The sequence below is a fragment of the Schistocerca americana genome, chromosome 8 (assembly GCF_021461395.2).
Source record: "Schistocerca americana isolate TAMUIC-IGC-003095 chromosome 8, iqSchAmer2.1, whole genome shotgun sequence".
Taxonomy (NCBI): Eukaryota; Metazoa; Arthropoda; class Insecta; order Orthoptera; family Acrididae; genus Schistocerca; species Schistocerca americana.
This window is the reverse complement of record NC_060126.1, coordinates 228,309,418-228,439,753: the sequence shown is the minus strand read 5'-3', so window position 1 is coordinate 228,439,753 and position 130,336 is coordinate 228,309,418. Positions and strand designations below refer to the sequence as shown.

The 130,336-nt window shown below is 41.7% G+C and overlaps 1 protein-coding gene across 8 annotated transcripts; it reads right to left on the bottom strand.

The window, feature by feature from the left end:
• Positions 1-10,961: 10,961 nt before the first annotated feature.
• Positions 10,962-96,452, bottom strand: LOC124544690 (apoptosis-inducing factor 3). 8 transcript variants are annotated; one of them, XM_047123324.1, is made up of 12 exons: positions 96,042-96,181; positions 95,684-95,806; positions 95,297-95,357; positions 87,521-87,693; positions 72,558-72,734; positions 69,177-69,343; positions 56,577-56,698; positions 40,858-40,991; positions 36,653-36,987; positions 13,057-13,267; positions 11,501-11,694; positions 10,962-11,375 (listed from the first exon to the last, which is right to left on the bottom strand). In XM_047123324.1, the coding sequence occupies exons 1-12, from the start codon at positions 96,112-96,114 to the stop codon at positions 11,361-11,363; spliced, it is 1,785 nt and encodes a 594-aa protein (XP_046979280.1). In that variant the 5' UTR covers positions 96,115-96,181; the 3' UTR covers positions 10,962-11,360. The 8 variants fall into 8 exon arrangements, with proteins under 8 accessions (XP_046979280.1, XP_046979282.1, XP_046979281.1 ...); XM_047123326.1 differs by lacking the exons at positions 10,962-11,375; positions 96,042-96,181 and adding an exon at positions 96,301-96,452 and having other exon boundaries at positions 11,480-11,694; XM_047123325.1 differs by lacking the exons at positions 10,962-11,375; positions 96,042-96,181 and adding an exon at positions 96,264-96,349 and having other exon boundaries at positions 11,480-11,694.
• Between the last annotated feature and the right edge of the window lie 33,884 nt (positions 96,453-130,336).

The window sequence follows — 130,336 nt, the reverse complement described above, 5'->3', positions numbered from 1 at the left end:
CCACTATCTAATTGGTTATGAACTGTAGATTAACACTGAAGAAACTGCACAAAGGTGAGAATTTAAGGAGATGGGACCTGGATAAACTGAAAGAACCAGAGATTGTACAGAGTTTCAGGGAGAGAATAAGAGAACAATTGACAGGAATGGGGGAAAGAAATACAGTAGAACAAGAATGGGTAGCTTTGAGGGATGAAATAGTGAAGGCAGCAGAGGATCAAATAGGTAAGAAGACGAGGGCTAGTAGAAACCCTTGGGTAACAGAAGAGATATTGAATTTAATTGATGAAAGGAGAAAATATAAAAATGTAGTAAATGAAGCAGGCAGAAAGGAATACAAATGTCTCAAAAATGATATCGACAGGAAGTGCAAAATGGCTAAGCAGGGATGGTTAGAGGACAAATGTAAGGATGTAGAGGCTTATCTCACTAGGGGTAACATAGATACTGCCTACAGGAAAATTAAAGAGACATTTGGAGAAAGGAGAACCACTTGCATGAATATCAAGAGCTCTGATGGAAACCCAGTTCTAAGCAAAGAAGGGAAAGCAGAAAGGTGGAAGGAGTATATAGAAGGTCTATACAAGGGCGATGTACTTGAGGACAATATTATGGAAATGGAAGAGGATGTAGATGAAGATGAAATGGGAGATATGATATTGCATGAAGAGTTTGACAGAGCACTGAAAGACCCGAGTCGAAACAAGGCCCCCGGAGTAGACAACATTCCATTAGAACTACTGACAACCTTGGGAGAGCCAGTCCTGACAAAACTCTACCATCTGGTGAACGAGATGTAAGAGACAGGCGAAATACCCTCAGACTTCAAGAAGAATATAATAATCCCAATCCCAAAGAAAGCATGTGTTGACAGATGTGGAAATTACCGAACTATCAGTTTAATAAGTCACAGCTTAAAAATACTAATGCGAATTCTTTACAGACGAATGGAAAAACTGATAGAAGCCGACCTCGGGGAAGATCAGTTTGGATTCTGTAGAAATGTTGGAACACGTGAGGCAATACTGACCCTACGACTTATCTTAGAAGCCGGCCGTTGTGGCCGAGCGGTTCTAGGCGCTTCAGTCTGGAACCGTGCGACCGCTACGGTCGCAGGTTCGAATCCTGCCTTGGGCGTGGATGTGTGTGATGCCCTTAGGTTAGTTAGGTTTAAATAGTTCTAAGTTCTAGGGGACTGATGACCTCAGATGTTAAGTCCCATAGTGCTCAGAGCCAATTATCTTAGAAGAAAGATTAAGGAAAGGCAAACCTACGTTTCTAGCATTTGTAGACTTAGAGAAAGCTTTTGACAATGTTGATTGGAATACTCTCTTTCAAATTCTGAAGGTGGCAGGGGTAGAATACAGAGAGTGAAAGGCTATTTACAATTTGTGCAGAAACCAGATGGCAGTTATAAGAGTCGAGGGTTATGAAAGGTAAGCAGTGGTTGGGAAGGGAGTGAGACAGGGTTGTAGCCTATCCCCGATGTTATGCAATCTGTATATTGAGCAAGCAATAAAGGAAACAAATGAAAAGTTTGGAGTAGGTATCAAAATCTATGGAGAAGAAATAAAAACTTTGAGGTTCGCCGATGACATTGCAATTCTGTCAGAGGCAGCAAAGGACTTGGAAGAGCAGTTGAACGGAATGGACAGTGTCTTGAAAGGAGGGTATAAGATGAACATCAACAAAAGCAAAACGAGGATAATGGAATGCAGTCGAATTAAGTCGGGTGATGCTGAGGGAATTAGATTAGGAAATGACACACTTAAAGTAGTAAAGGAGTTTTGCTATTTGGGGAGCAAAATAACTGATGATGGTCGAAGTAGAAAGGATATAAAATGTAGACTGGCAATGGCAAGGAAAGTGTTTCTTAAGAAGAGAAATTTGTTAACATCGAGTATTGATTTAAGTGTCAGGAAGTCGTTTCTGAAAGTATTTGTATGGAGTGTAGCCATGTATGGAAGTGAAACGTGGACGATAAATAGCTTAGACAAGAAGAGAATAGAAGCTTTCGAAATGTGGTGCTACAGAAGAGTGCTGAAGATAGATGGGTAGATCACATAACTAATGAGGAGGTATTGAATAGAATTGGGGAGAAGAGGAGCTTGTGGCACAACTTGAGTAGAAGAAGGGATCGGTTGGTGAGACATGTTCTGAGACATCGAGGGATCACCAATTTAGTATTGGAGGGCAGCGTGGAGGGTAAAAATCATACAGGGAGACCAAGAGATGAATACACTTAACAGATTCAGAAGGATGTAGGGTGCAGTAGGTACTGGAAGATGAAGAAGCTTGCACAGTATAGAGTAGGATGGAGAGCTGCATCAAACCAGTCTCAGGACTGAAGACCACAACAACAACAACAACAACAACAACAACAACAAACCACCAACTTCTTCCAGTTCCTTGTATAATTCTTGCTGATTTATGCTGTCAAAGGCTTGTTTGAAGTCAATGAATACGAAGTGTGGAATTACTTCATCATTTGTCTTATCACAAATATTTGATCAGGTGCTCCTCTGCCTGGTCAAAAGCCACACTGATATTCCCCAAGTAAGTCTTCTGCACACTACTGTGTCCTATTGTTTAATATACTTGTGAAGATCTTATACGTTGTGCTTTGGAGTGTTATTCTTCTATAGTTTTCACATGTTGTGCTGTCGCCTTTCTTATAAATGGGGATTATTATTCCAGTTTTCCGGCATAATTTCTAATTCCCATATATCTGATATTAATGTGTGCAGTTCCTTTATTAAATCCTCACCACCAGTTTTAATTAATTCAAGGATTATGCTGTCTTCCCCAGGGGCTTAATTGTTTTTTGGCTTGTGCAGAGCCTGGGAGACCTCTTCTAGTGTTGGCTTTCTTGCCTCATTATTGTCTACTTCCAACTTCACTCTTTCCATCTTATGGGCTGGTGCTTAGTGTATATTTGAAATACTTTGCCCTTCTTCCCACTATCTGTTCTCCCTCCCTTATCATTTTCCCATCTTTACTGGAACAGGCCATTATTTTTGGCTGGTATCTGTTCTTCATTTTGCCTACAGCATGATATAACTTTCTTATTTTACTCTGTTCCTTTAACTCTTCCAGTTCGTGAAATTTCTTCTTACTCCACTCTCTTTTCTTTCTCTTGCACAGTTTGTTAGCTCTTCTCCGTAATTCTTTGTATTGTTCTGCATTATTTCTGGTTTCTCTCTGTAGCACTTTTGTTTTTGCACTGTTCTTTTCCTCTATTGCTGACCTGCAATCTTCGTCAAACCATTCCTGGCTTCTTCCGTTCCTTCTTATGCCTATTATTTCTTCTGCAGCATCTTTAATGGCTTTTTCAAATCTGCTCCACCTTTCGTCTACTCCTGCTATGGTCTCTCCATTGTTCAACTTTCTGTTTAGTGTTACTTGGTATCATCAGGGATTTTCACTTTGTCAGTACTCCATTTCATCATCTTTCCTATTCTGTTGCCATTAGTTAGTGCCAGTTTTTCTCTCAAGACTGATTTTATCACAAAGTGGCCTGATTCACAATTTGGTCCTCTGCAGCTCCGTACATCCATGACTGATGTGGACTGGCATGTAATCATTAAAATGTGGTAAGTCTTACTGACTGCAGACTTTCAAACACCCAGATGGGTCCTTTTATGTGGGAAGCAGGTACTTTTAATAATTTTATTGTTCCTTATTGTCAATTGGCATAGTAAGTCTCCATTCTCGTTGTTTTCTTCATGTAGTGAATATGTTCCAAAAACTCCATACAGAGGTTCATTTCTCCCTATTTTTGCATTAAAACCTCCTATTACTAGCATTAGGTTATATTTAGGTACTGCGCAGCACACTTTTTCCAAGTCTTCGTAGAACTATTCTTTAATTATATCCTCTTTTTCCTCTGTTGGAGCATGTGCATTCATTATTGCTATATTCATATTCACTAGTATTAGTTTCTCAGTGCTGTTTGTTGTCCATCATCTTTGTATGTGTCACTAACACTGGTGGATGCAGAAAAACCTCAAGGAGGGGACACTGAAGATATCTTGAGCTACATTTACTTTTACTGTAAATAATCAAGTCACGTGCAAAGTTTAAGAAAGTTTTATTTAAACTGACTGTACACATAAATGATATAAAAACATATGAAAAAAAAAGTTACAATTGTGGTTCCCTTCCTTAAATGATGAATTCTATGCACCTATTCTTCCTGGCAAATTGGTTAATTACATCGTCAATAGGACAATCACAGGCTGCCAGAATGTTCGCTTTCAGACTTTTATGGAGTGTGAACAAATATATACTGTGAAAGCGACAAGCCAATATGTACCTTACGACGTATAATATAAGGGCGAATGATGACTATCTGGCAATTTATGTATGTGGAACTTTTATTGTTGATTCCATTCATTTCTAGTGCATTCGACAGAGGGCTATTTAGTAACAATGCATTTTCAGGAATTTACTCGAAAGTCACTATTGCCACAGATATATGCATCAGTTGTATTACGAGTTAGGTATGGGAAACTATTGTGTTATTAGTAAAAATATTGTTACGAGTCTGTTAACAATACTTTTACTGAGAAATTACTATTATTAATACTTCACAATCAGTTGATCATTCCCATTCTTGACTAATCATCACACTTGCACTTGCTACAACTAGGACTTCTTACTTATTCATTCTTCAAACTTAATATTTATGCTTCTCAATCTAAACTAGTTTTTTATTCAGTGAACAGTATGTATTTATAGCGCTACATATCTGTACAAGAAAACAGTAGAATATTCGTGAGTTTTCTCGAACAAATGCCAGACAGAATACAGAATAACACATTGAGATCAATAGAGTGGCCACGACTTTTCTCGTAGGTATGCATTAGTTATCTATCTGCCAGACATAAATGTATAAAATACAATGATGCAGACGTGCATGCTACATAGGAAAGTACAACTACTCGATAACTCGATGCAGTCAAGTCGACTGTAAAAAAGAAAAGAACGAATAGTGTGCGGGCTGATTGACAGGGGTGGCAATGCTGGCGACCCCGCAAAGGGAGGGTGCATGCCCCCACACCCCTCATATGTATCCACCACTGGCCACTAATCACATTAATGATGTTAAGAGAACACGTTTCCTTTTCTGTAAGATTCATGAACACAGCTCAGCATCAATTAACATTTTCCAAATGCATCGCAAACCTACTCAGTCCATATTAGCATTGTCTTATTATGTCACATTACACATTTGTAGGAGAGTTATTCAGTTGCCTAGAATTGGTAGGAGATGAATTTGCTTAGAATGGTGGCAGGCCCAGGGCACAGCGTGGCTGGAGAAAATCTATAATAAATCACAATTAAAAAGCTTTATATATACACTGGCAACTCCAAAAAGTAAGACCCTTCCAGTGACAAAACAATATCTTCAAAAACTACAATAATGTTAGGAAAAGAATAGACTGCTACTCACCGTAAAGGTGAGCCAAATCCTTCATAAAAAAAAATAAAAAAATTGCAACACACACACACACACACACACACACACACACACACACACACACACCAAAGGATACCCATAAGACACACGACCACAATCTCCGACAGCTTGGACAGGAAAATGACAAATTAATATTTTACAGTGACTAAATATTTTCCCAATTCTAGAATTGAAAACTTTTAAATGCTTCACGCAATTTCAACAAAAGACGTCTCAGGGGATAGCATTGCACTATAGTTATTCCTGAAACCTACATATTCGTATCTATTAATTTATTGACTTATTACATTTCTAATATCGTTTTCATTATGCCAATGTCTGTCAGAACATCATATCCTCCACAATAACACAACATATGAATCCAACATGAACACCTCATGTCACGAATATTCTAGGCCTACCATTTTTGTCAGACATTTATTTATCTGTTGATTATAGTGGACAAAAAAAAATAATTTAATTTAAAAGTGGTTAATCGCATGGGTTAGCCGACACCAACAAAGAAAAGAAGGCCAAAACAAGTTTCCGTCAAGCAGGCCTCAATAATTGTTTAACACTTTCGCTGCGGCATCGGTGCAGGCGCGCAACTCTCCAGTGCGGCCCGGCAACCTGCGAGTGCGGGCCGGTAACATTCCGAAAGTGCAGCTACCGCTCGTAACCGACGCTCCTAAGCACACCTGAGTTACAGGCTGACAAAGACCTTGTAAGATCTGTAGGGTCATGTTATACACCGACTTAATGATGACACCTTAGATGCATTACTTCAAATAAGCTTCGACTGTATTGTGGTCTTGTTTTAAAGTCTGTTTGCTGTCTGACACCTATACGGGTCACACAGGCGTCATTCAAACGTTCATTAGCCGCCATTACGAACAATATACATTCGATAACTGATCACAGAAAACAAAAGTTTACACGCTATGATGCTAGCTTAGACACTGCAACTAGACTGAGTAATCCGATAGTGAGCGCGGACGCTTATAAGCGTCAGCTGCACTGGCTCATGGCTTTTTGCGACGCTTATAAGCGTCGGCCGCAGCGAAAGTGTTAAACAATGTTAACCACATTTTTACTGTCAATTAACACGAGTGCACATGCGCAACTACATTAAATTTAACTGTTGACAAATTTTTATTTTTATTTATTGTGAATGGTTTGAGTGTGACTGAATATTTAACGTTTCTTTATTGAAATATTATTTTAATATATTAATTTAGTGCAGTAAGTAATCAAGCTGGGTCAAATGATGTCTAAAACTAAAGAACGATGTAAATTTTGGTGGTGGATGGCCTTCAGCCAATGAGTGTTGGACAGTGGTGGAACCTTGCTGCAGTCAAGGGGAGACGGACTTTGAGTGAAGAGCTCAAGGGAGTGATCCTGGACACTTAAGGCAGACCTGCCTGTGGTAACGTGTGTTGTGGGTATCTGGGTGGCAAACGGCCACTAAAACACCTTAACTTTTGATGGGACTTTAAATATTGTGAGGTCTGAATGTGCTCCAGTGCAGAACTTAACTTTGTATTTCATAACCACGACGAGACAGTAAGTTCTTACTTATCATCTTGTGTGTGTTAATTTGTAAATCATTGTGTTGAACTCTGAACTGTTTTGAGTTGGCGAATATTTTGTGTATTGTGATCATGAAATGGACTTAGTTTTCATGAGTCTTTGATTCTACTACCATTCTCTCAACACAACTTTCCTGCATTTTATAAGAATACCTTACTGTCTGTGTCATAACTGGTTATCATAGGATCACTTCCCATTTATTTTAAATTTGCTTTCTTGAGCAAATATTTTTCAACAGAATTATCTGTCGTTTACATCAGTTACTGACATTAGCATAAAACACCTTTTTTTGTTCATTATTCTTATGGCTTATATTAAACATTATTTTTCTAATTTGCAATTCTAGCCAATGCACAGTCTGTTCAACTGCAGGATCAGTGGAACACATTATTACTTGCAATGAGCTGGTTTCAGGGCATGAAAGCAGATGAACCTGTAAACATTGCACTATGTATTCTTCCACGTTTGCTGGAACCTAATTGGATTTCTGTTTTACGTGGGGCTGCAGCCAGGCTGTCTTGGGTACTGTTGAGTACGATAGTAAGGGTACGTTTTGTGGTGTACATTACGCGCACATTGACTTAGCAATAATACATGACAACAGCTTTACCAGCACATTTAACTTGAGCAGCACTGGCCGGTCAGCTCGTATAATTATCCTGCAGTGACATGGCCAGCTCCAGTTAAAAAAAGGACTAGCAGACGAGCAATACGGCTTTGAATGTCATTTAATTTTTAAGCAGAAGGAAATTATACACCGCAAATCTCTCACCGCAACACGTTATCATTTTAGCTAACGTACTATTGTAATTAAAAACAAGAATGAGCAAAATTCCTGATTTAATCAGATTGTAATTTTTGTGCATAAGCTGTGTGTAATGTAAGAGAGTATTGGAGGATTTCACTGTATAGTTAAGTATTGAAGCCACTGAAGGTATTACAGGTACTTAGTCAGTCATCTGGTAATCTCTTAGCTCCTTCCTTATCCGAATCTGAGAAATACATTTCAGTTCTGTAAGTGTCAGTTGCTATGTTGATAAGCCTATCAGCAACAGAATCCACAAAGCCAACCAGGTGCAGCATTTTCTCTTCTTTTATGACGAGCCATTCTATATCACACTAGCGTTTGCGAGTGACATCTGAAGAAGCTGCGTGCCTTAGTTCCAGTACGTCTGGCAGCTTAACAGTCTTGTTACTTCTCGGGCCAAATCCTGCAGCTAAACTCCAAATCAGTTCTGTTGGGTTCATATTGTAATGGTACAGTAGCAAATGTAAAAATGCAGCATTTGTACGATGTGCTCGATGGTGTGAAAATGATTGGTTTTTTATGTTTCTATGATACTTATCTACCTCTGTGGTATAAAATGATGGACATAGTCCAAATAAACAGGATTTGGTTTTCTATTTTTGCCTTAAATAATTAAATTATGTTTTCTTAATTTAAACAAGTTTTATGAACAGTCTTTCACAAAACATTGATAATTAAGAATTTGTATTAGAAATGGCAACAGGAATTTCATGTCCAGTATGTAATTAGAAACAAGAAGTGCATTATTCATAAAAAATGATGATGAGTTTTGTAATTATGACATGTAGGTATTTCAAATTGAACGGGGTGGGGGGGTGGGGGGGGGGGGAAGTGGTGGGGAGATCCAACGCACGAATAACCGCATTTGGTTCTACTGACCACGCTACACATTCAATGTGCTTGTTTACATCACGTTTACTCTTCTGATAAACAGACTATAAATACAAGGCTGTGGCTCCTGTACAATACCTCAAAACAACTAACACACCTCCTCAGAGCCCAGACGTTGACCCTATTGAACACTTTTGGAAAGTACTCGAAGATAGCATCAGGAGAAGACAAATTTCTAACAAGAGAGACCTAAAAGAAGCATTTAAAGACAGATGGGACAAAATTCCAGCCTCTCTGATGGCAAACTTGGTCCAGTTGTTGCCCAGATGACTAGAAGCAGTAATAGCTGCAAAGGGAAACCCCACTAAATATCAATTTTTATAACTGAAATCAATTTTCATATTGTAAATTTAAAAAAAAATGTGTGGACAAATACTTTTTGAAGTAGCCCTTGAATAAATTCTCCATTTTGTCAAATTTGTTATTGCTAATGGGTGTATATATTTCCATGTCCATCAATAAAAATGACTTACCAAGGTTCGTTGCATAGGACTGGATGTTCACATTTTATGTTCCCTTCCTTTCATGTGACATGTACTTAGGTTTATAAAAAATTACAAAAAGATAAGTGGCTCTACAGGTAGCTCTGCCTATGATGGGATAGGTGATGCTTGTGACCGGACTGGATTAACTGGTGGTGCGAGTATGTATGGGACAGGTCTTGCATCTAGGTCTATTCTATTACAGGGACCTCAGAGCCAAGTAACCACAAAGCATAATTTGACAGGTTCAAAAATTTAAATGCTTTCTACATTCTATATATGACTGAGTTAATTAAGAAATTACTAATACTAACCACATAACATTTGTACCTTTATACATCAGGAGAAAAAAAATGTTTGTGTAATCTTTTAAACACAAGGTCTTAAACATCGACTTTATTTCAAAAAATATATTTGGCTTACAAAATAAGGGTTTATCAGTTTAATCATACCAAGGAAAAATGGTCATACATTTGTCACAAGTGATAATACTGAGCTACAAGACTGTAATAAAATGCATTTCAAAATATTTCAATGTTGAGAAAAGATATCACATTATGTAAAAACATTAAAATATTGCACAAACTCTAATAACTCATTTTATGAGAATTAAAATACAAAATCCTGCATTTCCAGAAATTCAATCTCTTTCTTTGTAGCAAAGTTGTGTGCCCAGCATACATTGCAGCACCTTTTTTTTTTTTTTTTTTTTTTTTGTGGAAACAAATCAACAGAGACCACATTCAATGGTGCAGTCCCTTTTATGGAGCATGTGAAACATTTTAAAAATGTAGTAGTTGTAAAGAATGTTTACTTTCTTCATTATATAAGGCTTTCATTTGAAAGCTTACAGCTTCACTGCACAGTGCAACACCCAGTCACATGGGAAAGGGTAAAATCTTTTTCACCGAGTGTGCCCTGCATTGCACTTCTAAGGATTCAGAATTAGCACACACTGGTTTGTAATTGGATGTAAGTACATAATATGAGTTAACCACAGTACATATCTCCATGCCAACAGAAAAACGAAGTTTTGGAGGATTCTTCAGCTTTCAGCACAAAATTTCTTCCACAGATTTTTTTTTTTTTTCCTTTTTCTTTTCATCGGATAATAAGGCATTTAGTCATCAACAAACACAAACAAGATTGTAATCATCACTATACTTTTCCCAGCACTAACTCCAGGTCAACGAAGTCATCTAAGTGTGTGTACTACTATACTTCAAGATGGCTATCAGCAAAATAGTTGACAGGAGTAGCTTTAAAAAGAGGAAAAAATGTTGACTGGTACAGATTGTTTCTTGGTCTCCAACTTCAGCTAGCATACCACACTATTTAAGATGCCAAACACTTCAATAAATAATACACATTCTAAATTCTTTCAGCAAATGTTAACTTCACACATAACTTCTGCTCTTTTAGATGTAGATGCACTACATAGTGTTATCTGCTAGCTAAAGTTGATTTACACCTTTCACTATTTGTATTCATACCGCGAGTTTCTACTGTTCTCTCTCTCTCTCTCTCTCTCTCACACACACACACACACACACACACACACAAGCATTCTAAATCCTTTAATTTCAAAATTTCCCCGTTTGTTCAGCTTAAGTTCCTGAAGCTTGAGATTCAATATTTTATTCTATGATGCTGAAACAAGATATGTTAACTAACTAAAAGCATGCCTTTAATTTTATATATTACCAAAGCTTCCCACTTAAAATATCAGTTTCAGATTTTCCACAGTATCACATAGTACAGATGAAATGTGGTGCTGTTTTAATACTTCATTAAATATATCATAGCAGAATAATTAACTGTAGTCTTACAAGTTGTTGCCATATAAACTTGTTGGTGTTTGTGGAATGCTTGACACACAGGGAAAATACTGCATTAAGAAGCTTCAGAACTGCAGTGACATGAACAAAGAAATCTTACAAGGCACAAAATGTGAGGTACTTTTTTTTTTCATCAGTGCCGCTGAAAAATGCTAAATTAACTGAAGGAACACAAAAGATTGCACATGCTAGCACCAGCTCTACTTATATTATATTTTTTTGTGAACTATGTCAGCACCAAGTATAAATGCATCAGTTTGGCATCATTCATGTTCAGTTTAATCCATTAATCATGCCTCATTAACCTGCAACAAATAAACATTAGCTAATAATATTGTTCTTCAGTAAGAGCATAATACAAAGATATGTTTTTACAACAGACAACCACAAAGCATGAAACAAACTGTTGTCAAAGAACAGAAGATCTTACCCATGCATCACCCTCAGCTTCTGATCTAGTTAGGCTTCGCCCAGAATTTAACCGCTCAGCAAACTTTGCTGCCAAAGGATCACGGCCCATTGTGGCAATGGCTAGTACATTATCACCTTTCAGATAATACGCCACAAATGCTAAGTCTTGCAGGCTGCCTGTTATCATAACGTCTTCATATGAAGGAGCGTAGCCTATCAGAACGGGGGGGAAAAAAAAAACCAAACCATTAGCAGTGTCTGAAAAATTTTATGCAATCTATGAAGAGCAAATACACTTACAAATAATGAGTAAGCAATAAGGAAAGCTACATTTAGATTACATAGATCAAAGACAAAATGTGCCACCTCTCGTATTACAAAAACAGTATTTTTCATCTGAAAGACAACCTCTTTTTCCCATATATGATAATGAATCCTTGAAGATACATGTACACCTTCAACACTTAATAAGTAAGACTGTTTGCACTACTTAAGAACTATTTGCTATGGCACATCAGGCTGCAGCTGTTTTACAACCTAGACCAGTGTCCTTATGCTGTGACAAGTTAAATCAAAATTTATCAACTCCACTGCAGTGGAAGTGTAATACTTCAAATACGTTCTTGCACTGTAGAGGAAGCCCAGAAATGTTGTACACCCTCTAAGTCTTTCACAGTGGCATGCCCAAATAAAATAATCTTATTTTTCAAACACACATCATTTCAAATGAAATACAAGCTTCTGACAGCTGTCCGCACCACCACCACCACCACCACCACCACCACCACCACCACCACCAGGATTACAACTACTGACGATGGCAGTTGACACTGTGTTTTACTTTTGTACCAAATGAAAGGCCAAAGGGATAAATACAGAGGATTAAATGTCAGGTGGTCTGACAGAGTGATGTCACACATGAAATCGCACCTGCCACTTTTCTATACACATATGACATCAGTCCGTTTTCACCCTGTGTCCAAAACTCGCTACCTCTGTAGAGTGAGTTGTCATTTTTCCTCATAGCATTTTTTTCATATCTTTATCCAGGGTTTTTAATTCATGAATTATACTCACAGTTTTACGTAGCCATCAGCATGAGAACCCTACAATGGAACAAATTGAGTGCATGATTGATTGATTAACTGAGAGGGTTTATGGGAACAAATGATGAGGTCACCAGTCCCATGATTCCTAAGTTACAGAAGAAAGAGTGTTTGCTAAAAGCAGACGGATCCAATCAGGGGAGTCAAATTATAAAATAATGATGCTAAAACAAACACAATAAAAGGTGAGGCCAAATCTAAAAACTGGAAATAAGGGCAGTCTTTCCATGGGGCCAGTGGTCACAGGGTCCCAGACCGAGAAGACATGATGAGAGGTCCCAACCGCAACCACCCTGCTCCTGCTCCCGGAGTAAAGCAAAACCTTATATCTAGAAATAAAAACCACTTTCACAGAGGAAACTGAGGACCAGTTCAACTTTCCATGAATCATCGCTAATATTAAATTTAAGGAATCTGGAAGACGATACTTAGCATCACAATGGAAGAAGGCCAGTTACAAACTACTTACCAGCATAGCGCACTCCTTTGTTGTACAGCATTGTCCAGAAGAATGGCACCGTCTTCAGATGCTTGGCAGCACCAAGCATGTTGCGGGCAGCATGAGCACCATGGTGTTGTGCAAGCTGCCAGTGGCCTATAGCAGCTTGTTCACCACCCAGGACTGGAGCCATTGCAATATCGCCACCGGCATACACACCGTCAACATTTGTCCGCAGGTACTGAAGCCAAACATAAAGATTGATTACTATCCTTGGTATATGTGGCACTTTGATTGCTGGCAGTAGCTAGCATCAGTGCCAATAACTAGTTGCAGCAGGAAAGCGATTGTTGAAGGTTACCCACATTTGTAGTGTCATGTTGCGCTGAGTACTGAGGCATGCAAGCCAGACTTAGTTACGTACTTAATTTGTGACATCTCTACAGCAGACTCTTGGAATTTCGGGTACTACTTTTTTCTTTTTGAAAGATGTCTTTTATTAATAAATATTAATAAGCACTTTCATTTGTTACAAAATTACAGGTGTTTTCATTCTGAGGCCACTGGAATGTGACGAACTTCATACAATTAATCTAGATGCAGATTTTTTTTTCTTTAACTGTCAATATGGAAAACAAATTGCTGCCAAAAGGAAACCAATTGACAGAAAAAGCAAAAAGTGGTGGCACTGAATTTTCTGGCACATTCATGATGTCACTGTGTAAACTGCCTTCACTGTGCTTTGTAGCAATTCACCTCTCTGTGACTGATGGTTTACAATGCCTGTTCAAAAAGTTCCGGAACATTCGTAATTACACTACAATGGTGTGCTGGAGCGAAATGCGGTTGGCATCCCTGCACAGGCCTGTGTTCAATGTGTAACTGCCAGAAGTTTCATTGATGTATGTTTGTCAGTTATAGTTCAATTCTGTATTGATGATGATGATGATGATGATGATGATGACGATGTCAGTTTATGGGGCACTCAACGTCGTGGTCATCAGGACCCATACAAGTTCCAAATCTTTCCATTTCCAGTCTCAGCACTTCCTGAATGATGATGATGAAGATTATGATGATGATATGACAACACAAACATCCAGTCCCCAGGCAGAGAATGTATTTAATAGAACATTGTGTTGCACAGTTAGCAAATTTTGAGATGGCAGAGTTAAAGATCTTCACCTCATAATCTGTGAAGAGCTTTCGGATTGTGCAAATGAGAATGAAAACATTCCTTAAGAGACTCATAATAGGTAATAAGACGGGAGTCTATGTTGAGACCAATGTTCAATCTTAACAATGGGTCAAGAAGGGTTCTCCAAGACCAAAAGAAGCTCGTCACAAATGACAGAGGTATGCAGACAGTTTTCTTTGACTTTCAAAGATTATTTCATCATCAATTTGTGCCACAGGGACAAACTGTTGTTGTGACCTGCGAGAAAATATGAGAAGGAAACGGCCTGAAATGTGGGAAGACAAATCATGGCCGTTGCATCATGATAATGCACCCACACATTCATATCTGTTGGTACATGACTATTGCACAAAAAATGGAATCATTATGCTGCCTCATCCTCTGTACTCTCCAGACCTGGCCCCAGTGCACTTTTTTTTATTTCCAAAGTTGAAAACCCTGTTGAAAGGACAAAGATTTACAACGATAGAAGAGAGAGAAGAAAATTCGCAGATGCCGCTTCAGGCTATCTAGCAAGAGGCGTAACAAGACTGTTTCTGTTTTTGTTTTGTTTTAGGACACAAAAACAACTAAGGTCATAAACATCCATGTCAGAACTGTAGAACAAAAGACAGAGAGAATTTAAAAAAAATACATGTTAGTCCCAACCCGATGGATGATAAGACAGCTAAAAATAGGGACGTGTAGAAATGTCTATAAATACACCATAAAGAAATGGAGGTCCTGAACTAAAAATGGTCCTTCACCATATTGCTACGATGGATAAAAAGTAAAATGCAGTTGACAGCCCGCACATTGTTTGCTAAAATGACCAATAAGTCACACGGCAACCACAAACAAGAATGTACGTGGTTAAAATAAAGCACTCTGTCAGGAAATGGTGCTTGGTTGAAAGCAATGGGCACAAAGTGGTGGGGGAGCACCATTTAACAAATGGCAATAGCTAAAAAGAAAGTGTTCGATAACCAACCCGGCTAAAATGATTTACTCGTAGTGAAAGGGCCAAAGGGAGGGTGGCCAAGCTGCTGGGAGAGGCTTAATAACCCAGAGCCTGTTCCCATGAGTGGTGGACCAGCGGTGATGCCAAAGTGACACGATCTGCTGACAGATGGCAACACACAGAAATCATTGGAGAGAATATAAAAACTAGCCGGCTGAGATATGAGTACTGCAGCCTTGGCAGCAGCATTAGCGGCCTCATTTCCTGTCAGACCGATGTGACACGGAACCCACATAATCATCATGTAGCTCCAGCAAGAGAGAGCCTTCCTGGACCTGTTGCACTAAGGGATGGATGGTGTCCAGCACCTGGAGACTTTGAAGGATGAGTCTCGGCAGATGACAATTGAAAAGCCTGCATTGCTGGACGTACTGCGTGGCCTCGCACAGGGTGAAGAGCTCTGCCGTAGATACTGAGCAGTGTTCCGGAAGCCGAGGTTGGTACCAATGACGAAGGCACTCCTGATACCATGGTCAGTCCAAGAACCATCAGTGAACACAAAGAAAGGTACTATCACCAAGTTCTATGTGAAGGTTGTGAAACTGAAGGCGTTAGAGCGAGGCTGAAGTAGTGTCCTAAGGAATAAATGCCAAGGTGAACACTACCCCCCATACGAAGCCAGGATGGTGACGGGTTCACACCCATCGGGAAGTGGCAGGTAGCGTGAAGTTAAGCTGCCAGAGCAAGAGCTGAAAGCGAACTCCAGGAGGTAGCAGAGAAAAGGGACATGCCTCATAGTGGCGATCGAAGGAGGCGCCTCATAGGACAGGTGGCCACGCGTGGCAGACAAACATCATGCTTATCTGTTGAGGAGAAGGCCATGGTATTAGGACAATGGTAGTTTGGCAGCTTCTGCACGCAGATTCTCAACTGGGCTAGTGTAAAAGGCACCAGTAGCCAAAAGGATGCCACAATTGTGGATAGTATTGAGACGGCATAAGAGGGATGGACGTGCAGAAGCGTAAACGAAACACCCATAGTCTAGTTTTGAATGGACAAGGGTCTGGTACAAAAGGAGGAGGGTAGTGGGATCTGATTCCCAGAAACTACCAGTGAGGACACAGGACATTGAGGGACTGCACACAGCGGGCTGCCGGGTAAGATGTGGGAGGACCAAGAAAGTTTCCTATCAAGCGTAAACCCCAGGAATGTCATAGCTGCAACAAATGGAAGAGCAACGGGCCCAAGATGTAAAGAAGGTGAAAGAAACCAATTACGCCAGCAGAAATTCATACAAACGGTTTTGTCAGTGGAAAAGCAGAAGCCACTGTCGACACGCCGTAAGTAAAGACGATCAAGACATCACTGAAGATGCCACTCAATGAGAGTAAAGTCCTTGGAGAACTGCACTAGATGGCGAAATTGTCAATGCAATGGGAGACGGACATGACCAGCAGGAGATAGGCCATTATAGTGTTAATGGCGATAGCAAAGAGGACGACGCTCGGGACAGACCCCTGAGGCACACCGTTTACCGGGATAAAAGTGCCCGACAAGGCAGGACCAAAACGTACCTTGGAAACTAGGTCTTTTAAAAATTTGTGAAGGAAATGAGGCATGCAGCTACAGAAGCTCCATGTGTAGAGAGTATGGAGGATACCAGTCCTCCAGCAGCCATCGTAGGCTTTTTCCAAATCAAAAAACGTGGCACAGTCTGTGATTTCCCCAGAAAATATGGGTAGACAAAGTGATGAGATGGTCAACTGCAGAATGATGCGTTCGAAATCCACACTGTGCAATGGATAGTAAATTGTGAGACTCGAGCCACAATACCAGCCAGGCATGAATCATACATTCCATCATCTTGCAAACACAGCGGGTGAGGGAAATGGGGCAGTAGCTGGAGGGAAGGTGTTTGTCTTTACCGGGCTTAGGTATGGGTATGACAATGGCTTTACGCCAGCATCTAGCAAACGTGCCCTCTGCCCAGATACGGTTGTATGTATGAAGGAGAAAGTACCTGCCTGCAAGAGAAAGGTGCTGCAACATCTGAATGTGAACATCGTCTGGCCCTGGGACGCAGGATCGGGATGAATGTGAGAGCATAATATAGCTCCCTCATAGTAAAGGCGGCATTGTAACACTCACTTTTCTGAAAAGTGACGTGTATCGCCCAAGCCTCCTCGACTTCCAATGGAGGAAGGCAGACTGATAGTAGCTTGAAATCTCCACAAAATAGTGGCCCAAGGTGTTGGAGATAGCAACAGTGTCCACTATGACATCGTCTGCTACTGTCAGGCTGGAGCCTTCTGCCGCCAAGCATTGTGTCAGCAGTGCGCAAGTAGCAGCAAGTGGCTTATTTAGTGTTCATATAAGTGTGGTAGTCAAGTTGAAAATTTGTTTGAGTGTTCGTAGCGCACTTGTTTAGTTAAATCTGTCAAATCATTGTATAGTTTCGTAATTAGCAGGGGCAGATTTGCATTTTAATATCTGTGACGTGTAAAGTCGTAGTCGTCTGTCATTTGTTTATTTCTTTCACATAGTCTTTGTATGTTACTGACAGTACAGTTAGCCTTCTGCCACCGAGCAGTGTGTCAGCAGTATGCAAGTAGCAGCATTACTGCATTTACTAGGCAGTCTTGTATTTTAATAACTATTTGAACTTTGTGTCGAATTGTTTGTGCTCTCTGTAGATTAGTTCAGACGTTCTTTGCACAACAGTATTTAGCATGGACAGGGACTGCGACTGCTGTGTTCGGATGTGGGCTGAGTTGGCATCCCTTCGCTCCCAGCTTCAGGCAGCGTTGGCTTCGGTCACACAGCTTGAGGCTGTTGCCAATGGGCATCACTGTGGGGGCCCGGACAGGGGTTTGTCGGGGATGGCCAACTCGTCCCACGCATCCCCCGATCGTACTACAGCTGTGGCTACCTGAGATACTGCCCACATTGAGGCTGAGCCATCACCTGTGGTAGAGTGGGAGGTCGTCTTGAGGTGTGGCAGGGGGCGAAAGACATTCCGGAGGACTGAACGGAACGCCTCTCCAGTTTGTCTGACGAACCGGTTTCAGGCTCTGTCTCCGGCTGATACTGATCTTCGGCTGGACATGGCTGCTTGTCCTGTTCCAGAGGTTGCCCCCTCAAACTGCAAGATCCGAGTGGTCGCAGAGGATGGGCTTACTGGTAGTTGGGAGCTCCAACGTCAGGCGCGTAATGAGGCCCCTTAGGGATATGGCTGCAAGGGAGGGGAAGAAAACCAATGTGCATACCATATGCATACCGGGGGGAGTCATTCCAGATGTGGAAAGGGTCCTTCCAGATGCCATGAAGGATACGGGGTGCACCCATCTGCGGATGGTCGCTCGTGTCGGCACCAATGATGTGTGTCGCTATGGATCGGAGGAAATCCTCTCTGGCTTCTGGCGGCTATCTGATTTGGTGAAGACAGTCTCACTAGCGGGATAAAAGCAGAGCTCACCACCTGCAGCATCGTCGACAGGACTGACCTCGGACCTTTGGTACAGAGCCGAGCGGAGGGTCTGAATCAGAGGCTGAGACAGTTCTGCGACCGTGTGGGCTGCAGATTCCTCGACTTGTGCCATAGGGTAATGGGGTTTCAGGTTCCGCTGGATAGGTCAGGAGTCCACTATACACAGCAGGCGGTTACATGGGTAGCAGGTGTTGTGTGGTGTGGGCTGGACGGTTTTTTAGGTTAGATGGCCTCGGGCAAGTACAGAAAGGGCAACAGCCTCAAACGGTGCGGGGGGAAAGTCAGGACATGTCAGGACCAAGCAGCAATCAGTATTGTAATTGTAAACTGTTGAAGCTGCGTTGGTAAAGTACCGGAACTTCAAGCACTGATAGAAAGAATTATAGGTACAGAAAGCTGGCTGAAGCCAGAGAGAAATTCTGCTGAAATTTTTACAAAGGCACAGACGGTGTTTAGAAAGGATATATTGCATGCAACCGGTGGTGGCGTGTTTGTAGCTGTTAGTAGTAGTTTATCCTGTAGTGAAATAGAAGTGGATAGTTCCTGTGAATTATTGTGGGTGGAGGTTATACTCAACAACCGAGATAGGTTAATAATTGGCTCCTTTTACCAACCTCCTGACTCAGCAGCATTAGTGGCAGAACAACTGAGAGAAAATCTGGAATACATTTCACATAAATTTCCTCAGCATGTTGTAGTCTTAGGTGGAGATTTCAATTTACCAGATATAGACTGGGACACTCAAATGTTTAGGACGGGTGGTAGGGACAGAGCATCGAGTGACACTATACTGAGTGCACTATCCGAAAATTACCTCGAGCAATTAAACAGAGAACTGACTCGTGGAGATAACATCTTGGACCTACTGATAAACAGACCTGAACTTTTCGACTCTGTAAGCGCAGAACAGGGAATCAGTGATCATAAGGCCACTGCAGCATCCCTGAATATGGAAGTAATTAGGAATATAAAAAGAGGGAGGAAGGTTTATCTGTTTAGCAAGAGTAATAGAAGGCAGATTTCAGACTACCTAACAGATCAAAACAAAATTTTCTGTTCCGACACTGACAATGTTGAGTGTTTACGGAAAAAGTTCAAGGCAATCATAAAATGCATTTTAGACAGGTACGTGATGAGTAAAACTGTGAGGGATGGTAAAACCCACCGTGGTTCAACAACAAAGTTAGGAAACTACCGCGAAAGCAAAGAGAGCTTCACTGCAAATTTAAACGCAGCCAAAACCTCTCAGACAAACAGAAGCTAAACGACGTCAAAGTTAGCGTAAAGAGGGCTATGCATGAAGCGTTCAGTGAATTCGAAAGTAAAATTCTATGTACCGACTTGACAGAAAATCCTAGGAAGTCTGGTCTTACGTTAAATCAGTAAGTGGATCGAAACCGCATATCCAGACACTCTGGGATGATAATGGCATTGAAACAGAGGATGACACGCGTAAAGCTGAAATACTAAACACCTTTTTCCAAAGCTGTTTCACAGAGGAAGACCGCACTGCAGTTCCTTCTCTAAATCCTCGCATTAACGAAAAAATGGCTGACATCGAAATAAGTGTCCAAGGAATAGAAAAGCAACTGAAATCACTCAACAAAGAAAAGTCCACTGGACCTGAGGGGATACCAATTCGATTCTACACAGAGTACGCAAAAGAACTTGCCCCCCTTCTAACAGCCATGTACCGCAAGGCTCTAGAGGAACGGAAGGTTCCAAATGATTGGAAAAGAGCACAGGTAGTCCCAGTTTTCAAGAAGGGTCGTCGAGAAGATGCGAAAAACTATAGACCTATATCTCTGACATTGATCTGTTGTAGAATTTTAGAACATGTTTTCTGCTCATGTATCATGTCATTTCTGGAAACCCAGAATCTACTCTGCAGGAATCAACATGGATTCCGGAAACAGTGATCGTGTGAGACCCAACTCGCTTTATTTGTTCATGAGACCCAGAAAATATTAGATACAGGCTCCCAGGTAGACTCCATTTTCCGGAAGGCGTTCGATACAGTTCCGCACTGTCGCCTGATAAACAAAGTAAGAGCCTGTGAAATATCAGACCAGCTGTGTTGCTGGATTGAAGAGTTTTTAGCAAACAGAACACAGCATGTTGCTCTCAATGGAGAGACGTCTACAGACGTTAAAGTAACCTCTGGCGTGCCACAGGGGAGTGTTATGGGACCATTGCTTTTCACAATATATATAAATGACCTAGTAGATAGTGTCAGAAGTTCCATGCGGCTTTTCGCGGATGATGTTTTAGTGTACAGAGAAGTTGCAGATCATCAAAACGGACCAGGGAGAAATGCAAGAACTCAAAGTGGTCATGAGGACACAATTTTGTTTCCTCGAGACAGAGAACAAGCAGATGCTGTGATTCTAAGTGCAGCCTTAAGTCCTTTTTGGTTGATCGAAGGCAACGAATGTTCCATTGAAGGAGAGCCATAACAAGGAAAGGGGAGGAGGAAAAAAATGACTGGTTGTCACCTATTTGGCTGCCGAGTGCCAGCCTTCAAAGACTATGCTACAGGACAGGGGTTGGAGGACACTGATCCGTGAGATCTACAGAGGGATTGGCAGGGTCTGTCTTTCGATCTGTGTAGCCCAGGGCAGAAAAACAGTTGGCGGTGCATACCGGCGACACGGACAGGCGAGGGTGCCACATGGTGACACTGCCGTAGAGTATCTCCGAGTCAGCGAAAGAGTACAAATTTTGCCTTTGCTCAACTTCTTGGAGCCTTTCCAGTTGGTAGAGGAAGACTCAGATGGTTATTGGCTTGACGGACATAGAAAGTCTTCGCAAGAGTATTCCTTCCGCTCTTTCCGGCCTGCCGGTTGTGTAGTAGCATGTGACTTCGTTCCATGAGGCGAAAGTTTGGTGGCATGTTGCACAGCTGGACAAGGAAATCGCAATGCTATCACGACACTGGGTGATTTTATAACCACAAAACTGAATTTGAGGTCACATGTCTGTGTGGCCATGTCCTCCATGGAGCAAGATGTAGCAAGAACAGTATTGAAAGTGCCAGATGGTAGAATGCACAGTTTGCGACAAGCAAACAACTTGCAAGCAACGGGGTAGGGCACTTTTTCCTTTACCCAGATCTCCTGGACAGCCTGCTCATTGAGATACATAAGACAATCTAGAGAGGAGGCAGCACGGCCGCCACTGCGGTTGATACAGCGGGGATGAGGAAGCAAACAACTGCCCTCATGAGCATCCTTACCACAGGTTACACATTTGGCCGGGTGCTGACAGGACATTAGAGTGTGGATGAAACAGTGATACTGTGTACAAATACATGACGAAAGAGCCCCAGGATGCCGTTAACTTAATATTTATTTAAGAACAAAGCAAAAATGAAACAGAGATCGAACAGATGCATTAGCAAGACATTAATTATAAATGCGTGGTAAGGTGCAGACAAAAGAAAACATTTTATCATTCAATTTTTTTTTCAGTTGTTTCTGTTTTAAGAGTGACAGTGATGTATTCTATTGTATGAGTGAATAATACAAGGTTAAAGAACGTATCAAGCATTTTTATTTATTGAGGGAAGAGGAAAACGAAGAAAGTGGATTATTTCTGTCACAACAAGCACCGGTATCCCGGAAGTCCACTGCTGCCAGCATCTTCAACTAGGTCAGCGAAGTCCAATCGTTCAACAAAATTAAGATAAGCACAAATAAGAATTGGACACAATTCATGTAAAATTTTCCATAGTAGGCCGTTTTATTCGGTGCAGCAAAGGTAGGACGGCTACGCAAGTTGCTAGCATGGTTACGCTTGGTAGCGCCTCTTTTGGTGTAGATAGAAACCTTTTCCTCATTATTTCCTTCCTTGAATTTTATTGGCGAAAAATTTACAAAAATTTTTCAATGTGATACGCATTGTCAGCAAAACAAAGAATTGTGACAATAGTTTGAGCATCATAATAGACAAAAAAACAGGCTCTGACATCACATGATTTGCATTTATCAAGTGTAATAATTAATGTATGAAATTTTTAACATTTTTGTGAAATTTATATTTTTTAATAATTCATATAACATGGCCAAGAAATTTATGCCCATTGTTGATAGCAATAGCGAAAATGCAATCAGCCAAGATGGTGTAGAATTGCGGGATCAAGCAACTGAAGTTCAGGCGCCATGCCTGCCTACTGCAGAAAGTTTTAAGTAGATCAGAGATGCGTGTTGCAGGAATGATAAATGATAGCGATGCTCCACAGCAGAATTACCTTTACGACATAATGTTTACAATTGACAAGACAATGTCGCGCATCTCCCAGAGCCATATACTGCTCATGAATGAAACATTAGAGGGCAATTCCAATATGAATTTTAACAACACATTACAAACACCATTTGGTCACAACACAAAAAATTAACTTGGGAAGCACAGCAGACAGCAACCACAGTAGTACAACTAACACACTGCTATGGCAGTTACTATCCAACATGAACACAAAATTGGATAGTATCAACACCAATTTCAGTCATTTCACTCAAGATATGACCATAATAAAACAGCAGCAAACATTGTTACACAAGAGCTAAATACAATGAAGCAAGAACAAAAACAAGTATTCCAGGATCTGCAAGAAATGGTCTCTCAGAAATTCGATGACTTAGCCAAAAATTTTCACAATGAAATAGATAAAAAATTGAATGACATGAAAATACATGTAAAGCCTGAAGTACTTTCTGTAGTTAACAATAACATTACGGAGTTAAAACAGAAGGTAGATTCTTTTAATGACCATCACACTCTAGTGGAACAAGACAAAGAAAATCACAGACGCAAGCAAACATTGAAGCCACACAATACCAGTTTGTTTCGACAGTAAAAAAGAAAACCACTATTGTTAACAAACTAAATAAAGACTATGAAGGTGTACCTCCAGCTGTAGAAGAGCTTACTTTTAAGGGTAGCAACATTAGAAGCTGACTCATCATGTGCTAAGAAGGAGAGAGAGAAGATCAATGAAAATCTGAGTGATATCTTTAGTCAAGCTGAAGCAGGTATGCTAGATAAGGGTAATACCACTGCAGCGAAGTCAGTAACCAATTTTAAGTTATTCACAGATTTAGTAGAAAAGGCTATTCAGGAGAAGGAAAATGAAATCGTGAACAAGGTAAACATTAACCCACAAGACGAGGAAAATAGGATCCGCGATCTTTTAGAAGAAAGTATTACTGGAGCTCGAAATATGCATGTAAATAATACACAGGCTACAGTGAACAAACCACAACTTGTGGGTATCTATTCACAAATTGTCATGAATCCCACAGCAGGTACCAGTGACAGCTGTAGGTTACAAAATGTAAACATATCCACAACTCCAATATCTGAACAATTACCAGCCAGAATTACAGGCAACTACAATAATAACATAAATACAACCAAAAATGCCTTGTGTTTATCATGTTTATCAACTATTTCTGTAGACAAAGGTTTGCTGAGACATCAACGGTTTCCTACATTCACTACCGAAGGTAAAAGAATGAATCCCCTAGTATTTATCAGTGCTTTTCATCATGTATTTCCACGCAACTGGACGGAAGCACAGAAAATCAGATTTGTTGTGGGATAAACACAAGGTGATGTGGTCTTAAGGGCAACCAAAGTGGTCAAACGTTGCAGCACTTACATCCAATTTGAACGAGCTTTCCTCGACAAATATTGGTCTGAGGCAGTGCAAGAAAGACTCAGACACGTGGTTTTCAACTCCGCACCATTCAATGGCAAATAAGATAGTCTACGCGGATACTTTGAAAAATACCTGAACAAGACATGCAACTGGAAGAACAAAATATCACAGGTAGACATGATAAAATTTTTGAGAAGTTATTTACCCTCGCACATTACAGAAAAATTAGTCACAACACCCGAGCACGACACTGAATATTTTCTGTCATTGCTAGATTCGATTGACTTAATCTATGAGGAAAGACCTGTACCCCATAAAGCAACAGAAAATCAGGCACAACAACAATATAATTATGTAAATCAGTCAGTAAAACATGATTTAAACACACAGCAAGGTTGGTACACACAACAGCAAAGTTACATACCCAGAGGTAATGAGTACCATAACAGGAATGGAAAAAACAAACGATTTAAAAGAAATTTTCAAAACAACAGGTGTAATTTCAACACACGAGTGAATTACAATTTACCATCACAAGGCCCTATGCTGAATATGAATAGGAACAGTCAGCTGCAGCCGTGGCCGACGTGCGGCAACAATGCCATGCCTTACGCTGTACCACAGCCAACTTTTGGGCAGCAAAATAACCGCACAGCGGCTAACGACGCAAATTGGCGAAGTACACACCCAGTGCAACTCACTGAAATTTCTCCAGGTAATGAACTAAATCACACTACGCCGGTTGTAGTAAAGCCCCAGGCTATTGACCTCTCAGGGAGTGGGGGCAAGGCAGAGGTGCAAACGTGTTTAATAAGATTTGACAAATGAGGTGACATCAAGGATGATTTGTATCAGCATGAGTTAGATATAGTAGATAAAGTCAAGGAAGAACAAGTACAAGCAATCATTAAGGTGAAAAGATTTAACATTGACAGACAGTTAATTTTAGATACAAGTTCAGCTACCAACCTAATGTCAAATGCATTTTTTGTGAACTGAAGAAGAGAGGGAAGTTCCCAACATTTCCTGTACAAAATTGCAAGGTGCAGACTGCTACAGACAGTAAGACCAAATTGGTTAAGCATCAAGCACTTATTCCAGTACAAATTGAACATTTTACAGTGAAATGCAATTTTCTTATAATTGACAAACTTATTGTTAATTGTCTTATTGCCACGGACACATTAGAACGTACAAAAATCAGATTGACATAGTACAATATTCCCTTCCAGCTGTGTATTTCACAAACAAATTTGATGCTGAACAAGAAGCAAACACTGAGGTTAGTTACGAAATGGTAGAGCAGAAACTAAGTGAATCACAGGTACTAAATAATATGCCATGACAAGAACTTTTAACTTCTTGTTTAAGTATGCCAATGTTTTCAGAAAGGAGCCAGGAGTAGTCAAAGACTATGAATATAAATTTGAAGTCTATCCACATGAAACGAGAGGCAGTAAGGGAAGAGATCAATTGTATGATTAAATGGGAAATTATAAAAACACTTCATTTTCATTTTCACCCTATTGTAGTCCAATATTACCAGTAAGCAAACCAGACGGTTCTGTAAGATTAGTTCTCGATGCCAGAGGTATTAATAAAGATTATAGTACCAGTACGCATAAGACCAGACAACTTGGATGAACAGCTTCTAAGGTTTTACAATACAAAATATTTCAGTATACTCGATCACAAAATGTCCTACTGGCAAATAAAGCTCCACAAAGAAAGTGGGGGCAGAGGTTACCAATTCTGTGTTCTACCTTTTGGACTGAACATTAGTGCAGGAGTGTTTATATATGTATTGGACAAGATTTTAGGACCAGAATTGCTTAGCAAAGTCACTGTCTATGTAGATGACCTGCTAATAGCCACACCTACTTGGTTAGAACGTATCAGGCTCATTGAACAGGTGCTTCAACAATTTGCAGATTACGGAGTAACAGCTAACTTAAAAAAAGTCTAGTTTTGGTAAGGAGCAAGTCAAATTTTTAGGACATGTTGAGTCAGAACAAGGTATATTACCTGTTCTGAAAAAAACTTGATGCCATACACAGTTGTCCAGCCCCAAGGAACAAAAAACAACTAAAAGCTTTTTTAAGACTAGCTTCGTTTTTCCGTAAATTCGTACCACAAGAACTGATGAACAGTGATGCATTGTTCAACTTGTTAAGAAAAAACAGGCTTTGGTTATGGGATGATAAGTGTCAAGAGGACTTTAATAACATTAAGCAGGTATTGGTAAATGCAAACATTCTTAGCCACCCGGACATGTCCAAGGATTTTTGTCTATGCACAGATGCCTCATCTCAAGTTTTGCTTTTTTTATTAATTATATTACAACTGGTAGCAGCACATTGGGTTTGGAATGTACGGTCGGGCTGTGATAACTTCATAGCCTGCTTTGATCTTTGATGGAAGCACTACTCTATGAAAAGTGAGAAAAAGAGTGCATGTAGGTGCTCTACTTTCTTCATCACCCGATGGACTGCAATGACACCCTGATCAGAGAGGTACATCTGGATTTCTGCCTCAGTCAGATCAGTCAGCAGCCTAGTGTAAAAAACACCACGGGAAAAATTCAGAGTTCTATAAGCCTCGACACGAACAGGACAGCCGTGGAAAAGTGACGCGGCAAGCAGGTGTTGTGCTTGAGAATCAGAAGTAGTCTCCAAAAGCAAATTGCCATTGCGTGAATGAGACCAAGATTTTACAGAGCCAGCAATTGCATCCACACCTTTCTGAATAAGAAGCTGATTTAGCATTGCAAATGACTGTCTTCAGCACATGAAACCACGAGGAACCGTGATGCACCTGGGAGGGCCTTCGAATCGGGAGCTTCATTCCAGTTATGTTTGGTAGACGTTGACTGCAAAGATGATGACTGGCTCACAGTGAGAAAATCCCCCATGTCTGCCAGCATCTCCAATGGCACGCTCCTTCCAACAGCCCCCCCCCCCTCCTCCTCCTCACAGAAGGGGGGCTCACCCACCTTAGATGACTGTTCACACCTCACGTCATGCTTCCTGAACACCTGACACAGGGACCAACTGGCAATTTGGGAAGGTAGCAGCTCAGGCAATCACCCCCCTCCCCCACCATCCCCACGGGCCTGGCCTGTACCAGGGGGACACGCGAACCGCACCTGTTGATCCAGGGCTGGGAATTCCTCATAACCCAGTCACCTCTTGTGCGTCAGGTGGTGGACCTTCAGGAGCGCACAGGGAGGAAGACGTAACAGAGGCACGTCAAACATTGAAGCAGAGGAAGGATAGGAAAAGGTGAACAAGGAACGAAAAATGGTGGAGAGTATTCTGATACCGACTACCAAAAATGCAGAATATATTTCCAAAAACACCCCAGGCATGTTCCCCTAAGGGAGGAGAAAAACAGCAGCAAGAAGGCCCTGTGGTAGCCAAGCACGAACCCACCAAAGAGTGACTAGCCCCCTGGGTGGGCGGAGAGGGGGGGGAGGGGGGGGGGGGGAAGACTGCTTCTGGAAGTGGAAACAGCACTGGGAGTGGTGTATCAACTGTGGAGGCCGAAGAAGACTGTGTAGAATAAATAATAGGTGAGCGAAGGAAGGTTTTGTGGATAAAGTTCAAGAATTTTTTAAACAGACCTCATATTTGGAGCATCTCCCTCATCTCCTAAACACAAGAGGTCTCAGATCCAGCAGAACAGAATCAAGCCATTTGTTGCATTAGAAATACAGAAATACACTTTGACAATGCATCCTATATGCCATGTGGAGGACCATCTCTCTCCACACTAGTACTGCTCTAGTACTGCATCAGACAAGATCAGTGTGTAAAACATGCAATGTAGGTTTGTGTATAATGAATTTCACAAAAAATAGTTGTGAAAAATAATCATAAAGGTGGAGTGGTTTCACTTTGAAGAGGCTTTGCCATACGTGGTATTCTTACTGTTGTGGTTAGATGTCCCATTTATAAAGACAGAGCTCAAGCTAGGATGGGGAAGAAAACTGTCCATCTCTTTTGCAAAGTAACAATCCTGGCATTCACCTTAATGACATAATATGGAGAAACCTGGCGGCAATTTGAAACCCATTCCTCCTAAACGCAATTCAGTGCTATGACTACTGCATCAGTTTGCTCAGTCTCATGTGAGAGGAAAGAACTAGTTACTGTAGATATTTCATCCCTCTGTTTGACTGTGTTTGGAGTCTCTTCACTTTTAATTCACATTAGCAATTTTTTTTTTTTTTCCTGATTGTGCAGTAAATTAGATGTACATTTCTAATACCGATGGAATAGTTGAACAGCAAAATTTCTTTAATTTTATTCTTGCTGTCACCTTTCTACTGTTTATGTCCATCCTCTCTTCTTTTGTGGTTTCTTCTGGAAATCCTTTACTTTTTTATACATTTTATTTTAATTCATGTCTGTCATTCTCAACTCCTGTAGATCTCTCTTACCTCTTTCAAGATAGAGCCAGGTCTGGCTGTCTCCAAAGCATTAACTTACACAAGCCATGAAATTTGGTTTTTCGAATTTTCGTCGAAGAACTAATATATTTTTGTCAGCTCTTGTTATCCATTCTTTTTAAGTGGTCATAAAATGTAATCCTCCACCTTCTCAATGTATCTATTTTATTCTCAGTTTTTCCATACAGCTGCTTACTGCTTCTCAATTTCCAATAATCTGCTTCTCAATTTCCAATAATCTTTCTTGGCTGAGTTTATGATGAGGCAACCTTGGTCATAGAAACACCTGGTTACAATGACAACTCTGTAATGTCTCAATTTTGTATTAATAGTTAAGGGTTTTGTACTGTATGTGTTCTTTGGTAAGTTGAATGCCTTCACCTGGGTACGTGTAAGTGCCTGATGGAGGATCTAGCAACCTCACTTTTTTGCTATTCACAAAATAATTCTGTTAAGAACCATATCCATATGGTCTTTTGCAACATAGCCTCCTTTAGGGCAGTACTTACATTTCCCAGTACGTCTGTCAATTGTGGAAGACGTGAGAGGACCTGAATCACTTCCCCGATCACCTTCAGCATGGTTTCCTATAATTTAGACTATTTTCTCACTCAGATTAAATGCCAGATGCCCTTTATACATTCCCACAGGAAGAGTTTAATTTCCACAGCAGACTGGCTGCTAATCTTTTTAATCAGGTGAAAACACAGTTAACAGAGAAAGTTTTTAAAAGCAATACTTATAAAGACATGAAATCGATCTTCTTTAGTATTTGTAAGTTAATTATAAACAGTCTGCAAACATAAATTTTAATTTTACGATATTCTTCTAGATCAGGCTGGTCCACTGGGCACAGACACCCCACAAGTACCCTTCAGCTTGCTCGCAGGTAGGTGCAGGTGGTGTAGGCAACCCACTAGATGGCCTGTTTGCATGTGCTCTGTGCATGCACTACCCGCTTGACCACTCCTGACCATATGAGCTTGGCTAGCTGGCTATGACCCCGTACACTACAGTCCATCTGCAGGACTACCCATGTGCCAGCTGTTTGCCCGCCGCATGTCCATGCCATCCTGGCTGCTCATGGGTGAGCTGGGACATTCTCCTGAGTGAGCTGGAACAGCATCTTCTGGACTGTGTAGTGTAGTGTAGTGTAGTGTAGTAAGTACAATTGAGGAACAGAAAAGTGCACTGAAATAAATCTCGTAGCATAAGGCCTGCACTACTTTGAGAATGTAGCATACATTCTCCAATATTTTTGTCCAAATACGATGCAACATTTTTGCTGCACAATATCATGCTGCATGCAGTTCATGGCAGGTCTTACAAAGAAATTTCGAAACTAATACGGACATACAAATAAATCAGGGGTACAGGTGTGGGAACCAGGAAGGCTCCTACCTATGCCAACCTTTTCATGGGTAGCTGGGTTCCATAAGCCTTCAGACTTGGTTTGGTTTAGAGCCATTGATGACATCTTTGCTGTATGGACTCATGGTGAGACTGACTTTTTAAAATTCCTGGGATCTCTAAATACATTCTCCCTATTAAATGGCAAGGAAAGTGATTCTGAAGAAGAGAAATTAGTTAACATCGAGTATAGATTTAAATGTCAGGAAGCCATTCCTGAAAGTATTTGTATGGGGTGTAGCCATGTATGGAAGTGAAACATGGACAATAAATAGTTTAGACAAGAAGAGAATAGAAGCTTTTGAAATGTGGTGCTACAGAAGCATGCTGAAGATTGGATGGGTAGATCACATAACTAATGAGGAAGTATTGAATAGAATTGGGGAGAAGAGGAGCTTGTGGCACAACTTGAGTAGAAGAAGGGATCGGTTGGTAGGACATGTTCCGAGACATCGAGGGGATCACAAACTTAGTATTGGAAGGCAGCATGGAGGGTAAAAATCGAAGAGGGAGACCAAGAGATGAATACACTAAGCAGATTCAGAAGGATGTAGGCTGCAGCAGGTACTGGGAGATGAAGAAGCTTGCACAGGATAGAGTAGCACAGAGAGCTGCATCAAACCAGTCTCAAGACTGAAGACCACAACAACAACAACAACAACAACAACAACATTAAATGTCACACAGTCCTATTTGGAACTGGTGCTATAACATGTTCTTGGTTCTTGTTACCCACCTGGGGTTGATTTCATCAGTCTCAGCATTTCTACACATTAATTATTCCTTGCTTCCCTCCCTTTTAATTTTCTAAGTCTTTCATTTTCTGACCTGTCTTATTTTTTGCCACCCCCCTCCCACTACTATCACATACATACTTCGCTATTTGTGCTTATTAACTTGTGCACGATTCAGCAGTAAACTCTGTCTCGTGTATTACACTCTCTTCCACCTTAGGCATTAAGTTCCCAGGTTTTTACATCTTGACTGGTGCAGTCCGCAACAATCAGTCTTTCCTTCTCATCCCGTCCGGTAAATTTCCCCTGACTCAGGATTCTGGGCAACTTTTCCTAACTGCCCCTTTTCCTAAACCTCACATACTTTTCCTTCAACCTGTTCCTTTCCCTTTAACCCTTCTCACAGAAGGAGGAGCCACTGGCTCCAAAAGCTTGCAAACTGTAATACCTTTTATGTGTGTGTTCTCCTGCCACCACTTGGTGAGTAGATTTTTATCTATCCAATTACATTATATTTTCAAAAACTAACTTAATATGCTGTAGCATGTAGGTCAATTTGATGTAATTATACCTTCCACAATAGTCAAGAAAACCACCATATGACCTTGGTCTCGTCTAATGCTGGCATTCAACAACCCGTACACCCAGAAGAAAGATTCATTCAAACCTCTCAATTATGTAATTAACCATCCTGGTATCTTATCACACACCAATGTATCGTATGTCTAAGCAATCAAACAATATGATAAATGCACTACAGTGAGAATAATTAACACTTGTGACAGTGTATCAAGCTGTAATCTCATTTTCTATGAGTGCACATAAACCGCATAGTGTATTTTAATTTGTGCTTAATGATATATCTCCCAAGGCACTATTTTTCCACCTTTTTATCTTATATAAAAGTACAATTATCTTTATCAAGTAGATATGAATAAATATTATCCATCATTTGCAGCTCAATGTTTGTAATTGTTTTTAACCAAACATGTTTCACTTATTTGTGTGAGTTGCAGATGTACGTGTGCACTCGCGTGCGCCTGTGTGTGTGTTTTGTTGAAGAAGGCCTTAATGACAAAGCTATAATTGTGAGTGTCTTTTTGTTATGCCTATCTGCAACTTAACATCTCCGCTATTTGGTAAGTAGCAACTCTCCTTCTCGGAATATTGTTACATTCCATCCTGGATTTTTCATTATTTGTGTGAAGCATTATCAATTGTTTTTACGTTTCCTATTATTTTTGTGTGCATGCTAGATGAATACAATAAAAATAGGACACACAAAAATCACTGATGATGCCTAATATGGATAGGTGAAACATGTATGGTTAAAAACAATAACAAGTACTCCTTTGCAATAGACGGATAATACAGTCTCTCAAAAGGATCTCTGTATTTGGAGAGGCCACTGTGCAAGCTGTAGTGGGACGACTGATGTGGAAGCGGGGTGGGGGATGTATTGATTGATAGCACTATACCTGCCATTTTCAGTAGGTGCAGTGGCTGGGTAGATGAGCACTGTGAATTTTTGTGGAGGAGTATATTTGTAATGGTGGATCTGTGATTACTACTCAATGAGCATTTTGCATACAGTTCACACGTGCCTGACATGATTCTGGTCTCGATAGAAAAACTATTCAAGCCTGGGTAGGAAACGTTAGAACAGCAGGTTCTGCACTGAAATAAAAATCTGCTGGCTGACAATGGACTGTAAAAATCCTGGAAAATGTTGCTTACATGAGAACATCCATCTAGCAGTCTCCAAAGTGCACAGCAGTTAAACATGCAGCTGCCCTGGGATCATCTAATAAGAATGTATGAAGAATCCTACACAAGATCATCAACCAATAATTAAATGAGAGAGATTTTGAAACCCACAGAGTTGACAGGTGTTGACAGATGTGAAAATTATCGAACTATCAGTTTAATAAGTCACAGCTGCAAAATACTAACACGAATTCTTTACAGACGAATGGAAAAACTGGTAGAAGCCGACCTCGGGGAAGATTAGTTTGGATTCTGTAGAAATGTTGGAACACATGACGCAATACTGGCCTTAAGACTTATCTTTGAAGAAAGATTAAGGAAAGGCAAACCTACATTTCTAGCATTTGTAGACTTAGAGAAAGCTCTTGAAAATGTTGACTGGAATACTCTCTTTCAAATTCTAAAGGTGGCAGGGGTAAAATACAGGGAGCGAAAGGCTATTTACAATTTGTACAGAAACCAGATGGCAGTTATAAGAGTCGAGGGACATGAAAGGGAAGCAGTGGTTGGGAAGGGAGTGAGACAGGGTTGTAGCCTCTCCCCGACGTCATTCAATCTGTATATTGCGCAAGCAGTAAAGGAAACAAAAGAAATGTTCGGGGTAGGTATTAAAATCCATGGGGATGAAATAAAAATTTGAGTTTTACTGATGACATTGTAATTCTGTCAGTGACAGCAAAGGACTTGGAAGAGCAGTTGAACAGAGTGGACAGTGGCTTGAAAGGAGGGTATAAGGTAAACATCACAAAAGCAGAACGAGGATAATGGAATGTAGTCGAATTAAGTCAGGTGATGCTGAGGGAATTAGATTAGGAAATGAGACACTTAAAGTAGTAAAGGAGTTTTGCTGTTTGGGGAGCAAAATAACTGATGATGGTCGAAGTAGAGAGGATATAAGATGTTGACTGGAAATGGCAAGGAAGGCGTTTCTGACGAACAGAAATTTGTTAACATTGAGTATAGATTTAAGTGTCAGAAAGTCGTTTCTGAAAGTATTTGTATGGAGTGTAGCCATGTATGGAAGTGAAACATGGACGATAAATAGTTTGGACAAGAGAATAGAAGCTTTCGAAATGTGGTGTTACAGAAGAATGCTGAAGATTAGATTGGTAGATCACATAACTAATGAGGAGGTATTGAATAGAATTGGGGAGAAGAGGAGTTTGTGGCACAACTTGACAAGAAGAAGGGATCGGTTGGTAGGACATGTTCTGAGGCATCAGGGGATCACAAATTTAGCATTGGAGGGCAGCGTGGAGGGTAAAAATCGTAGAGGGAGACCAAGAGATGAATACACTAAGCAGATTCATAAGGATGTAGGTTGCAGTAAGGGCTGGGAGATGAAGAAGCTTGCACAGGATAGAGTAGCATGGACAGCTGCATCAAACCAGTCTCAAGACTGAAGACGACAACAACAACAACAACAACAACAACAACAACAGAGTTGTAAGAAAATTCTTCAGAACACTCCACTTGGCGCCATTTTGATTTCTTCTGACAAGGCCCACTTCCACTTGTCAGGTACTTCACCAACGACCACTTCAAAGCCATCATGCGACAGTTTGGTGTATCGCTGAATTTGATGTTGGGGTCTGCATTTTTTCAAAGATGATAGTGCGACGGTAATGGTTAATTCAAATGGTTACTGTCACATAGTAGAGACCTTAGTTAAACAAGTTTGTTGGGGACTAAGAACAGAGAGAAGTCTGGTTCCAACAAGACCGAGCCACAGCTCACACTACTCAGTGTTCTCTAGAAATGTTGAGAGAGTTGTTTCCAAGATGTCTTTTCTCTTCACAAGGAGACATCGCCTGGCTCCCTAAGCAACCTGATTTATCACCTTGCCTTTTTTTTTTTTTTTTTGGGGGGTGGGGGGTGGGGGGGGGGGGGAAAGGGGGGGGGGAACTTAAAGGTTCAAGTGTACGAACATAACCCCACAACACTGCACACACTTAAGGAAGCAATCACCCAGGAAGAGGCTGCCATTCCTCCAGAGATTGCATGAAGAAGTATGGACAACTTCTGAGAAAGACTTTGTCCATGTGTCAACAATGAAGGAAGCCATTTACCGGACATAATTTTTAAAACCAGCTAATGTAAAATGGCATAGTCTTTGTTACTCACAGATACAAGTACAGTCCTGGAAATGGAAAAAAGAACACATTGACACCGGTGTGTCAGACCCACCATACTTGCTCCGGACACTGCGAGAGGGCTGTACAAGCAATGATCACACGCACGGCACAGCGGACACACCAGGAACCGCGGTGTTGGCCGTCGAATGGCGCTAGCTGCGCAGCATTTGTGCACCGCCGCCGTCAGTGTCAGCCAGTTTGCCGTGGCATACGGAGCTCCATCGCAGTCTTTAACACTGGTAGCATGCCGCGACAGCGTGGACGTGAACCGTATGTGCAGTTGACGGACTTTGAGCGAGGGCGTATAGTGGGCATGCGGGAGGCCGGGTGGACGTACCGCCGAATTGCTCAACACGTGGGGCGTGAGGTCTCCACAGTACATCGATGTTGTCGCCAGTGGTCGGCGGAAGGTGCACATGCCCGTCGACCTGGGACCGGACCGCAGCGACGCACGGATGCACGCCAAGACCGTAGGATCCTACGCAGTGCCGTAGGGGACCGCACCGCCACTTCCCAGCAAATTAGGGACACTGTTGCTCCTGGGGTATCGGCGAGGACCATTCGCAACCGTCTCCATGAAGCTGGGCTACGGTCCCGCACACCGTTAGGCCGTCTTCCGCTCACGCCCCAACATCGTGCAGCCCGCCTCCAGTGGTGTCGCGACAGGCGTGAATGGAGGGACGAATGGAGACGTGTCGTCTTCAGCGATGAGAGTCGCTTCTGCCTTGGTGCCAATGATGGTCGTATGCGTGTTTGGCGCTGTGCAGGTGAGCGCCACAATCAGGACTGCATACGACCGAGGCACACAGGGCCAACACCCGGCATCATGGTGTGGGGAGCGATCTCCTACACTGGCCGTACACCACTGGTGATCGTCGAGGGGACACTGAATAGTGCACGGTACATCCAAACCATCATCGAACCCATCGTTCTACCATTCCTAGACCGGCAAGGGAACTTGCTGTTCCAACAGGACAATGCACGTCCGCATGTATCCCGTGCCACCCAATGTGCTCTAGAAGGTGTAAGTCAACTACCCTGGCCAGCAAGATCTCCGGATCTGTCCCCCATTGAGCATGTTTGGGACTGGATGAAGCGTCGTCTCACACGGTCTGCACGTCGAGCACGAACGCTGGTCCAACTGAGGCGCCAGGTGGAAATGGCATGGCAAGCCGTTCCACAGGACTACATCCAGCATCTCTACGATCGTCTCCATGGGAGAATAGCAGCCTGCATTGCTGCGAAAGGTGGATATACACTGTACTAGTGCCGAAATTGTGCATGCTCTGTTGCCTGTGTCTATGTGCCTGTGGTTCTGTCAGTGTGATCATGTGATGTATCTGACCCCAGGAATGTGTCAATAAAGTTTCCCCTTCCTGGGACAATGAATTCACGGTGTTCTTATTTCAATTTCCAGGAGTGTATTTTCTCTTTATCTTAATTTGTTTGTTTGTAAATGCTTTTTAAAACACAGGAGGTCTTTTGTTGGACCCTGTGTTTACTATTATCTACATGATAATAATTGAAGTCACAACTGAGGAAGAATGGCTGCAGATATCAACAGTACGTGTTATAACATTCCAAATTATTGGTTTCAAACCTGGCACTCTGAAAATGAATAAATTGGACACATTTCTGCAAAATTTCAGTAAAAATATACAATTCTTTAGTCTCTGAATTATGAATTTAAGATTTCACAGTACACCAGAAACTAGATGTGCAACTATCTGCTATCAGACAGATCTATACCTCAATACAAGTCTTGAAACAGGCTGAATCGGCAAAGATAGTGGCACAGAAAAACGAGTAAAAACGCTGTTCAAGAGTGAAGACAGATACCAACCTCATCCACTGGAATAACTCCAGATGGAGCAACATTCACATCAGAGCCTTTAAGGAAGTTAGTACTAGGTGTAGCACCAACACCAAAGATAACAACATCAGCAGGAAGCTCTCTTCCATCTTTTGTTATGGCAGCTGCTACTTTTTTGCCACTTTCATCAGGGCGGAGTTCTGTTAGACCATTCCCAGTGATAAACTGGACACCATTCTCCTGAGCAAAAGCCATCAATCTGCCACCGACTGCCTCACCAAGTGATGCTTTGAATGGGACACTGTCACGAATCACCACAGTAACTGAGTGAACTTTCTTCACACAGTAAGCTGCTGCTTCCATTCCTGGAATCAAAGAATTATCCAAATTAAGAAATTAGAGGGTAACAACTGTATAATACAAAACATTGGAGAGCATTTATTCATTTTAATTTGTTGCACATTTTGAAGGACTTTACATAAATGATGATTTCAATATAACATGATTTTAAATGATTAAAAGGCTAGTTTGTGTACACATCACCACCTCTCCTGCCTTCTTGCTCTAGCAGACGTATCTCTAATATTTCTTCAGTATTTTTTACTCATTTTGGCTTCACACTTTCTTTTAAAGTCCTTATCAATATCTTTAAAAAATCAAGTATTACAGTGTTCGTAAAACGCTTGTCCCTTTCCTGGTACGGTACTGATGACAACTTCTTTTACTGTATTTTCAATTTATATTTATCCTTTTCTTCCAATGACAAATTTTTACCTTTGAAAACTTGGCAGAATCTCAAATTGTTCAAATTGTATACACAATGATTGCTTACCTGTAATGGAAACTCCAGGTAGGAATATTATCAACAATATAAGAAAAGACAGACACCTCAAGTTGCAGACAGGCACGATTAAAAGACACATGTAGCTTTCAAGTTTTTGTATGTCCATCCTTTTGGCAGGAGATCTTTGGGATGACTGCCATGTACTATTATGAGAAAACAGAACGCCTGCAGCTGTCCTTATGATTTTATTTATTTTGTTGCAACCAGTTTCAGCACTTCAGTGCCCCTTCTTCAGGCTGTAGTTGATGGGGAAAGGTTTGATACAATCCCTATGTATATCGCATTAGTGGCCATCATAACTGGATACACAGATAATCTCAAAACTTAGGTGTCACCACTCTAACCATCAACTGCCAATTCAGTTGTGGTTAGAGTGCTGACACCTCAGTTTACAGATTATCTGCACATCCAATTATGACGGCCACTGATGCGATATACACTGCTGGCCACCGTAAATGCAACACCCTGAAGGAAGCATCCGAATCAAGTGAAATTTACACCATGGGTTTGCAGCGATGAGATATGCAACTGATTAGAATTTCAGCGCAGACGCACATCTTGCGCGCCTGTGGCGCCACCTCATAGCGCCATTTAAGGCTTGCCGATTTCGACGAGTGTACGTTCGGCACGTGTGTTTACCTTGTGGTTGTTTCACAAGACGATCAGTTATGCCTCGTAGACAACAGCGAACATTGTTTGATCAAGTATCCGAGTTCGACAGAGGAAGGATAGTGGCTTACCGAGATTGTGGATTATCATACAGAGAAATCGCAAGTCGTGTTGGACGAAACCAAACAACTGTGATGCGGATATATGACCGTTGGATGCAGGAGGGTATGACGGACCGACGTGGTTGATCGCATTCACCTCAGTGCACCACTGCACGTGCCGATAGGCAAATTGTGCGCATGGCAGTGACAGATCGCTCAGTGACATCCCAAACCATAGCACAGCACATTGCGTCTGTAACGCATCATCCAGTGTCTGCGCATACCATTCGACGCCGTTTACAGCAGAGTGGTCTGTCCGCAAGACGTCCATTGCTTCGTCTTCCATTGACGCAGAACCACTGATGTCTCCGTCACCAATGGTGTGATGACAGACGGATGTGGACGGCAGAATGGAATGACGTTGTCTTTACTGACGAGGCACGCTTCTGTCTGCAGCACCACGATGGTCGGATTCGAGTGTCGAGACACCATGGAGAGAGGATGCTGGACAGCTGCATTATGCACCGCCACACTGGTCTTGCACCGGGTATTATGGTATGGGGCGGTATTGGATATTACTCTCGCACGCCCCTAGTACGCATTGCCGGTACTTTAAATAGCCGGCGCTACATATCCGAGGTGCTGGAGCCAGTTGTCCTTCCTTCCTTCCTTCCTTACCTTCAGGGCTCGGCCACAGCCATATTTCAACAGGATAATGCGCGACCACACGTGGCACGCATTGTCCAAAGGTTCCTCGTCAATAACCAGATTGAAGTGCTTCCCTGGCCGGCTCGCTCTCCGGATCTTTCGCCGATAGAAAACATGTGGTCCACGGTTGCTCAACGAGTGACCCAGATTACATCCCCAGCTGCCACACCAGATGATCTTTGGCAACGTGTGGAAGCTGCTTGGGCTGCTGTACCCCAGGAACACATCCAACGTCTCTTTGACTCAATGCCGAGACGTGTGGCAACGGTGATCTCCAACAATGGCGGCTACTCTGGCAACTGATTCTGGCAGGAACCACATGTCACAGACGTCTGTAAACGTAATCATTTGATACTTGGTCAACATGTTATCTACAAAATAAATTTTGTTGTGCTACCTCTTGTCTTTCTTGGTGTTGCATTTACGGTGGCCAGCAGTGTATATAGGGATTGTTTCATATCAACTACAGCCCAAAGATGGCTCATTGAAGCACTGAACTGGTTGCAACAAAATAAGTAAGTCATAAGGACATTTGTAGGCATTTTATTTTTCTTTCATATAGCTTACGATCACAGCCTTTTGTCAGTAGAGAGGTAGAGGTAGAGAGAGAGAGAGAGAGAGAGAGACACACACACACACACACACACACACACACACACACACACACACACACACGACCGCAAACTCTAGCATCTCGGGACGGAGATGCTGGAGTTGACAGTTGCGTGTGCATGAAGTGTGCTTGCTTGCGTGTACCTGTCTGCAACTTTTTTGTCTTTTTTTATGGTAAGTAGCAATCTGTCTTTTCCTACATTGTTGATATTCTTACCTGTAATGGAATTTTAATACTGACTAAGCTATGTAACCACCAAATATCTGTTCATATTGATTACATTTCTTTGTTTCACTGTAACAGTAGTTCCATCTATATATGCATAAATCATATTATGTAATCTACATCTACATCTACATCTACATGATTACTCTGCAATTCACATTTAAGTGCTTGGCAGAGGGTTCATCGAACCACAATCATACTATCTCTCTACCATTCCACTCCCGATCAGCGCGCAGAAAAAACGAACACCTAAACCTTTCTGTTTGAGATCCGATTTCTCTTAATCCAGAAACTTCCTTCAAGCAAAGTGTTTCGAATTCAAAATGTAAACCAAAACCTGTCAAATTAACTGTTTTAGTTTCAAATGCATCTCAAAATACATTTTTAGGATTTAAGACCCCACCCAGAATTGTTAATTAAAAACAAAATAAAGGTTCAGTTGTGATAAGAATAATGGAGAAAGACTGGTTGCAACCTTTCTGATGACACCTTTCTGCCAGACTATAATTGTTTAAGGAAGCTGTGAGAGAAACCAAAAGTAAGCTGCCTATAACAAAAACCAAGCTCCGCATGAATAAGAGTGCAGAATTTAGCACTCTTGATATAACAAAACATTATTTATCAATTTCCATGCTAACCTTCTGGAAGGATTTTCTCTGCTTAACAACCACATCAAGAAAATTTTTATTAAATGTGTTTAATAATTATTCTGTTGTCAAATTATTATTCTTTTGGCAAATACGCCTAAAGTCTATGTGTCACATCAGCAACTAAAGTATAGTATATCTTATTATAAGGATGTATGTGTTAACAGCAGGGTAAGTATTAAAAAGGCGATCACAACTTAACAAAGGTAAAAAAAGCCTGCCTTATACGTTACACCTTTCATCTTTCAATTTATTTTTATTTATTTTATATATATATATATATTTTTTTAATTTCACAAATGATGCTGTATGAGGTACATCTACCCTCTGTACATTTTCGCAAAACGATCATTTAATCACAAAAATTAATCACTTATCACACAATTGGAACCGCCTTTACAATATATTTTTCTTTGCAAGAAACATGAAATCACAAAAAAAGAAAAAGAATATCATTGCAGCCTCTTGGCAGTACAACAGTTACCTACCTATAAAGGAACCTCCCAGGATGACTACGTTTTTGTCTTTACCAAGTGCCTGATTGATGGAATTAGCATTATCAATTGACCGTAAAACAAACACATTCTCCAATGTACTTCCTGGAATTGAAGGTACACGTGGGCTGAAATAGAGAGAGATCTTCTTAGTACAAATTAATTTTGGAGAAATTAAAAAAGTTCAGGAAAGGAATGGAGGTTGCAGTCACCCACAAATCTTACCAAATAAGATCATTAACACCAGTCTCTGTATATCAGACAACATCTGTAGTAAAAAATATATTCTACAAAATTTCAAATACATTCATCTGTTGTGACTTGAAAATAAACAACTATACTTTGAAAACAAGATCATATTACTGTAGTCTCTTTAAGCAACTTTACCTTCACTAAAGATCTGATCAAACCAGACAATGTATCTGAATGAGATAGAAAAAAAATAACTAAATAACAAATTTTTGGCAGTGTCTCTCTCTTGCATGTACTGAATACATATGCAGTGGAAATTTTCAAGGTCACAGCTCACAATCCAAAATATGATAAGCTGTAGAGAGCACATTGAGATATGGCTCAATGTTTTTGAATGCCATCAGTTACTTTTAGCAAAAGCTATAGAATCTCTCATTGCTGAGCAACTATTGTAATTTCGCAAACGTGAGTAATGGCGTGCCACTGCAAAGCCATAGCGCAATATTAATTGCAGAACAAGGAGTGGCCTTACATTAAAGTTTTCTGACAATTTAGACTCGTTTGGTTGGAATTCGCCGTGTGTGAGCAAAAGCTATAGAATCTCTCATTGCTGAAGTTCTCTACATGTTATATCATTTCCCTTTCTTACTCTTCTGTGTATTCTTTTGCTGCCCATCACGTTGTCATCTTCAACAACCCTAAATACCAAAACTATAACAACTGGTTGTACAACTGCACTATTTTCTTTCCCATCATTAAATAGGCATTATTATGGTTGGTATTCAGGATTATTATATTCTATTTTCAGGCCCACTTTCTTCCAGATGATGTTTTAAGTTTATCTATACTAGAGGCAAGTCTTTCACAGAGGCAATTCACACATTTCTTTAAAACACATCACTTCTTAATTTTACGAGTTTCAAGATGTGAGAACATTTCCTACAACTGCTGATAACTGGCACTGTTTATCTGCAACTAATAGCAGCAAAACTGCCCTCACAAGCTTGTTGCCAAATTATAGTGAACTAAAATTACCAGTAATCCATATAACCCATGAATGGTCTGCCAGATATCCCCAGCCTACAACGAGTGGTATTTTAGGGTCACTAAGACACATGGTGTCAGTGGCCTTATTACACCTTTAGAGATACGATATACTGAAGCACCCACTCCCCAGTGAAGTAGTGTATGCCCTGAGGAAGGTTGCTGCAACATGCACAAAATGTTGGTTATCTTAAAATTTTTTAAGATGACATGGCACTACACCTGGAAGGATTTTAATGAGCTCTTAACTGTTGTGTATGCAGGGACAAGTCCAAATGCAAAATAAATCAGAATGCCTCACTCACAGGGTGGAGGCAGAACTAAGCATTTTACAGTATCATTCCCAGAACCGAAAGTGGCCCTCTGGTTTGGAGCCTAGTGGAAGACTTACATAAGAGATTCAGACGATGCTGTGGCAATCTTGGATGTGGATTACTGGACTTCTGCTATTGGAGGAAGAATTACAGCTGGGGGTCAGCACATCAAATGGAACTCACCATGATGTTCATCGAACCACTCTATCACATTCCTGGTATTGTGACATGGCACATTATCTTCTTGAAAAATGCCACTGCTGTCGGGAGATATGATCGTCATGAAGGGTGTACATGGCCTGCAACCAGTGCACGATACCACTTGGTTATCATGGTGCCTTGCATGAGCTCCACTCTCAACCCACAGATATCCACGTTAATGATCCCCAGAGCACAATGGAGCCACAGCCAGCTTGTCTCCGTCCCTTAGCACAGGTGCCAAGGAGCTGCTCCCCTGGAGGAAGATGGATTTGCGCCCTTCCATGAGCATGATGATGAAGGTATTGGGATTCATCAGACCATGCAATGCTCTGCCATTACGCCAATGTTCAGCGCCAATGTTCGCATGCCCATTTCAGTCATAGTTGCCAATGTCGTGGTGTTAACATTGGCACTTGCATAGATCGTCATCTGCTGAGACCCATCATTAGGAGCGTTCGATGCACTGTGTGTTCACATACACTTGTACTCTGCCCAACATTATAAGTTTGAGGTTTGATCCACCACAGCTTGCCGCCTGTCCTGTTTTATCAGTCTACCCAGCCTACAATGTCCGACATCTGTAATGAAGGGCGGCCGCCCAACCCAACAACATTTGGACGTGGTTTCACCTTTGTTTTTCCACGTGTTGAAGACACTCACCATAGCACTCCTCTAACACTTCACAATTCGTAAAGTTTCCGAAATACTTTTGCCGAGACTCCGGGCCATCACAATCCGCGCCCAGTCAAATCAGATCACACATCTCCTCCATTCTACACATGAACAACACACTCACTAATACTAAATGCACCATGCGTGTGTCTGCCTAGCAGTCATTCCTCGCCAGGTGCTATTGCCTGGAAAGGTTTATATCGACAGTAGGTCAGTGATCATAATGTTCTGGTTGATCAGTGTATTAGATCTCATGGTCACCAACAGGCCCAAACCTTTCATCTCTGTGATTGTAAGGCCATTACAATACCACTGAATATGATTGTAAATAAGAATATAAAGAAACGTAGTAACACATTCTGCTTAGCGAGAATGACACTAATCAAATTCAAATTACCTGGGCAGTCACCACGAAAATTTAAACTCCAGCACTGGCAATGTTGAGCATCAATAAGCAAATTATGCTACAGTCAGGTATGTGTTGAGCAGAGTTGTGAGGTATGGGAAAGAGGTTCAGCAGTCTTGTTAGGAAGCTGTTACAAAAGCAAAGAGAGCTTCACATCAAATTTAAACGTGGAGAGAACCCCACATAAAGAGAGTTGTGCATGATATGTTCAATGAATCTGAAACTAAATTCTATCTACTTGACAGAAAACCCTAAAATGTCTTGATCTTTGTTAAATTAGTGTACTGACTGGAACCATCTGCTCAAACGCACTGACAAGCAAAAAGAGGATGATGACACAGAATATCGAAATACTAAATGGCTGTTGCAACACTATTTCAATGAGGATGGCTGCATTGTACTTACACCTTCAAATTGTCCCACGAACATCAAAATGACATTGAAATAAGTGACCACAAGAAAGAAAAGCAACTGAAATCACTCAGCAGAGGAAAGGCTATGGGACCTGATGGGATACCAATAAGATTCTACAGAGAGTATGTGAAAGAACTTTCTCTCCTTATAGCAGCAATGTATTATAGGTCACTGAACCTCTGAAGTATCGCTAATGAATGGAAAGTAGTGCACGTCATTCCTATTTTCTGGATGTGTCATCAAATAGGCACAACAAGGTATAGATCTACACCTCTGATGTTGGTCTGTCGCAGAAGTGTTTGCATATTATGACATTTCTGGAGATCGAAAAATCTCCTCCGTATGTATCAACTGGGGTTCCAAAACCAACTATCATGTGAAATCCAGCTCACTACATTCACCCACAAGACAAAGAAAGCAGCATCTAGTTCAATGTCATGTTCCTTGACATTTTGAAGGCATTCAATAAAGTTATGCACAACTGCTTAATAAACAAGATACAAGTGCACAGATCAGGCCAGCTGTGTGTTTTGTCTGAAGAATTTCTAAGCAAACAGAACAAAACATGTAATTCTCAATGGGGAGAAAGCTTCACATGTAAAAGCAACTTTGGGTGTATCCCAAGGAAGTTTTACGGAACCATTCCCTTTTACAATGCATATAAATTACCTAGTGGATAACACTGGAAGCTGGAAGAGGCTTCTCATGGATGATGCTGTTGTATAAAGAGAAGTCACAATGATAGAAAATTATTGTAGCAAAATGCAGGATGACCTGCAGAGCATTGACACTTGGTGTAGGGGTTGGCAACGGACTGTCAACATGCAATAGGCAGAAAGACTCGTCACTGTGCAATTACACAATTTCAGAGCATACGTTGGAAGCAGTTACATCAATAAAATATCTAGGAGTATGTGTACAGAACAACTTAATGCTGAATGGCTACACAGAACTAATTGCAGGTAAGGCAGATGCCAGACAGATTCATTGAAAGAATGCTCAGGAAATATAATCCACCCGAAGAGGAGGCAGCTCGCAAAACCCTTATTCAACCAATACCTGAATATTGCTCGTAAGCCTGGGGGTCTGTAAGAGACAGTGTAAAACTTATATCTATTAGAAGTAGGTTTATATCATGTAACTGTGTATCTACAATTATGGTGTGTGTATTCTTTGTTAGTTAAAGTCATTGATTTGTGACATGAAATTTAGAGTTTTGTAATGTATAAATGAAAAAAGCAAAATGAATTGTTAAAAGAATAAATTTTTATAATATGTGCATGTTTATAAAAAAGACAATGTTTATTGAAAGCTGGTTCATGCTTATGGCAATTGTATTTGTGATGTGTAAAAGATGTAGGGAAGTCCCTCCACAACGGAAGTGGCATGGTGCGATGTAAAAGGTGGTTTTGACAGTCGAACTCGGCGGCTCCTTGGTGTGAACAGTATACAGTATGTGGCTAGCTGTAGCACGGTACACTTCAATGGAGCCAAGAGAGGCAATTGGAAGTTGCTTTGCAAAGGATTGTTGCCTCAGATGTGGATCTGGCTATTATTTGGTATTTTCTGCAAAAGGGAATGGTCCTAAATGTTGAAAATCCGACACCAAGAAGAGATTTTATAGAGCATTACAACATCAAAAGCCATGAGTACAGTTAGCCACCATGTCACTTGCCACCAAAACTTCACCAGTGCTTTACGAACTTCATAATGCAGCTGTGTATATGGACATGGACCAGTTAATCTGTGTATGTGGTTTTAATAATAATCCAAATGCTATAAATCTGTGTCAGGAACCATATCTTCTATCCTGATCACAAACCTATGCAGGGTCCTCACTTAAGTGCTACTGACACCGAGTATCCTGTGTTAAATGAACAATACTGGCATTCAAGTATTTCAAAGTGTTTTTATGTGAAAAGAGCAGTAAAAGTCGAAATTAAAACCACAAAACTGAAGTTAAGATAGGATTTGGCTAAAGTACTCTCAGTTCATTGCAAAGTATAGTTTTGCAAGAATGCAGTGCTAGATTTGTAAATGTTATTGTCTAAAATACCCACTTCACAGGTGATAAAACCGGCAAATATGTTAAGCTCATTGTAACAATAGTGTGGTCTTTATTTCTGTCATAAATGGTTCCTTTTTTGAAGTTAATTGAGCTCAGTGTTGAATTTTTTGTGTTGCAAAGTAAATTATGAACTACTCCAAGTCAAGTGAGAGATTAGCTTTGTTTGAATTACTCTTTTCTACTGAAATAATCAAAGAGATTGACCAGTGACAATACACTAGTTTATGGGTCCCCATCATATTCTCCACATATTAGAAAAATAACTGGACTATAACTGCTGCTAAGGAAAACTGATATTTGTAGAGGAGTATAAACAGTGTATTTAGGATAATATTTATCTTTATTTGTGTTTTTACATGTCAGTTAAAATAGAAGATCCCCATGTCCAAATTTAGCTCTGCACTTCAGGCAATAACATTTCAGTATTGGTTTAAGTAATGATCTTTAGTGTAGTTGTTATTAGTATCAGTTGGTGCAAATTTGCTTTCCAAAATTACTGATGTGTAAGTTATTGATAACTGCTGCTACACACAGCTCAAAGTGCACTGTGTCAGTCTGTATCCTGTGCTCTATTCAAAGCAAAAAACCAATAAAAGTAACTTTAATAACCACTATTCAATTTTCTTAAACATATATTTACAAATTAATGTGCCTAATTGGGTTGGGGCCGTTCATTTTTTTCATTCGTATAATTTTTACCACTTTCATTAACTCTCAAGGTTAAAGTCCATTTAGTCTTTCTGTTAATTTTTACCATATTCAAAATTACAGTCTGACGCCATTATACATTAGATACATACACAATCAAAATTTGAAATCCTCTCAGAGGGTAACATTAGCTTGTTTCACAGCAAGTTAAGGGTTATAACAGGACTGACAGACGAAATACAGAAGATCCAAAGAAGAGCAGCACACATCATTACAAGTTCACTTAGAAAGCACAAAAACATCACATAGATGATAAACTAACTCCAGTAGCAGACACAGCACGATACGTGTTTGCATTATGTTGTGCTTTATTGTTAATGTTCACTCCAAAAAGGGTCAACCAATACATTACTTCCTCCTAAGTAGATCTGTGAAACATCATTGAAGGTAAAATTAGAGAGATTGTAGTTCACACAGGGGCTTATCATCAACTGCTGTTCCCACAAACCATTCGTTACTAAACAGGGAAAAGGAGAAATGATAGTGATACATAAAGTGTCCCCCACCATATATCGTAATGTGGCTTGGAATTAAATATAAATGTAGATGTAAATTTAGACGGTAACTTGTCCACATTAGGCCTCACCATGCAGAAATGAATCTTTTTAACGGACCTTGGGTGCTTGAATTCGACTACTGTGTTCACTTTCTAAATTTGGATGTTTATGCCAACAAAATTAGCTATTAGAAGGCACTGCTGGCTTCTAGCCAACTGCTAAGATCTCCCTTTGACCTTGCAAGGTGTGCACAACATACTGTGTGACACTGATGATTTGTAACTCATGGTTGCCAATAGTGAAATTAATAAAATAGTATTGTGTGTAACTTTTATCCACCCTTTCAAGCTGTACTAAAACACAAATAAACTTATTTCTATAATCATCATTTTCAGCTTAACCAAATATTACAACTAAAATATTTTTTTCCACATTACAGAAACTAGTCACAAATTTAGTGTTCCAGTACAGAGTCAACCAAGCATCTGACGAGGCAGAGCAGTTGCACTTTTTATAGAGTGATTTCATTCTACCATGAAGACCATTGTTGTCTTGCTGCGATTTTTATACTTACACAGTCTGTCTTCTCTGTAATGCATTAGGTCACAGCCATGTCTTCCAAATATCCAGATTTTGCCAAAGCAATTGAAGATCCAGGGACAAATGCATTATAAATAAGAAATGCTGCCCAGAAGTAAGAAATTCCACAAACTACCTTGGGAACAGACAAAGAAGCAGGTGAGAATTAATACAAATGTCTAAAAAATGACGGACAGAAAGTGAAAATGGCTAAGCAGGAATGGCTGCAGAATGAATGTAAGGAGTTAGCACAATATTTCACTAGGCGAAAAATAGATACTACCCACAAGAAGAATAAAGAGGACTTAGGAGAAAAGCGAAAGCAGCTGTATGACTATCAAGACCTTAGGTGGAAACCTCTTACGAAGCAACGAAGAGAACGCTGAAAGGAGCATACAGAGGATCTATACAAGGGAGGTGAACTTTAAGGCAATACTATAGAAATGGAAGAGGACATAGACGAAGATGAGTTGGGAGATATGGAACTGCGAGAAGAGTTTGAGAAGGGCATTTAAAGACCTATGTCAACAAAAGTCCTTGGAGTAGATGACATTTTGTTAGAACCACCTGGGCATAAGATGTACGAGATCGCCAAAATACCCTCAGACTTCAAGAAGAATGCAATATTTTCAATTCCAAACCAGGTGCTGACTAATGTGAATATTATTGAACTATCAGTTAATTAGTCATGGCTGCAAAATACTAACACCAATTCCATACAGAAGAATGGAAAACCTGGTAGAAGCCGATCTCGGGGAAGATCAGTTTTGATTTTGGAGAAGTGTAGGAACATGCACAAAACAGTGGGATACAGAAGTACTAAGGAATTAAGAAATATGCTTTCTCTAGGGCTATGGATATTGCTATAAGGGATAGCTCAGTAGGCATTTCAGTTGAAGAGGAACGGACATATCTAAAAAGGGCAACCACAGAAGTTGGAAAGAAACACGAAGGTACAAAGAAGGGAAATGTGAAGAGACCAGGGTATCAAGATATACTTCAGTTGATCAATGAAAGAAAGAAGTACAAAAATGTTCAGGGCGAACCAGGAATACAGAAATACAAGTCACGTAAAATGAAATTAAGAGGAAGTGCAGAGAAGCTAAGGCACACGGCTGCACAAAAAATGTCAAGAAATCGAAAAAGTATAGATTGTCGAAAGGCCTGACTCAGCGTATAGAAAAGTAGAAATAACCTTCGGTGAAATTAAAAGCAAGTATGGTAATACTACAAGTGCAATGAGAATTCCATTGTTAAATGTAGAAGAGAGAGCAAATAGGTGGAAAGAGTACATTGAAGGCCTCTATCAGAGGAAGATTTATCCGATGTGATAAAAGAAGAAACAGGAGTCAATTTACAAGAGATAAGGGATCCAGTATTAGAATCAGAATTTAAGAGAGCTTTGGAAGACTTAGGATTGAATAAGACAGAAGGGATAGATAACATTCCATCAGAATTTCTAAAGTCATTGGGAAAGGCAACAAAATGACTATTCATGTTGGTAAGTAGAATGTATGAGTCTGGTGATATACCATCTGACTTTGGGAAAACATCATCCACACAATTCCAAAGACTACAAGAGCTTACAAGTGCGAAAATCTTTGAGCAATCAGCTTAACAGCTCATATGTCCAAGTTGCTGACAAAAATAATATACAGAAGAATTAAAAAGAAAATTGAGGATGTGCTGATGACTATCTGTTTGGCTGTAGGAAAGGTAAAGGCACTGGAGAGGCATTTCTGACACTCTAAACCGAAGAACCAATGATGGAAAAAAAAGATAGGTTCAAGACTGGAATTAAAATTCAAAGTGAAAGGGTATCACTGATAAGATTAGCTGATGACATTGCTATCCCCAGTGAAAGTGAAGAAGAATCACAGGACCTGTTGAATGGAGTGAACAGTCTACAGAATAACTTCCATGGTCCTAGAAGGAGCTGCGGATGGTAAAAGCTGCATGGAAAGACAGATATTGGAATACATCCAGAAAATAATTTAGGACATACGCTGCAAGTGCTTCTCTGAGATTAAGAGGTTGGCACACGAGAGAAATTTGTTGCATGCCACATAAAACCAATCAGAAGACTGATGACAAAAAGAAAGAGCAACATGTGAGGCAATATTGGCCTTACAACTCACCTTGGAAGATAAGTTAAGGAATGGAAAATCTATGTTTATAGCATTCACAGACTTAGAAAAAGCCTTTGACAATGTTGACTGGAATACTCTCTTTGAAATTCTGAAGGTAGCAGGGGATAAAATACAAGAAGTGATAGGCTATTTACAATTTGTACAGAAACAAAGGGGCTGTTATAAAAGTCAAGGAGCATGAAAGGGAAGCAGTGGCCGAGAAGGTGAAGACAGGTTTGTAACCTATTCTCAACATTATTGCATCTGTACATCAAGCAAGCAGTAAAGAAAACCAAAGATACATTTAGACTAGGCATCAACAACCAAGACAAGACATGAAAAAATTGAGGTTTTCTGATCACATTTTAATTCTGTCAGAGACAGCAAAAGACTTGGAAGAGCACTTTAAGAGATTGTCTTGAAAAGGGGGATATGAGATGAACGTCAACAAAAGCAAGACAAGAATAAAGAATGTAGTCGAATTAAATCAGGTGATGCTAAATGAATCAGATTAAGAGAAAACACACTTTAAGTATTAGACAGCTTTACTATCTTGTCAGCAAAATAACTGATGATAGCCAAAGTAGGAATGACATAAGATTTTGACTTGCATTGGCAAGAAAAGCTTACCTGAAGAAGCAGTCCCAAGCAATCAGTCTTTCCTTCTCATCTCATCTGGTACTGAGTAGATTTTTTATCTAACCAATTACATGATATTTTCTGAAGAAGAGAAATTTGCTAACACTTTGCTGTCTGCACCTCTCCTACAAATTTAGTCACTTGGCACCGGCAGTGTTATGGTGGATTACTTGGCTTGTCGCCGGCCGTTCTTGACATTATCAGGAGATTATAAATTGTTAAGTTTTACTAATCTCATTGTTAGTTCTCATTAGTTAACAACCCTGTTCCCCTACTTTCATGAAATTTTGGAGATATACATATGTAAATAAATAGAAAATTTGTTTGTCTCATATATTTATTTATTTGCATTGCCTCTGGTATTTAGTATTTCTCTTTCATATGATACGCAGCAAAAACAGTCTTCAAGATGTAACACAACTCCACAAGACTTGCACATTAAATTTGTTGTTCTCTCTCTCTCTCTCTCTCTCCTTCTTCTTCTTTTTTTTTTTTTTTTTTTTTTTTTTTTTTTTTTGAACGTACATGGCAGTTTCTTCATTTTCGTTTGTTCGTTTCGGAAATATGTATTAGTTGGTCTTGCTTTATATGATGGGCAAATGTCAACCGGATCATGATGAGACACACGCGATGTAGTGGCAGAAGCAGGTACATGGTTTTTAACCCTCGAATCAGACATTTTCAATAAAAAATTGTGAAAGCGGACATTCTTGTATTCTGCCATGTACAGAATGCATTAAATAACGTGCATTTCAACCTTTTTTGACCATTTCATAGTTTTTCAGTATATAGGGTAACAACCCAACTATTGGTCTGCTCGATCCACTCCTTTCATGTATTCGTTGTAGTCTAATACACTTTCAGGTTTATTAAATTGAGTAATTGGTTTTTCTACATTTTCTTTGCGTGTTAGTCAAAGTGGCAGTATGTATTGTAGAGATCATTCTATCATTTTAATTTTCGAAGCTCTCCATACCTGTGCGGTGAGTACTTCACCTGTCCGTTGATGACAAGCTTTGAACACATTGACTTCTGCGCGCTTTAATTTTTCTGGAAATCCTCTATTTTGCCGTATCGTTCCACAAAAATCGAATTTTCTTTTCAAGTACCTTCTCTGCAAGTTCTACACTGTTACGAGGGTCGGCCAAAAAGTAATGCCTCCCATTTTTTTTCTACTTAAAGAAATTAAGTTAAGTGAAAAATTTGAATTTGGCGCCATTCCTCAAACCTTCTTCTGCAATCCACTGCAGTAGTAACTTTCTGTGTCAACAGGTGGCAGCACAGCAGAAGTTTGTAAGATGGCCGACATCGATGTTCGTTTGAGACAGCGTTGTGTGATTGAATTCTTGAATGCAGAAGGTGAAACGCCCATACGCATTCATGAAAGACTGAAGAAGGTGTATGGTGTTGTGACAGTGGATGTCAGCACTGTTAGACGATGGGTTCGTCGTCGTAAGGAAGCTGAAGGGCAAACACCGTTGACTGACGAAAAGCGGAGCGGCAGGCCGGTGAGTGCAGTGACTCCACACAACATTCAGCAAGTTGATGACATCATTCGTGGTGACCGTCGGGTGACTGCAGATGAAGTGTGTCGCATTATTTCTCTTAGTAAAGGCAGTGTGATCACGATTATTAAACAATTGGGGTACTCAAAAGTTTGTGCACGGTGGGTTCCAAGAATGTTAACCGATCAGAATAAAGAGGCAAGGAAAACAATAGCCTCCCAACACTTGCAGCGCTTCCGTTTGGAGGGAGATGAGTTTCTGAAAAAAATTGTGACCGGGGACGAAACATGGGTGCATTTTTTTGAACCCGAATCAAAGAGGCAGTCAATGGAGTGGCGTCACACAAGCTCGCCGAGGAAGAAAAAATTCAAAACTGTGCGATCGGCAGGGAAAGTTATGGCAACAGTTTTCTGGGATACAGAGGGTGTGATTCTGGTTGATTTTTTGGAGCAGGGATGCACAATAAATTCTGCTCAATACGTCACAACCCTCAACAAACTTAAAGCACGTCTTCAGCGAGTTCGCCCAACAAAATCAATGGCAGATGTTCTTCTTTTGCATGACACTGCAAGACCACACACCAGTCGTCACACCTCTGACGAGATTGTCAAAATTGGATGGGAAGTTTTGCCTCATCCCCCATACAGCCCTGACCTGGCACCATCAGACTTCCATCTGTTCGGGCCACTAAAAGAAGCTCATCGTGGGATTCATTTTGAAGATGAGGAGGCCGTCAAAACATCCGTGCGTCAATGGCTTAGGAAGCAGAGCTGTGATTTTTACCGTGCTGGGATACATGCCCTTGTTCAAAGATGGACCAAAACTGTAGAGATGGGCGGAGATTACATTGAAAAATGACAAAATGATCCTCAATGTTGTGGTTTTCAACCTATGTAATTGCATTTAAATTTCCTGACAATTAAACGTAGAAAAAAAAAAAAATAGGAGGCATTACTTTTTGACTGACCCTCGTATAATAATTATCCATGAGGAATCATAACATATAACCTCAACGAAAAGCCAACATGGCATAAAAGAATAAACAAATTGACCAGACCACAACATATCACCAAGAACACCTACAACAAAAAGAGCCTGTCAATAGCAACAAAACTAAAACACTAAAAAACAGCCACTCAACTATAAATAACATACGCAAGTGAAGCCATCTTCAAAACAACTAACACTGCACAAACAGACAAAATACTCAAAACAGAGAGAAGAATCATCAGAATGTGCATCTACAAATCGTACCAGAAAGATGGACACTGGAGAGTAGCAACAAATGAAACACTCTACAAGGAAATAGAACCAGTAATGAGTACAATCAGGAAGAAATGCATTTCATTTTTCGGACATCTAATCAGAACACCAGAGAACATGATCATCAGGAGAATAATAGAAAAATTGTGGAATAGTAAGTGCAACATTCAGTGGATTACAGAAATAAAGGAAGATACAGATGAGCTACAGATTACATTGGAAGATCTAAGAAACGACACTGACAAAATCAGGAAACTCACAGACAAACAAACCAGACTGCAAACGAGAATCAACAAACAGACAATAGGAAGGGTGATTTCCGATAAAGAAAGAAGGACGAGATCTTAGAGAATGAAGAATACTGGGCTGACGGGAAACTGAAAAATTCTTTGTATGAAGTTGGCTAGAGTGGTCCAATGAAGGCCATAAAATGTAAATAATAATAATAATAATAATAATAATAAACTGGAACAGAACCATTATAACAGATAAAACAACACCACATAACAAACCTGACATCATACTCACCAACAAAAAGAAGAAATTAACACAACTAATCGAAATATCCATACCCAATACAACAAATATACAAAAGAAAACAGGAGAAAAAATTGAAAAATACATCCAACTGGCTGAGGAAGTCAAGGACATGTGGCATCAGGATAAAGTTGACATTATACCAATTATACTATCAACTACAGGAGTCATACCACACAATATCCACCAGTACATCAATGCAATACAGCTACATCCAAACTTATACATACAACTACAGAAATCTGTAATTATTGATACACGTTCAATTAGCCAAAAGTTCCTAAATGCAATGTAACAAATACCGTACAGTTAAAAGGAAGTCCCGCTTGATCAAGGTCCACGTCGCTTTCCATTTTTAACCAGACGTAACGTCTGAGAAAAGGAGGCCACTTTCCATAAGAATGTGTCAACAGTTACATTACTGTTCTTGCTGAAGGCTGTCCAGCACTGGAATATACACTACTGGCCATTAAAATTGCTACACCACGATGACGTGCTACAAACGCGAAATTTAACTGACAGGACGAAGATGCTGTGATATGCAAATGATTAGCTTTTCAGAGCATTCACACAAGGATAGCGCCGGTGGCAACACCTACAACGTGCTGACATGAGGTAAGTTTCCAACCGATTGCTCATACACAAACAACAGTTGACCGGCGTTGCCTGGTAAAACGTTGTTGTGATGCCTCGTGTAAGGAGGAGAAATGTGTACCATCACATTTCCGACTCTATAAAGGTCAGATTGTAGCCTATCACAATTGCGGTTTATCGTATCGCGACATTGCTGCTCGCGTTGGTCGAGATTCAATGACTGTTAGCAGAATATGGAATCGGTGGGTTCAGGAGGGTAATATGGAACACCGTGCTGGATCCTAACGGCCTCGTATCACTAGCAGTTGAGATGACAGGCATCTTGTCCGCATGGCTGTAACGAATTGTGCAGCCACGTCTCAATCCCTGAGTCAACAGATGGGGACATTTGCAAGACAACAACCATCTGCACGAACAGTTCGATGACGTTTGCAGCAGCATGGACTATCAGCTCTGATACCATGGCTGCGGTTACCCTTGACGCTGCATGACAGACAGGAAAGCCCGCGATGGTGTACCCAATGACGAACCTGGGTACACGAATGGCAAAACATCATTTTTTCAGATGAATCCAGGTTCTGTTTACAGCATCATGATAGTCGCCTCCGTGTTTGGCGACATCGCAGTGAACGCACATTGGAAGCGTGTATTCATCATTGCCATACTGGCGTATCACCCGGCTTAATGGTATGGGGTGCCACTGGTTACACGTCTCGGTCACCTCTTGTTTGCATTGACGGCACTTTGAACAGTGGACGTTACATTTCAGATGTGTTACAACCCGTGGCTCTACCCTTCATTCGATCCCTGCGAAACCCTATATTTCAGCAGGATAATGCACAACCGCATGTTGCAGGTCCTGTACGGGCCTTTCTGAATACAGACAATGTTCAACTACTACCCTCGCCAGCACATTCTCCAGATCTCTCACCAATTGAAAATGTCTGGTCAATGGTGGCCGAGTAACTGGCTCGTCACAATACGCCAGTCACTACTCTTGATGAACTGTGGTTGCACGAGCGGCTGTACCTGTACACACCATTCAAGCTCTGTTTGACTCAATGCACAGGTGTGTCAAGGCCGTTATTATGGCCAGAGGTGGTGGTTCTGGGTACTGATTTCTCAGGATCTATGCACCCAAATTGTGTGAAAATGTAATCACATGTCAGTTATAGTATAATATATTTGTCCAATGAATACCCGTTTATCATCTGCATTTCTTCTTGGTGTAGCAATTCTAATGGCCAGTAGTGTATCTTGAATGAGGAATTGTATCCTGTGCTCAAATCACACAGCATCTGAATGAAAATGCCATTTTTCGTAATTTTCGACGGATTGTAAACTTTAAAATTTAACCGTCCATACCATGGTATCATTCCTTCATTGGCTGAGGTGTTTTGACTTCAATTAAAAGTTTCTTTAAACAATTTGGAAAAATAATCAATTACAAAGGGCACTTTGAAAAGCCGGTTGGCATTATTTGGTGTACTGTTGTTGGAAAAATGTAAAAATGATAATATTTATCTGAATTGGTTGCAGGACATCGTTTTGCAAAATATCGTGGTGTCTATCAACGGATTCGTTGACCAACAATCATCGACCCTTGCTTGCTATAACAGAATAACATAAAATAGAGGCTGATATCAACTGGGATATTTGTGAACATTCTTTCCTGTGTACTTTTAATACAGTGGTTGACATAACACCGAGTACTGGGTTGAGCCGACCTGCACTTATAATGTGGTTTCCTCTGTGACTCCGGATGTTAAAAAATGAAAACAACAGGAAACAATCCCTGAGCTGTAAGATAGGTATCATTTTCACTGAAAATGCAGATCACTTTGTCTGTGAAGTAGTGTCAGAAACAGATGGGATGACGGTACTCTTACTGCTAAGTTACAACTATCACTTCTGCATCTTTTATAATGAACCAAAACATTCAGATACTCACTTTGCACCAGTAGCCAAAAAAAGGGACGTGTAGTTCAGAGTATTACTTCCCAACTTCAGCTGCTTGTGATGCGTGTCCAAACCAGTGACTTCAGTTGACAGCATGAGTTCAATATTATATTCCTAAAATACAAGAAACTAGTCATGGGATGTAAATAAAATTAAAACTCAATTATGGTGCTATAATTATATTAACATAGTCATTGAAATTATAGAATCACAAACTTGGAAATTGATTCTGTAATAATGACAGATACAGCAAATATTTTGGCAAAAAGATCATGCAGGATTTCTATGGATGAAACAGAGAAACAAAGTTAAAACACGAGCTGCTGCACCACAAAGGCCCACGGATTAACAGAGGTTCACAAATAATATGCTCCTCTAAACAATATACTCCTCTATGTTCACTTGTGAACAAGATATGCTCACCTATTTACCAGTTGGCAGAATATTTAACAGCTTCTACGTTGGTAAATGTTACCATCACATCGGGAATTCTGTACATTTCAGTCAATGGCTGCAAGAACTATGCCTTCGTGACTAGGACTTTATTGTGAGCTTTGATGTAGTTTCCCTCTTCACCAGAGTGCTGCTTGCAGATTCCCTCACATTGATTAGGGAGAAATTCAACCCAACACTGACTAATCTCTTTGAATCAGTCCTCACATCAACATTCTCACTCTTCAATGGCAACTATTATGAATAATTGGTTAGCATTGTGATGGGGTGTTCTCTATCAACATGGTTGTGGCAAACTTTTTTATGGAGAATTTCTAAGAGAAAGCTCTGGAAGCAACATTTGTTGTGTGGGCACACGGGAGTGAAAAACTTTAGGAGTTCTTCAAACATCTGAATTGTTGGCACCCCAGTATCAAATTCACCATAGTGGTGAAAGAGAATGGCAAACTCCCCTTTTTTAATGTATTAGGCAAGCACAAAAAGGACAGCACTATGAGACACAGTATATAAAAGACATCCACCCACACTAATTTGTATCTCAATGCTGTCAGCTGCCGTCATCCTTCACAGTGTGGGGGTGTGCTGGGTCTGTGCAATATAGCACAAAGAAAGCTACCAGAGAGCTCAATCACCTTAAAGGATGTATTCAAGAATGGATACAGTGGGAAACAAATCAAATGTACCTTCACGCAGAAGATACAGACCCAGTAAATATAACACAATAAGGAGGGTAAGACAATGGCACATCTGCCATCCACTAGCAAAGTATCAAATAATGTTAGCAGAATACTAGCTTGATTTAACAGTAAATGCATTTTCTGTCCATCTCTGGAAAGATATGCAATATCAGGTATAGTGAAAGACGACTTTGTGCTCGGTAAACCGGATGTTTACAATATTCCATGTAGATGTGGTAAGGCATACATTGGGCAGATTGTGTGGACAATCAAACAAAGATGCAAGGAACACAGAAGACATAATGAACTTGAGCCACCAATAAGACCTGTGGTTGCAGAACATTGTATAGCTAAAGGGGCTCAATGAAGTATGAAGAAACAGATGTGCTAAGACAGACATCATAGTTTTGGGAGAACTGTGCTCTGAAGGAGGCTACCAGAATTTGAGTGGCCAACGAGCTTCATGAAAAACAGTGGCTACACCCTAAGCAAAGCTTGGGACACAGCACTCAACCAACTAAAATGACAGTGTTAGCTGAGAGCCATTTCTATGCCGGACAGGATCTACAGAAGCACTGAAGGACCAGAGTCCACACCCAGCCTACAGCAATGGCATCCCCCCCCTCTACGCTCCACCTGATACGTCGTGCAACCGGGTAGTGCTGCAGGATGGGGTGGGGAGATGTTACAGTATGAAAGAGATGGACGTAACAAAGATGTTCATTCCATAGGAATCCCCTGAAGATGATGGCAAGGTACACTGCCACAGTAACAAGCTACAAAGACAATTGCACCAGGCTGGACACTCAAGAATGGTACAAACAGTCGATTCACTAGAAGACCACACAAAGTTAAGGCAACTGTGGATTCTCAGAAGTGAACTATTGTGCTCTCACAACTAAAAGCAATCAGAAAAATCATTAACCTCATGCATCAACAGAAGAAGTTACACAAAAAAATGAAATGTTGATTAAGAACCTAGCGGAACGAGGCAACCATTACTCTACCAATGGAATTCAATCATGCTTTGCAGTGATAGAAACAATATTTTTGATTGTTACTTTACAATTCAGTGACACTAAAAGATTTAGTAGCCACACCTCCTCAAAATTTAACTATGCAAAAACGGAATTCTAACGATTTCTTTCATATTTCCATTGTTTTACTTTGTGGTAAACTGACAAAAGTCTCATAATATTACAAATATTTTCACGTGTAATAATCTACAGCAAATAACGCACTAAACAGTTATTCACATGAGACATTCCCTGAGAAACTCTTGAGGCCTGCCCTGCTAGTATGACAAACAATTTCTTGATGAAGTTTGTTGTACATAACATTAAGCCAGCATTGCAGAAAAATGTTAGGACAGTAACAACAAGTATGACAGTCTGGTACCTTGTGAAGCTTTTTCATGCACCATGCTAACCCACTCAAAATGTTCCCAGAACTTCTCTTCACAGAAGGGATATACTATTTTCTTTCCTTGTCTCAGTATTAATTGGGTAAATGCTCAAATTTGCCTTGTAAAATGGCATAATTTGAAAAATCCTGGGCGGAATTAATAATATGTCATATCATAACCACAATCAAGTCCAAATCCGAAAGCAACACCATGAATCAAGTACAACATTTAGCACTGGAAGCAATTTTATTATGGGCACCAAGGTACAGACAATACTGGATGAAAAGTTGATTGATTGGTTGGTTTAAATGAGGGGGAAAGGGACCAACCTACGAGGTCATCGGTCCCTTGTTCCTAATAAAACAATGCCACTAGTGTGAGAATAAAACAGATGAGACATATAACACAAAACAGAAAGGAAGGAAAGGCCACATGAACGTAGGAAATGAAACGAACACTAAAAGGAACAAAAGGACAAGAAAATAACAAAGATGAAAGAGACAGTTAGAAGAGAGTAAAACAAGGAAGCAAATTACAGTGGCTGGCCAACCACGAAAATAAAAAGGAAAAGCCAGCCACACTGCACACATTAAAACCTCCACCCTAAAAGCACTCGGGTGGAGGACACAGAGGAACAAAGGACATGCGCTTAAACTCAAATCGAATTATAAAACCCACCCTCACAGGTGAAACATAAAACCAAATCAGCTGATGATAACGAGTCCAGCAACCAAAGATGAAGTCGCAGGGCAGCCAAAGAAGGACATAGCAGAAGAATGTGCGCCACCGTCAACCGGGCACCGCACCACCACTCAGGCGGGTGTTCGTGGCTTAGGAGGTAGCCTTGAGTCGCCCAGGCATTGCCAATGCAGAGAACCACAGAGTCCCTGCGAGAAGCCCTCAATAAGGACTTCCACACATTCGTGGCCCCCATAATGGCTCGCAGTTTGTTATGCATACTGAGATTTTGCCATTCCGTCACCCAAAGCTGAAAAACCTTGCGCCATATAACGAATGCAGGTCAGTTGTAGGGATGCCCATCTCCAGAAGTGGTTCCCGTGTAGCCTGTCAGCAAGTTCATTTCCTGGGATTCCGACATGACCGGGGTCCAGACAAAAACCACTGGACGACTGCACCATTCCAGGGCATAGATGGACTCCTGGATGGACGCTACCAAAGGATGACAAGGGTAGCACTGGCTGATAGTTTTCAGGCTGCTCAAGGAGTCAGTATTTAAAAGAAAAGACTCCCCAGGGCACGAACGGAGACACTGAAGTGCACGAGAAATGGCCACCAGCTCTGCAGTGAACACAAGTGCATCGATCGGGTAAGGAATGCTGTTCAATACGGCCGCTGTGAACGTAGGCAAAGCCAGCGTGACCATCAACCATCGAGCCTCTGGTGTAAACCACTTCAGAGCCCCAAAACACGTCAAGAATCGAGAGTGAAGAAATGCCAGTGGAGAGCTGCAGAGTTAATGGAGTCCTTAGGGCCACCTGAAAGGTCCAGACGAAACTGCAACCGAGGCGTACACCTTGGAGGCGTACATGAACGGACCGCAAGTAGAGGTGGTACAGAGAAGGACTCCAGTTCAGAGGGAAAGGACCGCACGCGAACCACAATCGTTAGCCCCAACTTGGGCCGCTGATGCGGGAGATGGACTGCCGCAGATGCTCAGGAGAACTACGAATGTGTGCTACGTAACTAGTGAGCAGTTGTGCACATCTGATTTGCAACGGAGGGACCCCAGCCTCCACCAGTATGCTGGTCACCAGACTACTCCTAAAAGCTCCTGTTGCTAGTCAAACCTCGCAGTGGTGCACAGGGTCGAGTAAATGCAATGCTGAAGGTGCTGCCGAACCATAAACCATACTCCCATAGTCAATTTGGGATTGGACAAGGGCTCTGTAGAGCTGCAGCAGTGTAGAGCGATCTGTACCCCAATTGGTGTTACTCAGGCAATGGAGGGCATTGAGGTGCTGCCAGCACTTCTGCTTAAGCTGACAAAGATGAGGAAGCCAAGTCAATCAAGCATCAAAAACCAGTCCTAAGAATCGATATGTCTCCATTACAGTGAGTGGATCGTCAGGAAGGTAAGGTTCTGGGTCCGGATGAATGGTACAATGCCGACAGAAGTGCATGACACACGATTCTGCAGCTGAAAACTGGAAGCCAGGGGCTACAGCCTGTGACTGCGCCTTCTGGATGGCTCCCTGTAGGCGACGCTCAGCGACACCAGCACTGGAGCAGCCGTACAAAATGCAGAACTCGTCTGCACACACAGTGGTGAGATGGAGGGCCAGACAGCTGCTGCTAGACAGTTAATGGCCACTAAAAATAGACACATACTCAATAAAGAGCCCTATGGGACTCCCATTCTCTTGGATATGGATGGAACTGGGAGGCACCAACTTGGACATGGAAAGTACACAGTGACAGGAAGTTTTCGATAAAAATCAGGAGCGGGACCCAGAGACCCCACTCATACAATGTGGCAAGGATATGATGTCGCCAGGTCCTGTTGTATGCTTTACGTAAGTCAAAAAAGACGGCAAACAGGTATTGGCACCTGGAAAAGGCTGTTCAGATGGCAGACTCGAGGGAGACAGGGTTATCAGAAGTAGAGCGACCCTTGCAGAAGCCGCCCTTACATGGAGCCAGTAGGCCACGTGACTCCAGGACCCAACCCAACTGCCAGCATACCATACGTTCCAGCAGCTTACAAAGAATGTTGGTGGGGCTGATGGACTGATAGCAATCCACATCACATGGGTTCTTACCGGGTTTGAGCACTGGAATGATGGTGCTCTCCCACCATTACGATGGAAAGATGCCATTGCACCAGATCCGGTTGAAGATGACAAGGAGATGTCACTTGTAGTCAGATGAGAGATGTTTAATCATCTGGCTGTGGATACGATCAGGCCCAGGAGCTGTGTTGGGGCAATGTGCAAGGGCACTGAGGAGCTCACACTCTGTAAATGGGGCGTTATAGGATTCACTGTGGCGTGTAGTGAATGAGAGGACATTCCCTTCTAGTCGCCGTCTGAGAGTGCGAAAGGCTGGAGGGTAATTCTCTGACACAGGGGATCGAGCAAAGTTTTCAGCAATCGCGTTTGCGTTGGTAGATAACACGCCATTTATGGTAACACCGGGAACACCTGTTGGGGTCTGGTACCTGAAAAGACGTTTCATCTTTGTCCAGACTTGGGAAGGTGATGCATGGCACCCAACGGTCGAAACATACCTCTCCAAACACTCCTGTTCCCGTCGTTTGATAAGTTGGCTAACAAGGGCACAGAGCCATTTAATGGCTATGAGGTTCAAATGGTTCAAATGCCTCTGAGCACTATGGGACTTAACATCTATGGTCATCACTCCCCTAGAACTTAGAACTACTTAAACCTAACCAACCTAAGGACATCACACAACACCCAGTCATCACGAGGCAGAGAAAAGGCTATGAGGTGCTCCAGCGAAGGGTGCCACTTATGCCACTGTAGAGCTTGTCGACACTCCTTAATTACTTCAGCATCTTCCGGCGACCACCAATGGATTGCCTTACCCCTCGGGCACCCTAAAGAGCGAGGGATCTGAATTTCTGCCACAGAAACAATTGTCGTTGTCACCTGCTCAACCATCACAGCCATGTTACCGTGTGAGGGAGATTCAACGGTAACAGCACAGGTGAAAGTTTCCCAGTCTGCCTTGTTAAAAGCCCATCTGGGCAGGTGTCCGTGGGCCTGACGCTGGGGCTGTGATAGGAAGATGGGGAAGTGGTCACTACCACACAGGTCGTCATGTGCTCTCCATTGGATAGATGGGAGAAGTACTGGGCTGCAAATTGATAAATCAATGGCTGAGTAACTACCGTGAGCCACACTGAAATGTGTGGCAGCCCCAATATTTAAGAGACAGAGGTCGAACTGAGACAGTAAAGTTTCGACATCTCTGCCTCGGCCAGTAAGCACAGTGCCACCCCACAAGGGGTTATGGGTGTTAAAATCTCCCGAAAGTGGGAAAGATTTAGGGAGTTGATCAATCAGTGCAGCTAATACATTCACGGGTACTGCACCATCCGGAAGACGATATACATTGTAGACAGTTATTTCCTGTGTCACCCTTATTCTGACAGACACAGCTTCAAGAGAGGTTTGAAGGGGCACAGTGTCACTACAGACTGAGTTTAGGACATAAACGCAAACTCCATCTGACATTCGATTATAGTCACTACGGTTCCTCTCCAAACACTCCTGTTCCCGTCGTTTGATAAATTAGCTAACAACGGAAGCACTACCCGACCATATGTAAGAAAAAGAGCGTGTGTAGGCACTAAGTTTTCATCAACCATTTTCATAATGCAATGGACCACAGTGATGCCCTGAACAGAGAGATAATGTTGGATTTCGCCCTTGGTCAGACGATCAAGCAGCTGAGCGCAAATAACACCATGTGAAGAATTCAAGGTACAATGGGCCTCGACACAAACAGGATACCTGTGAAGGAGTGAAGCTGTAAGCAACTGTTGGGCTTGAAAATCGCAAATGGACTCCAGAAGCAAAGTCCCATTATGTAACCGAGAGCAAGATTTCCCAGTGCTTGTAACTGCATCAATGCATTTCTGAACAATAAATGGATTAATTGAAGGCTGACCTCCTTCAGTATGTGACATCACAGGGAGCGGAGGTGTAGCTGCGAGAGTTATCGAATATTTAGCCACATTCCACTTATGTTTGTTAGACGTTTACTGAGATGAAGACGATTGGCTCATTACGCAAAAATCCCCACAATTGCCAGCTTCTCCGATGGTGCACTCCTTCCGATTGGGAGACCCCTCACAGGTAATGGCTCACCCAACTTCGGTGAGTGTTCACATCTTAGGTCACACTTCCCGAACTACGATCAGAGGGACCAATTGGCAACTGCGAAGGTAACAGTCAGGCAATCACCCTTCCCTGGGCCTGGCCTGTACCAGAGGTATGTACAAACCCTACTGTCAACCCATGGCTGGGAATTAAGCATTACCTAGTCACCTGTTACACGTCAAATGCGTGGACTGGCCTTCAGGAGCGCGGGCGAGAGAGAGAGAGAGAGCGCGCGGGCGAGAGAGAGAGAGAGAGCGAGAGAGAGAGAGAGAGAGCGAGAGAGAGAGAGAGAGAGAGCGCGCGGGCGAGAGAGAGAGAGAGAGAGAGAGCGCGCGCAGGCGAGAGAGAGAGAGAGAGAGAGAGGAGAGAGAGAGAGAGAGAGAGAGAGAGAGAGAGAGCGCGCGCGGGCGAGAGAGAGAGAGAGAGAGAGCGCGCGCGGGCGAGAGAGAGAGAGAGAGAGAGAGAGAGCGCGCGCGGGCGCGAGAGAGAGAGAGAGAGAGAGAGAGAGAGAGAGAGAGAGCGCGCGCGGGCGAGAGAGAGAGAGAGAGCGCGCGCGCGCGGGCGAGAGAGAGAGAGAGAGAGAGAGAGCGCGCGCGCGCGGGCGAGAGAGAGAGAGAGAGAGAGAGAGAGAGAGAGAGAGAGCGCGCGCGGGCGAGAGAGAGAGAGAGAGCGCGCGCGCGCGGGCGAGAGAGAGAGAGAGAGAGAGAGAGAGAGAGAGCGCGCGCGCGGGGCGAGAGAGAGAGAGAGAGAGAGAGAGAGAGAGAGAGAGAGAGAGAGAGAGAGAGCGCGCGCGGGGCGAGAGAGAGAGAGAGAGAGAGAGAGAGAGAGAGAGAGAGAGAGAATGCGCGCGGGCGAGAGAGAGAGAATGCGCGCGGGCGAGAGAGAGAGAGAGAGAGAGAGAGAGAGAGAGAGAGAGAGAGCGCGCGGCGGGCGAGAGAGAGAGAGAGAGAGAGAGAGAGAGCGCGCGGGCGAGAGAGAGAGAGAGAGAGAGAGAGAGAGAGAGAGCGCGCGGGCGAGAGAGAGAGAGCGCGCGCGGCGGCGAGAGAGAGAGAGAGAGAGAGAGAGAGAGAGAGAGAGAGAGAGAGAGAGAGAGAGAGATAGCGCGGGCGGCGAGAGAGAGAGAGAGAGAGAGAGCCGCGCGGGGCGAGAGAGAGAGAGAGAGAGAGAGAGAGAGAGAGAGAGCGCGGGCGAGAGAGAGAGAGAGAGAGAGAGAGAGAGCGCGGGCGAGAGAGAGAGAGAGAGAGAGAGAGAGAGCGCGGGCGAGAGAGAGAGAGAGAGAGAGAGAGCGCGGGGCGAGAGAGAGAGAGAGAGAGAGAGATGAGAGCGCTGGGGCGAGAGAGAGAGAGAGAGCGCGCGGGGCGAGAGAGAGCGCGCGGGCGAGAGAGAGAGAGAGAGCGAGCGGGCGAGAGAGAGAGAGAGAGCGCGCGGGCGAGAGAGAGAGAGAGAGCGCGCGGGCGAGAGAGAGAGAGAGAGAGAGAGAGAGAGAGAGAGAGAGCGGCGCGGGCGAGAGAGAGAGAGAGAGGAGAGAGAGAGAGAGAGAGAGAGCGGGGCCGAGAGAGAGAGAGAGAGAGAGCCGCGGGCGAGAGAGAGAGAGAGAGAGAGCGCGCGGGCGAGAGAGAGACAGAGAGAGCGCGCGGGCGAGAGAGAGAGAGAGAGAGAGAGCGCGCGAGCGCGGGCGAGAGAGAGAGAGAGCGCGCCGCGGGCGAGACGAGAGAGAGCGCGCGCGGCGGCGAGAGCGAGAGAGCGCGCGCGGGCGAGAGAGAGAGAGCGAGAGAGAGTGGAGAGAGGAGGGAGAGAGAGAGAGAGAGAGAGCGCGGGCGAGGAGAGAGAGAGAGAGCGCGCGCGGGCGCGAGAGAGTGAGAGAGAGCGCGCGCGGGCGAGAGAGAGAGAGAGAGAGCGCGCGTGGGCGAGAGAGAGAGAGAGAGCGCGCGGGCGAGAGAGAGAGAGAGAGAGCGCGCGCGGGCGAGAGAGAGAGAGAGAGAGAGAGAGAGAGAGAGAGAGAGCGCGCGGGGCGAGAGAGAGAGAGAGAGAGAGAGCGCGCGGGCGAGAGAGAGAGAGAGCGCGCGGGCGAGAGAGAGAGGAGCGCGCGGGCGAGAGAGAGAGCGCGGGGCGAGAGAGCGCGCGGCGAGAGAGAGAGATCAAACACCAAAGCTGAGGAAAGGGATGAGGTGAAAAATGAAGAAAGAAGGAAAAAACAGACCAAGGACTGTTCCGATACCAGGATAACAAAACTTCAGAAGGGAGGGGGAAAAAGAATAGCAGGAGGACAGAAATGCAGCAGGCACAATAAGGTAAGAAGTGCTGCAAAGGCTGGGGCTTGGTGGTAGCCAAGCATAAACTCACAAAGAGAGTGGTGAGTCTCCTGGGGAGATGATGATGATGATGATGATGATGATGATGACAATAATAATAATAATAATAATAATAATAGTTTGTCTTTAAAGGCATTCTACTTCTTGATTATCAATGTTTGAGCTAAAAGAATATTAAACAAGTGCACTTAAAAAGTTAAGTTAAATTCATTGTAAAGCAGGCTGCACGAACTATTCCAGAATTAAAATTGCTATCATCAGAGCACTCAAAACAAGATCAAATGTTTAAAACGTTATTTGTCAATTCTGTTGCAAGTATTCAATTTTAAAATTAAAACGCACTGTAGCCTTCATAACTGGAAATGTGACATAAATTGGGTCAGTGCACATATTATATAAGCTAGAAAGTTTATCTAAAAGTTTACTGTGATACATTCATACTTGAGTATGAAAGGTATGAATGAAAATTTCTTTACAAAGTCTTCAGTCCTTAAAAACAAATTAGGCTAACTGATGTGTACACCAATGTGATAATTTAATCGCACACATAGTATGCCTTACTTGTCACATAATTTCAGTGTGAACCCAAGAGCAACAAAAATTTGATTTTCTGTATTGCATGTACTTGTTGACCTAATTTAAAATGCTGTCATAATCCACTCATTAAGAATAATAATCTGATGTTAAAAGTTTAACACTGTACGTTTGTCTTGCAGCAGCATAACTAGTGGCATGCAAATAACCAGACTTTATTCATCGAGTATTTGGAAACAAGAGCACTTACCAACTTTCAACCAAGTTTACATATAAATTTCAAACCATTGCGAAATTACTTAATTGGATAGATAAAAAATCTATTCGCCAAGCTGTGGCAGAACACACACATAAAAGACTGTTGTGATTGGCAAGCTTTCCGAGCCAGTGGCTCCTTCAGGCAGAAGGACTGAAGGGGAAGGAAGACGGGTGAAGGAAAAGGACAGGAGAGATATAGAAAAAGGAGTAGATTTTGGAAAGTCACCCACAACTCAGGAGAGACTTACCGCATGGGATGAGAAGGAAAGACTGATTGTTGGGGACTGCATCGGATGAGATTTGAAAACCTGAGAGTTTAAAGATGGGAGGCAGGGTAATATGCAAGCCAGAGATTCCTACGAAACAACGTGCACAAGTTAATAAAACTGGGAAGCTAAGTGCCTTGTACGTAACATAGGTGGAAGGGGGTGGTGAAAAATTGACAGGAAAGACAATCAAAGACGTAGAAAACTAAAACAAAGTGAAGCAAACAGTAGTTACAGTGAAGAAAAGCTGAGACGGAAGAAATTAACATAAATTAAGGCCAGATTGGTGGTGAGAACCAAGGACATGTTGTTGTGATAGTTCCCACCTGGGGAGTTCTGAGAAACTGGTGTCTGGGGGAAGAATTTAGATAGCGCGTGTAGCGAAACAGGTGCCGAAGTCACGAATGCCATGTTATAGAGCATGCTCTGCAGCAGAATATTGAGATTTGCCAGTATATACCCTCTGCCTATGCCCGTTTATCCTAATTGATAATTTGGTGGTAGAAGGCTGAATAATGTTTACATAATAGCTGGTATGACATAAGGCACATGCAAAACGACATATGTCATGCCACCTAATATGTAAACACTGTTCAGCCTTGTACATTGGCATGACTACAGAATTGGGATGCAAGAAAACTTCGCTATTTGCAACACAGTTTGCAGACAGTATATTGCTGAATGTACCTGCAAAATTGTATCACTGAACAATTTGCAGTTCAGAAGACACGATGTCATAAACATTGAGATGTGTAAAAAAACTCTCTCTCTCTCTTAAAATGTAACACCAATTATTCATACTATATTCATTCAGTGTTTCATAATGAGAGCGCTTAGTGGCTTCCAACGAACTTTCAGCATAATTTCACATATCATTTGAACTTTTTCCTGCTTACAAGCTTAAAGTCAAATATTTAACTTAACTCCTTTGTAAAGTAATAAGGTGTTTTAAGTTATTTTATATAAGAGAATGGAGGAGGGCTACAGGTAAATAATATAGCATGATAGTGTTTCTTTATAGAATACTGTTGTGGATTTAATACATTTTTAGTCAAGGTTGCCATTCATCATGCATTTCAAAATTGTCCCTGTTGACAGCATCCTTCTGTGAAAACTCAGCATCAGAAATTACAAAATCAAATGCCTCTGAGCACTATGCGACTTAACTTCTGAGGTCATCAGTCGCCTAGAACTTAGAACTAATTAAACTTAACTAACCTAAGGACATCACACACATCCATGCCCGAGGCAGGATTCGAACCTGCGACCATAGTGGTCGCTCGGCTCCAGACTGTAGCACCTAGAACTGCACAGCCACTCCAGCTGGCTCAGAAATTACAGACAATGGTTTGTGGAATTCATGCCTGCTATAAGGATATAATTCTTCCACACGGCAGCCTGCCTCAGGCAGTTGCCACATATGTCTTATTTTAAATTCACAATCCTCAGCAATGCTCAATTTCATTAGCCACAGCATACTGGCAAACTTCTGAAAATGAACTTCAACAAAACATCAGTTTTAAAAAAAAATATTTGGTAACTTTCAAATTTGGAAATTTGTGGTCAGGTCTTACGGGACCAAACTGCCGAGGTCATCAGTCCCAAAGCTTACGCACTATTTAATCTAACTCAAACTAACTTACACTAAGGACAACACACGCATCCATGTCCGAGGGGGGACTCGAACTTCCGACAGGGGGAGCCACGCGGACTGTGACAAGGCACCTCAGATCACGCTGTGGTAACTTTCAGGAGTAATCTAAGAAGGAACTAGATTTTTGTGACTTACAGGTCACAAAACATTACAATATAAACCATATACCTGATAAAAACTATCTTGCCTCGTTGCCAACTTATCAATGGTTGCATCCAACATTTTACTAAGCCTGATGCGGTCATAAGGTGGATACCTCTCAGCTGTTATAAGAACCAGCCGGCCCCTGAAACCCTCCTGCCTTAATGTCTCAGCACAAGACATACCAGCTGCACCTAGAACATAAAAAGAAAAATCGCTACAGCTCTTCTGAGTATTTTGAGAAATTTTTATGTTAATTACTTATGTTACATAGTTGTATATTATTTAGAATTTTTCCAAAATGACGGATGGTAGGATTATTTTAGTTACTTCAGGAGTGTAACCTCCCTCCCTCTCTCTCTCTCTCTCTCTCTCTCTCTCTCTCTCTCTCTCTCTCTCTCTCTCTCACACACACACACACACAGAAAACAGTTACAAGTCTTATTGTCTGAAGATTAAGATATTCTCATATCTAACGTATTCTCATATCTATCGTTACTGCCTGTTCCTCACACAGACTAACTTTTTATTTCAGCTTACTCAACTTTCTGTCAAGTGTCACTGGTCACAGTACTATGTTACCTAGCAAATCAATCAATATTATCCCGCTTTTCCATCCACTCCTGAAAACTGTCACCCAAACATGCAGAGATACAGAATCCGTAGTGCAGTGGAATACTGTCTTGCTGGCAAATGAGGGGGTTTCATACAGCTTTTTGTACAGTGGTATTGCTTGATTCAATAACTTCTCTGCATTCATGGTCCCACTGAAAAAGTAAGGACCTATTACTATTTTGCCCCATACATCAGCAAAAGCCTTAACTCCGTCACCATTAACTACTCCTCAATAACAATTGCAGGTTTTCAGAAGACAAATATATGCAACTGCTCTTTCATTTAATTTTAAATTTGATTTACTACTGTGTGCACTAATAAAGGCTTATAAAGGCTTCAGCTGTAATGTTTTTAACATTCTACTTCAACTTCTGTCAGAATATTCTAGTTCCTTAGGTGCTGTTCAAGCAAATTTCTTGCATGGCTAAACAAGTGCCTGTGCAAAGAGCTGCAGATTTTCTTTGGTGGCCACTGTGTGCTAAGCCAGCTACAGAACCTGTCACCTCGAACCTTTGATTTAATTTGTAGATGTTTGCCTGCATGATGGCTGTGAATGTGGGAACTTTTCAATGAAAGATAGTCTTACATCTTCAAAATTTCGATCAAATTTCCACCACATCTGTAACACAAACATGTGCTGTCCTGTATATAATTTTTTATTCATAATATACACTTTTCACACTTACAGTGAATGCACAAATGGTAAGGCTGAGACTGTCACTTTTTAATAACAAATCAGTTGTACCATCACTCATCAGACAAATTTCACAGCACACAGGTTTCACAATTTTTCATTTAAGAGATATTATTAAATTACTTATCTAAAATTTGAAACATGCAGCTGTTAACTGACATATGATGTGTCAGTAACACAGCATTAGCTGAATGCATAAGATGGAATTACTTTCTTTTTGAACTTACTGAAAATTTTTAAGTACAAATATCAAAGAGATTTGATATGCTGTGCCAGGATATATTTTCCAGTGTTTGTATGTTGGGTAAGATATAGCAGATCATTGAAAGCGAGGAACAAAAAATGCTACTTGATGAGAACAACAATGAACAGATGTGTTTCAAGGTGAAGAAGAATGAACAGTCAGATGTTTTGTTGGAACTCCCTGAATTTATATATTACACAGATCACATATGTAACTTCACAGGTAACTGTTTTACCAGTACTGGATTTACAGAAGAGTGATGGATATATGATCTTTATTTTGTTGGGTTGCTAAAAAAAGAGAAAGGAGATTCTGTTGCAGTTCACTACCAGTAAAGTAAACAGTCATCTTTCCAGCTTCAAACGGCTATTCTTTGGTACATCTGCCTGAGCAAAAGATACTGAGATGAGAGATAAGTAGAAGCCTTACGTTATCACACTTTTTCGTAACACCACTGGTAGAATACATAAAGATGTCAAGTTGGGCCGGGTCAGTCTTAAAATAAATTAGCTTTCCTGGCCCAGAGTGACATTTTCGCAATGTTCAACAGGAGTGGTACAATGCAAGTAATCTATGTTTGTAATACAAAAAGCAGTAACATAAAGACGCAAAACCTGAAAGAATAATCCTGTCATTTGTTGAACTTTGCCCATAGTGGGGATGCGGAGGGAGCTAGACCTGGGGGGTATGGCGTATTTTTAATATTATGGAATACAAATGGCAACTTGTAAGTACCCATAAGTTCCAGTTCTGACGCTGTTAAAAACCTGCATAATATCAACTTCTAAACAATTTTCTTGACAGAAAAACATCTAACTATATTTTTTTCCTTCCCTTCCCTAAAAGCCAGGGAGGGGGTCTTTGTCCTTTGGTATGGCGTATGGGTAATTCTGATATAAATTATGAATCTGCACTCTGACTGTAGTAAAAGCTCTCAATTACTGCAAAAGAGACATAAAAATAAAACTGCCTTCTCATCTTGCTCATTCTCATAATGTACACTATCTGTATAAATTTCCACTCTAATTGGAGTAAAATCCCTTAATTAATCTCAGATTTTAAGCTCTTTCTCTGTCTCTTTCTCAAGCACTTACAATTATTACTTGCATTTATCGTTTATCAGAGCCTGTGGTTGTGGTGTGTGTGTGTGTGTGTGTGTGTGTGTGTGTGTGTGTGTGTGTGTGTGTGTGTCCACTACATGGTGATTAGCAACTATCCTTTTCATAATATTGATATATTCTATCCTGGATTTTCCATTGTTTGAAGTTACATTCTTCTACATGGTCTGAAAAATCTTCAGTGTAATTTGGGCATATTCTATGATCAAAAGCTACTTTTCCAATGTAGCAGAAATCTAACACCATCAGCACAGCACCTATTTTTATTTTTCTCTCATTGCTTTGATCACCACCCGTCTGTTTACTTTTTTAACTCCAGTAAATAACTGCACTGAATTCATCAGATAGGCAGCTTACTTCCGTTTAGTTCATCATCCTTTCCACAAGCAAAATTAAGTTTTGTACTTAATGGCTGGTTGGTTGATTTGGGGGAGGGGGATCAAATAGTGAGGTCATCAGTCCCATCGGATTAGGGAAGGAAATCGGCTGTGCCCTTTCACAGAAACCATCCCGAGATTTGCCTGAAGCGATTTATGGAAATCACGGAAAACCTAAATCAGGGTGGCTGAACATTGGTTTGAAACATCATCGTCCTGAATGCAAGTCCAGTGTGCTAACTGTGGCACCACCTCAATTGGTGTATTTATTGAAAACTCATGTTACAGAAAGATATACTTGATACTAATCTCATTTATATTTGGTATTCCATCAACAACAGTAATTATTATAGCTATTACCTGCTCCAACAATGACAAAAGTATCTTGGTTTACTGGATCACGAGTCTGCATTGGCTTCACTCGCTTTCCAGATTTCAGATCACTTCGTTTTCCTTTAATAGCAACACCACCATCTGATGTTACTCTCACACTAAAGCATGGAACACTATCCAAACCAGGAAACTCTTCAATGTCACCTGAAAAAAGATTAACAGAGTTGCATAGCAAATTATGATAGGGCAGCAGAGATACCATTACATGAAAGATTAACTTCCCAACAGTAAAGTGTAAAAGAAGACAGTGGTCTACAAAAGATATCTTAATAAAAATGTAAGATGCTTTAGCCAAAATGTATATGTTTACACTAACACAAACACATTAAAAAATATACATCAGGAAATTGTTGGCCAACTTCACATATTCCACAAACACTTTCACTCCTGGATTTAAAGGGCTAGTTTAATTCTCTTGAACGAAGTATTATTTGAACAGAGTACACTGCTTTGACAAAACATCAGTCCTCAGCTAAACTTATGAATGCATAACTACACTGACAACCCTTACTTATTGTTGAAATAATAAACAAATGTTTTCTGTTCTGCTACTGGATTACACTGTGTAAATTGCCATACACTCATTATACCTGCCAGAACAGCCCAAACAGTCCAAACAGTCACATAACTGTTAGATTTCACATTTTACTTCAGCCCTAACAATGCTACCAAACCAGCATCAACAAAATTCAAGTTTAGCACTGGTGTTGCAGTACATTCGTTTGTATGAATGATTGTATTATTTTTGATACATACATGTAATGAGTATGTCACTCGTGCACTCAATTTCTATGTCTCTGAAAACACCTTGGGCCTTTTCAACAAAAGTGTGGCAAGTCAATGAAATAAGTAATTTGTGCACTGTGCGGCATTAAATATAAGCCCTCACTAACCAGAGAGACTTCACAGTAGAATTGTACAGGTTGTCTCATAAAGTGCACCAAATCTCTTAGTGTTTTAAAGAAATTGAATATGAACAGAAAAGAATTCAGAATTTGTGTATGTCCATCATGACGTTTAAAACAATGTATCTCATTATGTGTCTCCCTCTACTAGTATTTCATACTCTCAACCTACTCATCAATTTTACCAACACACTTCTCCATCAGTCACCATGACTCTGGGTGCACCAGTTATTTTTATTTCATACATGAGGTGAAATGCATCACATACAGATTTGTGAATTAGTCAGCAAAGACGCACAGTTAGGGGGAGTTCTGCAAGTTTAACACTTGACAGTATATCAAGTGCTAGAAAATCTCTATCCACTTAGTTCTTGGAAACTATCAGTACCGATCCCATAGAGAATGTTCAGCAATTGGTTACTGGTGTCACCGATGCTAGTGAAGAGGGCCACTGCCAGGAAGGTACAGTATGAAAAGTTGGTACATCAGACTGTGTGTATAGGAATGGAGACTTCATTTTGGTCAGTGTACACACACAATTCAAGAAGACTAAGCACAAGATTACAAAATTACATAGGTTCTTATGAGACTGTTGAAATTAGGCACCCATGCATCCCAACTCCAGAAAATTAACAAAATGGGAGAATTTATGAAAGACAATATTTCAAAATGTCCACAAATATTATACACTGGAAGAAGAGGCAGAATAAGATGGCAAGGAGGTCAACAACAGTACAATGGAGCACATTTTAAGTCGGCAATAAGGCTGTGTGGAAGCCACAAAATAAAAGAACTGTTAAGTTTTTCTGAACATTAATCTGTTTGTGTTAGCCTAATGAACGATTATAGTTCAATTCTTTTTCTTGGTGGTTCGCGCATGCCCACCCAGATGCGGGAGATTGCTGTGTTGCCAGTTGTACGCGCCAAGAGAAGCAGCGCCATAGTATAGTTCGCAAACTTACGTTTAGGAGGGAGCGCGCAGTTTATGAAGTAAAGCCACCACGACCGCATTAACCCTTTCACTGCTACAGAGACATGCTCCCCGCATTCCGCGACGTGCGCGATTTTGCCATCATTACACTGCTCGCCTGGGCAGACACATGGTGTTTCGACTGCTTTGACACACTATCATTTGATTTCACAAAAACTATTTGGCCCAAAAATTTGATTTTTACACATCTTTTTGACTGATACCTTCCCCCCCATAAATGACTTAATTTTGTTTCGATGTTCAATGTAGTTATTGTGCAGCATTAGATGTAGTAAACCAATGCACGAAATTTTGAAGAGTTTGCAGAGGTAAAAGTCCATAGCGTATACTTTCCATATGGTCGATTTTAGTTGCCACTAGAAATTTCAAAAAATTACATTCAAACAAATAAAATTCATGAAGTAAGACACTTCGATATTGTTTTTAAATAAAGAAAATATTAAGCACTGATCAAGGTTTGAACTCTGAACCTTTTGCTTAGCAGCCATACACTGTAACCATTACGCTAACACAGCTCGTCGTTCAATATACCACCTGGAGGACTTTAAAATATCATGCAAAATACCGACAAACACTGTTGGTATGATTATGAATTACTCACGTTTCGTCGAAGTACAACAGGAAATAAACAATTACCGCTGTTCTTTAATGCGAAAAAGCCGTTAGTGAGAATGATACAAACACCTTTCCTTGCTATCGCCTGAATTAGGAGGCTTATTGCTTGTTTGGTTTAATTAATTAATAGAATATGAAGCAATTGGAATAAAGAATGTTTTTTCCAAACTTTCTATAAAAGAAAGTCTGCTATCAAGACATTGCTTTTGTTCAATTACTTTATTTATGACTGCACTGCAGTCGAGCTCTGACAACGTCGTTCTCTGTTCATTGGCTGACTGTGTTTTGTGATGTCAGATGCGCAGAACAAACCTAAACTAGGCCGCCGTAATAAATGATGCGCACTTTAGTGCTAGCAGCCATGAAGACTTTCATTGCCGCAAGAAGTCGAAGTACTCTATTCTCCCTTCTTTTGCTTTTCAGCCTTGCAACACGTACAAGGGTAGTGGCAGAGAAAGTAGGAGCATTACTGCACTGCACACATTCTCATTATTGTCACGCGTATGTACGCAAAGCCACTTTGTTGTTTGCATGTGTGCCGTGTTGATGAGCAATAATGGAATGGGACTAAGACACGACACAGTTCCCAATCGAACCTGCTACAAATGACCAAGAGATGTGATGCTGCAGCTAAGCTTCGGTGCACCCATCCCTGATGTAATGATGGAGAACTGACGCACAAGAGGGCCACACAGGTGTTCTCTTCACCTTCCATTCTCTTCCAGACAATAGGGAGATCATCGAAATCATCTTCCAGCAGACTAATTACAACTTGTGTTAGTTTCCCCAACTATAAATACAGCATTTTTCGGTCTGTTTTATCTTACTTACTTACCTCAAAACAAACTTATCTATTCCTTAACATCATGCTAGTTAAACTTTCACAATGATCACACCATATATACGAGTACGTATGTCATATTGTTTATCCTTACGGGATTTTTTTCCCCACTTTTGCTTGTGTGCCATTGGGTGTGCCAACAGACATTAAACTGTTTCTTATTTGTGGTATTTAAGTAGAACAGTAAATGTTTTTTGTGCTTTGTTTTCTATTTCATCCTACTGATATGCTGTATTTTTCTTTTTAATTGCTGCAAAACAGTAACACTGAAAGGTGTTTCTCAGATTTTTTTTGTTTGGTCTAGATATACACTGATCAGCCAGAACATTATGACCACCTACCTAATTGCCAGTATGTCCATCTTTGGCACAGATAACAGTGGCAATGCGACATGACAAGGAAGGTATGAGGCCTTTGTAAGCTGCTAGAGGGAGTTAGGACACATCTACACACAAAAGTCACCTAATTCTAGTAAATTCCGGGAAGGGGGACGATGAGCTCTCATGCCCCATTCAATCACATCCCGCATGTGTTCAATCAAAATCAGATCTGGAGAGTTGGGGGTCAGTACGTCAATTGAAACTCACTACTGTGTTCCTCCAACCACTCCACCACACTCCTAGCCTTGTGACATGGCACATTATCTTCTTAAAAAATGCCACTGACATCGGGAAACATGAAGACTGTACGTGGTTTGCAACCAGTGTATGATACTCCTTGGTCATCATGGTGCCTTGCACGAGCTCCAGTGGACCCATGGATGCCCACACAAATGTTTCACAGAGCATAATGGAGTTGCCACCAGCTTGCCTGCATAAAGCAGTACACGTGTCAAGGAGCTGTTCCCCTAGAAAATGATGGATTTGCACTCTCCCATCAGCAAGATGGAGCAGGTATTGGGATTCATCAGATCATGCAATGCTCCGCCACGGGCCAAAATTTGGTGCCGATGGTCACATGCCCATTGCAGTCATAGTTGCCGATGTCATGGTATTAACTTTGGCACATGCATGGGTCGTCAGCTGCGGAGGCCCATCGTTAGGAATGTTTGCTGCACTGTGTGGTCAGACACAATTGTACTCTGCCCAGCATTAAAGTCTGGTGTTCAGCCATAGTTTGCCACCTGTCCTGTTTTATCAGTCTACCTAGCTTACAACGTCAGACATCTGTAAAAAGGGTTGACTGCCCAACCCCACAACATCTAAACATGCTTCCACCTTGGTTTTGCCACGTGTTGAAGACACTCACCACAGCACTCCTCTAACACCTGACAAGTTGTGAAGTTTCTGAAATGTTCATGCTGAGCCTCCAGACCATCACAATCTGCCCTTGGTCGAACTCAGATAGATCGCTTGCCTTCCTCATTCTACACATGAATAGCATGCTCCCTGATACTACATGCACCATGTGGTGTCTGAATAGCAGTCATTCCTCACCAGATGATGATGCTATTGCCTGGAAGGGTTTATATCAATAGTAGGTTGGTAGTCATAATGTTGTAGCTGATCATAACCAAATTGATTCCTTTCCATATCCTATGTCTACTTATAAGCAAAATGCAAACAAAATGTAGCTTCAGGTGTAGGGATGAGAGACTGAAGTGTGCTTGCTATTTTTATTGTATTACAGTTCTGACGATTCAGGCACAGAAAGACATTGCTGGTTTGTTCGTTACTGTGCAGTTTTTTTATTTTCCTCGGAATCCAGTGGCCGAGTCAAGACCTTGCGGTTTTCTAGCTTCTTTCTGGGTTTTCAAAAACGTTTTTACATGTTTTTTGAAAAATTCTAGTGTGTAGGAGGGGGGGGGGGGATATAAGGGCAGGGTGTATACGCAGACAAGGAAAAAAATTCCCAGATTTTCCTGGATTTCTTGGTTAAAAATACACTTTCTCCCGGGTGAAAACACATTTTTTCCATGTTAAGTGACAGTATACTTTTACTCAGAACTGTAAAAGTAATCAGTCCCTTGAATAGCTATGGTTTTATACACCGGCATAGTATTTCCCAGTACTTTACAAGATGAAACTTAGGTGGAAAAAAGAACATTTTGGAAAGACCTTTGATGTGCAGCAACAAGCATGCTGCATATTTTCATATTACGAAAGTATAAATTCGAGTTCCCATGTGGTTATTTTCCGAATTATTGAAATCGAGATTAGGATGCACTTTTGTAATCCAGTCATAGCTTATGTCATGTGATCTCGCACGACCACACAAATAGAAAAAGTTAATGGTTTACATTAATATACAAAGTGTTTCTACAAGAAAAGCAAAGCTTTCACATAATTTTGGTCTCTAAGATTAATTGCAGCATCCAAGAAGAAATCTTGGGAAGACTTTGGAAACAAGTTGGAGACTATGGGTCAAGCTGCTTGAAAACCATCCTGGAGTGTAATTAGCAGTCTTCGAAAGGGAGGTAAGAAGGAAATGACAAGTATTTTGGACAAGTCAGGAAAACTGCTGGTGAATCCTGTGGATGCCTTGGGCAGATGGAGGGAATATTTTGAGAGTTGCTCAATGTAGGTGAAAATACGATCAGTAATGTTTCAGATTTCGAGGTAGAATGGGATAGGAATGATGATGGAAATAGGATCACATTTGAGGAAGTGGAGAAAATGGTCAATAGATTGCAGTGCAATAAAGCAGCTGGGGTGGATGAAATTAAGTCGGAACTCATCAAATACAGTGGAATGTCAGGTCTTAAATGGCTACACAGGATAACGGAATTGGCCTGGGAGTCGGGACAGGTTCCATCAGACTGGACAAAAGCAGTAATCACACCAATCTTTAAACATGGAAACAGAAAAGATTGTAATGACTACAGAGGTATCTCTAATCACCGTTGTGGGTAAAATCTTCTCAGGTATTGTTGCAAGGAAAGTGCGAGTATTAGTTGAGGACCAATTGGATGAATATCAGTGTGGGTTTAGGCCTCTTACAGGTTGTCAGGACCAGATCTTTAGCTTACGGCCAATAATGGAGAAGTGTTACGAGTGGAACAGGGAATTGTATCTATGCTTTATAGATCTAGAAAAGGCACATGACTGTGTTCCTAGGAGGAAGTTATTGTCTGTTCTACGAGATTATGGAATAGGAGGCAAACTTTTGCAAGCAATTAAAGGTCTTTACATGGATAGTCAGGCAGCAGTTAGAGTTGACGGTAAATTGAGTTCATGGTTCAGAGCAGTTTCAGGGGTAAGACAAGGCTGCAACCTGTCTCCACTGTTGTTCATATTATTTATGGATCATATGTTGAAAACAATAGACTGGCTGGGTGAGATTAAGATATGTGAACAAAAAATAAGCAGTCTTGCATATGCGGATGACTTAGTTGTGATGGCAGATTCGATTGAAAGTTTACAAAGTAATATTTCAGAGCTAGGTCAGAAATGTAAGGAGTATGGTATGAAGATTAGCATCTCCAAAACGAAAGTAATGTCAGTGGGAAAGAAATATAAACGGATTGAGTGCCAAATAGGAGGAACAAAGTTAGAACAGGTGGACGGTTTCAAGTACTTACGATGCATATTCTCACAGGATGGCAACATAGTGAAAGAACTGGAAGCGAGGTGTAGCAAAGCTAATGCAGTGAGCGCTCAGCTACGATTTACTCTCTTCTGCAAGAAGGAAGTCAGTACCAAGACTAAGTTATCTGTGCACCATTCAATCTTTCGACCAACTTTGTTGTATGGGAGCGAAAGCTGGGTGGATTCAGGTTACCTTATCAACAAGGTTGAGGTTACGGATATGAAAGTAGCTAGGATGATTGCAGGTACTAGTAGATGGGAACAATGGCAGGAGGGTGTCCACAATGAGGAAATCAAAGAAAAACTGGGAATGAACTCTATAGATGTAGCAGTCAGGACGAACAGGCTTAGATGGTGGGATCATGTTACACGCATGGGAGACGCAAGGTTACCCAAGAGACTCATGGGTTCAGCAGTAGAGGGTAGGAGGAGTCGGGGCAGACCAAGGAGAAGGTACCTGGATTCGGTTAAGAATGATTTTGAAGTAGTAGGTCTAACATCAGAAGAGGCACCAATGTTAGCACTGAGTAGGGGATCATGGAGGAATTTTATAAGGGGGGGGCTATGCTCCAGACTGAACACTGAAAGGCATAATCACTCTTAAATGATGATGATGATGATGATGATAAGATTAATAAGCTTCAAGAGAATCTAAGCTTTCACATACACTGCTGATCTTTTTTGCATGTGTTACACTTTAGTGTACATCACACAAATGTGCCAGTAAAATTTTTAATAACGACATAAATGTCTGATCATCTGGGCTCAAAATTCTAATGGTCATCCTCCAAGAGTTGACTTAAATGAGAGTCATATGCTCTGCGATTTAAGAAATTCATCATACATTCTCCCACATAGTTCATCTTGCGTAAAAGGAAATTTACTTTGAAAGTAACGCTTTTCAAACCAACATTTGCAATATTTTTCTCACAATCTGTTAGAAATAGATTCGTTTAAGCAGCTGCCAGAGAGCGCCAGATAACAGGTGTCACCACGCTTGCGCAGCTACGACGACACAGGAAGCCTATATGTTTGTACGTCTAAAATATTACGAGATGTTACATTATGTCATAAAAGAAATAAAACATCAGAGGATACTCCAAGAGCATGGGAATTTCATGAACCATACTAAAATGCATAATTCAGCTTAAAGTGCACATTCGTTTGTCCAGATTCTGAAGTAAATTTTCTTGAAGTACCGGTACTATATTATCTCATGTTTGGTTCCTTATTATGCCATAATGCCATATGTGCTAGAAGATGAAAACACGCACTTGAAATGCAGCGAACAGTTGAAACAAGCCAACAGTGTGGAATTAAACACTTCGTTTCAAATAAATTGATTGCCTCAGGAGAGAGGATTTACAAAAGTCAAATTTCTTTAGCAAACTGACAAAAATAACTTCATTGTTCTGCAAAGTGATTAATGCTTGACTGTCAGAAAGGTGGAATTAAATTAAAATTTCAAACTAATAATTTATTTTAGCCTTCCATGATTATGTGAATGTATTTTAATTCACTTGATAGTTCCCAGCCACAGAAATCCATTTTGTTTTCATTTGACATGAGAGCAATAAACGAAGAGGAAACAACAAAATCGCTAAACCTAAACACGGCACACGTAGAGACCACTCACCTCCCGACTACAACTCACACTGCTCTGTGTATCAGTGCCGGATCCACGATATTCCCGAACCGGGGCAATACTACATAGTGGTGTCCCACCTCCCCCTCCCTCCAGCGTTTGAGGTAGGATGCCAAAAATTATAGAGACTTCAAAAAAAATGTTCATTTTTTAATGCACATCTTTCTGAAGAGTGTGGTACATAAAACGTAAGTCTTCGAGGGAGTGTAAGACTGTTTAGTACAGAGCTACACCTCTTCACACAGCATTCTTCTATCGCACATCAAGGTATTTTGCTCTGTCGAATGCAAACTCGTATATTTTGTGATGGGTGCCATCAAACTGTCTCCAGGACAGTGGAAATTAAAATGTGCTGTGGTGCCTCTCCTGTTCCCAGTTGGCTGGTCTGACACACACACACACACACACACACACACACACACACACACACACACACACACATACACACACACACACATATCCATCCACACATATACAGACACAAGCAGACATATTTGTCTTTAAATATGTCTGCTTGTGTCTGTATATGTGTGGATGGATATGTGTGTGTGTGTGTGTGTGTGTGTGTGTGTGCGCGTGCGAGTGTATACCCGTCCTTTTTGCCCCCTAAGGTAAGTCTTTCCGCTCCCGGGATTGGAATGACTCCTTACCCTCTCCCTTAAAACCCACATCCTTCCTTCTTTCCTGATGAGGCAACAGTTTGTTGCGAAAGCTTGAATTTTGTGTGTATGTTTGTGTGTCTGTCGACCTGGCAGCACTTTCATTTGGTAAGTCACATCATCTTTGTTTTTAGATATATTTTTCCTACGTGGAATGTTTCCCTCTATTATAATATATATATAAAAACCAAAAAGCCTCACAATTAATACTGGATGGAATTATTTGTAACCGGGACAACAAGAACTCTTCAGAAAATTTGCACACTATTGCCTATTAGCTAATAACTTGCTGTTTTGAGTGACATAAAATTAAATAAAACAATTAAAGACAAGAAACAAGCAAGACAGTACACATTTCTTCAATCCTTAAGTCATAACATATTATTTTTTTCTCTAATCTTGCTACGGCTATACATGGCGTGCTTTTCTTTCTGCAAAAGGATCTATTACCTCATCAAAGTTTGTCAAACGTTTTGCTTCACGAAAAATTAAATGCCATTATCTAATACGGAAAAAGCTGTTAATACAAATAGTACCAAAGACTGGTGTGGTTTCTTGAACTGATTACACGTAATTTGTCACTGTCTGCTAGATAAAATGAAATAGACCTGCCTAATATTGCAGCAGTTGTAATACACACCAAATAAACGAGACTGTTTTGGAACAAACGGTCATTTTTATGTCACGACAGAATAAAATTCACGAAGTACCAATATCAAATGCCTATTAAAGCTACTACAAGCAAAAAGTTGTATGTTAGGAAATAGTTTCACATTTCATTCATATGCTTCACTTCTTGAGCACGAGATTGAATAGTAGTAGTACAAAATTTTTATATAATTTTGATATCGTCATATTCTTCTGTAATTTGTTTGATGTCCCCATTTCTTCTCCTTCCTCATCCAAACAATCTTGTCATCACTAATTCTGTGACTATTCCTGCCAGTGTCAAAACTTATTCTCTGGTTAACTTCACTAACCCTGCTACAGTCACTGGTTTAGTTATCCCAAGTTTATTTTCCCGTTAGGTGTTTTTACGTATTCACACAACACATTTTCCGCACTACTCCCAGAACAGAACTTAAGCACCTGCTAGCTGGGGACTGTGCAACTGGCCCTTACCAGTGTTGCTGCCTGGCTAAAATCTTTGTCAAATTCTCATTTTTTTTTTTTTTTTTTTTTGTACATCGAGAAGACAACACATAATCTTTCTTACCTGTTAGTCCTGTTAGTTGCGAACTCCACACATACACTACGCATGCATTCAAAACTCAACTTATGATTCATTCAGAAATAAACTTAGAATGTGTTCAAAAACCAACAGGGATGCATTTCAAAATCATATGAATAATCGATAGACCAATGTGCGCTGGCTGCTAGGCGCTTTATGAAACAAGGTTTTTCTCCTCAGGAATATGAATTTGATGCCCCACCGCCCCGAAACTGCCGCCTGGGACAAGTACCCAAGTTTGCCCCCGCCACTAGATACGGGTCTGTTGTGCATGCGTGAATCTGGCAGCTTGTGCACGGCAGTAAAATTTTTCCATGTATCATCTGGCTGCTTGCTGCTGCTCTTTATACCGCGAACAGCCACACTTCTGTAGTCAAAACCGGTAGAAGGTACGACTCATACGTGACTCAACTGGGCATGCACATGAGCCCGCTCACAACTTCTCAAATGAATCGAATGCAAACAGTTGTGACATCACACTCATTGGAGGCTATTTGTTGTTCTGAAGCACTGCATAGTCTTCCTAAAGCCTTTGACACATATCGCTGTTGGCATACGTTTGTTTGAGCATTGTGTTTCGTTGTTGTATATGGCGCATTTCCTTTACAACTTACCGGTAAGTTTTATTTTTGTTTTTCTTCTCTCATTCATGTTTTATTGCTGCAGTACTATTCTGCAGCACCGGGATACAGTAATATCCTTTGTTAGAATATTGGTTCTTGCCAGTAAAATTTAGAAAAATCTAACTGAAAACTACAACAATGAAAAATTCACAGAATTCTAAAAAATTCCCCGGTTTTTCCCGGATGAAAAAATTCCTGGGTTTTTCCCAGATCTCCCAGGTCGTATACACCCTGAAAGGGTACTTAATAGAAATAGTATGACACAGTAAATATACACCTTATGCATTCCTGGCCATCTGGAACTTTCAGAGCTGAGTGCCCTTTTTTTGGTAAGGGCACTATCTTGTTATTTTGTTCAAAACCACTCAAGTGCTGTGTGCCATCAACCAGTATGCAAGGAAGTCATCATTCATGTTCGGCACAGAATGGTTGCATGTAAATATATCACATCAAATTTGAATAGTTTGCTAAAGTGTCGAGTTAAATGTTTGGATGTATTATGTCTATTGGCAGGGTAGTAACAAGTAATGGTGTGTTTTATTTGCAGAATGTGCATATAATTACAGATGAAATCAGTGAACAAAATTGTACTGTCATTGTTAGTCAGTAGTTCAATTGGTGGAACATATTACTATTTCTACAGTTACAGAAAGCTACAATGGACAGTTATAATCTGAAAGATTAATTTGGAAAAGCAATACAGCAATGACAAACTTCAGTATGAAAGTGGAATACAATTAACTCTCAATATGAGCATGGTTGGGTAGTAAGCATGTTACATGCAAAAAGTCAATAAAGTAAAATGATCTGTACTTTTTTCCTTTCAAAGCAAAGTATTTCCACTTAAATTTGAGGAACTTAAATATTTGTCAAAAGGAATATGTTTTGGTATTAGACAATAGTCAGATTCGTCTAGCAATAAATGATCCTCTCTTTGTTAACCATCCCCTGCCCATGTCCAATTACCACAAAAATTAAACTATAAAAGGGAGGTTACAATTTAAAAAATCATAGCCTTGGCAAAGTATTGAGGACTCAAGCCCTGTGTGGAATTGTGTGACAAGAGGATGCTTCCCATTTTTTTGGGACTGGCAACAGCATTAGTAGGAGGGCAGAGGAGAATACTCCCTGAGAGATTCGTTTCTGATTAAACCCTATGGGGTAGTCACAGGAAAGTAAGTTTGGGACAATATTTGATGTAGGTGTTGAAGGATTTGGCAGTGGAATAGATCAGTTTGGTGCATATGCCTGGGCTGAAAAGAAGGGAGCGTTTTACCTGGAAAGGGTAACAGTTTTCAAATTTTAGAAACTGTCAGTTATTGGTTGGTATTACATGGACTGTGGTTTATTGACTTCAGCAAGGCAAAGGTTAACACCAAGGAAGCAAGAAAGGTGACTTTGGATTTAGAAAAGGCCCAGATGAGTGTGTTGAGAAAAGGAGTGACGTCGTTGAAGAAAACAGAGTTGTTAGTCACAGAATACGTCCAGACCACCAAGCTGTCATCGATAAATCTATACCAGGGGCCAAACTTCTGAATCACGAGAATGCTTCTTCCATGCAGGGCACGAAAATATTGGGATAGAATGGAGCCATCCTGGTTGCCACAGCAGTCTTCCATTTTGTTTCTAGGTCTGGCCTTCAAAAGTGATGTAATTATAGTTATCGAGTTATGTAGTTAGTAGTTACAGTTAGCAAGTGACGCACTTACAATAACAATGACGTTGACTAGGACGACAGTAAACAAAGTTTTAGAAAGACTTTAAGGTGGCCATAGGGAGAGGGTGAGTTCTAGGGCTGAGAGGTTGTGTGCAGGGGTGTTGTTTGTGTACAGTGTGATCATAATGATGGTGACAAGGAGGGTACCACATGCAAGAGGGGGGAATGGATTTGAGACATTAAAGAGAGTGACTGGTGTCTTTTTACATAGGATGAGAGGCTCTGTTGATACGCTAGAAATGCTACTAAGGGACAGACAGGATGTTTTTATTTGTGTATTTTGGGAATTAAGTAAAAAGTGAGAGTGGGTATCAGGAGGGATGAGGAGTTCTGCAGAAGCAGTTGTGAATCCTTGTGAGGTGCCTAGAGTTTTCAGAATTTTCTGCAGCTTAGTCTGGATGAAGGAAATCTGGTCATTAGGAATAATTCTGCGAGCTGAAGTATCCAAGAGCTGACAATGCACCTCTGCCACACCCTCATTAAGGTCAACTACTAGAGTAGTCAAGCCTTTGTCTGCAGGAAGGATGATAGAGCAGTCTGACTGGAGGATTGCAGGTCACGGACAGCTCAGAACTCAGCTCTAGTAAGGTTTGGTGTTTTGGTGATGTTTTTCAAGCATAATATAGCAGCTGAAATGCTGTGAGAGGATGATTTTATGGAAGGGAGGAGAATCCCTTCAGGGTTTGAGTTAGAACTGTTCTAGGCAGGGTTTGATGCTCATTCTCTTGGTTGTGGTTTGGCATTGGGTGGTGAAGTGGTATATTCAGCTGAGGTTACTTGGGGATGAAAGAAGATATTTAAATATGGCAGTACGGTTGAGTTTGGGTAGGGACTGTAGGTTATGCCTTTGGAAAGAAATGACCACCCTGGACTGGAATGGAGAGCGATCTGGATGAGAGATTAAGGACTGGGGGGGGGGGGGGGGGCACTAGGCTAGGCTTTTGGCCAGATAGGCGTAAAGACAGAGGGGGGGGGGGGGGGGGTGAAGGTTGGTGGAGATGGCGGTGTGAATGACAGTTGCGACAGAAAAACGCCATTTTTGAAGTATATAACTAACAGCCTTAACAATTGTTTCTTTGGGGGTCGGGTGTTTTGTTCAAATTTGTGGCTGGCTTCAAGATGATCTGCACTGAGCGCGCTAGCATATCCATGGGCTGAAAGGTAGAGAATTGTGGGAATTGTGGTTAGCAGAGACAATGTACTGGCCAAGGGTAAGGTGGGTAAAGGCTAAGGACTGACCAGTGTGGAATTTATAGATGTCCTAGTTAGTCAGCAACTCAGCATCTAGATCTTAACAATGTTGTATTTACGGCTACAAGGTAAAAAATAGAATATATTGTATTACTAAATGTATTTAGTGTTCTTCAGAAAAACATTTCTGTATATATGACCATGTCATCATACTATATTAGCCAAGATTTTGGCTATTGTTGAAGCGGCCTTCATCTGGTTGGTGTATTTAATAATGAACCAGTGCCATTTTGTATTTTATATACTACTATTTCATCCTATTTCCATTAACAGTTTTTAAGAATATTACAGAACTTAATTTTTGAATCAACAACTTGAGCAGGGAGGAGGGGAGCTAACATTTATTGATAGTAGCTTTCACTGACATTTCTAGTGGCTGGTACTGTAGAATGAGAAGCAAATCAGTACATTGACACAGTACTGCACTTACAGAGCCCAGTGGCATTTAAGCTGTTGCAATGCTGTCTGTTTCTTTGGCAGCTATGTTTACTGCAACACCTAATGCAGCAGCATCCTGAATGCTGTTTGCTGTCAGCCAAGATAATGGGACCCTGTAATCTGTCTTATCACAACTCATACTAGGAGGCTGCTTTACAGTTATAATCACCTTTTTCATCTCTCTTGAAAGCATGCGACTGCATAGGTGATAATTGAGTCCTCTGTTGAGCTCAACAAATCACTGATTTTGCCACACTGTACATAAAATGATATACCCCAATTGCCTTTAGGTACTTCTACACTCTGAACTGAATTGGCTCATGTGTTTCCTACTAGATTCTTCAATCAGTTTAAGTAAGGGAACAGACAAAAGATCACACAAATGAATGCCTGCAGTACCATCTGTTTACAAGGAGCAGCCATAAATTACGACCATTAAACACACAGTAACTATATAATGATGAAATTATTAAAATACTCAACTCACCTGTATGAACATTAAAGCAAGCTCCATGCCAGGGGCAGCGGACACGTCCATCTCCCAAGACCCCCGAAGATAGAGGAGCTCCATAATGTGAACACTTGTTGGCAATTGCAGACAGCTTACCGCCCTGCTTTACCAGCAGCACTTTTCCGCCACCCACTTCAAATGATTTCATTCTTCACAAGAAAAGAAATTGTAAACAAATATACTTTAAGAAATAACAACACAACAGATGATAATTGTACAAAAAGTTTAAATGCTATCATGTCACAAGAAACTAATAGGAGCATATAAATATTTGCAAAACAATTATATTTACGAAAATTGTTTAGAATTCCATATTATCATGCACACATTAAGTAGCTACAGGCCAAACTGTGGAGAGCAGTACTAATGGATCAATTATTTCTTTTAAATACTATGTTATCTAATTACATTACTAGTAAATTTTCAAGACCGCCATACCATTTAAATGTATAAGGTAATACTAAAAAGTGATATGAAATGGAAAAACAAGTGAAACCAGTAGTAGGAAAAGAAAATTTAAGATCTGGACTTTTTGGGAGTATTCTGAGACAGTGTGGTGCATCTGTTAAGGAAACAACATGTAAATACAACACAGTATATGCAATTTGATGGCAAAGCTCCACCTGTTTGGAGTCCTTATGCTGGCCAACAGTGAAAAAGTTTTGGGCAAAAAAATAAATAAATAAATAAATAAAATAGCTGATTGTTATGTACATCCACCTGCTGAATTTATAACTAACAATAAAAATGATCAATTAGCTCTTGTCTTGCCAATAAAGTAACAAGTCTTTTAAAAAACATTTTCTGTCTGGGGAAAATTTTATTTTTGCAATTGGCATGCCTGTCACCTGACAAGCCCAATGTTCTGCAGATACCTGAAGGTTATAAACATACATACTTTTGCTGTTAGTGAAAATTTAATATTGTTTTTATTGTAATTAGTGCAGAATTTCTGGTGTCTGCGGTCACTTACAGTGTAAGAGTTATTAAAATGCCAAGGAAATGTGCAAAATCAGAGAATAATTTTTGTTAAATAAGTGGAGAACTAACATTTTCATCACTGAAACTGAATGTGATACCTCTTGGGAAGACTGCCTACTGCCATTAGTTTGGTATGAAGGTAGGGGGCCAAGGACAAGCTATGGGCTCCACTTATCGAATGTAACTCATGCTGTGTTACATTTCAAGAATGGTTGAAACATAAATGATCTGTGGCTTTTGCTGTACATATGGTTTTGGCTGGAGCCCACAAACCATGCAGATGACTGCTATTTCTGCTTGACTCCACCCATACAGACAGGATTGTAAAAAAGGGAAGGAAGAGAGAGAGAGAGAGAGAGAGAGAGAGAGAGAGAGAGAAGATCAATTCAATTCACTACCTGAATCTTCCATCTGCTATTCGACATTCAGATACTACTCCACCCCCAAAACTTTGAGGTGGAAACAAAGGATGCAGAAAGTGTGAAAGAAGGACCCACGGAGCTTTATGCCACCGATGACCCTTATTATGAGGAGGAAAAAGATAATAAACCACACTGACTGAAGCAATAACAATTGAGTGATCTCATTCAAGACCTTGATTTGCCAAAGGAGAAAGCAAGACTTTTAGGATCAAGATTACAGCAATGGAATCTTCTTCAACTTGTCAGAGTCTCAGATTACAGATTCCAGAGGAATCTGCTGCCTTATTTTGAGACAAAAATAATCCTGTTGTTTCCTACATCACGTTATGCAAAGGTTAAGGAAGGTATTTTTGTTGGGCCACAAGTTTTTACCTTGTAAAGGATCCTGCATTGAATCAAGTTTCGGAAGCTTGGTAAGCCTTCAATGGAGTTATTCATGACTTTTTAAGTGGCAAAAGAGACAGAAACTATTCTCATTTGGTGGCAGTATTCCTGCAAAAATACCGTCTCCTCTGATGCAACCTGTGCCTTAAGGTGCATTTCTTCCACTCCCACTAGACTTTCCCCCTCCCCCCCCCTCCCCTCGTTATGATAAGCACAGGGAAAGGCTCAATCAGGAAATTACTGTACTGGAACACAGACATCAGGACTAATGAAATGAAGCAATGCTTGCCAATTACTACTGGTCTCTGTACAGGAATGCTCTGGAACTCACAAGAGGGAAGCCGAAAGACAATGAGCTCATGGGCTATCTCACAATTCTCTTCAGACCAAACTGCCAATCAGGGGTTCTTCCATAAATTTGAAATACTCAGAATGTGATGCTCACTAAAAAAAATTCAAGTGGACGTTCAATGTTGTTATTTAATTAAAATGTACTGTTTTCTCTTAATCCACTAAAATATAATATTTCCACCTATTGTGAATCACAGAAATTAGAACTAATAAATTTTTCTGTCATATTCTAATTTTTTAACGCATAATTTGACTCACGAAGTGAAATATTTTTTTGTTGGCCAGCGTTATCAACTGGGTATGACTAACGACATTAATAGTTTCTGGGATGCATTGCAAGGTTTGTGAATGTAGCCACCACTGACAGATTAGGCCTTAGGCCCAACTGCTGTCTAAAAGATAGCATGAGGAGTGATTTATTACTGTGGAACATGTGATCAGCATGTTGCAAATCCCTCCACCTATTGTTACCAATAGATGGATCCTAGTGACAACACTGCTTCTTTATTCAAACATTTCCTCATTTGGCATCACACTGCTTAGTGGACTCTGTTCTAGACCTCCCTGCCTCAGAAAAATCTGAGGAGATACTGAGAACCGAAACCAGATCTTTCTGCTAAGAAAACGAAGCTAAGCATCTGGAGACAGTTTGTAACGGGTTCCCAAAGTTTGTAATGGGCCAATAAAGCCAATAGGAACATGTAGTAGAATAGCTCAAAAACCTTATGTGGGAACCTACGGAAGGATAGGATTTTCAACTACCTGGAAACACCAGAAGACCTCAGAAGAGGAGTCCAAATGTTGATTCTATAAGAAGAAATTTAACAGGAACACGATGGAGCCCTAACACTGTAGAAGATTTTACTTTCAATGACACCAGCCACTAAGGCCTACAACGTTACATATTTACTAAACATTGTTGGATAAATTAAGAGTACAGACTTCAAGGAAGACAGTGCAACAATTCTGCTGGGTCCATTTCATGTCCTGTGTAGTTGTCAAGAGAATAATACAGAGATTATGGGCACATACAGAGGCATACAGACAGTCATTTATCCCTCGTGGCATACACAAATGGAATATGACAAAGTGGCAATACGGGAACTGAGCGGCCCCCTCTCGTGCACCATACAGTGGCTTACAAAGTTTATATGTGGAACGAAATGCAAAACTATGGGTGTGGACTCATGGATAATGGTAGAGGCAAATGACCGGGAGAGAGAGCACTCAGCAGGAAACTGAATGGTGAGAGTGGGAGAGAAACTTATTTTCAGCTATTTTGATAAAGCGCCATTTCCTATCTGGAATCTTAATGAGCAAGAACTACTACATTTTCCTTCTGCTCCAATCTAAAATTGAGAAAACTTTATGATGGGCTGTTCATGGTCCAATCTCAAAGTGTATGTTGGTAATGCTTGTTGTGTGTGGTCATGGCAAGCTGCGATGCCAGGACAGCCAATGCGTAAACCCAATGAAACAATAAGGTTTATGTTTCAAATGTATGAGAATAATAACCTTAACATACTAGGTGCCAGAGTGCAAATGAACTGAATGTTTAGAGAACATTTACCCTTTGCAGGACAAAAATACAGAAAGGTGTAATAAATAATTTAACCCTGAGTTTTCACATTCTGCTTTTGCCACTCCTTGGCATTTCTCAGAACTCTGGATGCAAATAAATGAAAAATAATTGGAACCTGAACTATCTGGGCTTACAGAGATCCCTGGCCGCATTATAAACCTATCCATCACCACAATCTAGACTTAATACTCACATTCATCAATTTTGCCAACGTGCAACCAAACTGTAACCATTCAGGCTAACATGTACTTCAGGCTACACTACATACGAGGGCTATCCACAAAGTACATTATGTATTGGAATTAAAAATAAATAAAGTATTGGAAATTTTTTTTATTATATACAGATGGAAGCCACACTTAAATACTACTTTTCTATATAGTTGCCATTTAAATTAAGGCACTTATCATAGCGATGGACGAGCTTGGAAATTCCTTCGTCATAAAATTCGGCCGCCTGCGCCTTCAACCATGTGGTTACCTCTTTTGGGACAGAAAAGGTGTGATTTTTGTGGATTTCCTGGAAAGAGGCACTACAATAAACTCTCAAAGGTATTGCCAAACTCTGCACAACCTCAGAAGAGCAAAACAAAACAAGCGCAGGGGAAAGTTGGGGTCAAAGATCTTGCTGATTCACAAAAATGTCCAGGCCCACATGGCAAATGCCACTCGTGAAGTTCTCGAATCTTTTAACTGGGAGTTGGTTCCTCATCCGTTGTACAGTCCCGACCTGGCACCGAGCGACTTCCACTTATTCCCAGCAATGAAGAAGTGGTTGGCTATGCAGCGTTTTGATGACGACGCACAGCTTCAAGAAGAGGTAACCACATGGTTGAAGGCGCAGGCGGCCGAATTTTACGACGAAGGAATTTCCAAGCTCGTCCATCGCTACGATAAGTGCCTTAATTTAAATGGCAACTATGCAGAAAAGTAGTATTTAAGTGTGGCTTTCATCTGTATATAATAAAAAAATTCCAATACTTTATTTATTTTTAATTACAAAACTTAATGTACTTTGTGGATAGCCCTCGTATTAGTTGCCACAATGAAAATTCCAAAACATTAATAATCTTTCAACACAGAGTGTAAAAGTGCTGTACATGCATCAATGAAAGAAACTCCTGTGATTGGCAAAAGCAGAAACTGAAGAAATGTTAGTCCACAAAATGAAAATAATTTATATCATTTTTCCACCACAAACAAAATTCATATATTTTTGGCATAATCATTAACTTCAGCTGAAGATACAAGATAACAATAGTGGTAAAAATAGCATCATGTGAAGGAAAGGCTGTCAGCAAAAAACAATTAATTCATATGTTAACAACACAAAGACAGTTAACAGCACTTTACTAGTTACCACATATTAACCTCCCACTGACTGCCTCCAACTTGGCATGGAGATGTGTTATGCTTATTTGCTCTATACCGGGAAAAATTGTAGGATGTGGAGGCCTTTGGTAAGTTTAGCTTAAAATCCAAATGATTTTAATCACTGGAGAGATTAATTTTTTAACAACTGTGAGTGAGCATAATTTGAGTAACTTGGGAAGGCAGCACATTTCAATAAAGCAACTGATGGTGCATATAAACATGTCTTTTATTAACTTGTTACAACTGTGAAGAATCACCTTGCAGAAATAGTTTATTAACCTGATGATATCCAGGCAAATCGGAGATAAAAGTTTTCCCTCCTCATTACATAATACCAAGGTGGACTAGAATCTATAAGGCCGTTACTGATGTGAAACATATGAACTGATTTGAAAAACTCTTCTGACTATGGTGGTATTTCAACAAAAATACTCAAACCTTTCACTGGCTTGACAGCAACTCACTTCAGTTACTTTTGTAACCAACCAGTCACAGTGCATTACCTGAAAAAACTCCAATATGGGAGTAACACCTATTTATAAAAGAGGAGAGAAGCAACAGATCTCTAATTATAACCAATCTTTCTTCTTCTGCTTTTCACAGATTAGACCTGTTGACCTGTTCTGCTCTAAGGTCCACCTTTTAACTGGTTGTCCTATGTCCCTTTGGGTTTGTGCTGTAAGGCCATCTTTGGAATCCTTGTTTCTTGCATCCGTTGCAGATGTGGTTTCCAGGTTTGTTTGTGATGTTCTATTTTGCCATTATTGCAAAAATATTCAGTTCTTGTCTAATGTTTTCATTAGGCATCCTGTCCAGCTTACTAAAACATTTGCTTGTAAAAATTTGATTTCAGTCACATGAACATGGCTACAGACTTTTCTCTTCATAACCCAGGATGCACTGCCATATAGTAGCACAGGTACAGCCATCACCTTACAGAACTTCATTTTGTGTCTCGCCCCGTATTTTTTTATGTTCTACTCAAAGTGCCACATATACTCCTATCTCTGTAATTTAGTATCTAGGCCTACATCCTTATTTTTGTTATAAGTAATTTAATTCAACCTACTTATATTCTACAAATCTTTAAGAGGGGTGGCTTACAATAGTATACTGACCACCTTCCCGAGAATTATGTTATAACAGCAGCTCAGTTTGGTCCTGTTTGTGCATCTGTAGTGATGATATATATCACGAAAACAGTTACAGTGTTGGTATACATCACAAACTCAGTTCTGTTAGCATTGTCTGTGATTTTCCAAAGGTATTTAATTGTACACATAATAAAATTTTACTATGGAAACTAAAAGGCTTAAGTACATTTATAGTGTCTGGACCTCTTGAGTTGCGAGCTGATGGCTGTTGGTTGACAGTGGTGTTCTCTCTCTCTCTCTCTCTCTCTCTCTCTCTCTCTCTCTCTCTCTCTCTCTCTCTCTCTCCCCCCCCCCCCCTCATGCTCACCTTGTGTGTGTGTGTGTGGCGGGGGGGGGGGGGGGGGGCACATTTCTCCTTCTCTGTTGAAAGTTGTGGCCGAAAGCTAATGTGTCTTTTAGTTGTGCCTGCCTGCAACTTAATACCTTAATACATCATCTTTACGATAAGTACCAATCTTTTTTTTTGTTACATTGCTGATATTCCAACCTGGAGTTTCCATCTGGTGATAATATATGGTAGCACATGAAAAATACTAAACCTAATGATTCCTTTTGGCAGAAGGTATGAACCAATACATTTGTTTTCAATTTGGATCGTGCCAGAATAATTTTTACTTATATAATTCTTTTGAATGTTACATTTTTTATTGATACTTTTATTTATTTAATGGATGGGAACACTAGATTTGCTAACAGACTGACTTGTCATGAATCTCAAGGCCTAGATTAGACTGGAATGTTATGAATTGGTAAGCGAATGAATGTGAATTGAAGAAAATTAGACACGCTGACAGACAGATATATAGTGTAGCCCGAGGTCTATGTTAGGTTGGAATATGTGAATTTGCTTGTGAGTTCAGATGAATCTTGACACAAAATATAATTGACTGATGTGTAGTGTAGCCTATTACCCATGTGCCATTAATCCAATAGCCTACTTGTATGCCTTATATTCAATTTTGCCAAATAATGCAACAATATGTTTAAATTCAAACCTAATATGAAAAGATACCCACCAACTTTATTCACGGACAACGTGTATGTAATCACTTTGTGACAGAACATACAAAAAAAACTTTGGAATTTTAGAAGAATAAATGATCACAGGTATTGTGCCTACTTTGATATTCTATTCAAATTAGGCCTATTATAACAGTATATGAATTTGATTATTTTCTTTTGACACCATTATGGTCCCAACCTTAAGTCTCTAGAAAATGTAGAGGGGGCAATGTAGCAATTTGTCAAGTAGCATACATAAAAAGGGCACGAACATCGAAATTATTGCAAGTCAATGCCCACTGCATAAATCAGAAAAAATTGAGTATTTCATACATATCTCTCGAGGAAAATTATTTAGAAAAACTTCCACTTAATGTCCGTAGCATTAAAGGCATTTTTGAAAACCAAAGTTCTGCACTTCTAGTTTCTACATGTTATACTTGCTTCTAAGAGTAAAACCAACATTTAATTTCCGACTAACGGCACAATTACATTATACTCACTCATTGTCATTGATGTCTGATGCCTGGCAAACAACTTCTTCCACAAAATCATCTTGCGTTGCTGGAATATAAAAGATTGAACATTTTGTCAGTAACTGTGATGAATTACACTGACCAAAAGCAAGAGAGCTAATAATTTACAGCATTTACACGCCATCTTCAGAATTAATTTACTGATGACGGAAGAGGCTATGAACGCAGTAATTTATCTGGTTACACGAATTTTGTGAAACAACTTTCCACAGACCAGTACAACTGTAACAACAGAAAATGACTTGCGTAATTTCGATAAAGTAGACATTCCTCTGAAAATCCTGACAGAGATAAAATTTATTTCCCCTTACAAATTCATATGAACAAAAGACATACAAAAGTGGAGATACAGACCCTTTTGGGCGCTTCCTGAGCCCGCTGCTTCTGCTGCTGCTGAGAGTTCATATTTAGACTTCCCATTTCCCATTGTGCTTTTGAATGCTGTCGGATGACTGTCCAAACAATACTGAAGTAAATCTGGGAGAAACAGAAAGAAAAAGTTTCACTGCTAATGATTATATAGATATGCAATTCGACACACACTAAATAGGTTGGATTTTGCTTTACAGAACTTCTACGAGCTATGACACATTTCGAAATATTAATACGTTTGAGATAAATATCTAGCTAATAGAAAACAATTTTTGAATGCATGAAAAACAGTTATATACGCGCAAATATTCAAGACTGCTAATTAATTTTGTGACATAACTGTTGCGCGTGAATTTTGTATTATTAAACTTCCTTCCGCACAAGACGGTGAACAAACGTCTGCTTGTAAACATACTGCTTATCACTGCTGACTGCTGCAGAGATCTTCAAATATATACCTCACGACGATGAAGTGTAAACTAACCGCTATGAAGTCACTGTGTAATGTTAGTGTCAGTTAGTTGGCGGAAACAGAAGCTGTGCGAAAAAGTAAAGTGCAAACCGTAATTATTATAGCGAGGCAGACATCAACAACGTACTTGCTCGAGTCAACTTTCACTTCTGATAGCAGTTCGTGTCTCCGCCTTCAGCGGCGGTACAAATGACGTAATACTCTACCACTGGTTATTACGACATAACGCCTGCGTGCTCGAATGGTCTCTATTTCAGGGAACTTATCTTACAATTAACTTAAGTATTTAACCTGACGTTCAATTTGTCTGTGTAAAAGAAGCTACATTCTGTGACTGACGTTTTATGTGATTAATTCTTTTTTTATTTCATACTTGCTTTTCCATGTTGTGTGTACAAAGGTAGCAGACCTGATTGAAATGCACTTGCCCGCGATGGGCAAAGGTACCGAGTTCGAGTCTCGGTTCGGCACACGGTTTTAATCCGCCAGGAAGTTTCGATAGTAGACCTGTGGCATCGAATTGCCAACGTTTATCCCTTTTGGATTCTTAATTTATTGTTTAGTCCCCAGTCTCGATGTGATTTGCTCTGTGTGTCAAAATTTCCTCGTGCCCTCAATGTGGATAAAAAGTATTCAGTTCCTCTCATGGCAACGCAGATTTGCCGTGGTTTCCCCATGATACGTGAAGACACTGGCTGGTAGCATACGGCTCTTCGAAAAGGGCACGCCCTATTTCCTTCCGTACTCTTCGCTATTCTGGCAAGTAAACATCTGTAGGCCGGCCGGTGTGGGCGAGCGGTTCTAGGCGCTTCAGTCTGTAACCGCGCGACCGCTACGGTCGCAGGTTCGAATCCTGCCTCGGGCATGGATGTGTGTAATGTCCTTAGCTTAGTTAGGTTTAAGTAGTTCTAAGTTGTAGGGGACTGATGACCTCAGATGTTATGTCCCATACTGCTCAGAGCCATTTGAAACTTCTGTAACGAAGCCGACAATGGGACGATCAACACCAACTTTCACGTATCTGTGGGACGTATTTTTTTTTTTTTTCCTTTGTCCATCAGAAGCATGAGTTCCAAACATCGGAATTAACCATTCTTTAGTATATGATGTGAATGTGACCGTCTACAACAGCTTGGCATTTTCCTGGGTTTATTGCTAGTATTTTGTGATAAGCACCTATCTAGAATATCACAATACAGTACAGTCAAGCTTTCAGCTTTCTGCAAGATTTTTCAATTATCTTTATAGTACTTCCATATAATTTTCCCAATACCAGTAGCAAAGAATTACAACACTCATAGCTTGCTGAAGTTGCTTTGCATTATGGTATATCAACCATTTAAACTTTTACAAGTCTAATTATTCCTCTGCAAGTCCACAATTTTATTTTATTTTTATTTTTTTCAAGTGTCGAGTCGACATTCAGTGGGATTCACTTCACTGTTGGTGAAACTAGTGTTCGTTTTTGTTATTTGGCAGTTGAGGTAGACCTATTTATTGTATGTCAATCATTCAGTTACAAATTTACTCCATGTCCCTCTAAGTCAGAAGCACAGGAGCAATGTCAAATGTTGATAATTTTATTCTCTTTTCTTCATGTGATTTTCTTATTTTGCTTTGTAGCTGTTTTATTTGTATTTATTATTAGTGACGTAGAGTTAATCATCAACTGAAGAACAATAAAGTTCATATATAATAGTGGAACTGAATGTAAAGTAATGCCATAGTACTAAAGTAACTGTAATTTAGAAGTAAAGATGTATGGTAACTAACAACATTTTATTAGTTAGCTGTAGCTATACATTTATTTGATACTGTGAAAATTCACTGAGTAGTAGCAATTGTCAAATAGGAACTACTTCGTTTTTCCTTTACATGTTTTTAATTTGGTACATATTTAAAATGAGAAAGAATGTGTTTATAAAGCATAATCCCAGTACGATACTGCCTGTTGTGTACTTTTTCTTGTTGTTGTGATCACATGTGAAGTAAGCCTCTGTGTAATCACAGAACACTGAAGATTAAAACTATGTTTATTAGTTTTCTGAGAAACAGTATATGTTACATAAAATGCCCTCATCATGCGTTCCAACTTTTTTTAATTAACAGTTTACATTAACTTGATTCCAAATCACGAAAGCAATTCCAAATACTTCTCACTTATCAACTGTCTCTTTCTTGAAAACAATAACTTGCAGTTTTTAGCAAAACTTATCAGGTTACTGTTATCTCATTTCATGAACTGTTGACACCAGATGTTTAAATTTTGTATAAGTGACATTATGTAAGAAGTGATGCTCCAGTATAATTTATTTTTAATTTTACAACTGGTTTGGATTGAAGACCATTTTCCAGTAATTTTTTTTAATAACAGGTGTACACACACACACACACACACACACACACACACACACACACACACACACACACACACACACACACACACACACCCGCGCGCGCGCGCGCCAAGATACCAATATTTCGAAATAATTGTGTGACACTTCATTCATCTACATAACTTTGCACAAAAAAACCTTATTTACAAATTTATGTTTAGATATTTGTTTCATGATGTGTATACTATGGCATGTGCAATGCAAAGCTCCCACTCAGTGATTTGGTGGGTGCTGCATGAGTAGGGAAGGCTTTCATTCTATCTTCAGAAGAAACAGGCCTCGTTGGTGTACTATTTTGCTCTGCACGTGGAGTTTGGGCAGTGGTTTCCTGCAGCATTGTGTCAGACAGATATATTATGTTGCATAGTTGTTGTTCATGGATGAGGCATCTTTCACCCATGAAGCTGTGCTCAAAACCCACAATTACCATGTGTGGGCAGAGGTGAACCCCTATGACATCCACAAACAATGTCTCGTGGAAGGTTCACCATCAATGTATGGGCTTGCATTGTCCCCTATATGCTTCCCCCTTGACTCACAGGTGACATCCATACAATGTTTGTCCAGGAAGTGCTGCTAGAATTACTAGAGGAGGTGCCATTTGCAACCCATCGACGTATCTGGTCCAGCATGATGGTGCACCCATACACTTCACTTCAGTCGAGCTGCCAGAACATGTACATTTTCCAAATTCTACTCGAAAATGGTCTCTGGCCCAGAGCTATCACACAATTAAAAATAAATTATGCAGCCACTTCACATGTTACATATTGTTATTTCTACAACTTATCAACAATCAACAAACTATATTTAATCTTCAGGTCCTTGCAGATTGCCTAATATACATTTAATGAATACTAATATTTAAATCTGCATAGAACTTTAGAGTGGCTATATTCCTTTTTTTTTTTCTTTTATGTTCCTATTTATATTTACCTATTAGATTCAACAGTAACTTTCAATCTCTAATGGGAAGTTTATTCTTCATTTGTAAGACACAAAAATATTTTCATATAGCCTTTGCCTCTTTGTTAAGGTTCGCAGTAAAGATACATGAATTTCTTCATTGATTGCTTACCTACCAAGAAGTAAAAAATTGTGAGTCCTACCAGTTCAAAAGTAAATTATAGACATACTTAATTCATAACTCCTTCTGTAAACTAACTGACTACATTAAAGGCACGAAAATACTTATTTTCTATATGACAAGTGACAATATTCAGTGTAAATCTGTACAGCAAATATGAGTTAATTGTAAATTGACATCTGTTGTTACAGATATAGATATCAAATTTTTTTTAATACACTACTACATTCAAGTAAATATTAAGCTATCAATAAAAGAATAACTGTAAGATTTTAATATAATTGACGGGACAACAGTTTAAGGCTATACGATTTGATACTCTTTTGTTAATGTAGCTATACCTTGTCTCACTCTACATTCCTGACAGTGCACCCTCTTCATGGGATCTACGGAATGTGATGAATGAATGTAATCACTCATTCTTTCTTTATATGCAACAAAACTCATCATCAGTTGGTGTTGACACTAGGTATAATCGTGTTGTACAGTTGTCGGGGATGGATACATTTTTGGTTTTTCATTTATATAAATTTAATTTATGGACTTCTACATCTACATCCATACTCCGCAAGCCACCTGATGGTGTGTGGCGGAGGGTACCTTGAGTACCTCTATCGGTTTTCCATTCTATTCCAGTCTCGTATTGTTCGTGGGAAGAAAGATTGCCGGTATGCCTCTGTGTGGGCTCTAATCTCTCTGATTTTATCCTCATGGTCTCTTCACGAGATATACATAGGAGGGAGCAATATACTGCTCGACTCCCTGGTGAAGGTATGTTTTCGAAACTTCAACAAAAGCCCGTACCGAGCTACTGAGCATCTCTCTTGCAGAGTCTTCTACTGGAGTTTATCTGTCATCTTCGTAATGCTTTCTCAATTACTAAATGATCCTGTAACGAAGCGTGCTGCTCTCCGTTGGATCTTCTCTATCTCTTCAATCGGCCATATCTGGTACGGATCCCACACCAGTGAGCAGAATTCAAGCAGTGGGCGAACAAGTGTGCTGTAACCCGCTTGCTTTGTTTGCGGACTGCATTTCCTTAGGATTCTTCCAATGAATCTCAGTCTGGCATCTGCTTTACCGACGATTAATTTTATATGATCATTCCATTTTGAATCACTCCTAACGCCTACTCCCAGGTAATTTATGGAATTAACTGCTTCCAGTTGCTGACATGCTATATTGTAGCTAAACGACAAAGGATCTTTCTTTCCATGTATTCACAGCACATTACATTTGTCTACATTGAGATTCAATTGCCATTCCCTGCACCATGCATCAATTCGCTGCAGATCCTCCTGCATTTCAGTACAATTTTCCATTGTTACAACCTTTCGATCTACTACAGCATCATCTGCAAAAAGCCTCGGTGAACTTCTGATGTTATCCACAAGCTCATTTATATATATTGTGAATAGCAACAGTCGTACAACACTCCCCTGCGGCACACCTGAAATCACTCTTACTTCGGAAGACTTCTCTCCATTGAGAATGACATGCTGCGTTCTGTTATCTAGGAACTCTTCAATCCAATCACACTATTGGTCTGATGTCCGTGGCTGGTGGTCTTGCGGTAGCGTTCTCCCTTCCTGCGCACGGGGTCCCGGGTTCGATTCCTGGCGGGGACAGGGATTTACTCCACTTCGAGATGACTGGGAGTTGTGTGTCTCTCATCATCATTTCATCCTCATTCACTCGCAAGTTGCCGTAGTGGCGTTAAAGAACTTGTGGAGCGGCGGCCAAACTGCCCTGCGAGGGGTCTCCCGGCCATATTATTATAGGTCTGATAGTCCATATGCTCTTACGTTGTTCATTAAACGCCTTGCGGAAGTCAAGAAACACGGCATCTACCTGGGAACCCATGTCTATGGCCCTCTGAGTCTCGTGGACGAATAGTGCGAGCTGAGTTTCACATCATCATCTTTTTCGAAACCCATGCTGATACCTACAGAGTAGATTTCTAGTCTCCAGAAAAGTCATTATACTCTGGATTTCACGTCCAGTGGTTGCAGCAGATATTTACCTATGAATCTGAATGTAGTCTTCCAGTTAAAGCCATTTTAGAGCCATTAAACTCTAAGAATAATTGGGTTATGTTATACTATTAGTGAAATTCAGCTGCTATCTTTGTAGCTGAGATTATTACTGTACACTTTTGGGTTGGCAATGGCACTTTCAGATACATTCTTTCTTTCACTGGTGCCATTTCCCGCACTGATGCAGGGTCGGCATTGTTAGGAACGGATTTGGCATGCTAATGTTGAAGGGGTGGCCAGATGCCCTTCCTGCCGCCACCCGTACCCCCTGGGACGGAATTAGTGTACCCCAGCTGTCTGCGTCTAGTGTAATTCATGGAATAGTGCGAACATGTTCAGATATCGGCGAGTCGTGTAACTGAGGCGGAACGTGGGGACCAGCCCGGTATTCACCTAGTAGGATGTGGAAAACCGCCTAAAAACCACATCCAGGCTGGCCGGCACACCGGCCCTCGTCGTAAATCCGCCGGGCGGATTCGATCCGGGGCCGGCGCGCCTACCCGAGTCCAGGAAGCAGCGCGTTAGCGCTCTCGGCTATCCTGGCGGGTTGGCAATGGTGCTTTCAGATAGCTGGTTCAAATCCTTATTGTGAAGAAAAATGATCCCCAGTGCTTGCCTGATCAGATGAGGATCGTGCCTGCGCGGCCCGCCCGGCGCCGCAGCCATGACTGGCGAGCCTCGACTCGCACTGCTTGGTCAGCTGTGCGAGCCTCACAGGCGCCCACATGGCCTAGCGGTGCTCAGACGCCCGAGTCCATCGGGACATCCGTGCGCCTCGGCTGCTTGTCACGTTGCTCGCCCGGACCTGGGTGGCTGAACCGGGGTACCTGCCCCGGGCGGCAATTTAGGGGGCGCCAAATTCATACTCTGGAGGAAAAAAAAAAAAAAAAACATCTTGTTTCACAAAGCGCCGAGCATCCAACGCACGTTGGTCTATAGATGATAATAATAATAATGAGCGTATGGCATTGGTGGCCAGGAGACCCCTCGTGGGGCGGTTCGGCCGCCGCTCCACAAGTTCTTTAACGCCACTAGGGCGACTTGCGTGTGAATGAGGATGAAATGATGATGAGAGACACGCAACACCCAGTCATCTCGAGGCAGAGAAAATTCCTGACCCCGCCGGGAATCGAACTCGGGACCCCGTGCGCGGGAAGCGAGAACGCTACCGCAAGACCATGAGCCGCGGACGGTCTATATATTATTCATATGATTTTGAAACGCATCCCTGTTGGTTTTAGAACATTTTTGAACACAATATAAGTTTATTTCTGAACGAAATATGAGTCGATTTTTGAATGCATACATAGTGTACGTGATGTCTCTTGCCAGGGGAATCCTCTTGCCATCTAGAAATAAAAATCTTTCCTGCAAACAAAAAGAGGACGGGGCTATACAAGCTGAGCCGAATAAACCCGAGCGGGTGAGTGCCAATCGCTGTTTGTTTATGTGGTTGTTTAGGTGTGCGAATGATCAGCATTGTTATAATTATTAGCGAAATCCATAGATTCATACTACCAGAGTGGACTGAACGACTAACAGGAGTAACAGGTAAGAAAGATCCAAGAGAATGAAATTTTGACAGAAAATTTTTGCCAGATCGCTACACTACCAGTTGTACACTTCCCGGTTAGCAGCCGCTTTTCTCGGAATACCGCGGATAACGCGTTGCACGAACATGTAATAACGCCTAACTGTGGTATAACTGAACTTATCATTATGGCAGTGTTAGTGAAGTTAAATAGAGAATAAATTTTAACAATGGCAGGAATAGTTACAGAATTAATGATGACAAGATGGATTGTTAGAACGAGGAAGGAAACTGTGACATCACACAAATTATATGGAAGAGTATGACGATTCCAATTAAAAATCTAGTACTACTTATTGATCTCATGCTTGAGAAGCTGGAGCGTATGAACGAAATGCGAAACTATTTCCTAACATGAAACTTTTTGCTTGTAGTAAGCCTAATAGGCATTTGATATGGGTAATTCGTGAATTATGTTCTGCAGTGTTATTTATGTAAATGAAGTACATTAAAATGACAATTTTTGCCAAAACAGTCTCGTTTATTTGGCGTGTGTTAAAACTGCTGCAATATTAGAAAGGCTTATTTCGTTTTATCTAGCAGACAGTGACAATTCGTATTAACAGCTTTTTCAGTATTAGACAACCACGTTTTGACTTTTCATGTAGTAAAACTTTTGACGAACTTTGGTACGTGTCTCTTGTCTTTACTGGCTTTATGATTCCTACATCTGGTGAGCAAGATGTATGAGACAGCCGAAATACCCTCAGACTTCAAGAAGAATATAATAATTCCAATCCCAAATAAAACAGGCGTTGACAGATGTGAAAATTACCGAACTATCAGTTTAATAAGCCACGGCTGCAAAATACTAACACGAATTCTTTACAGACGAATGGAAAAACTGATAGAAGCTGACCTCGGGGAACATCAGTTTCGATTCTGGAGAAATGTTGGAACACGTGAGGCAATACTGACCCTACGACTAATCTTAGAAAATAGATTAAGGAAAGGCAAACCTACGTTTCTAGCATTTGTAGACTTTAGAGAAAGCTTTTGACAATGTTGACTGGAATCTCTCTTACAAATTCTGAAGGTGGCAGGGGTAAAATACAGGGAGCGAAAGGCTATTTACAATTTGTACAGAAACCAGATGGCAGTTATACGAGTCGAGGGGCATGAAAGGGAAGCAGTGGTTGGGAAGGGAGTGAGACAGGGTTGTAGCCTCTCCCCGATGTTATTCAATCTGTATATTGAGCAAGCAGTAACGGAAACAAAAGAAAAATTCGGAGTAGGAATTACAATCCTTCGAGAAGAGATAAAAACTTTGAGGTTCGCCGATGACATTGTAATTCTGTCAGAGACAGCAAAGGAACTGGAAGAGTAGCTGAACGGAATAGACAGTCTCTTGAAAGGACGATATAAGATGAAAATCAACAAAAGTAAAACAAGGATAATGGGATGCAGACGAATGAAATCGGGTGATGCTGAGGGTATTAGATTAGGAAATGAGACGCTGAAAGTATTAAAAAAGAGGATATAAAATGTAGACTGGCAATGGCAAGGAAAGCGTTTCTGAGGAAGAGAAATTTGTTTACATTGAGTGTAGATTTAAGTGTCAGGAAGTCGTTTCTGAAAGTATTTGTATGGAGTGTAGCCATGTATGGAAGTGAAACGTGGACGATAAATAATTTAGAGAAAAAGAGAATAGAAGCTTTCGAAATGTGGTGCTACAGAAGGATGCTGAAGATTAGATGGGTAGAGCACATAACTAATGAGGAGGTACTGAATAGAATTGGGGAGAAGAGAAATTTGTGGCACAACTTGACTAGAAGAAGGGATCGGTTGGTAGAACATGTTCTGAGGCATCAAGGGATCACCAATTTAGTACTGGAGGGCAATGTGGAGGGTAAAAATCGTTGAGGGAGACCAAAAGATGAATACACTAAGCAGATTCAGAAGGATGTAGCTTGCAGTAGGTACTGGGAGATGAAGAAGCTTGCACAGGATGGAGTAGCATGGAGAGCTGCATCAAACCAGTCTCAGGACTGAAGACCACAACAACAACAATAATTTTATGTCACACAAACGAGAAATTTATTAGCTAATAACTAATAAAGAGTGCAAATTCTGTGAGGAGTTCTTATTCTCCTGGTCACAAATAATCCCGCCCAGTATTAATTTTTATTTTTATGTGTTTGTTTATTTTATTTTATTATTATTTTTTTTTTTTAATGGGAGGTACGATGTCAAATCGGCCGATTGGAGGCAGGAGAGGCACCACAGGACGCTTTAATTTCCAAGTGCTAAATGCAGGTTTCATGGCTTCCATTACAAAATGTACACGTTTGAATTCCACAGAGCGAAATACAGTGACATACGACAGAAGAACGCTGTGTGAAGAGGTGTGGCACTGTACTTTGGCACACTTAAGATCGACTAACATGTCTTACATTTCCTCGGACATATATGTTTTATATAACAAACTCTTCAGAAAGATGTCTGCTACAAAATTTGTATAATTTTGAAAACTCGATTTTTTTTTAAATTTTTGACGTCGGCCCCGGTTCGGAAATATCGTAGATCCTGGGCTGCCGACACGCACCGTACCACCGCGTTTACATGGGGCTCTCAAAACCAATTTCGTAAACTGATTTCCCAATACTACTTTTGGGTGTTCAAAGCTGATGCGAGCGCAGAGCGAAATAACTGTGGCTCCGCATGCAAACAGTTTTTTACTTCGCACAGTTTTTTACTTCGCACAGTATGTACCGACGCAGTAATTAACCTCCGGTGTTGCTTTAAAATAACTGATAGTTGTAACGTCAGGAACAAGATGGGCACTTAAATCTCCACCGTTGCTTGTAATTGTGAAATCCACTCAGTGTACCTTATGACGCGTTAAATACCGCACTATTGATTATGGAATTTTTGTAATACTGATGGGGAAACGGCAAGTATTTAAAAGTTTTTGTTGACATACACTAAACTTATAAGGTTATATCACAGCAGAAGTGTTCTCACACTGCACGCACTTTCCACGTTTTGAAGGCGTTGATGCTGAGGTTCGTCCTCAGTACATTTTGCAAATGATATCAGTATATCATACCGGCACGGAGGATAAATATGTTGCATCGCGTAGCTGTTAATAAATTTGGCGCATTGTTCACATAAATTTACGTCTTTTCACTATAATATGATCTAACATTGAGCACGTCAGTAATGATAAAATATTTGCTTGGTACAGTTAATTAACATCGCATTCACCTCATAGTGCAACATATCTAGAAAGTGTTGCGGGATAAACGTCCTCTCTCTCTCTCTCTCTCTCTCTCTCTCTCTCTGTTATCGAGAGTTTCTTTAGATGACACACACCTGTGGTACTAGAAGTAAAGCAAGTAAATGCATTGACTTTATTTCCATTTTTTCGCTTAAGAGATTTCGAGCGCTTGTTTTCAGTAGTGCTGCTTGCCGCAAATGTTTGACAATATTGAGCCACACCGCATTCCTTAAATACGATCTCTTATCCTGTTACGTATGTTTAAGATGTTTAGCCAAAATATAAATTTCATTTATAAATGCGTCGTTTTATATATGTGGCAGTGCTTACCGTACTATCGGCCTCATAGCTGGTACACCTGCGGCATCAGAAACTGCAGCGTTGAATCACTGTCAGCTTCCGTAACCTTGGTATCCCCTTGTCGTACTGCGAGAAAATAAATTAATTTGTCAGATACCTGGTAATCGCAGTTCCCAAACAACTTTATTTTTCCGAATTCAGGAAAAACTTCAGCACTTTCTCCATGCTGCATAAACACGGATTTTAGCATGACACACAAAGTATTCCAGCCAGTCTCAACGTGCTGCTTCACGGTAAACTACAACCGTGAGTTTTTCAGGTGACCACTCATTTTGAAGTAAGTCACGGCATGTTTCGTTGATTCCAACGATGGGTGAACATTACGACAAGATTCCTGCAACCATATTTCCCCAAGGATGTAGCACAGAACAGTGTTGCGGAAGTGGTTGTTGTAAGTAAGGTTTCTACAGCTCTCTAGGGACTTTTTCATATTTGCCCCCTGACCGGTAACGAACTCAACCCTGAAGACATGGCTTGTGAATATCCCTAACTTTCTTATGTTAGTTACAGTTCCCTCCCGTACATTTGTAGCATTTTTCTCCTACAAAAAGGAACTTTGTACAAAACAGGACCCGGTTTTCGCGCTGCAACACTGACGAAATTGAATGCTTAATAAAATGCCCATTAGTGTATGCGTCTGCCAACGTGTCAGCTGTACATGCGCGCACACCATCCTCCATATCCGGCAACACTTGGTGGACCAAGTCCGGTGCTTCATTTTCAGGGCGAGAAATTGTTGGTGGAGGGAGGAAGCACGTCTCTTTGCACTTGCAGTAGGGTACTGTGCTTCTGTTTCCGGCAGTGTCTGCGCAAAATCTAGAAAACCTTCTCCTGGCCCATTGATGAAGGGCCACAGACATCTTGTGCGCATTGTTACACACTTCTCCAGGACAATGGATTTTGCTGACTCCGGAGGTTGCCACCTCTATTGGTCTGACAATTAGGAGAAGCTTTGCAGTTATTCGAGTGTCGCAATGGGGTCCACGGGTTTTCCTGCACGTGACAGTCAGTTCTAGTTGCTACCGGTATGGCGTAGGAGTAGATCACTGACCACATCGAAAACTTATAAAATTGTAGTGCAAAATACTCTGTGTGTGGCAAATCATCCAGGAACTTTACATTCCGAAGAATGTAAATAGTAGGTCGTACGAAGAAATTGTTAAAAAATTTCTAGGCGATATAAAACTGTGGACCAGAGTGCAACAAAAAAATTAACTACAAAATTTGAGATGACGTTTCATAAAAGAGCTCAAAAATGTGGAGGCCTGAGAAAGAAGCGGAAAAAGGAAACGATGAAATTTTATTAACGCCGGCCGCTGTAGCAGAGCCGTTCTAGGCGCTTCAGTCCGGAACCGCGTGACCGCTACGGTCGCAGGTTCGAATCCTGCCTCAGGCATGGATGTGTGTGATGTCCTTAGGTTAGTTAGGTTTAAGTAGTTCTAAGTTCTAGGGGGCTGGAGACTTCAGATATTAAGTCCCATAGTGCTCAGAGCCATTTGAAACATTTGAATTCTATTAACTTTGCATTCATTATTTTACATTACGAGTTATTTTTTCCCCTTATAAAGGCACAACAACCCCTTCCTAGAATATCAAACCTTCATGATTCTCACATTGGAAACTCCCCATCGCATCCCTCTCACGTTTAGTGGCAAGATAGCCCAGTCAAAACCTGTCTACAGATCAAGCACGAAAATAGGAAAAAAAGGGTACTGTTCTGCGAAAAAAAAGCGAAATAGAAACAGTGGACGGTTCAATCTCAACAAGTGCAATCTGAGCAAGGATTAAGTGGACAGTCGGCCTTTGGCTGTGGCGAGGCGCACACTCTTTGCGTCCCGCGTGCTAGCGAACGCGCTTTTGTTTACATCCGCGTAGCGGCTTGTTTCTGAGTCCGACTTCGTTGATCATCAGGGCGCTTTCTTACCGCCAAGGGACAATTACATTAATTTTTATGTTAAATCACGAACGACCGAAGGCGAATGAGGTTGAACGTTTTATTCGGGAAGAAATGCGTCTCGCGCCACAAGATGTTTTCGGAACACATTTTTCGGTCCTCAGTACTACTGCGTACATAAAGCTGGCGAATGACGAGCTGAGTGCCGACGTCGTACGGCGTCAGGCTAGCGATCTCAAGTCTGACGGACATGTAGGGACTGTCGTGGCTGACCACGCTGGTTTTGGCCTCCGAACGTTGCGGGTTTTCGAACTCCCGTTTGAAGTACCGTCGGACGTTGTGGTGGCCGCTTTTACACCTTACGGCAACGTCGTCTGTCACATGGCTGAAACGTGGAAGACGTTCGAAATGTACCGTGTCTGCGGCGGTGCTGCCTGCTACGCCCTCTTTGAATTTACATATACATGGTTACTCTGCAGTTCACACTTAAGTGCCTAGCAGAGGGTTCATCGAACCATTCTCATACTACTTCTCTACCATTCCACACTCTAATGGCGCGTGGGAAAAAGGAACACCTGCATCTTTCCGTTCGAGCTCCGATTTCTCTTATTTTAATGATGATGATAATTTCTACCTATGTAGGCGGGTGTCAACAAAATATTTTCGCATTCGGAAGAGAAAGTTGGTGATTGAAATTTCGTAAATAGGTTTCGCCGCAAAGAAAACCTCCTTTGTTTCAGTGACTGCCACCCCAACTCGCGTATCATATCAGTGACACTCTCACCCCTATTGCGCGATAACACGAAACGAGCTGCCCTTCTTTGCACTTTTTCGATGTCCTCCGTCAAACCTACCTGGTAAGGATCCCATACCGCGCAGCAATATTCCAGCAGAGGACGGACAAGTCTAATGTTGGCTATCTATTTAGTGGGTTTGTCGCATCTTCTGTGTGTTCTGCTAACAAAGCCCAGTCTTTGTTTCGCCTTCCCCACAATATCATCTACGTGGTCTTTCCAATTTAAGTTGATCGTAATTGTAACTCCTAGGTATTTAGTCGAATTGACAGCCCTTAGATTTGTACGATTTATCGTATACCCAAAATTTATCGGATTTCTTTTAGTACTCATGTGGATCACCTCGCACTTTTCTTTGCTTAGTGCTAAGTGCCACTTTTCGCACCATACAGAATTACTCTCTACATAATTTTGTAATTGCAATTGGTCGTCTGATGATTTTACTAGACGGTAAATTACAGCGTCATCTGCAAACAATCTAAGGGGTCTGCTCAGATTATCACCTAGATCATTCATATAAATCAGGAACAGCAGAGGGCCTATGACACTACCTTGCGGAACGCCAGATATCACTTCTGTTCTACTCGGTGATTTACCGTCTATCACTACGAACTATGACCTCTCTGAGAGGAAATAACGAATCCAGTCACACAACTGAGACGATACTCCATATGCACGCAATTTGATTAATCGTCTCTTGTGAGGAACGGTGTCGAAAGCCTTCTGGAAATCTAGGAATATGGAATCGATCTGAGATCCCTTGTCAACAGCCCTCGTTAATTCATGGGAATAAAGAGCTAGCTGTGTTGCACAAGAACGATATTTTCTGAATCCGTGTTGGTTACGTATCACTAAGTCATTCAAGGTGATTCATACCGTTCGAGTACGGTACACGCTCCAAAATCCTACTACAAATTGGAGTCAGTGATATGGGTCTGTAATTCAATGGGTTATTCCTATTTCCCGTCTTGAATATTGGTGTGACCTGTGCTACTTTCCAGTCTTTATGAACAGACCTTTCGTCAAGTGAGCGGTTGTATATGATTGCTAAGAGCTACTGTCTCTGCATACTCTGAGAGGAACCTGATTGGTATACCGTCTCGACCGGAAGACTTGCCTTTCTTAAGCGATTTGAGTTGTTTCACAACACCTAAGATATCTACTTTTATGTCACTCATGCTAACAGCTGTTCTGGTTTCGAATTCTGGAATATTTACTTCATCTCCTACCGTGAAGGAATTCCGTACTGTCGTCGGCTCCTCTCGGCGACGCGATGGACGCTCCACCTGTCTCTCCTACACCCCTGCTGGAGGAAATACAAATGAACGACGACTGTCAGCAGGCACAAGCTGCTTATCTCGACCCCACCGCTGTTGATCGTCGAGCTGTACCCATCTCCGTGTTGCTGTCATCTGGCCCCACGTCGTATGATAGCCGCCCGCCATCCGACACGGAACAGTATATTAGGAAGCAACGGTCGCCGAGGAAACGGAAGAGACAACGCCGTACCCCTTCTGATGACTGCGTCCATCGGAAGTCTGCACAGGATGGCGACCCCGCTACTGATGGTGCGCTGCCCTCTGATGCCCTGACACTCGACGACGAGCCGTCCTTCCCTGCCTCCATCTCCAGTCAGCGTCCACCTCCCGACATCGACCTTCCCCCACCTGTATCTGATGTGCCCTTCCGTGGGGTCCCTGTCATTCCCCCGTGCATGAATCACCTGTCCGCTTGGAGATGGCAGCCTTCCGGACTTATCCCACAGCCACAGTCAGTGTCAACACTATTCGCATACCCACAAACTGGCTTTACTTCATGACATGTTGTATGCCGCGGCCGTTGACGTAGCTCTCCTTCAGGAGATGCATGTTGCAATTTTGTGTGCTCCCCAAGGTTTTACAGTATATGTCTCTCATGCTTCCCCTAATGGTAGTGGGGTGGCGATCCTCTTATGTAACGGTATCCTCCCTGATGCAGTTGCCTATCCCCCTCACCTTTAGTGGCGTCAGGATCGTCAATATCTATGTGCCATCTGGTTCGGGTCGCCGCCGTGAACGTTCCATCATCTTCTTAGAGACCGTCACGCCTCTCTTCCTGGGTCGGCAGGATGCATTGATCATGGCAGGTGATTTCAATTGCACCCAGGCAACCGAAGATCAACTACCACGTCACTCTCTGTGCGCGGTGCTAGCGACAACTCTCCAGCATCTCAGACTAGTGGATTCTTGGGAACATGTTCATTGCGATCGTCTGGGGTTTACGCATTTCACAAGCCATTCTTCCAGCCGACTCGACCGTGTTTACCTCTCCCGCGATACTGTCAGTGCGGTGTAGACTGCTGAAGCCTGGTCCACTGCGTTCTCTGACCATGGCGCATATATCTGCGCCATCAATCTCTGCTGCCAAAGCGTGCGACGCGGCCGTGGACCATGGACCATGGAAACTGAACACGATCCACCTTACTTCACCCAACTGCAAGCAGCTCATCGAAACCACATGGGCAGCTTGTCGTCGACGCCCTTTCTTGGTGGATGCTCTGTGCAAAGCCTGGTCTCCGCAAAGCCTTGATGGTTAAGGAAGGGAGGTTGTGGCGTGGCGGCGACGGACTCAGGAATTCTGTTTCACCATTCTCCGGGAACGTACTATGGTGACGTATTCGCCAGAGCGCCAGGCGATGGCTAATCGTGCCAAGGCACTGCTCACGCCCCTCTCTCGCCGCCACCTTGAAGGAGCCATGGTCGCGGCGCGCGCACATGGTGGACTAGTGCAAGAGCGTCCATCGATGTATCATGTCACAGCGGAACGACGCTACCGTCGGAAGAATTTGATTAATGTTCTTACGATTGATGATGGGCAGCGTTTTAATACCCAACGGGATATTGGGTATGCAACCATGCACATTATGTTACGTTGTACTCTGAACAACGTCACAACATTAAGACGGCCTCCAGGCTATCCTATGTGTCGGTTCCCGTCGATCCGACGATGGATCTGATTGCTGATGTCACGGAGGACGAAGTTCATGACGCTATTCAGGAGGGTTTTACGAACAGGTCGCCTGGCCCTAACGGCCTCCCACTGGAGTTTTATCGGACATTTCGTCCCCTTCTGGCGCCAGTGTGGACGGAAATTTGCCAAGACCTCACGTCAGCTTTCGTACCGGTTCCAGACGCTTTCCTCGATGACTTTCTCATTCCCATCCACAAGCCTCAGGGTATCTCACGGATATCCGATTACCGCCCCATGACGTTTCTCAACAGTGATACAAAAGATCTTTATCCAGGTGTAGGCTGTGTGGCTTAAACGGACAGCTCGGTACGTGGTTTCCCCCGATCAAACTTCTTTCGGAGGTACCAGTAACATCCGCCGCTGTCGGGACATAATCGCTCTCGCTCACAATCATCGTATGCCTGGACTTTTGGCAGCTCTTGACTTCAGCCAGGCATTCGATCGACTCGATCAAGACTTCCTGGAAAGGGTGTTCCGCATTATGTGCTAGACTGATACTACCGTCGATGTCGTAATGCGTCTCCTACGTGGAGCTACGTCTCATGTGCTTTACAATGGCCGTCTTATTCCTCCCATCTCGATCCGTAGACCAGTGCGTCAAGACTGCCTGCTCTCTGCACTTTTGTATGCATTCGCCATGGAACAGTTACTATGCGGACTCCGTCATCGCCTCTTTGGGATGTCTCTCGGTGGCTATGTATTCAGCTGCATTGCATATGCAGACGATCTCGTCATCGTTCTTCGTAGCGGTGCTGAGGTCAGGGAGTCACTGGCATGGATCACCACCTACGGCGAAGCTTCTAGTAGCTGCCTTAACTGCCGAAAATGGCTATAGGTGCGGGACTTCTTGTGGACAGTGCTGCTCCTTTATGTGTAGCTGATACTCTCCGATGCTTAGGACTCGATTTCGGAAGTGATCAGCGACGGAAATTGCCCACAACTGCCGACGTTTACTTTCCCGACTAGACCGGCCGGAGTGACCTAGCGGTTCTAGGCGCTACAGTCTGGAACCGCGCGACCGCTACGGTAGCAGGTTCGAATCCTCCCTCGGGCATGGATGTGTGTGATGTCCTTAGGTTAGTTAGGTTTAAGTAGTTCTAAGTTCCAGGGGACTGATGACCTTAGCAGTTAAGTCCCATAGTGCTCAGAGCCATCTGAACCATTTTTCCCGACTACGAGCTTAGATTACCGTTTAGGAGCACTCGATCTTCTGCAATGAACACAATACGTAAATGTATAGTTGGCGTCCCGTATCCCCCACGTGGCACAGACACTTCCTATTCCGCCGTCCATGGCCCGCCCCATGCTAGCGGCATTAGGTTCTTGTGTTTGCCAAAGCTTGCTGTTCAAGATAAGCTACTGTATCATGTGCCTGACACAGCTGAGCCGTGCTGACCCGGGCTTATGCATTGGTTTAAACCTTGACTGTTACTCTGCGTTTGTTTCCCCGCGGTTATTGCGGTTATGCTGTGGTTCCTCCTCTTTCTACGTGTGGCAGCAGCGGTGTGTATCGTAATTCGCACCTTGTACTATCTTTGGTCTGTTGCTTATAGTTTCCGGCTAGCCGGTGTGCGAGAGTCAGTCGGTTGGTGTGGATCAGCCAGGAAACCTCCGTGCGACGCAGTGGACTGGGCCAGCTGGCAGTCTCTACGCAGTGTCTGAGTGTGTGGGAGCTGTACCGGTTGCTACGAGATTCGTGGCTCACCGACCCAGGACATCAAAGTTGAGTGGTGATTTAAATACCGAAGCCAGTCTGTTCACATTGTGCCATTGGTTTTCATGGTTGGCTGTTGGGGGTATTCCCGCGAGTTTTCGAGTTGGCGAAAGTTTGGCCACCATCCAGTGGAGTTTAACTGTATTTTGGTTATTTGAAGTCCAAGTGCACCAGTGGAATTTTCTGCCTTGTGGCCGCTAGCGTTCCGGTTACCTACCCTGGCGTAAAATTCAGGCAGTGTCCTTTCCTCACCGTGCTGAAGCTGTCCAACACGTGTGTGTAATTTTGACAGTTTATGCATACTTGGTTGTGGGCTACTACGCCTTTTACGTTTTGGCATTGGAGTTCCTTGTGTACTGATCGGGGGTCCGTGACTGTCTCTTGGTTGGGTTGCCGGCGAATCTGATATGGTTGGGCCGACTACCTGTCTCCCCTAAGCGAACGTTAATATTTCAAGTGCAGACCGACCCCCAGAAACTTCTGAGCGCCGTTGGCTGTACTGCGTTTTCTTATTGGTGTTTGATTGTGTATTTTAATGGCTCATAGCCGATGGTTTGAATTTGTATGCTTTTAGTTGGGTTTTAAATAATGGGCCTTCAGCCATTTTAAAATTGAAAGTTCCTTACTTGTCAAGTCTTGCATTGTTTGGGCCTTCAGCCTCATTTAAAATATTTTTTTGGATAAAGCTTTTGGCCTTCTGCCTTTGAAAATTTATTGTATTTTTGTTTTAAATCATGGGCCTTCAGCCGTTTTAAAAATTAAAGGCGTTGTGCCCTTACGCCATAAGATTGGGTGACATATTCAGTCGATAGTTAAGCTCGGAAATTCGCGCTATACTGTTTGGGCAACTAAATAAAGTCATACGTGTTAGAGTGTAACTGGCAGCCGCTCCTTTTTGGCTCCTTTCCACAATTCCAACTAACTGTTCTGTCCTGCGGATTTAACCAGGCGTTTCAATAGCGGTAGCCCTTTTCATTGGTTCTCACATGACGTGGCGACGTAGTCTTATGTGCCTCACCAGCCTATTGCTGGAGGCCCTTGCACCACACTATCTCTCACCATCTATCCAACTTTCGGTAGTCCCGCCGCCCTTCATTTACTTTTTCCACTTTTTCCTTGAACGGAGCTACGTCTGTACTGTGCGATTGACATCCACGAAGGTGATCTATTGTTTCCTTCAGCAGCACAAGTCATCGAATGTTGTTGAAGGGAAGCTTCCCCACGTCGACTGCCGTACCGTTTGGCGATCAGTGAGCGCTCTTTACCTTAACACTGGCGTCCAGTCTGCATGGTACCTTACTGTCAATGGGAAGCAAGTATGCCAGTCACGCCTCGCAGACACCCCGTTGTGTGTCGACTGTGATGTTATGGGCACGGACGAGCATCACCTGGTATGCAGATCGGCAAGAGGTGTCTGGTTATTGGTGCGACAGATGTCCCTAATTACCCTCATCAGATACCTTCTCAACTGCTCCTCTTTCCGGACTCTGGATACTTCCTGCAAGACGAACTCTGAAGTGGATTCGTGGACTCGCAGCTCACTACTTTTTTTGCTTATGGCGAGAAAGCTGTCCTTGATTTTTGGCTATTCCTTAATGAACGCCATTGTACAGTTGTCCGCAATCCAAAATACAGACAATTTTTCTCCAATTTCCTTTGCAGTGACTTTCTTAACCCACCCCAGAGCTGGGGTGTTCCTGTCCCCGCCTCTTCCACACTTACAACCGATATATTCACTAGTGATGGCAATGTTCATCTCGGGAAAACTATAAGTTTGATAGTCTCTATTAGTCTGACGTCTCGCTGCGCCCTTCTCGCGTAACGCCTGATTCCTGATATTCTCGGTAATATAAATGACAGAAATAAATAAATAAAAATAAAAAAATGAACGAAAAGAAATACAAATAAATAAACGATGTTCATTGTACCTCTACTCCACGTTCGCTACGCCTTACTTGGTTCCTGGATGATGGGAACGAGACATGGTGGCCAGGCCTCTGTTTACGACCCAGCCCACTTTGCCCCCATTCCTACATTCGGGCGCCGGAAAGTTTCCTTTAAAAAAAAAAAGTTGTCACGGCGTTGAACGATGAAGCAAACGAGCCTTGTTCGAAACTTCCTCACGCCACTTATTTTTATTTTTTTTTCACAACATTATGAACTGTCCGTCCGGTCATTGAAATGTTCGTTCTCTTTCTGAAGTCTTGGCAGTTCTCATACTATTCATTGGTTATAACACATGAGTCATGTGGTAGGAATACGTTACCGTCGCAAGTAAACGTAATGAATAGTGAGAGCAGGCGAGGTACCACACAGGCATCTCACAGAAAGGAAAACAACGAATAAGCGGGTGTGAACTATGTAACAACAAAGGAATTCAAGAGTCTAAACTTTCAAAACGGAATGCAACTTCAAAAACATTACAAACGTATATTTTGATAGAGCACAGAGAAACTGTGCGATTGTGAAACTGCTGCGTTTATTTGTTGCAACTTAGGTGACAAACTATTAGTTTTCATCATTTCCTTAGGAATGATCCCATTCATACGAGCACCTAAATCGAGCAAGGAGGCATATATCAGTCACCAGGTGTACCAATTGGGTGCGTCGGTAAATGGTTCAAATGGCTTTGAGCACTATGGGACTTAACTGCTGTGGTCATCAGTCCCCTAGAACGTAGAACTACTTAAACCTAACTAACCTAAGGACATCACACACATCCAAGCCCGAGGCAGGATTCGAACCTGCGACCGTAGCGGTCGCGCGGTTCCAGACTGTAGCGCCTAGAGCCGCTCGGCCACTCCAGCCGGCAGCGTCGATAAGAGATTCCTATCATACACCACATGTACTATCACTAACGCCGTGCATTACACATCGGACGTGTTTTCTGGAGGAGGATTCGGTTGAATTGTCGCCTTGTCATCAAACATTTGCGGTTACCACGCGAAAGTCACTTCCTTTCAGCTGATAATGGAGTAGTTGTGCAGAGTCAGCTATCATTGTAGGTCCCTTCCTTAGACCTTGCTGTTGAAAACGGATGTTACACCACGACACAGACACAACACTGAATAAGGTATTTGACACGAGGGAGGTTCGAAGCCGACTCTCCCGTTTGGTAGTCCATCGCAGTAACAACCACCACGACGCGTTTGCTGTGTCACGCGGCTCGATGTTGCACTTCTTGCCCTTGGACCATTCACTGTTTCTATTTTGCTTCTTTTTTACAGTTCAGTACACCTGCTTCCTGTTTTCGTGCTTGATCTGTGTTCAATTTTTGACGATCTTTCCACTGGGCCCTCTTACCACTAAATGGGAAGGGGGTGCGATGTGGAGTTTCCCTTGTCAGAGAAGTGCAGACGATTCAGAAGGCTATTCCACTCGCGTATGGCCCGCCATTCCCGCCTTACCAGCGCTGCATGTTTCCCCATTGCACCGAGTCCTGCTGACACCCGGGCCTCGATAGCGCATCGCGGCTCGCACTGTTATTGGTTAATTTCTTGGGCCAAACAGATTGATGTTAATTATTACTTTTACCCGAAATACTCATTTCACAATAATATAGGTAACAGAAGACCTGGACACGTGTGAATTACATGGAGACCGAGTGAGGTAGCGCAGTGGCTAGTACACTGGACTCGCATTCGGGAGGACGGGGGTTCAGTCCCGCGTCTGACCATCCTGATTTATGTTTCCCGTGATTTCGCTAAATCGCTCCAGGCAAATGCCTGGATGGTTTCTTTGAAAGGGCACGACCGACTTCCTTCCTCGTCCTTCCCTAATCCGATGAGACCGATGACCTCGCTGTTTGGTCTCTTCCGCCAAACAACCCAACCCAACTTACATGGAAATTCTGTTTGAGTGACCGAAGTTGTATGATTTTACAAGAGTGCCGTATTCAGTCTGTCAGTCTCTCCATTGATTTACGCTTAGAGCAGATTTGATAATAATATTGAGGAACTGCGGCTACATATATGAAGTGTGTGAGAAAAGTAACGCGAGCGACAACACTGCGAGCGATCTGGTGACGCTGTGTTGTCCTACTTGTGTAGACCGGTGTATTCATTACTTCCAGATGCTTAGTCAGAGTTTCAACTCCACACAGCCACCCCATGAATTCTGAAAGCTCCATTAGTGAAATTATGTGTATATTGTGTGTTACGAAAATGGAACAGTGGAATTTAGTGCAGTGTTATGCCGTCAACTTTTGTGTTAAACTTGGGGAATCCGCGAGTGTGACCTTTGAAAAGTTGAAACTGACCTATGTGGAACATTCCTTATCAAGAGCACAAGTTTTCCGCTAGCAAAAATCATTTTTGGAAGGCCGAGAACACACTGAAGGTGAACCTCGCTCAGGAAGACCTTTAGCTTCAAAAACCAACGAAAACATCGAACTTGTGCGTCCTCTTATGAGATCGGACCAAAATTTAACAATAAAGATGATATGCGACCTGTTAAACCTGAACACTTTCACCGTACATCAAATTTTGACCAAAGTTTTGCACATGCGAAAGGTTTGTGGCAAATTGGTACAGAAAAACCTCACAACTAAGCAGTAGCAAAATCGAAGAAATGTGTGCGTTGATCTTCTTGAGAGGATTGCCAATGACCACGAATGGTTCAGTCGTGTGAGTACGGGTGATGAATTCTGGACGTTTGGGTACGATCCTCCAAGTGGCAAAGGGAGGAGTTGCACACTGAGACATCTCGTCGACTTAAAAAAGCTCGAATGAGCAAATCAGAAATTAAGGAATGCTGAGTTGCTTTTTTGACAATGGGTGTATAGCGCATAAGGAATTTGTCCCTCCAGTACAAACTGTCAACTAACTGTTTTACAAAGATGTCCTTGAAAGGTTCAGCAAAATGGTGAATCGAGACATTGCAGACAAGTGGATGCCGCATCATGAGGATGCCCCATGTAAGACGGCCACTTTCATCACGGAATTTTTTATCTCAAAAGGCATTCTTGTCGTTCCACATCCTCCCTGGTCATCTGACATGAGTTCTCGCGGCTTCTTTCTTTTCTCGAAATTGAACAGGACTTTGTACACAACGGTAAGAAGAGGTAGACTACAGAGTGGTGAGGCAGCTGTGGTCGTGAGTAAGTTGGAGAAGAGCAGAAATGATTAGCGAACAGGTTAACACAACAAACAGAAGATTTACTTAACTTGTATCTCTCCAAGTACACGAAGACATTTCAGGTAATGCGATAAGAAACAGAGTCCAGCTTATATAACACCAAACGATGGAGATGCTGAGTCGCGAGAGGCACAACAAAAAGATTCACACAGTTATAGCTTTCGGCCATTAAGGCCTTTGTCAGCAATACACACACACACACACACACACACACACACACACACACACACACACACACACGCACACGCACGCACGCAAAGGCAACTTGTTACATTCCATCCTGGATTTTCCACTGTTTGATTTTAGCAAAACGATGGAGTCAGAGCAGTGACTAGGCAGCGTCTATGTAGCTTCCTGTCTTGATGTGGCTCCGAGTGTGAGTGGGCTGTGCCGCTGCCACCGGCTATCCTATGTTGCAGCAGCAGAGGGCGCTCGAGGTACCATGCAGCTGGAGGCGTGACCCAACGGGCGTGTTCCACTGGAGCCTTCGGATCCCACACGACCGCTATCGGCGTCTCAAGGAAATTTGCAATTCTTCATCTACATCATACTTGGCAAGCCACCTAATGGTGTCTGGCAGAGGGTTCTTTCGGTACCAGTATCCAGCCCTGTTCCACTCGCGAATAGTTGGAAGAATGATTGTCGCTAAGCCTCTGTATTCGATTTAATTTCTCGAATTTTCTCCTCGAGGTCAATGCGCGATATGTATGTGTGTGTGTGTGTGTGTGTGTGTGTGTGTGTGTGTGTGTGTGTGTGTGTGTGTGTGTGTCCTGAAAAGTGCTGTCCCGAAATTTCGGTAGTAAATCTCTCCGTGATGCACAACGCCTCTCTTGTTACGTCTGCCAGTGGAGTTTAACATCTCCATAATGCACTCTCGCCAGCTAAACGATTCCGTGACGAAACGCGCCGCTCTTCGTTGTATCTTCTCTATCAATCCTACCTCATGGGGATCCCAGATAGATCAACAATACTCAAGAATCGGTTGAACAAGAGCCTTACAAGCCACATCTTTCGTGGGTGAGTTACATGTTCTTAAAATTCATCCGATGAATCTGAGTCTGGTGTCTCCTTTTCCCACTATGTTTTATATGGTCATTCCACTAAGGTCGCTCTGGACAGTTACGCCCAGATATTTTACGGCAGACGCTGTCTACAGCTGTTTATCATCAATAGTGTAGCTGTACTGTAATGGATTTCTTTTCCTATGTATGCGCAATATGTTACATTTATTTACGTTAAAATTGGCTGTGAGCGTTATGGGACTTAACATCTGAGGTCATCAGTCCCCTAGACTTAGAACTACTTAAACCTAACCGAATGACATCGCACACATCCAGGATTCGAACCTGCGACCGTAGCAGCAGCGCGGTTCCGGACTAAAGCGCCTAGAACCGCTCGGCCACAACGGCCAGCTTATTTACGTTCAGGGTCAATTGCCAGAGCCTACACCAATCATCAGTTCTCTGCAGGTAGTTCTACAAATTCTTACTATCTTCTACTTACTACCTCCTAATATCGCCTCGGACCTCGTTTGGCCCAGCGTAGTGCAGCAACTCGAGGTGGTATGGACTCAACAAGTCATTCGAAGTACTCTACAGAAATATTGAGCAATGCTGCCTTTACAGCTGCCCATATCTCGATCGTGTAGTAGTTGTTGTTGTTCTCTACAGACCAGAGACTGGTTTGATGCAGCTCTCATACTACTCTATCCTGTGCAAGCTTCTTCTTCTCTAAGTACTTACTGCAACCTACATCCTTCTGAATCTGCTTAGTATATTAGCCTCTTGGTCTCCCTCTACGACATTTTCCCTCCACGCTGGCCTCCAATACTAAATTGGTGATCCATTGATGCCTCAGAACATGTCCTACCAACCGTTCCCTTCTTCTAGTCAAGCTGAGCCACAAATTTCTCTTCTCCCCAATTCTATTCAGTACTTCCTCATTAGTTATGTGAACTACCCATCTAATCTTCAGCATTCTTCTGTAGCACCACATTTCGAAAGCTTCTGTTCCCTTCTTGTTTAAATTATCTGTCGTTCATGTTTCACTTCCATACATGGCTACACTCCAAACAAATACTTTCAGAAAAAGACTTCCTGTCACTTAAATCTATACTCGATGGTAACAAATTTCTCTTCTTCAGAAGCTCTTTCCTTGCCGTTGCCAGTCTACATTTTATACCCTCTCTACTTCGACCATCATCAGTTATCATCTCATCTACTACTCATCAGTGTGCTCCCTGCCGCCGTTGGATAAGCAGCTGCAGCAGCAAGTCGTATACTCCTAGATCACTCATTTGTTACATAGTTTAATTCTTAACTTCTTTGCGTGTTTTTGGTACTTGCATTGTTTAATTCATAAATTTCGGGCGTATTATAGTATTTGAGAGTTGTAGCATCACGTTTTAGTACCTGAATAGTGTAAAATCGCGTAGTCTCGTTCCGCCGCCGAGCAGTGTCAGCAGTGCGCAAGTAGCAGCATTACTGCATTTACTAGGCAATCTTGTATTTTAATAACCGTTTAAATTTTGTCGATTTGTTTGCGCTCTCTGTAGATTAGTTCAGACGTTCTTTGCAAAACAGTTTTTAGCATGGATAGGGACTGCAACTGCTGTGTTCGGATGCAGGCTGAGTTGGCATCCCTTCGCTCCCAGCTTCAGGCAGTGTTGGCTTCGGTCACACAGCTTGAGGCTGTTGCCAATGGGCATCACTGTGGGGGTCCGGATGGGGGTTTGTCGGGGACGGGCAGCTCGTCCCACGCATCCCCCGATCGGACTACGACTGTGGTTGCCCGGGATAGTGCCCGCATTGAGGCTGATCCCTCACCTGTGGTAGAGTGGGAGGTCGTCTCAAGGTGTGGCAGGGGGCGAAAGACATTCTGGAGGGCTGAACGGAAGGCCTCTCCAGTTTGTCTGACGAACCGGTTTCAGGCTCTGTCTCAGGCTGATACTGATCTTCGGCCTGACATGGCTGCTTGTCCTGTTCCAGAGGTTGCCCCTCAGTCTGCAAGATCCGGGCGGTCACAGAGGGTGGGCTTACTGGTAGTTGGGAGCTCCAACGTCAGGCGCGTAATGGGGCCCCTTAGGGATATGGCAGCAAGAGAGGGGAAGAAAACCAATGTGCACTCCGTGTGCATACCGGGCGGGAGTCATTCCAGATGTGGAAAGGGTCCTTCCGGATGCCATGAAGGGTACAGGGTGCACCCATCTGCAGGTGGTCACTCATGGTGGCACCAATGATGTGTGTCGCTATGGATCGGAGGAAATCCTCTCTGGCTTCTGGCGGCTATCTGATTTGGTGAAGACTGCCAGTCTCGCTAGCGGGATGAAAGCAGAGCTCACCATCTGCAGCATCGTCGACAGGACTGACTGCGGACCTTTGGTACAGAGCCGAGTGGAGGGTCTGAATCAGAGGCTGAGACGGTTCTGCGACCGTGTGGACTGCAGATTCCTCGACTTGCGCCATAGGGTGGTGGGGTTTCGGGTTCCGCTGGATAGGTCAGGAGTCCACTACACGCAACAAGCGGCTACACGAATAGCAGGGGTTGTGTGGCGTGGGCTGGGCGGTTTTTTTAGGTTAGATGGCCTTGGGCAAGTACAGAAAGGGCAACAGCCTCAACGGGTGCGGGGCAAAGTCAGGACATGCGGGGACCAAGCAGCAATCGGTATTGTAATTGTCAACTGTCGAAGCTGCGTTGGTAAAGTACCAGAACTTCAAGCGCTGATAGAAAGCACCGAAGCTGAAATCGTTATAGGTACAGAAAGCTGGCTTAAGCCAGAGATAAATTCTGCCGAAATTTTTACAAAGGTACAGACGGTGTTTAGAAAGGATAGATTGCATGCAACCGGTGGTGGAGTGTTCGTCGCTGTTAGCAGTAGTTTATCCTGTAGTGAAGTAGAAGTGGATAGTTCCTGTGAATTATTATGGGTGGAGGTTACACTCAACAACCGAGCTAGGTTAATAATTGGCTCCTTTTACCGACCTCCCGACTCAGCAGCATTAGTGGCAGAACAACTGAGAGAAAATTTGGAATACATTTCACATAAATTTCCTCAGCATGTTGTAGTCTTAGGTGGAGATTTCAATTTACCAGATATAGACTGGGACACTCAGATGTTTAGGACGGGTGGTAGGGACAGAGCATCGAGTGACATTATACTGAGTGCACTATCCGAAAATTACCTCGAGCAATTAAACAGAGAACCGACTCGTGGAGATAACATCTTGGACCTACTGATAACAAACAGACCCGAACTTTTCGACTCTGTAAGCGCAGAACAGGGAATCAGTGATCATAAGGCCATTGCAGCATCCCTGAATATGGATGTAAATAGGAATATAAAAAGAGGGAAGAAGGTTTATCTGTTTAGAAAGAGTAATAGAAGGCAGATTTCAGACTACCTAACAGATCAAAACGAAAATTTCTGTTCCGACACTGACAATGTTGAGTGTTTATGGAAAAAGTTCAAGGCAATCGTAAAATGCGTTTTAGACAGGTACGTGCCGAGTAAAACTGTGAGGGACGGGAAAAACCCACCGTGGTACAACAACAAAGTTAGGAAACTACTGCGAAAGCAAAGAGAGCTTCACTCCAAGTTTAAACGCAGCCAAAACCTCTCAGACAAACAGGAGCTAAACGATGTCAAAGTTAGCGTAAGGAGGGCTATGCGTGAAGCGTTCAGTGAATTCGAAATTAAATTCTATGTACCGACTTGACAGAAAATCCTAGGAAGTTCTGGTCTTACGTTAAATCAGTAAGTGGCTCGAAACAGCATATCCAGACACTCCGGGATGATGTTGGCATTGAAACAGAGGATGACACGCGTAAAGCTTAAATACTAAACACCTTTTTCCAAAGCTGTTTCACAGAGGAAGACCGCACTGCAGTTCCTTCTCTAAATCCTCGCACAAACGAAAAAATGGCTGACATCGAAATAAGTGTCCAAGGAATAGAAAAGCAACTGGAATCACTCAATAGAGGAAAGTCCACTGGACCTGACGGGATACCAATTCGATTCTACACAGAGTACGCGAAAGAACTTGCCCCCCTTTTAACAGCCGTGTACCGCAAGTCTCTAGAGGAACGGAGGGTTCCAAATGATTGGAAAAGAGCACAGGTAGTCCCAGTCTTCAAGAAGGGTTGTCGAGCTGATGCGCAAAACTATAGACCTATATCTCTGACGTCGATCTGTTGTAGAATTTTAGAACAGGTTTTTTCTCGAGTATCATGTCGTTTTTGGAAACCCAGAATCTACTATGTAGGAATCAACATGGATTCCGGAAACAGCAATCGTGTGAGACCCAACTCGGTTTATTTGTTCATGAGACCCAGAAAATATTAGATACAGGCTCCCAGGTAGATGCTATTTTTCTTGACTTCCGGAAGGCGTTCGATACAGTTCCGCACTGTCGCCTGATAAACAAAGTAAGAGCCTACGGAATATTAGACCAGCTGTGTGGCTGGATTGAAGAGTTTTTAGCAAACAGAACACAGCATGTTGTTCTCAATGGAGAGACGTCTACAGCCGTTAAAGTAACCTCTGGCGTGCCACAGGGGAGTGTTATGGGACCACTGCTTTTCACAATATATATAAATGACCTAGTAGATAGTGTCGCAAGTTCCATGCGGCTTTTCGCGGATGATGCTGTAGTATACAGAGAAGTTGCAGCATTAGAAAATTGTAGCGAAATGCAGGAAGATCTGCAGCGGATAGGCACTTGGTGCAGGGAGTGGCAACTGTCCCTTAACATAGACAAATGTAATGTATTGCGAAAACATAGAAAGAAGGATCCTTTATTGTATGATTATATGATAGCGGAACAAACACTGGTAGCAGTTACTTCTGTAAAATATCTGGGAGTATGCGTGCGGAACGATTTGAAGTGGAATGATCATATAAAATTAATTGTTGGTAAGGCGGGTACCAGGTTGAGATTCATTGGGAGAGTGCTTAGAAAATGTAGTCCATCAACAAAGGAGGTGGCTTACAAAACACTCGTTCGACCTATACTTGAGTATTGCTCATCAGTGTGGGATCCGTACCAGATCGGTTTGACGGAGGAGATAGAGAAGATCCAAAGAAGAGCGGCGCGTATCGTCACAGGGTTATTTGGTAACCGTGATAGCGTTACGGAGATGTTTAGTAAACTCAAGTGGCAGACTCTGCAAGAGAGGCGCTCTGCATCGAGGTGTAGCTTGCTCGCCAGGTTTCGAGAGGGTGCGTTTCTGGATGAGGTATCGAATATATTGCTTCCCCCTACTTATACCTCCCGAGGAGATCACGAATGTAAAATTAGAGAGATTAGAGCGCGCACAGAGGCTTTCAGACAGTCGTTCCTCCCGCGAACCATACGCGACTGGAACAGGAAAGGGAGGTAATGACAGTGGCACGTAAAGTGCCCTCCGCCACACACCGTTGGGTGGCTTGCGGAGTATAAATATAGATGTAGATCTACTACTCATCTACTACTTTAAGTACTAATCTAATTCCCTCAGCATCACCTGGTTTAATTCAACTACATTCCATTAGCTTTGTTTTGCTTTTGTTGATTTTCATCTTATATCCTCCTTACAAGACACTGTCCATTCCGTTCAGCTGCTCTTCCAGGTCCTTTGCTGTCACTGACAGAATTACAAAGTCGTTGGCAAACTTCAAAGTTTTTATTTCTTCTCCATGGATTTTAATTCCTACTCCGAATTTTTCTTTCCTTTCCTTTACTGCTTGCTCGATATACTGATTGAATAACATCGGTGATGGGCTACAACCATATCTCACTCCATTCCCAACCACTGCTTCCCTTTCATGCCCCTCGACTCGTATAACTGCCATCTGGTTTCTGTACAAATTGTAAATAGCCTTTCGCTCCCTGTATCTGACCGTTGCCAGCTTCAGAATTTCAAAGAGAGTATTCTAGTCAACATTGTCAAAAGCTTTCTCCAAGTCTACAAATGCTAGAAATGTAGGTTTACCTTTCGTTAATCTATCTTCTAAGATAAGTCGCAGGGTCAGTATTGCATCATGTGTTCTACCGAATCCAAACTGATCTTCCCCAAGGTCGGCTTCTACCAGTTTTTCCATTCGTCTGTAAAGAATTCATTTGAGTATTTTGCGGCCGTGACTTATTAAACTGATAATTCGGTGATTTCACACCTGTCAACAGCTGCTTTCTTTGGGATTGGAATTATTATATTCTTCTTGAAGTCTGAGGGTATTTCGCCTGTCTCATACTTCTTGCTCGCCAGATGGTAGAGTTTTATAATGGCTGGCTCTCCCATCTATATACTCCTTCCACCTTTCTGCTTTCCCTTCTTTGCTTAGAACTGGTTTTCCATATGAGCTCTTGATATTCATACAAGTGAGTTCTTTACTAGCGAAGCGCCAGTACAACAGTGTCCTCTTCCCTTTCTCTCAGCTTTCCTCGCCAGATCGGTAGCATTGTACAATTACATCTTAGGCTACTCTCACTTTAGCACAAGCTAATCACGAGCTGGAGCGCCGCATTCGAAACTGGGCGACTGTCCCTTGCTCTGCATACACAGATTTGACCAATCAGCGACTTTAAAGTTAATTGGGAGAAAAGGAAAAAATATTCAGCCTCGTGGCCTCTTTCTCACGCGTTTTCGCCGTGTGTGTTGCTAAAACATGACCTGGATGGAACCACAGCGCTCCATAAAAAGATCGTTATCTCCCCTGCTGCGTCTGTTTCGAACTTTCCAAAGAATGGCCATAAACTCGCTAAAAGCGCCGTGCTGTCACAAATACGTGGGTTGGTACTTAAATAGTGGCAACTATTTATTCACAATACAGAAGACCTAGTTTTTTGCACCGGTTACTGTCCTTCAAAGTAGTCACCAGCGTTGTGTAGAACCCGTTGCCATCGATGTGGAAGGCGTAGTATAACGTTAGCAGAGCCTGTTTCATTTTCATACAGACAGACTCATCCAACATATACACACTTCACACATACATATTTTAATTTTTGGCTGGGACAATGTTCTCATCGAAGGATGTTATGCCAGAAATAAATTAATATGGTTCCAATCCCCTAGTTCTCATGAAGGGTTTCAGGATGTTCCCCCATTTGCTCCATTGTCAGCTTGTTTGATGTTTGGCTGAATGGAAATGTAACTCTCCAGCGTGCCAGATCTGGAATAGACCATTCCATTCCTAGGAGTGTAGAATAAAAAGAGCTATCAGAATCTTAGCTATGTCCCTTTTACTAACATTTATATATAATTAGAAACTTCTATTAACATTGTTAGGAATAATTAAGTCAGATTTTATTAAAACAATAGTATTTTTCTCCTAGTGTAACCTTCGGCATAACAGCATTCTCGCTGTAGTCGCTTGTTCCTCAGACAAGAGGCTCCCTCTCAATATACAGGGTGGTCCATTGATAGTGACCAGGCCAGATATCTCACGAAATAAGCATAAAACGAAAAAACTACAAAGAACGAAACACGTCTAGCTTGAAGGGGGAAACCAGATGGCGCTGTAGTTGGCCCGCTAGATGGCGCTGCTACAGGTCAAACGGATATCAACTGCGTCTTTTAAAATAGGAACCCCATTTTTATTACATATTCGTGTAGTACGTAAAGAAATATGAATGTTTTAGTGGGACCACTTTTTTCGCTTTGTGAAAGATAGCGCTGCAATAGTCACAAACGTATAAGTACGTGGTATCACGTAAGATTCCGCCAGTGCGGACTGTATTTGCTTCGTGATACATTACCCGTGTTAAAATTGACCGTTTACCAATTGCGGAAAAGGTCGATATCGTGTTGATGTATGGCTATTGTGATCAAAACGCCCAACGGGTGTGTGCTATGTATGCTGCTCGGTACGCTGGACATCATCCAAGTGTCCGGACCGTTCGCTGGATAGTTACGTTCTTTAAGGGGATACGGAATCGGATTTTGGGTTAAAAAATCGAATTTTTTTTTATTGGCGTATTATATTCTGCCATGTTTCCTCTTTAAAATGACGTATCATACATAGCTCTACTACAATTATAACTATTTTATTTTTATATATTTGTGAGATCGGGTATTGCGCTTTAGTTATACACGTCTCTCGTGGCTGACCATGAACTTTTTGGCAGTACCTTTAAAGTGACATGAATTCAAATATCCCGGTTTCCAGCGACTATTTATACACTAGTTGCCCGAAAATGTTTCTCTCTGGTTTCCTCAAGTTACTCTTTGACTTTGTGGCGGGACTGTTTTGTAAACAGTGTGATATAAGAAAGTAGTTGTTGTTGAGTTATTTCGTATTTAGTGCTTCATTTTTCGCAGTGAAAATGCCTAGAGCTAAAGCAAAAGTATTTAAAAAGCGTGTGAACTGGCAAAAGAAAAGAAATAATGATTCATTAGCAAAGCAAAGCAGTTCATCATCATCACTGTTGGAAAATGTGAATCCACTTATTACTGATTTGCCGAACGAACTTACACCAAATGAAAACAGTGCTTCTCATAAAAAACTAAGAGATTTGGAAGAGAAATATAATTTACTTGATAGAGGGAATGAAGTTTTTGAACTCATTGATACGAATATATTGTGTGAAGCTCTTGAAAACAGTTTGTGCTGCAAAAAATGTCATGGAAACGTTTCTCTGAAAGTAGAATCCCATGTTGGCCTGGCTGCCCAGTTTAATTTAATATGCAGTGTTTGTAAATACAGCTGTAAGTTTCCAAGTTCGGTTTCAGTAACTGTAAATAATGGATACACGAAAACTGAACTTTATAGTGTAAATATTAGGTTAGTTTATGGATTGCGAGCAATTGGTAAGGGCAAAGCAGCTGGTGATATGCTATGTGGTGTTCTAAATCTTCCAAGTGCACCTTCAAAGTTTGAAGCTTACAATTATGTACTAGGATCTGCAGTTGAAGATGTAGCACAGAAGTCAATGCAGGTTGCTGTGGAAGAAGCAGTGGAAGAAAATGACGGCAGTCGTGACCTCACAGTGGCGTTTGATGGCACGTGGCAGAAAAGGGGCCACACCTCCAACAATGGTGTTGTAACAGCAACTAGTGTTGATACTGGCAAGGTTATTGATGTTGCAATAATGTCTAAATACTGTAGGTGCACAGGCAGGCTGAAAAATGAACACAGTGATGACTGTATTGCTAATTATTATGGTAGTAGTGGTGGCATGGAGGTTGCTGGGGTGAAGAAAATTTTTCATCGCTCTTCACAGTGGTATAATGTTCGCTATGTCAAATATCTGGGAGATGGTGACTCTAAAGCATTCAAAGAAGTTTTGGAAAGCAAACCATATGGGAACAGTGTAAATATAAGCAAACTTGAATGTATAGGACATGTGCAGAAGAGAATGGGTGCCAGGCTGAGAAGGTTAAAATCAGTTATGAAAGGGAAAAAACTAGATGATGGGAAAACCTTGGATGGCAGAGGAAGATTGACTGATTCCATAATAGACCACATTCAGAACTGCTATGGCCTTGCAATCAGGCAAAATACAGGCAATCTTGAAGAAATGAGGAGAGCTATATGGGCTTTATATTTCCACACCGCATCCACGGATGAGCATCCACAACATGGTTTGTGCCCCAAAGGTGAAAACAGCTGGTGTAAATACAATAGGGGACTAACAACAGGAGAGAAATACATTCACCACCACAGTCTACCATCAGCCATCATGGCAGAAATAAATCCCATTTTCAGAGATCTGGCTGACAGAAGTCTTCTGATGAAATGTCTTCACGGAAAAACGCAGAACCCCAACGAGTGCTTGAATAGTGTGATATGGCATCGTCTCCCAAAAACAGTGTTTGTCGGAATTAATACACTACATTTTGGTGTGTATGATGCTGTGGCAACCTTCAATCTTGGAAATATAACTAAATGCCAGGTCCTTCAAAAGTTGGGTATGTGTGTTGGTTCCCGTACGGTACGTGCTATGTTCTTTT

What these genes read in the sequence shown, in the direction of transcription:
- LOC124544690 (XM_047123323.1), bottom strand. Translation starts at nt 96,114, where the DNA reads ATGTTTACAAGCAGACGTTTGTTCACCGTCTTGTGCGGAAGGAAGTTT. An exon ending in CCTGGGAGGTTCCTTTATAG is followed by an intron (nt 36,988 to 40,857) that starts GTAGGTAACTGT and finishes CTTTGATTCCAG; the next exon opens with GAATGGAAGCAGCAGCTTAC. An exon ending in GAGTTATTCCAGTGGATGAG is followed by an intron (nt 13,268 to 36,652) that starts GTTGGTATCTGT and finishes GTTTGGCTTCAG; the next exon opens with TACCTGCGGACAAATGTTGA.